General features: G+C 49.7%; 2 protein-coding genes and 2 long non-coding RNA genes across 4 annotated transcripts; 1 reads left to right on the forward strand and 3 right to left on the reverse strand.

Annotated features, from left to right (window-relative positions):
* Positions 1-2754: 2754 nt before the first annotated feature.
* Positions 2755-96853, reverse strand: LOC122391848 (agrin-like; the record flags this gene model as incomplete). Its single annotated transcript, XM_043386150.1, has 23 exons — positions 96358-96853; positions 90701-90733; positions 88331-88540; positions 82040-82258; positions 75843-76058; positions 73189-73404; positions 62840-63058; positions 62332-62391; positions 60790-60884; positions 48418-48532; positions 40616-40822; positions 39037-39321; positions 36813-37277; positions 11850-11993; positions 11194-11457; positions 10576-10872; positions 10069-10239; positions 9550-9769; positions 9080-9187; positions 7383-7502; positions 4335-4570; positions 3917-4054; positions 2755-3001 (listed from the first exon to the last, which is right to left on the reverse strand). Coding segments are annotated over exons 1-23 (4781 nt in total), but the record flags the coding sequence as incomplete, so codon positions are not given.
* Positions 17414-21795, reverse strand: LOC122391849. Its single transcript, XR_006258417.1, has 2 exons — positions 20860-21795; positions 17414-19368 (listed from the first exon to the last, which is right to left on the reverse strand). It is a non-coding gene; the product is annotated as an uncharacterized LOC122391849 (long non-coding RNA).
* On the forward strand, positions 55217-55876 carry LOC122391850. Its single transcript, XR_006258418.1, has 2 exons — positions 55217-55363; positions 55578-55876. It is a non-coding gene; the product is annotated as an uncharacterized LOC122391850 (long non-coding RNA).
* Positions 96854-101769: 4916 nt separating the features above from the next.
* LOC122391853 lies at positions 101770-109716 on the reverse strand. Its single transcript, XM_043386155.1, has 3 exons — positions 109233-109716; positions 107861-108215; positions 101770-101785 (listed from the first exon to the last, which is right to left on the reverse strand). The coding sequence occupies exons 1-3, from the start codon at positions 109714-109716 to the stop codon at positions 101770-101772; spliced, it is 855 nt and encodes a 284-aa protein (XP_043242090.1).
* Positions 109717-144179: the final 34463 nt, after the last annotated feature.

Here is a 144179-nt window from a genome sequence, read left to right on the forward strand (position 1 = left end):
AAGAGGCCTCAGATAATGGTATGCCGCTCCCTGACACACACTATATAGCGACGAGTTTGTTCCCTTTGTAGGGTTACGCTCTTTCGCTCTAACCTTTGCACCGTTGAGACCTTTGCATAGCCCGAAGGATGATAAGAATTAAAGGGAGACATTGGTCTGGTCGGGCATCCTGGTGCTCCGCCGGGGCTGGGCCCATCACGTGGACGGGCCACCCAGCCCCGCTAACGGTCACCCTACCGAGCCATGGGCCTGCTCCTGGGGTGGAGCCATCCACGTCAGATGAAGGTAACCGTCCAGCCCGGATCAGGGGTGGAGGTGTGGAGGAGAAGGATTTGACAATTGACTGTCCCGATGACGGAAAATGACGGAACGGTGTGTGTATCTATGAGTTCATGATGGAGATTCCCAGTCATTGCCATTGGAAACTGTTATTGAATTAAATATCGGGAACAACAGAGCTGTCTCTCTTTCCGGGCCTCCAACCATCTCTGTTGGACAAGTACTGATGAAATGGATAATACTAGGGTTACCCGCGTGCTCCGCAACGCGAAGAAGGGTTATTTTGACCCGTGGGTATTGGGTTGGTCTGTGTCGATTTGGTTGGTAGATATCCATTTCGTTCGATTGCTTTTTGACGGCCAAGCATTTTGTAAGAAAACAAAAAGATACATCGCACCGAGGTGCCCGTGTCGTATTATCATCATGCGTTCTACTTTAGAATGATTCGAAAACTGGCGTGAAGTCTTTGAGGGCCATCGATGAATTTCGCTAAAAATGACAATGTAATGGTTTGCAACATTTACATTTTTAAGGATACTGTTGCTAATCATGCAAAAATGAAGAGTGAATATTGGACAGAATTGAATGCTCTATCCAACGGTGCCATTTTTAATTGCCAGAGAAATTAGATCATGGAGCAAAACCCGTGTGATTAATTAAGTGGCACAAAATTGACAAACACCATTTTCTCCCGTGATTTGTAAGACCTTGATTTGGATTAATCAGCTTTTCACAATTTTCTCATGAGAGGCGGTACATTTCTCTTGCCAACAGGCGTTGTTCCAACTCGCTCCATTTAACGGTCACCTAAAAATAAAATTAATTCCAAAATCCCTCAAAAACCGCAATTTTTCAAATAAAAGTACCCTCACGGGTGCACGTGGCACGTGCCATCCTCTGCATCGTACACCATTCGACAGCCCGCTCAATTATCTACACGATGCTGTTTTCCCCGTGCCGGTCGGATCCCTGGTCACCAAGATATTGCGCCGGGACCGGACCCGTGTCGGCCAAAATTAGCCGTTTTCGCCCGATTTCGCACACCAATTTATACATGTAAAGTCTATGACGCGAATTTGCACTTTTTGAGCACGCGCCACGCGCTCCTTATCAATCCGATCGAGCTGAGACCCCTCAAAGGCACGTCGCGCATCCTTGATCTATAAGTTGTGCAAATTTCATCGGGCTAGGTGCAACGGTCTGGCCTGTAGTCCACGCAAAGCACCACCAAGTCGGGACCTCGGTAACGGACAGACGCACCCTCCTCAAATAGTAATATAGATTGGAGGCTGAAGACTGGTGAGTGATCGTACGCGTTAGATAAGGAAACGTGAATTGGTTGTTTTTGAAAATATCACAAATGTAATGAATGATAATATACATATATAATTACTCATGAATGCTCATGAGTTAATTACTCATGTCATTCAATTACATGCTCATTCATTTACCGTCATGGATGATGGGCGTTACATTGATAGACGATGGCGGGTGGTGACTAACAAATTTCTGATGTCTGTTTTTTTTTCTGAAATCGAATTGACGTGCACATGCTGGAAGACAATTATAATCGTAACTTGCAAATGCTTTGAAGGTTGCAAAACTATGCTTGGCTTGGATGTATGATTTGACTAAAAAGAGTGAATTCAGTGGTGTTCGTGCTTTCTTGGAACGACAATGTCAAACAGCAGAAAGCTGCTTATTCTCGAGCGACAAATAATTCAAACAGCAGAAGTCCCTGGGTGAGTCAACAAGTTCGAGGAAATCAACTTCAACTTTCAAAGTTCGCCGAATGTTTTTTTTTTGCGCAAACATGATTCATGTCCGATATTCTTCGTAAATTCCAAGAGATTCAAGGATTATAGCATGTGTTGTCAAGCGATCTGCGGTGTTGATCCTTTTTGGCATGCCTTTTAGCTTCGAACTTTTTGCATGTGCTGCCGTAGAATCTCTGTTGTGTCTGGTAGCCTCACTACAGCGGTCTACCTCACATGAGCTGACGACTTGAGCTGATGTCGCCATCGTACTATCCAATGGCAAACAATAAATTGTCAATGTTTTACTGGCATCAGTACGTAGGCAAATTTCAGGCATAATGGGAATTCTAATTCAAATTGTCAATGAAACCGCAATGCTTGGAAGGAAACCTCTATCCTTGAATTGCCATCATAGTGAAAATGGCTTTAGTAAGATGTCGTTAGGTTTGCTGATGCGATAGCATACTCCCTTTAGTCGTGAGTTGCTGCTGTGGAGGGATTGTGACCGAAAATACCTAGACGGTGGACAACTGGACACCTAATTTCTAAGTAACACCTCTACTCACACTCTTCACGTGGAGTGGCACAACCACCTATTCTACAACATTGACGTCTGTAAGTACTAAGCTACTTACGCTAAACCCTCTCAGCCGCCTTCACCGTTCCATGTCAGTACAGTAATCTCCGTTGATCGCCTCATGAGCCCGGCTCAACTCACTTGATGCTGGCTGCTCCTGAGCCGAGGTCATAGCCGAACTCGAGTCGACCTCCGCTGAGGCGGAGTCCGATGAAGTCGCCGCTGGTCTGCCGCTGACCGGAATAGAGCAGGACGCCGTCGGGTGATCGGGTCAGAAACCAGAGCTCCAGCTCCAGGGATCGGCCCGCGTCCCGCAAAGGACGCAGCTGCAGGTACGAAGAGCCGCCGAAATTCGGCACGAACGGGTCCGATATGTGGTCTGTGCGAGCTGCAAGACAGGAAATAATGACAGGTCACTATATGCACGAGAGTGTGTGGCGGAAAGAAATGATGCCCATCACTGGACTATATGTAGGCTATAGCAGCAACTGACATAAGCAAATGTGTTATTTTTTATGCTGGGAGTTGGCTCTTTTAGCCAGAAAGGCTATTGCAAAGCTATAGTATGAAAGGATAGGGCGGAGACATTGGCTTGTGCGGACCACCGAAGTTGCACCGCAGCGGCAGAGACAGTCCCGGTGAAACGGGAGTGTCCGGATGGGACAGCCCTCCCTGTCGCTCAAACGGTTGCCCTGGAGAGGAAGTGGCCCTGGTGTGGGCCTGTCCTCACCGCCGGTTGTCTAGTGGGGGCGACCGCCTGCCCGGAAAGGGAAGCGTGAGGGGAACTTCGGATGGGTTTGTCCTGAGGCCGGCGAGGATGGATGAGAAAGCACATGAAAATCACAGCTGAATGTTACAATGGTCGAACGAAACGCAGTCATTCGGGCCATCACTCTTTTTTTTTGGGGGGGGGGGGGGAAATAGCACTGGAATGGCACGGGATATTCGTTCTGCAAGGGTAAATACTTGAGCCTTGCTCGCTAAAACGGTGGGCCATCAGTATTCAGCGACAAACTTTGCTAGCATGCAACAAAGAAATGCGACATCAATGCCCGTGCGTTTTTAGTGCTCACCGTAGCTCTGCATGGCTAGTGGTTGTCAGACCTGCCCCTAGATGGCGTTAGACGTGAACGCCTGAATGTGTATACTGTCCCGCAGGACACGTGTTAGCTGAACGGACCGCGCTGTCAGCGTAAGCAGCCGCGTAACGCTGACGAAGCTAAATAAGCACATTCTTTAATTGCGGTAAGTGATCGCAAATGAATGCAATGCTGCAGATCGTGAAATTATCTGCATAGCTCACCTTCCTGACAGCGGTCGCCCCATCTGCCGGGCGGACACAGACACTGCAGTGTGCTGTTCCCAGTACTGGTACAGGTGGCGCCAGCAGCGCAGGCGTCGGAAGCGCTGCACGGGTCGGTAGTCTTCTCACAGTGGTCACCTGGAAACGTGAGCAGAACGAGGTGGAACTTAGATGATGGAGGAGGCACACACGCTGGTTTCTTGTTGAGCCATAGGCTTTACAGGCATGCTTTCACAGGTTTTCAGGAACACGCGTGCATTTTAATCTTCCACATACGAGTAAGGCACTCAACTCAGTCCGTTTTCGGACAAGTGGAAGAACTATCCGTCTGATGATTACTCAACTATCAGGATAAACATGTGACAACCAGCCCGCGATAACACCCTTACCCTCCGCGCCTGCCTGTATCCTCTCTCACCAGTAAAGTGCTGCGCACACTCGCACAGGTAGCGGTGACCGGTGGTGAGCACGCACAGCCCTCCGTTCTGACACGGCTGGCTGGCGCACGGGTCGCTGCGGCACTCGGTGACGCCCCGTGACGAGGTGATATCACGTGACCCGGGCTGCCGGAGGTCAGCTGACGCCGCCCCGCCCACCCGCAGCCGGCGGACACAGCCCACCAGGCCGAACACAGTGCCCGCGTTCTCGTACACTCTGAGGAAGAAGAAAAAAAAAAACGTGAGCAAGTGGCTCAGTACATAAAGCATAAACTTTTATTTTCATATTTACGAACTTGTTTCTCATTTTTTATAGTGGCCAAATTAGTATAGTACCTATACCAAGTTTAGTATGAATGTTATTGAAGTGCATGTTTATTGTTTACCACATACCGAGATATCCCTTTAACATTAGCACGTGCATTTGGGAAATGGCTTCGGCCCGCCTCGGCTAATGTTGAAGGTATTTGGGAAACGATTCGGCCCTAGGGCTTTTTGATTTTCCCAGACAAAGTTTTACTGAATATTCTGAGCGGAAGAACCAATTTCAAAGAAGATATTTACGAATTGTGTGTTCCAGGGCCTCCTCTAACATACCCACTGGGTGGGCAAATGCCCACCCAGTCACCACAATTGCCCACCCAGTGGCGTCGATTTGCCCACCCAGAAGCAAATGCAAAAATTCTGGTCCGGCCGGACGTCCGGTACTACCTTTCTGGTCTTAAGCAAACTAGATGCTGTTTGAAGGTCAAAAAAAGTTTTCTGGTTGCCCGATATTCAGGGGCGTAGCCAGGATTTCCTCAAGGAGGGGGCCAAACGCACAGGGGCCCAAGATAACCCCCTCAAAATCCAAAAAGCCATCTGGTTGCATCCAATATTTTTTGGAGGGGGCCCAAATAAATAGGAAAAAAAATATTTATTAACAAAAATATTAGAACTTAGGGGGTAAGCAGTCCATGGGCCCTGTTAGATAGGCCCACGAATAGCTTCATAGAGTCGCCAGTCGGTTTTGAGGGCGGTCTGAGGGCTCGTAGGTCGGATGAGGGCTGCTCCAAGAATTACAAGGAGGATTGAAGGAGCTCGTGGTGTCATGAATGTACCATTTGCGCGGGTCGACACTATGAAAGGTTCGCTTTTTGTTAGGGCACCCACTATCATAAATGAATTTATGTTCGAGATAACAGATTTGGATTTGTTTCACGACTCAATGCGGGATGTTCGGGCTAAAGTAAGACGACATATACAAAACATGTGAGTCCTGGTGTGTACCGCGTGACTGTATTTATTGTGTTATACATGTACTGTATGGACTGTGTGATAGATATGGTTGGTATATCGAGGGATTGTATGTGTAAGAGACGAAAGACTAAAGGCAATGTTTACACTGCTCCGAACGTATAACTGCTATGGACTGTTACTGGGCGTCAATTCGCCTGTTGTTCCATGACATCGAATAAATAAATAAATAAATAAATAAGCAAGAATCATTACCGGTTCGGGTAGCCTTTCCTACAATGTATTATGTTAGTTAGCCCTCGCCCGATGAGGGGGGTTGATGCACCCCCCTAAGGTTTTTCACAAATAACGTAAAAACGGCGGCGCTCAAATTTCGCATACCCTCTGGGGCAACCTTTTGGCACTTGTCCTGAAAATTTCAGGTCTCTAGTCTTTTCAGGTCAGGTCACCAGGTCACAAACCCGGTACAAGGTCAGGGGAAAATTGGACTAACAGTTTAGCGGCAACCGAATGCCAGAGTTTTTCGTTGATAGCGTGAGTTCTATAGCACGTAGCGCTACCAAATTTAAGACACGACTTGGAGCATCTGTTTGTCACTTGGCCTTGGAGTTTTAGGTTCCAGTGACCCGAGGTCAGGTCACAAGGTCACAAAAACTGGTGCATTGTCAAAATAGCAAGAATACCGAATAAGAATACCTACCTACCACGCAGTTTGCAGAGGGCTGTACATGTAACTCTGGAACGAATCGCTCGAGCATTGCTAACCATAAAACATACGACAAACGTTAACTTTGCAAACTATCATCTTATTTCCAATAACGGCACTGCTTATTTTGCCTCACCCCCCCCCCGTAACAGGTTATGAAATTGGTTGAACCCCAAAACAGTGGCTGGATCCACCCTTGGGCAGGGGAGTAGCGAAAATTTTGCCCACCCAGTGAAAAATCCTTAGAGGAGGCCCTGGTGTGTTCACTAACAGCAACAGCAAAAGTAAGTGACTGCGTGTTTACATGCTTTTGCTGTCAACGTAATTCAACTAAACAAGGTTATCGTTCCAATGCCAATGTATTTATTGCTGCAGAACATGGTCGGAATAATCATTATTTCTACATAATGCACGCAAAAAACGAGCAATTTAAATGTGTGAAGCATCTTAACGTGCCACAATGAAACATTTGATATTGTTCCAGCTCTGGGATCCAAGACGCGTTTGATTCAGCGTTTCACCCAATTTTTAGTTTTCCTCACGGTTTCCTCACTCCTGCTGGACTCCATATCTTTATTCTAACTTCTGGCGTTTCACCATCTTCATCCTCAGCTTTTTCAAACCCTAAATAAGGGGGAAGTAGGAATTTCATCTTTCATACTCAACGCAGCCTAATAATGAAAAACACAAACAAATAATCACAGTGACTATAAATATGGGCATAGTATTAATATAATATTAACACAATATTAAGATTAAAGTGTAAAATATCAAATGAATATAATATTAAACTGTTGCGCCGGTACGGCATGTGGTAAATCTCTTCCCAACCTTGGGCTGTGAAAATGCAGTTTTATTCACCTCGGTTTTTTGCTACGGACCTCGTGCCTACCGGCACTCGGTCCTCCGCACAAAAACCTCGGTGAATAAAACGCATTTTCCCAGCCCCGGTCGGGAATATATATTATCGACGCATATTTTTTTTACAAATAAATGACACAGAGCTTTCAAGTAGTGTTACTGAGAACCTGCAAATAGTTACGTGATTTCACAGACCACGCACAAATACTAATTTGTCAGCTCATACCTGTCGTATTTGCTGGGTACATGTCCGACGTAGAGCATCTCGCTGAGGTCCAGAGAGCGCCACTTTCCGTCCGACTGGCCGTGAATGCTCTCTCCGTCATCAACAATCAGCTGACCGTCCCTGGAGAGAGGATAGAAAACAGCAAAGACGGTTAGATACCGTAGAAGTAGCGCTATTACGGCAATGATGCCCCCCCCCAAAAAAAAATATGACCTCGACTTCTTATAACCCGCGCCCTGCTGGGGGTCCTGGATTTCCACGCCCTGCTGGGGGGGGGGGTGTTTGAACACCCCCCCTTCTAACTCGGCTCCTGGGCCACGTAGCGATACGCGGAAGGCGGTGTTCGAAAGAGCGCCAAAAATAATGAGGAAATCACTTCGGTCAATTTTTTGGTCAGGTCAAAGGTCAGGTCACCAGAGGTCATTGAAGGCAAAATTTCGCCGATTTCCAGGTCGAATGTCGACAATTTCCAAGAAGCCAACGCATAACTCGGGAACCAATAGAGCTACAGCGCCGCGGAAAAGCGCATTCGATAGCCCTATTAACGCCCTTTCTGAATAATGTTCTCAGATTTGACCTAACGTCAAGGGTTTTGCCTGCAGGGGGCAAAAACTGCAAAAATAGCCGATTTTTTCGGAAACAGTTTTTCTGCAATAACTTTTGACCCAAGCCTTGTACGAGCTTACTTTTACCGGCATCGTGTTCCTCTCGTCAAGACGCATCGAATGAACTATAACTTGACCTTGAAAGGTCAACTTGAAAATTTGACCTCAGGTCAAGGTCATGACCTGACCGGAAAGGGTCATGTTACATATCAGTCGATCCGTATCGTTGAGCTGAACACATCTAAGCCGTTTTCATCGCTCTAGCATGCCTCTATCAAAAGTTATTTGCGAAAAACTGTTAGATACCATTCGTGACCTAAGATGACCTCAGGGCATAAACAGGGGTCACGGACACCATTTTCATGTTCAGTGTGTCTAAACCACTTGTAATTCAGTGTTTGGGAGTGTTTATAATGTATTTCGTCCAAAAGAGGCGCATTTCAATTTTCTCCCATTGACTTATAATGGGGAGGTCGCAAAATTGACCTGACCTTAGGTCATCGATATCAAATTCTGAGATATACATTTTGTACATGCTATTGCTCTTAGCAATCGCTGAAAGTTTCAAAGCAATCGGTCACTCGGTGTAGCTATGACAGACATTGAAACTTTTTATGAGGTGAGGTCACTTCAAGTGACCTGGTGACCTGACCTTGAATGACCTTGGTCTGAAATTTTCACAACATGTGTAGAATTGATGTATGATAAGGTGTACCAAAAACGGCGGCGCTCCGCGCCGCCGTTTCTGAGATATTCGCGAAAAACCACAAGGGGGGGGGGTGCGCCGCCGTTTCTGAGATATTCGCGAAAAACCACAAGGGGGGGTGTTCAAACACCCCCCCCCCCAGTAGGGCGCGGGATAATCAGCTTGTGTCATTCAACCGGCGGGAAATCCCATTCCCATTCCCATTCACATTGTATAAGAACTTTCTCCATGGACTTGGGGCTGTTACAGTTTGAAAATGTTTGGTATCGAGCTACAACGAAAACAGTTGAGTTATCACATCATATACGACAGCACAACACAAAAGTCGTAACATTGATGAACATGACGAAGCCGCCAATCAGGCCGTTCATTTCACGGACACGTACCCGTGGTACCGCCGCGCGACCACCTTGTGGTATTCTCCCTGGGAGACTCTCTGCAGAGAGCGGATCACCACCGGACCGTTACCGATGTCGTACCGGAACTCCACGAAACTGAAACACACAGAGATCCGTCACAAAGGTGATAGAATCAGAGGCGGCGGCATTGATATACCATGACGAGGCATACGTGAGACGATATATCAAGATATGTCATGGCAAGTCATATTCTCCACTATAAATGTAAAGGGTCAAGGCAATGGCAATACGGGAATCCCATCCACGTGAAATGGTAATCACTTTTCAATAATTTTGTAATGCATATGTGGATGAACTAGCATATTTGTCAGCATATTATCTCGAGGCCACTGTTTTCAAAGACCGTCACTAAGATAATGAACCAAAAATGTTTGTAGAAGTGAGACTACCAAACAACGTACACAGCTCGACCATCTTTCCCAACTACGAGTACGCACCCATCCACCAGGGCCAGAGCGATGAAGTCTCCGGTGCCGTTTTCCATCTGTTGTCCGTAGAGGAGCAGGCCGTCGGCGGCGTGACTGACAAACTCCAGCTCCAGCTGCAGCTTGATGGTGGCCTTCGGAGCCCTCAACGTCAGGTAGGAGCGGCCAGAGAACGAGGGCTGCTCGTAGTTGTCGCCGTCCGCCGCTGGAGGCGCCACCGTCGGCGGACCGACTGAAACGGAGGCGCCGCTGGTGAGTTGAAGGACACACACATCCAATGAAGGATTGCTAGATCAGAATATGCATGATGTAGCGTTGAGGTGTCTTGTTTAGACAGTTTTGGTATATGTTTCAAGTTGAACTGGCGTTTGTTTCTGATCAATGTCACTGATGGACAAACTTCAAACACGAGTTTATGGCTCGTAGTTCGTCTTACAATAACTTCGTTTCCCGTTCAATGACCTGTAACGACACTGATGCTAATCACCGCTTCCTGTCGTTCCCCTGACCTCTGACCCCATTCCCACTGACCGGGCTCCTGACAGGTGTCCCCTCTCCACTCGGCTGTGCAGAGACAGCTGAAGGTCTCGTGGTCTGTCTCCGATTGTTGGCACACGCCGTCGTGGAGGCAGGGACGGCTCATACAGGGGTTCAGCACCAGACGTGTAACTCCCTCCGTGGTGAGCATGGGCGGCGTCATCGCTGGGGGTGAGAGACAAGTTAGTGGTGGGGATGTTGCATTCAGTGGCGTAAAAATCTGGTGGTCAAATATATTTTTGATATGACGTAGTTAGGACATGTTTAACCGCTCCAAGTGTATGTTTTATCGCTCCAAGTTTCACTCCAATCGCTCCACATCTTGCAACATACTATTTGGCCGCATCAAACGTGTTCAAATGAAACAAAATTGCATCAGGGCGATTGATCGGAATTTGTTAAAAGATTCAAGGCAAGCCATGCATTTTTCAGATCAAACACAGTTTGGCAATTTTATACCACTCTCTACAACTCTCATCATTCGTGCCCCACCTCACTCACCGGTACACTGTTGTCTGTTGGGCGCCTCCTGATAGCCAGTCTGACACTGACACACTCCATCCCGACACTCCGACAGAGTGACACGACACTCCGCGTCCGCTCCGCACGGACTGCCCAGCCAGCCCTGCACCAGAAAATCGTCCCGCGTCGTGGGCCGGCCCGAGTACCAGCCGCTCTCGTACTCCGGTAAAAGGTGCCGGGTAGACTTGGCCGCGGCTGGAGACGACTGCTCGGTGAAGGCAGACTGGAATAGCGTCGATCGCCGGAACGGAATGCCGGTGGGTTCCAGAGAAGTGTCTGTGGAAAGATGAATACGGTTCGTGTATATTTATGGAGCAATAACCAGAAACAAATAGCTCAATGCATTATAAATGAAACGGACAAAGTGATATAAGCTCAGACAGCGGAAGTTGTTCGTGAAAAGTTGAAGACGGCCATTTAAAAGAATGCTGATAACCTTCTAAGACAACATATGAGCAGTAAACGCCCATAGGTCATACGAGACTCGTTCCATAACGAGCTTGAGGAATGCACCCCAAAACATAAAATGTACGATATCCTGACAAAAAAGCAAGCACTAAAGTACATATAGTTAATTACCGCTGTACGACCACGCACCTTTATCAGTGCAGCGTCCGTAGGCCTCGATGGCGATATCTCGCTGTCCGCGGCAGGCAAACAGGCGCAGTTGGCACTCGTTGCGGTACGTCTGGCCGTCAGTACCGCACACCTCCTGCTCCAGTGGGCCCCCCGGCTCGCTCTCCGGCTCGGGGCAGGTCAGGTTACACGAGCACTCGGCGCGGTCGGGAGTCCTCTGAATGCAGGCGGCGCCGAAATAGCAGGCCAGTTCCGAGCAGCTGGCGGCGCTCGTCTTCAGTTCACCTGGGTGAGGGAAGTGAGGGGAAGTGAAGTGAGACCCGTTGGAGGTGAGGGTCAAGAGAGCTGCGAGATAAAGTTTCTTCAGAAAGAGAGTAATATAGAGCGTCGTGGTAGACGCACATTACACAGGGTTTGACCTTCTCAGTTGAACGATATCAACTCACATTTAATAAAACATTGAAAAAATGAAATAATTAGGCATTGCTTCCATTTCAACCCCGAAAACCAACACGAAGGGTTACGACTTAATATTCCACTCGTTACAAGGACATTACCGGAACCTGCACTCCACCTATCACATAAATATAGCGCCCGACTAACTCCCGAGCTCTGAATCTCACACGAACAAAGTTAAACGCCAGACTAGCAGCCGCGGGGACCAGTTGGCCTCTGACCTTTCCCGCAGCCGTGTGGCAGCAGAGTCTGGCCCGGTGGACATTTGTTGCATTTGTTTCCGAACACGTTGGGTTTGCAGACACAGTAGCCCCGGGACTGTTCGCAGTCGTCCCGCGCAGAGCCGAACGCTGAACACCCACAGGCTGTGAAAGGCGGGTGAAGACGGAGTTAGCGCACAGTGGTCAAGAGGACACTGGAGATGTGGTAGTGATAGATTGTACAAGGGATTGAAGATGATTGTTTAATTACTGTAGAAAAGCGACTTCTTTAGACAAATTATCGGAATGGTTCGGGCATAAAGTAGGTAAGGCGTTTGAATTTTAATTTCATCGAAGGCAGTCTCACATCTAACGCCATTTAACTTATCCATTCCCAGGCAACGGCAGGAAGCCATTTGGGTCTGAAATGGCACCCAGCGATCTTTATTTGCCGGTCATTGAGTGTCCATTCATCCCGTCGTTCGTCGGCTTAATTTGCGCTCATTCAGGACATTTCATGGCGAAACACAATCAGCAAGGCAATAGAGAGTCATGTGTAATGGCTTGGACGTCCTCTGAGCCGACATTTTAGAAAGGGCTAAGCTCGCCAGGCCCAGAAAATGTGCAGTCATTTCGTTTAGAGAAGATTACGGAATAGAAAATGGACTGAAATCTTGGTATGATATTGAAAAGCAGTGAATGCGTAACAATGAGTCATAAGAGAAAATTATCACTACACGGATTACGATGCAAATGAGACTTATTCTGCGCATTCTTTTAGTCGCAATACTCCATCAGACTTTGATGATGTCAAGAATATGAAAGGTGAAACCAAAGACCCTTCCTCGTATGCGCGCAGAGATGATGAAAAACGCACCCGAGATTTCAAGAATATGACAAGAAACGTTGATCCTAACCGTAGCGTTTACATAAGACAAAACAGGCTAATATTGAGTATCCATGACAGATTGGATAATGATGTAAATAATAAACCAATTAATACAAATCAAATATATTCAAAATAAACAAAGCTTTCGGATTAAACAGCCTTGATCACTGTGAGTTGTGGCCATAGGCGTCGCCAGAGATTGTCGGTTGGGGGGCAAAATCAACTTTTGTGTCAAAGCTTGCCTTTCCCCAGTCTTTACTCACTCGTTTTACATATCATTCGACGCGCAATGGTGCGAGGAATCCGATGGTGACAAAGGTTTCCTTCTAGCTATGACATGTAATTTTTTTACAGAAAAATTCGAAATTTTGAACTTTCATAACAAAACGACTGGTAGAATTATAGTGGCTGCGATTGCCGACGCACTGCAGAGGGCCCCTGTGCAGACGCTCGACGCTCATGATCATTACCCATTAAGAGGTGAAAAACGCTCCATTTAATCGGATCACCCTGCTAGAACCTCCATTCACGCATGCATGCAGAGGTTTTACGTGAAATGCATAGGACTTATCCCAGCCGCCGATCGTAGCTAAGTTGGGCATTCGGCGGAGAGTGAATGTCGGAAGTGTGAATCGGAATTCGGAAGTAATTCATCTTTGCTTCAGTGAGATGAAGTGTTTTGTTCACTCGAGTGTGAACAAAAGTTTCTCGTTTTTCGTGTGAAGGGAAGCGCTGCAAACGCGAACAAAAACTGTTAAACGGAACCAAAAGTAACGCACGGCATAGCGGCAAGGGATCCCGTAGAGATAGGTTTGTGACTTCCAGGCCATTTCAGGCCACTCAGGGTCAGTACTGACTCTCAGGAGCCTGCTTAGGATCCCGGAGATCGACGTGGGTCACCTCAAATATTTACGTGTACGTGGTGCTTTAGGGCTTTCCGAGCCCAAGGTAGGGCCCTCAGAAGCAGTGTGGGCGGCGGGCGCTAAGAGACTAGGCCCAGGGTGAGCCTGGAGCCCTCGGATAGCAGTGTGAACCCTCGGGGTCTGTGTCGAATCCCTAAGAACCGTACGTAGGGACATAATAAACATGTGTTGCGGACCTCAGAGGGACACGTGGGCTGTGACCCCTCAGATGCCGGCTTGGGGTTGGCAAAGTCTGTCGCCTCAAAAATTTGGCTGAACTATCAGAGGCCAGAAATCTATCAGAGGTCAAAAAAAAGGTTCTCAGAAATGTTCGAAGGCTCAAAGATCCCTGTATGGGCCCTCAGAGAACATGAACACCAGTGGGACTTTCAGAGGCCGGTTTGGGCCCTCTGAAAGCTTCTTTAGGGCTCACTGGAGCTCCTTAGGAGCCTTTGTTTAAAGCAAGCTCATGAGCCCTGCGACACTTGTACGGTAGGTACTTGAGCCTGTCGCAGACATTTGACGAGTTGAGAAAGGCCCCGAAGATTTCGTTTCACGCTTTGAACAAAAATTGTGTCAGCACTCCAAAACTTATGAAAATCAGCTGTAAAATGTAATAAAGAACGAACTAGGAACATGTAATGAATCACAGCATTAACATTTCCGAGTCTGGACTCGGAGTCTTGAAGATTTTGGCGACTGCGAGTCAGACTCTGGTTTGAACTGCACGCTCAAACCGAGTCTGACCTCACAGGCATTCTCAGAAAGGTACCCCCATTTTTTCCCGACTCCAAAATCTCATCGGATCTGTATCGATGTCAGGGGGTGCCCGGTCAGAGGTTGGGGGGGCAAGTTGCCCCGCTTGCCCCCCCCCCCGTGGCGACGCTAATGGTTGTGGCAATGTATAATCGGTACAACACAAATATTCGCAGTAACCGTCTAAGAATTCTTGAAAATAATGAATCGTTACGGTCCAAACTCCATAGACAAGCGGACATACGGTTTTACAAGAGTTAGGCGACGAAATACTCAGCTTAATTATTCAGTAATGGGCACCATTAGGTAGGCCATACAATTTTCTGTAGTACCGCATAGTCGCTGCAGTCAAAGGTGTTCTGGTTTTTATGCTATATGCCAAAGAATTTTTGCGTGTAATCACCGGTGACACGACATATTTCTGCTTTATTGGGTTGGGCGGTGAAGTCAATGACGTGATCACAATGAAAATGGCTTAATTTTGTAGAACATTGAATTCTGATTCCGGCACGACTCTCGCTAGTCCATTTTTTATTATAAATAAACCATTAATTGCGGTACAAAGTCAAAACTAGCCCGAAACGGCGCCCGCAGCGGCCGTTAGCACAGCGGCCTTATGGTAAACAGGTTAGTTCACATTCCCGCCGCTATGCGAGTGGCGGCGGCGCCACCTGTCCTCATGTCCGCCTTGGACCGTAACGTCACGTGTTTCTTGTTTTACTGGCCAAAATCGACAGTTGGCCAGTAAAACAAGAAACACGTGATTCATTATTTTCAAGAATTCTTAGACGGTTACTGCGAATGTTTGTGTTGTACCGATTATACATTGCCACAACTCACAGTGATCAAGGCTGTTTAAGCCGAAAGCTTTGTGTATTTTGAATATATTTGATTTGTATTAATTGGTTTATATATTACTGACCGGGCCGACGAAATTATTTGGAAACGAGGTTTGCAAAATTGACGTAGGCCCGAGTGCGAAGCACGAGGGCCGGAGTCAAATTTTGCAAACCGAGTTTCCAAATAATTTCGTACGGCTGAGGTCAGTAAGATTTTTCCTACATGCCGCATACCTGCTAAGTAGTTTCGACAGGTTTTGGTGATACTCTTATACAATTGTTTTGTCCATAATTTCCTAACAGTGATTGCGCTACTGCTGTGGATAAAGCTTTAAAGGAAATTTATAGAAGAAAATGCGCTGTTTTAGAGTCATATTTTTCCCAGGTTTATGTTTGTATGATATAAAACTTTATCGGAATTCACTGGGATTGTATTGCGTATGCAAGTCCAAATATTTCGGCCAATATTGTTTGGCCTTGGTCACTGGACAACTACAATAAATAGCCAATAAATAGCCAGGCTATTTATTGTAGTTGTCCAGTGACCAAGGCCAAACAATATTGGCCGAAATATTTGGACTTGCATACGCAATACAATCCCAGTGAATTCCGATAAAGTTTTATATCATACAAGAAGAAAATGCATCAAAACACCTTACTTCAAAAAGAATCGCGTCTGAAAATATCAACTCAGAAGGGCAGAACAACTACTGGATAATAATGGATATCCAAGGAGCATAATACATGAATAATTTGCCACGACATAAGAACAAGAAGAAGGTATAGGTATAATATTCCTAGTGATTAAACGTGAATTTTCCAGTGCTCTTGCAAGAATCTTTTCTTTATTTATGTAATCGTTCTTTGTTGATGCCTTATGGCTAAAATTTCGTGAAATATATTATATTTTCCATATTTTACGTGTTTGTTTCGAGGAAAGGACTACGACTGTCAAATGATAACGCAATAACTTACCAAGGTATCAGTGGACATATCAAACGAACATAAGACAACAAGCGATAACGGATTTCGATTCATAGGCGCATATCTTAACAGAATTTCGGCTTTGTAACCAATACAAAATATTTCAAAACCCTTGATAAGCAGAGCAGATATTTTTTACCAAAAAAATGTTAGTTTTCTAATTTTACGCGGCAAATATCATGCAAAAATGATGTCAATTATACCTACATTCCCTGTCAATAGCCGCGTTTACATAGGGCTAGTTGCCAGATAGTGGAATTCCACTAACGAGACATTTTTTCCACTAACGAGACATTTCAGGCACCTTCAGATAATTCTGACGACCTATCCGGCCAGAAGGACCAAACCGATTGACAAAAATAAATACATCGTGGCGGATGAATACTACCGAGGTATTTCAGGCCTAGACATAGTATAGATGTCGCAACTCGCGGCCTTCCCGGCAGTAAGGGCGAGGTATAGATGACGCTTCTGCAGCAAGTCACTGGAACGTGCGAGTCGTGGAATGGAACGGAAGATACGGAACGGGGGCTTCTTAACGGAAGCTTATTCGTTTTATTTTCATTTAAGAATTGATTTCGTGCGCTAGGGAAAGAACATTGTCTTCTTTTTTCTTACGTCTGCACCCCCCCCCCCGTCCCTTCCATCCTTTGGATCAGCCAGTGTGCAGCAAGAGGGTTCATCGGAGAAAAACAACAAAGAGCAATCCTCCCTGAGCCTGTCAGGTCAGAAATAACCTGAGCATAGGCGGCGGAATGGGGAGGGCACCGGGGCACCGTGCCCCCCTTTGATTTTGGCATTTTAACATTAGCCCTATGGGCGCTGCATGGAAAGAATGGGACCAAAAGTCGGCGGTGCCCCCCCCCCTTAATTGAAGGTGCTCCGCGGCTACTGAACCTGATGACCGTTCGTTATGCCCTACTGCCCACGCTTCTTAAAATTTCAGTAGTAGTCAGTTATCTGGCCAATGTTTCCGTATAGTGGTTGGCAAACACAACTGAGCCTCGTGAGTGGGATGAGTACTGGACACAGAAGTGGACAATCTGTTGGCAAGGAGCCCGCAAGGATAATATCTCGAAACTCAGGACTACGTATACAAACACTTTAAAAGCATCCAAATCTATACTATAATCGAAAGCCGCATTGTTGTGAACTACCGGCACGTGCGTCCAATCACCATCAAGAACGGAAGTCCGACCTACAGCAAGCACGACAGTCCGATCATAGATGTATTGAAAAATAACTAGCAACTTTAAACATCGCCTTCCTCAGCCACGCTCTACACCGCATCACATAAGAAAACCGCCAATATCGATTACAAAACACACATAAAGGAATTTCGTAGGTAGAGATCAGAGGAATACTTCACCTCCTTTATCTGGCGCGTCAATAGGTATAAAGTAATCTTTGGCGTCTACGCACTAGCAACATCTATAATGCAAACAGCAGTTCAGAAACCATCCACTAAAATTGCAACAAGGCAAGGGTTGGTCAAAATAAATTATAGTCACCGTGATAAATAGCAAACGAAATACAGAACAAGCAAGCACAACAAAGCATTCCACACTCGTTTAGACTGTACCTACAATATGCCTACATAAGACATTGCAGCAGTGTACAAGGGAAACATTCTTTAAAGATGCTAACGTGAGGAGTTTTACAAGTTTGGTGAACATAGTTACGAGTCACTGCACAAGAAATGTCGCGGTCGCCAGCCGGCCCAGGCGAAAGAGTCGACGGAGACGGCGTCAAACAAACCCGAGAGGGGGTAGTTTCATCCGCATCAGCGGAGGCGCTCTCTCTGTTAAGGTCGTCAGTTACCAGCCGCAGCACCCTGCTGGCGATTTGATAGCTGCTCTCATTCTCAGCTGGCTGAGCGCCATGTGCCGGGTCATCCGGCTCCATGATTTCCCCTTTCATTAGCAGCTGCTGTTGTAGTTATTGTTGTTGCGTTCCTTTCAGCTGCTGCCGCAGCATAGCCGTACGGTTCTGGATGGTTCTCACGGCGGCAGCCAGGGTCACCAAATCCGTCTCCCCGTAGCCACACCAGACTCGGGAAAATGTACCGAGATGTACCGAGCCAATGTTGCAGCACTCGCGGCATTCATCGGTAGGACTCCGCCCAACCCAATGTCGGCACTGGCAGGAGCCCGACCAGTGGTCCAAACGAAACTGATGAAAATCGACAGCTGATGAGCGGTCCTCCACTGACGCCGGACGGGTGGCGACGGCGCGGCCGGTCCTGGAGCTGGAACAGCAGAATGGACCGGTCGGGACACGCGGCTCATCAGTCCATTCGTCCTGCTACTCCCCGTAGACTCCAGCTCCTTCGCTGCAGGTTCTCGCGTCTGCCGACCGGTCCGTCCACACCCACGCGGCTCGATAGGGGAGGGGAGGGCAGATATCATTACGTCGCTTGAAGCAGTTCAGCTGCCGAGGCTCTTTGTCGCAACGCCGCCAGCGCCACGCATCGCAGCAGCACATACCGTGGAGTGCCAGCCTCTTCGCGGCAGACGCGGCATCGGGCAGCAGGGCACTCCACGTCGTTGAATTGTGGGCATCCGGCCTCGGGAGGCGGCCGATGCAGAGCAGGTACTGGCGGATGTCGATAACGACTGCACGGTCGGCCTCCAGGACGGAGCCAGGACAGCGGTCGACCCATATCGACCGGTACCATCCGTCCGGCCAGCTCCGCTGCCAGGCGCGCGCAGCGTCGCGCGCGCGCCTGCCTTGCAGATAGTGCCCACGTCAATCGGCGCTACCGTTGGGATAGACGGCGGTCGACCCATATCGACCGGTACCATCCGTCCGGCCAGCTCCTCCAACACCGCTCTTAGGGCGAATAGCTCGCCGCGCGTGCTAGAGCAGAGGGCGCCTGCCGCGACACGCACCTCTCGGATGTCGCAGTTCGGGGGGGGGGGGTGGCCCCTCCTCCTCCATCTAGCACACCATCGGTGGCGGAGCTGTCTGACCAGATCAAGCTCGCCTCAGACGGGAGCTCCGCCAGACGACTTTCCGCCGCCTTGGCTCGCCAGCCGTCGCGCCCAAACTCGCTTCAGGCCGTGAGTCTATAGCCGGCGCGGTGGCGTGGCTTCGCCATGGTAGCCTTGGGCGGGTTGTCCTCAGAGAACGCATTCGCATTGGCGAGGAGGCGAGCAGCGCCACGAGTCCTGAAAAGACCAAACAATATCAATAGACAATCAAAACTGTAAAAATTGGCATTAACTGCGTAACTGATGTTTGCTTGTTTGTCTATTAGGGTTTACGGGCGCTGCGGTGGTCATTTTGCGCCCATGAAGCTGTTCTGGTGAACCTGCGCAACTGAGCAGTGATCATGCTATAACTTATGTTTGGCGTAGTACCAGGGTTCCACCTAAAATTTCGGCGCACGTCAGGTGTAACGTCACATGCGACAAATTCAGCGCATGTCAGTTGGGCAAACTAAGGCTGATGGAATAATATAAAACGAGGGCACCAAAAATTGATCCTAAATGACCATACTTGGACATTAATGCAGATCCTCTCTGTATCACCAATTGTCAGAAAACAAGCGGTTTCAAGGAGCGTTAGAGAGTCATGAAGCCAGGATAAAACACAGTGCTATTTTCTAAAAACAGTTTTTACATGATAGAGTTAGGCAACTCTCTCTCTCTCTCTCTCTCTCTCTCTCTCTCTCTCTCTCTCTCTCTCTCTCTCTCTCTCTCTCTCTCTCTCTCTCTCTCTCTCCGTTTACCATTCGCAAGGCCAAAAAGGCCAATTGGTTTTGAAAGACATTGGATTACAAGCTGAGCATTTTTTACTTTATCATAAAATGTTAAACCTGCGTGCAGATAAAGTCTGAACGGTGGTTTGTAGGCTGATAGGTTGGAGGTTGAAGGTTAGTAGGGAAGGTAAGGTCAGGATAATTTCTGCTTTTTATTTTCATTGGACTTCAGTCTTCATCAACACACGCATCAAAAATATCATCTATTTGACCATCTTCAAGCCTCAATATACAAGTTGTACCACAATAAATTAAAAATTGATGTCATGCCAACATATGGTCATGATTTTTACCACCAGAATTGAATCAAATGCCTATTGATGCTTTACCTAATATTTTGAAGCCTGAAATCTGATTAACCAAACATTTTTTCTTGTGTTGGCAGTCTAAAATTTGGCTGGCTTGAGCGCGATGCTATTGCTCTAGCAGAATCTCAAACGGATGTCTACCAAGTGCCACTCCCAAGAAAGTTTTTCAAGATTCTAAAACCACAAACTTTGTTGCTGCCTGATCGTGTGATGGTAAATCAAATGATAGCACTCCGTCTGAGGCCAGTTTTACAAACAGAAAATAGCCACCTGCCAGATTATTTTGCCTAAAGGCTAATTCAGTAATTCACATATGGAGTGTAGGTAAATGGTGAAGCCCTCACTGCTTACATGCCTATCGCGTTTACCCTCTGTATGTTGTACCTACGTGGAATGGATATATGAGGAGAAAAATTCCAGGCAGCTATTTTTGTTGGTAAATCGGGTAAAGTAAAACTGGCCTCTGAACGAAAATTTGGACTGAGTGAGATGTCGGCTCTTTGGTGGTTTGGATAGGAGTTGATGATTTTAATTGAAAGATTAAAAGGAAAGGGTTTCAAGACAATCGGCATGACAAACCAACACCTTACCTGCAGTTCAAGTTTGTCGATTTCTTCATCAAAATCTAGTCTTCGTCTAGTCCACAAATCAAGATAAAATTACTGGATAGGTACAACTTCTTCTTCTTCTTCTTCTTCTTCTTCTGCACCTCACCTGCCACCCCCTACACTTCTACCTTATTCTGATAAATATCTTTACATAATTTTCACAAGAATGCCACTCAACGGGGTAGATCTAAAAGAGTGCAGGGCTTCAGTTTTGAGCTACAGAGTTCTCAGTGATTTTGAGACACCCAATATGTCTTTGGCACGCCGTATTTGTCTCTCACCGCTTGCGAATTCGGCGATATGATTGGTCGAAGGCCGAGGCTATGGGTCCAAGAAAAGGCCAAGATTCCTGCCAAGATTCTTACAGATAGCCAAGGCCGATGACTGACGTGACTGACGGCATGTTACTGCCCTTGGCATATTGCCAATGCACTGCTCCGTCATATCGGCAGTGATGTCAACAGTCATATCGGAAGTAATATGGTAGCTATACGCAAAAACCATTTGGTGTATGGCTACCATACTTTTCCGATAACGAGACATTCTAGATCAATCTCTCTACTGTTGGCGACATCTGCTGAGAAATCCCAAGACCGAACGCAAGCACATAAAAGTAATGCACTCTAAGGATGCGTTCGAAATCTGGGAAGTGACGGATTTCATTCCTCAATGCGTGTCCCAGCGTTCCCCATGCTGTTTGTTCCGCCATCTATTGCCATGTTTCGCATTCGCACTTCATGAATTCACCACCCCGCCAAGTAGGTTGGTATCAAGTTGGTATAGGTGTCGCATTGCTCTGGTCGATTAGGCTGAGCCAGCTGTCTGGAGAGTGGAGCCGATCCAAAAAAACGCAGAAATTCAAAACACCGACTCCAAAGCAATGGCAATTGGCAGCATGCATATCATTAGAGCGTAATTCTGTCGTGATTGCGTCAGAAGCAAACATAATGGCAAGAGTTTCTTGTGTGTCGGTAGGCGCGTGTGGAGTCGCTGGACCGACCGGGGACGTACCCAAGGGGGGACGGACGGGGTGCGCCTCCCCCCTAGGGGTTTTCAGGGCCGGCCCATGCTGGCAGCCGCAGAAGGCCAACGTTGGCCAAAATCACGTCGGAGACGAACGAAATTCATGGGAATCCCCCAAAAAATCACGTCAGGACTCAGGACAATCAAGGCTCTCCGACTCGCCTGCCACCTAGGGCCCTTCAATTTACTGCGTTGGGCCTCCTGTGAATAACCGCTAGTGTCTGTGTCTGACCACTAGGACCCTGGACCCCTCTGACTCCTCGGGTAGAGGGCCCTCTGTAGGTAGGAGGCTCTCTCTACGGGATTCCTCCGCTCCCCCCCTCGGCCAAATTCTAGGTTATACGTGCCTGCGCTAAGCCGGGGTCGGAGAGAGGAGTTGACGACCGAATGACAAGGAGTACTCGTCCTGAAAGTAAACATTTGGAATATAAACAATCCAAAGCTGTTCAGTATTTATATCATTCGAGAGCAGTGCCTTCAATTTGGATACACTTAGCATTCATTTCCCACACCCGTGTACACTCCACGAAGGCTTCTCCGCTGCGGACTCCCGCTTCCGCCGATGCGTCAGTTCTGTTATGGTCGGTAGTGGCGATTAACACGGCGATATCCTTGGAGCGACACAGGACGACCGAAACACGATGGCGGCGACCATGGAACTGTTTATTTTTTATGTGCTTCCATATGACCGGGGGGTGAGACCAATTGAAGGGAAAGGAAAACGTGCCCCATCACAACACCCCCCCCCCCCTCAAGACGCATGCGTCGGTACAAGATACGCATTGCGTCTAACACATAAACAAAAATGTACACCACACACGGTGTGGACGCACGAACTCAGTCGTACGTCTGGTCCGCCCAGCGCACGGTCAGTCGGGCCGGACGGCGACGGCGGCGCGTCCCACGGCGCACTGAGCTGGGGTCGTCGGCGCTGTTCCGCAGCACCGGTGGTGCCGGCTGTCCGCCCGCCGGCGCAGCGGCGGCGGTCTCCTCCGTGCCGTCGGGTGCCGAGCTCGGAGCGAGCTGCTGCCGGCGCCCGGGTGCAGGTGTGGCGGCGCCCTCCGAGATGAGAGATCTCTGGGGTCGCAGATAGCGCTGGTTCCGCCAGTAGACTCGGCCACTGGGCAGCCGGACCAGGTAGTCGCGCCGCTGTCCGACCGCCGTGATGACGCCGACGCGGTCCCACAGCCCCGACCGCGGGTCTTGGACGAGCACACGCTGACCCATGGTGAGCGCGCTGTGCTGGCGGGCTGTCGTGTCGTACCGCTCGGCTGTTTCCTGTTGCTGCGCGGCGGCCCTGGCGTCACAGTCGTCCGCCGCCCGCTGCCAGCAGTCGGCGAAGGCCCGGTGGTGCGCCGGCACTGCCGATCTCAGCGGGTGGCCGAACAGGACCTGAGCCGGAGAACGGCCGTCGGCGCGCGGCGTGTTGCGCAGCTCCAGCAGCCCCTGCGCGTAGGCGTCCGTGTCGAGCTCGCCGCTGCTGGTCGCCTTCTGGATGAGCCGTTTGGCGGCCTTGACCGCCGACTCGGCGTGCCCATTAGACTGAGGGTAGTGCGGTGTAGAGATCTGGTGCTCCACTCCCCAGCGGCGCAGAAACTCTCGGGTGAGCCGGGCGGTGAACTGGTGTCCACCGTCTGTCCGGAGGGTGGTGGGCACGCCGGTGGCCGCGAATATCTGGCGCAGGCTGCAGACCAGGTCTCTGGCAGTCGCCTCGCCGGCCACGTGCGACACAAACGGCCACCCGGACAGCCGGTCCGCGTATACCAGGAACGTGCGGCCGGCCCAGGCGAAGTAGTCAGCGGAGACAGCCTCAAACACTCGTGATGGCGTCTTTTCCGGCATCAGCGGCTCCTTCTGCTGACTGGGCAGGTACTGCTGGCAGGCCGGGCACGCTCCGACATGGTTCGCAATGTCACTGTCCAGGAACGGCCAGTAGACTACCTGCCGCGCGCGGCGTTTGGTGCGCTCGACGCCCTGGTGACTGGCGTGCAGGCGCTCGAGCGTGGCGCGCCGCAGACTGGGCGGTATCACGAGCCGCTGGCCGCACACCACCAGGCCGTCGTCCACGGCCAGCCGGTCCCGAACTCCCCAGTACGGTCGGAGGCGCGGGTCCAGCTGTGACCGGTGCTCTGGAAACCCGTTCAGGATCAGGTCAGTGAGTGCGATGAGCTCCGGATCGGCGGCGGCGGCGGCGCGCACCTCTGTCAGCGCCGCGTCTTTGAACGGGCTGGGACCGTCGTCCGCCCCGTCGGTGGCCAGCCGTGAGAGCACGCTGGCGAGCTGATGGCTGGCGTCCCTCTCGGCTTCCTCGTCCTCAGGCGCCGGGTCATCCACCGGCGCGCGCGACAGCGCGTCCGGGATGGCGTGCAGCTTGCCTTGCCGCCAGATGGCGAGCAGGTTGAACGGCGCCAGCCGTTCTCGTAGCCGCTGGAGCCGCGGATTTTCGATCTCCGCAAGGCTCTTACTGTTGAGGATCGGGATGAGCGGCCGGTGATCGGTCAGGACTTCAAACCGCTGCATCCCGCCGAGATAGATGCTGCATTTCTTGCAGGCCCAGGCCAGGGCCAGCAGCTCCAACTCGATCACGGCGTACCGCGACTCGGCGTCCGATAGGAAGCGTGAGCCGCACTGGATCAGTCGCTACCGGCCTGCGGCGTCTTGCTGCAGCAGGCAGTAGCCCAGGCCGCCGGAGCGAGCGGCGTCAGTCTCAAGGACTGTGCGGCGGCGAGGGTCGAAGAAGTCGAGCACGGGAGGCGACGTGAGTGCCATCTTCACCGCGCTGAACGCCCGCTCGTGCGCTGGCGTCCACAGCCACGCGTTCCGCGGCCGCAGCAGCTGTCTCAGCGGCTAGGCGGCGGCGGCGACCTCTGGGGAGAAGGCGCCGAGCTGGGTCACCAGGCCGAGGAACGACCGTAGGTCGGTGATGTTGCCCGGCCTGGGGAAGGCCTGGATGGCACGGACTTTCTTGCCGTCGGCGGTATAGCCAGCCGAATTGATGCGAAAGCCGCAGAATTCGACCTCGTCTTCCGCGAACTGACATTTGTCCGGGTTGAGTGTGATACCGTGCTGGTCACACCTTAGCAGAATCTGCCGCACGTGCTGCAGGTGGGCGGCGTAGTCAGCGTCATAGGCCAGGACGTCGTCCACGACCCTACACGTGCGCGGGATGTCGCCGAGCGCGGCGTCACCGCGCTGGTTGTACACGTCGCCAGAGCTGACGATTCCCATTGGAGCCCTCAGGTACCGGTAGCGGCCCCACGGCGTGATAAAACACGTCAGGTCTCGTCTCTGTCTTCTGGCCGGATGGGGACCTGGTGGTACCCCGCCTTGCTGTCCAGCTTGGTGAAGTACGCAGCGCCGGGTGAGACGAAGGCGAGTGCGTCTTGAGGCGAGCGGACCGGGTACGTCGGTCGCTTCACGAACCGGTTCAGTTTCGTGAAGTCCACGGTCAGCCGACAGCCGGACACTGTGCCGTCTGACGACCCCTTGGCCACAGGAACGATCGGATGACACCAGTCTGTGGGGTGCTCCACCGGCTCGATGATGTCCTTTTCCATCAGCTCGTCGAGTTGCAGTCGCACGTCCTCTCGCCAACAGAACGGGATATTCCGGGCGGTGGTCACAGCGTGAGGGACGGCGTCGTCCGTCAGCTCGATCTTCATCGGCTCCCCCGTCATCTTCCGCAGGGTCGACTCCGTATCGAAGACCCTCGGGAACTCGGCTTTCAATTTGTCGAAATCTGCCCGCCGCTGCCGTGCGGAGGGGGTGCCACCGGGGGCCGGGCGGCGGCGCGCGCGTAGGGCCGGGCGGCGGCGCCCGCCCGGTCGGGTCGGCGCCGGCCGAGCTGGCGGCCGGCCGGTCGGCGGCAGAGACGCGGCTTATGTCCCGGGTCTCCTCAGGTGCCGCCGTCGTGCCGCTGCAGCGCCGTAGTGCGGGCTGTCTGCCGGCGGCGGGGGCCTCAGGCGGCTCGCCGGGCGGCGGCGGCTCCGGTGCCCCACCGTCCGTCCCAGTCTCGGCTGCCGAGCCGCGCTGGCAAATCTGCCGGGGAAAGCTCGCCGGTAGAATTCCCAGGCCGATACAATCGTGCCACGACAGCAGTGGTGAGTGCAGTGCTCGCAGAACGGACACCTGCACGGTCTGTATGACGTCACCGAGCTGCAGGATGAGGGCGCACGTGCCCACACAGTCCAGCCGGCGGCTGTCGGCGGCCCACAGCACAGCCGTGGAGGGCGTGAGGTCCGCTCTGCTCACTCCCATGGACTCGGCTTGTTGCAGTGAGAGGGCTGATATCTCGGCGCCTGTGTCGGGCGTCCATACGGTCGTCCGCCTGACTCCGTTTGGCAGGTGCAGCTGTAGCCGGACCTGCGGCGACCGGTGGGCCGTCACACTGTTGAGGCGCGCGCCCGGCGTCCGGGCTGCCGGCGGCGCTGGCTGCTGCCGGTTCCCCGTGTCTCTCGTGGTTGCATTCGCTGCCAGCACCGAAACCTGCCGGTGCGACGCGTCGGCAGCCGTGCTGACACGGCGGCGGCTGATTGCGCTACGGTGGCGCCGGCCCCTCCCCTGGCGGCTGCTGCTCGCGCTACGGAAGCGCCAGTCCTGTCCCTGGTGTCTGCGCTCGGAACTAGGCGTCTGCCGGCGCCGCTCTTCAGTGCCCGCGGCATGCCGGCAGACCGAGGAAAAGTGGTCCCGTTCGTGGCCATCGGTGGCAGGTGCGACCCAGGGCGGGGCAGGCACGACCGTCCGTGTGCTGCGCGGCACCGCAGCGGTCACACCGCCGGGTCTGGTCGGCCGAGCGCGAGTCCGCGCCGCTCGGCCGACCGCGCTGTCGCCGGTACTCGGAGAGCCGGCGCAGAGACGGCTCGCCCGGGCCACGGATCGCCGAGCTGTTGAGACGGGCGCTCTCGGACGCCCGGCACAGGTCGGCGGCCATCTGGAAGGTCAGATCGGGCAGTTCCAGCATGCGGCGTCTGGCCTCGTCATCACTGGTGCCCACCACCAGATGGTCTCGGAACCTATCATCGGTGCAGTTCGGGCAAAAATCACAGCAGGACGCTATCTCCTTCAGGGCGCAGATAAAATCGTCCACTGACTCGCCTGGCTCCAGCATCCGCATGTTAACCCGCGCCCGGCTGGGGGTCCTGGATTTCCACGCCCTGCTGGGGGGGGGGGGGTGTTTGAACACCCCCCTTCTAACTGGGCTCCTGGGCCACGTAGCGATACGCGGAAGGCGGCGTTCGAAAGAGCGTCAAAAATAATGACGAAATCACTTCGGTCAATTTTTTGGTCAGGTCAAAGGTCAGGTCACCAGAGGTCATTGAAGGCAAAATTTCGCCGATTTCCAGGTCGAATGTCGACAATTTCCAAGAAGCCAACGCATAACTCGGGAACCAATAGAGCTACAGCGCCGCGGAAAAGCGCATTCGATAGCCCTATTAACGCCCTTTCTGAGTAATTCTCTCAGATTTGACCTAACGTCAACGGTTTTGCCTGCAGGGGGCAAAAACTGCAAAAATAGCCGATTTTTTCGGAAACAGTTTTTCTGCAATAACTTTTGACCCAAGCCTTGTACGAGCTTACTTTTACCGGCATCGTGTTCCTCTCGTCAAGACGCATCGAATGAACTATAACTTGACCTTGAAAGGTCAACTTGAAAATTTGACCTCAGGTCAAGGTCATGACCTGACCGGAAAGGGTCATGTTGCATATCAGTCGATCCGTATCGTCGAGCTGAACACATCTAAGGCGTTTTCATCGCTCTAGCATGCCTCTATCAAAAGTTATTTGCGAAAAACTGTTAGATACCATTCGTGACCTAAGATGACCTCAGGGCATAAACAGGGGTCACGGACACCATTTTCATGTTCAGTGTGTCTAAACCATTTGTAATTCAGTGTTTGGGAGTGTTTATAATGTCTTTCGTCCAAAGGAGGCGCATTTCAATTTTCTCCCATTGACTTATAATGGGGAGGTCGCAAAATTGACCTGACCTTAGGTCATCGATATCAAAATTCTGAGATATACATTTTGTACATACTATTGCTCTTAGCCATCGCTGAAAGTTTCAAAGCGATCGGTCACTCGGTGTAGCTATGACAGACATTGAAACTTTTTATGAGGTGAGGTCACTTCAAGTGACCTGGTGACCTGACCTTGAATGACCTTGGTCTGAAATTTTCACAACATGTGTAGAATTGATGTATGATAAGGTGTACCAAAAACGGCGGCGCTCCGCGCCGCCGTTTTTGAGATATTCGCGAAAAACCACAAGGGGGGGTGTTCAAACACCCCCCCCCCCCAGCAGGGCGCGGGTTAAACTCGCAGCGGTCGATCACCACGTTCCGCTGCCGCCGAAGGTGGGTGTGCATGGCGGTGATTACATCGGCCATGGACGCCTCGGCCGGGATGGGCAGGCCAAACCGGACCACGCGGGCCCAGTCGTCGTCGAGAACAGCGAGCAGGGCGGCCCGCTGCTCAGCCTCGGTGAGATCGTGGACGCCGGTGAGGAGGCAGTAGCCGGAGAACTTCTCTTTCCAGGCCTCAAACTCCTTGAGGGTAGCGGTAGCCGCCAGCCGGGGCGTGGGCGTGCCGGCGGCGGGCATGCGTGCACGCGGCCGGGCGCCGGAATCGGGCCCCGCGGCTGCCTGGGCGGGTGCCGTGGCGTCCTGCACGGCCGTCGGGCCGGGAAGCACCCGCTCCAACAGCGCGGCCATCCGCTCCTCACGTGCCCCGAAGTAGCTCCATCTCTGACGGCTTCTCGGCGGCGGCGGCCGACTGCGCCTCATCGCCGCCCGCCATCTTGGACGCGCGCGCCGCACACAGATGTCACTCGCGACTGGCGACACGAGCATGAATCAGAGATTATCCCAGCCGCTCGCCAGGTTTCGTGCCCCACCCCACGCCAGCCCGTCATCGACTTCAGTCGGCTGGGCGGCCCATCTTCCGCGATAGTCCTGAGGGCTTGCCCTCGGGGAGCGCGTGCGCCTTGGCGAAGAGCTTCGCTACCAGCACGTCTCGCCGGGCGGCCAGCGGGCACCGGCATCAGTCCGACCTCCGCCATCACTGCGTGGGCTGGGGTGAACAAGGGGCAGCCGGTGATATACGGGTCACCGCCCGCATCTCCCTCTGGAGGAGTTCCACGTGGGATTGTGGCGTCACCAGGAGCCAGGTGGCGGCCGCGTGCACCAGCACTCCACGGACGTATCCAGACGCTACAGCGCAGAGCTGTCGTTCCTCTAGTCCCCAGCCCCGCGCTGTCCGCTTGCGAAGCTGCTGGATCCCGGGCGCACTCGGGAGCGGAGACTGCGGCAATGGGCCCCGAAGTGAAGGAGCAGGTTGAGGGGGTGGCTCCGAGTAGTTTGAGACGGTCGGCTGCTGGAGCCGACTTTTCGTCGACTTTGATGGCGCAGTCCACGGCGTCCGCGGCGCTCTAGGAGACGACGAGCAGCTGCGTATTTCACCCGCTACCAGCATCTTGGACTATTTTGCCCAGCGCACCACAGCGTCCGTCGCCTCCTGCATCCGGCCCCAGCTCAGTGTCGTCTGTTTCCATTAACACTCTGAAATGACAAAACAATTAGCAATTAAAATCAAAGTTCAGCACTGACCAAGTTTGACCAAACTTGCCATTTCAACATAACACAGTGAGCTGTCAGAATGCTGTTCTTTTGTGCTTTGACACAGTTGCAAAATAGGTACCTTCATACGTATATCATAGAAGTAATTACTGGTTACTATTATTGGAGGATTTTTTTTTACACCGTTCTCGTCAAGTAAAATACATTATTTTCTTTAACCCTATTCCTGGCGGGGGGGGGGGGGGGGCTTTAAGGCCCCCCATTCAGGTTTTTCTTGTGCCATTGCCAAACACCGCAAGACTGAAAGCTCATACTCGGTGACTTTTTAAAACATTCATTGCGCACATTTTGACAAAAAAAGTTGCCGGGTCAGGTCAGGTCAGGTCACCAGAAACGGTTTGGTGACCCCACCTCAGAAAAGTTTGCAATCACGCCAGAGCTAGAGTTTTTGACCGATCAATTTCTTCTCTTCAGGTTTTAGTTTGAGTACCAGTATGTGCAATTTGTATATCTCAGAATTTTCATATCTGTGACCTGAGGTCAGGCCAGACTCGTGACCTTTGCAAGCCTATGGGAAAATATTGAAACGCCTCCTGCTTCGTGTAAACGAGTCAAAACCACCCAATTCTTTCAGTATTATGGAAGATTATCTCATCGGTGATGATCCTGGTGCCGCTAATTGACAGGGGCACCGGCAAAGGTCATCTGAGGTCATGTGACGTCATAAATCGTTTTTCTGTCAATAAATCACGACATGATGGTGCTAAAGACTTGCAAGTGGTACCAAACTGCTCGCCTGGTCAAGGCGCGTCGTTTGGTATGCAGCATGACCATACCCCGGTGCACCGTGTGCCGGGAGGAGGCCGCCACGCCCCGGCACCTCTTCTTCCGGTGCCCGGCCCTCATGGGCTGGCGTCTCCGGAGGTACGGGACGATTTTCCCGAGCCCGGAAGACGTCCGCGACGACGGAGAGGTGGCGGCCCTGGCGGCCGCCGTGAGGGACCTCCAGAGCCGCACGGCTACACCGCGGTAACGCGGCTGGATGGAACCACAACAACAACAACAACAACAACAACAGGTGCGCGGCGCTGAGCTGACGCCGCTGCTCCACTCTGGTCATGTCGAGGTCAGTGGCCAGCAGCTGGTGGTGTGCCGGGTCAGGTCAGGGGACGCGGGCGTATGCCGAGATCGCCGAGCTCGGAGGTGGGCAGCGCGGCGCGGAACACGCGACTGGAGGTGACAGTGACACGCCGCGCTGTCATCGAGCCCGGTCAGCTGCTGGTGACCACCAGACAGCCCGCTCAGCTGACCTGTCACGTGACGCCGCCCCTGGCAGCCAGCGACATCGTCTGGTTCAAGGACGGCCGCCGTCTGCCCGCCGCCGCCAGCCGGCCGGCTCTGCAGCTGACCGGCGGCAACCGCTCCGTGGCCGGCATGTACCAGTGTCACGTGACCGATGACCTCGCCACCACCCAGGTCAGCATCGGAGCGTTGCCGGCTCGGCTGCTGTTGTCGCTGGTTCAGCAGCCGGTGCAGCCGGTGGTGGACACTGCGGTCACATTCACCTGTGCGGCCACCTCGTCACCGCCGCCGGCTGTCACCTGGACGAGGGACGGCGTCAGCGCCGACCAGCTGGGCGGCAGGTTCCACGTCCAGGACAGCACCTCTGGAGTTAAGGACGTCACTAGTCAGCTGACGATTCAGCAGGTGTCCCGTTTCAGCAGGTGTCACAGCTAACCTCTCCGACGGATCACCCTCCCGGTTCTGAGCTCCGGGGTCACTGCCTCCCATTGACAGACTTTTCTGGCGGCGGCAGCGGAGATATCATTGCTCTGTCTGCGGCGTGGATGGCCAGCCGGGTGGTAGACTCTGTGGTGCCGGCCGCGCTGTGGGCGCTCACCAACAGCTGGTAGACTGTGACCGGCAGCAGACTGCACAACTCGGCTACGTCCAGGTCGGCCGGGAACGGGCCCTCGCGCCGCCGGCCAGCCACAGGCAGCTGAGACCGATGGAGGAGGGTGACACGACCCGGCAGGTCAGCTGACGCGGCGCCACCTCCGGCACTCCCTCCTCTGTGGTGGCGGTGACGGGCGAGCTGGCAGGACCCTGGCCGGCTCGGTTACAGGCGCTCATCGGGACTGAGTATGCCGTGTTGGGCTGCAGGTGTTTGAGGAGCAGCACCAGCTCCGGTCGGCAGACGGACCTGGTCAGGGTGATCTGGTCGACCAGCCGGACGTAGGTGGCCTGTATCCGTCCGTGGGTCAGCGACTGCGGCGGCGGTGGGCTCCACGTCAGCCGCAGGGTGCGCGGCCCGGCAGGTCGTAGCCGGGCGCCGAGCGGCGGCCCGCCGCCCGGGCGGCTCCGGCTCGGTGTGCACCCTCAGCGCGCCGCTGGGCTCGCTGCTGCCGTGCCGATTCACGAAGAACACATGCAGCCGGTACGAGGCGCTGGGCTGGAGGCCGGCCACCAGCGCACTCCGCTGCCGGGCCAACACTGTCTCATTGACTCCCAGCTGCCAGACCCGGCCGGCGGCTCGGCGACGCACTGAACCACGTAGTGCGCCACGACGCTGTTGCCGTCGTACCTGGGCGGCCAGGCCACCAGCACGGATCGCAAGGTGACGGACGCCAGCCGCCGATCGGAGGGCGGCTCCGGCCGCTCCGTCACTATCACGTGCCGCGCGGTGCTGTCCTCGCCGTGACTGTTGCGTACGTGTAGGTGCCGCCGTCGGTCCGTGCGCCGCCGTCAGTGTCAGCTGGGAGGAGCCGTCCGCAGCCGTTACCTGCACAGTGACATCTCCGTCCGCCGGGGTCACCGGAGCTCGGTCGGGGTCGCCAGCAGACGGCTGCGCCGGTACCAGCTCAGCTGCAGCGGCCGGTCACCGAACGGCGCCAGACACCACCGAGGCGGCTCTCTGACGCTGCTGGAAACGGGCCGGCACGGTAATGCCGTGCGGCGCGGCGCGCCGCAGCGGCTCGTCCACGCCTTTGTCGGCGCTGTAGCCGTTTTCTCTGCCGCCGATCTCGGCGACCGTCAGCGGCTACAGGCAGCCGTCGGCGCCGCCCGACGGAGGATGAGCCGCCTGTCGACGGAGGATGAGCCGCCTGTTGGCGGAGCCCCGGAGCGCGGCGGCTGAAGTGAAAGTCCAGTCCATGAGACAATAAACGGTGGCTGATCGGCCGCCGAACAGTTGAAGTCACGACGCTGCCGCCCAGTGCCACTTCCCTGTCCACCATCTGGTGAAGCCAGCGCGGCGGCACTCTGACGCGGAGCTCGGCCGAGTCCGAGTGGCGGCTGCCGGTTACCGCGTTGGCCGCAGCCTGGTCGGCTCGCACGCACTGGAACACCAGGCTACTGTAGAACTCTGCGCCGACCGTCTCCAGGCGGTGGACGGCCAGCGAATGGTTGCCGCGCGGCCAGCTGAAGGTGATGGGCAGGTCGCCGAAGGTCACCAGACACGAGACCTGCGCCCGGTCGCCCACCTCCAGAGACGCCGGTAAGCTAAACGGCGCGATCCGCGGCGGCTCGATAACGCTGACGTCGACGAGTCCAGTGGCGGTGCGCCCGTCGCTGCCGGTGGCTCGGCAGCTGTAGAGGCCGCCGGCCTCTACGGCGGTCTGGGCGGCGCGGCCGCCCGGCCTGGCCGGGCGATTGAAGATGAAGCTGAAGGATCTAGACCACCACCAGAGCTACGAGGTGTGGGTGGCGGCCGTCAACGAAGCCGGGCAGGGCGCGCCATCCCGAGCGCTGCTCTATCGGCCCAACACAAACATTGCGGCACGAAAAAATAGCCTCGTTCTCGCGACTGGTACTGGCCGAGCAGGCGCGGCCGCTACTGGTGCAGTGCCTGGCGGTGGGCTGGCCGGCGGCGCGACCCGTCTGGAGCGCCGACCGGCCGCTGGCGCAGCTAGGCACCGCCATCCGCGAGAATGGCAGTCTGTTATCAGCGACGAGCCGGCAAGCCCGAAACTGGACCTGCTCGGTGGCGAGCGACGCGATGACGTTGCGTGTGCTGGTGAAGCGTCCGGCGCGCGCCGCAACGCCCGCCGTGCTCGGCGTCGGCCGCCACTGGGTGCGGCTCGGCTGGAGTCTGCTGGGCTGGAGTACTTTTCTGCTGCCGCCAGAAAAGTCTGTCAATGGGAGGCAGTGACGCCGGGGCTCAGAACCGGGAGGGTGATCCGTCGGAGGGGTTAGCTGTGACCTCCCACCGGGGAAGGTCAGCTATCACTGGGAAGGGTTCGCTGCCACCAGCCACCGGGCAAGGTCATCCCCCACCAGGGAGTGTCAGCTGTCTTTGGGGAGGATCAGATGGCGAGGATCAGCTGTCACTGGAGAGGATTCAGCTGTCAGGAGAAATACCACTTGTATTATGGGGTTTAGAACAGCTGGAATGGCAGCCCTGTAGCTTGAGCAGACACCATGGGCGGCCGAACGAGGAGGGCACCGGGGCACCGTGACGTGCCCCCCTTTGGTTTTGACATTTTAACATTAGCCCTATGGGCGTTGCATGGAAAGAATGGGACTTGGACCAAAAGTCGGCAGTGTCCCCCCCCCTAATTGAAGGTGTTCCGCCGCTACTGGCTGACACCTGACATTAGCGCATATTTTAAGTCTTAGCACCCCAGCAACCACTCTAGCCAAGGATTTATGTTATCAATTTGATCTGAATCTTTTGAATGGAAGGGTTCACAAGGACATAGTCCCCGCTGAGAGGAACATGTTGGCATGCCCTCCACATTCTAAGCACACATACTGGGCTAGGGCAGAATTTGGTCTGAAATCATATGTACGCACAAAACCATGCATAGCCAATCCCTTACTGACAAAGGCTGGCTACAGCCTGCCAGCAGCCATAACCATACCCGTGAGGAGTTTCATAGCAGCACGCGGAGCACGTGCTGCTCCGCTACCGGGCCCTCGCTGGCTCCCGTCGAGGTATTGGGTTTACGTGGAAATAAAAACTAATTCGGACGCTCAAACATGGGATAGTGTACAAAGCCCCCGAAACACTCTGCCTGGTTGATATAGCCTTGATCAGTATATGTGTACATGTGCTTTATATGAAAAGGGCTTAATTTTCGCACAAATAGCCACCTAATTTTTGGAGCAAATCACTCAGAAATTTGGGCGCAAAATCGCTTGCGCCGAATTTCGGCGCAAGATGGTCTCACGGGCGCCCGGCGTAGTGTATGGATGTTTTCCAGTCTGGCCCGTGAGGAGTCTCATAAACAAGATATATTCAATATTAATTTTAATTCTGAAATAACTCCCATGCCTGCATGATACAGGAGTGTGGTGAATTGAAAAAATGCAACTAGGTAATGCAGCCACTCGGACAGAATTCAGCCATTCATCATGCTGTTGGTTTTGTAGGTACTCGGAGCACTCAGCAGTGTACCAAAATCATATTTTTGCTTGGGTGTCAGAGGGAAAATTGCTGACCAAAAAAAAAGGATGAGAGTGAAAATTGTCGGTCAGGTAAGGCACAAAAAGAGTGGGAAAATGATCAAAAACATTAATCTATCTACAATTGTGACAGATGTAAAGCAACCATTCCCGCAATTGCTCCTTCTCGGTGGGATTGGGAGTGGAAAATTGGGCTTGAAAACTGGAGGCGAGAGTGGAAAATGATTTGCATTTCGATGTCGTTTCCCACCCACATCTACAAATTTTGGGACACTGCGCATCAGTCAATGTACATTATGGTTCAGTCGCAAGCCTTGCTTTAATCAACGGAAAAAAATTCTAACATGCATCATGAATTAACAAAATTTTTATTCATATTTTTGTTTTTACCTTTTCTCATTATTTCATGCACACCTTAAAATCATGAAACTGTAGCGAGCAACTGATTTGAAGATAGGAAAGTCCTTGCTACATTTCTCGACATTATCAAAACATCTTTTTCCAAACATACATGATACCTATCAACATCCTGGAAATATGACTTAGCAATATATTGAGGTTCCATACCCTTGACAAGGCAAATGCACAAACTTTTAAACCAAAACAACTTTACCAACTTTTAAATAAATTTGTGACTTCCACTCCTACTCCTTTACAAAAATCATGTTGTTGCCTGCTGGATCGAAAAGCGAAAGAGCGCCCTCGCCCCTTCCGTGAGACCTGCACAAACTTACCAGGAGTCTGCAGTCAGAACACGACACCGTATTCATATTGAAAAAGGGCATAGCGTATAGAAGAGTAGCGACTAGCGTCTCACTGACCGTAGGCCAAAATATTTCACTTGATGACATCCACGCAACGCAAGGCCAATGCAGTGTAGATAGGCATATCAATATAGAAATGATATGTCCAAATATGTCTTTGCCGCGTCATAGTTGTAACGCACTGCGGGGAACTCCAGAGATCTGATTGGCTAATATTAGCCAATCAGTAGCATATGTTACTGGAAACTGTCATAGTGGAAGTAAATTGGTAGCTGTTTCAGCTACCAAACTGATGAAGGAAATAGGTAAAATTGCTTATTTTACACGAACACCTGTCATACGCTAATCAAAGTAGAGCTAATGAAAATGGCATTATCCCACAAAGGAAAGCCAATTTGCCACGTAAGTCACCATGAATAGATTTGCTGAGCTTGTCATCACGTGTTTTTAACAAAAACAGTCAATGAAATAATGTAATTTACGAATTTCTAGCACTCACATGCATATTTTCGTCTGCACACCGAATTGCGTCCAGGATATTGGCCATGGCGTATTTCTCGGGAACCCTCTGTTAGTGGAAATTCCACTATCTGGCAACTAGCCCTATGTAAACGCGGCTAATTACACCTCTGAGCTAATGCGATAAACTGTAGTTTAGAGGTCATTGCCCTGGGCAGTAAACCCGGGCAGTAAACTTTTGTTTCCTGCCCGGCCTATCAAATAACATGGCATTTTGACACCGACAGTTTCTTGGTCATAGTTTTACTGCCCGACTCGTGCTGTGCTTTAGACATACCCCGGCATGTAGGAATATTATTTACATCATTATCAAAACAGGCTAAACTATAAGTATAATTTACATAATGCCACAATCGTGCATCTGCAGACTTGCACACATTTGATTGCTAATAAAAGCTCGGTCTACTGCCTCAATGACCTGCAATATCGAGCATGTAATTTGCAGCGCATTATTTACCCGCCATAGCTGTTTATGTGGTGCGGGGAGGTCGTAAATACAAACCAAAGCGGCTGCGGACAGGCCACCGATTGCCGCCCACTGTCAGCCATATACCACCGAGACCCATAAACAGTGGCGATCCCATTACGAGCCTACCATCATCAGTTAGTGCCGCCCACCACCTCGGAGTCATATCGCCCCCGCACTCACGGAGACAGCCGAGGTTGCCGCGCGCGATCTTGGGCAGCCCCCAGAAGCCGGGCTTGCAGCGGTCGCAGCGGCGCCCTCCGACGCCCGGCCGGCAGGCGCACTGTTTGGTGACCGGGTCACACTGCGGCCCCAGGGCTCCCAGACGGTGACAGCGACACGAGGCTGGGCACCCGGCGCCCTGAGGTCCCGCCGCGGGCGTCACACCGTCCTCACAACAGCCGTGAGTGGAGTTGGCGCAGCCGGGCGCCGGCAGCGTCACGCCCGGGGCGTCCGGGGCGCCGGGGGCGTCCACGGTGTCCAGGGGCGCCACGGTGGCGGGCGCCAGAGGACAGCAGACGGCGGCGTCGGCAGAGCGGTGGCAGTAGGCGCTGGGAGGACAGGCGGCTCCGTCCGAACAGTCGTACGGTGCCGAGGTGAGCGGGTTTGTCACCGGATCCAGGCCGTAACACGGCGATATGGTGATATCTGCACGGAAAAAACCACAGGTGACGGTTAGAGCAGGTGTACCGGTCGAAGTGATCACCTCCGATGGGGACGAACACACGTTTACGTGAATAAGCGAGTCAAACACTCTATTTGGACACCACAGTTACTCGCTAGGGGTATATGGGGGAAAGAACACAAACATGGGCGTGACACTGTCAAAGGCTAGATAACAGCACCGAATAAAGGAAAACTGATTTAAATGTGTAGGATAAAATTGGAAATTGATGACAATATAACAAAAATAAATGACCAATAACAAAAAAAAAAACAATACAATAAAACAGCACTGGAATCAGCAAGTGAGAAATGATTAAGGTGACGTGTGTTGCAGTAGAGGAGTGAGCTACTTAAATATCGCGATGTGTCGAGGATATGGCTCCATCTTAGCACCGTGGCAGCCGAACGTCAGGGAGACATAAGAGGACAATAACCGAGGTCATAAAGAGCGCCAGGGAGGCAACGGTGGCCCAAGTTGGCGTATAATGTCGTAAGGTGCCTTAGTTGGTATGCCCTAACTCAGACATCCGGATAACAGCCAAGCGGAGCTGCAGGCTAGTTGTGAAGGGTTATGTCCAATTAAGGTGTTGCGAGTGGTTGGTCAGGAATCATACGCCTGCATATTGGTATTGTGCAAGGTGCAGCCGATCTTAGTGACAGCTGAAAACTGTTTTAGTGAAATGAAAAGTATCCTGAAATATAGTATTCTGCCTTCAAAGGTTTGTGAGACATTAGAACACTTGTGTAATTTCATGAATAAGTACGATAGATGATGTTAATAATGATATAAATAAATATTAAGTTTCACATTTGGACAACAGTAACACACATTTCAATGAAAAAGGAGCACTGGCAGATGGACACCTATCAGGGTGCATTCACATATCATATCGCTGCTATTTGACTCATTCAAAATACCAATGACATCCCCTTTGGAAAACACGTAAATATGCATACGAGTGCACTCGCACATGCAGGTTTGTGCTGGCACAGGTGTGGCAATGGGCAAGCGAGTGTGCAAATGACAATAAATCAAGCTTTATGGTATGAAGACATGTGGGTATATAAGCACACTGCACTGCATATAAAGGGTATGCATGGAGCATAAACGTAATCAAATAAGATAGCGTCAACAAAATCTTATGTGCATCGCTAAAGAAATCCCAGGATAAAAAGACAAGACTGGAACGAAAGCATGTGTCGCAATGTCGCGTGCTTGAACAAAGAACAAGTTGATGGCAGCATAGGTATCAAGAGTGACACATTTCGACCATATGTGCACATTCAAAGCCTTGACGATAACGTTTTACTACAGAATGTGCCAAAACATGCACATATAAAGCCAAAAAAGAAATAGGAGAAAACGCGATACCAGTTAACTTTTACGACCATTATAAAAATAAAACAAAATAACAGCCGACCTTTACCACCATCGCACTTTCCCATTATGACAACGAACATGCACGATGCACAATGCACAGTGCACATACCTATCTAACCCTCTTCCTTCTCCATGGTCGTCACACCATGGAAGAAAGGCTTCGCATCCTCAGCAACTCAATGAACCAAATATGTACGTACATGTGTTTGAACACTGAAGATCTGTCAACATAAACGATAAGCAGCCACAATATAAAAACATCGAATCTTCCGTGCATCTACGTGCTTTCATCAGGCAGGACCGTAACCACACATGCCGGCACATCAGCCCAAGCTCTCAGATCAGCTACACTCCCAGCACCTGATGTGAGTCCCTCGCAGAGGACGATGGGCCGCGGGCTGAGCTGCTGCTGTCGCTCACACGCCTCCCTCCTCAGGACACACTCGGACGGGTACAGGCGCAGGTCTGAGCCGCACACCGGCCCATCGGCCGGCGGCGGCGCGCCATCCTCGCCCTCACAGTTGAACAGGCAGGTGCAGCGAGGCAGCCGGTCCACCGACGTGGTGCAGGTGGCTCCGAACTCACAGCGAATGTCCTTGCAGAGGAGCAGGTCGGCGGGCCCCCCGGCGACTGTCTGCGGCCCTGCTGTCGGGTGAGAGGTGCGGGAGACTCACAGCGGTGAGCTCTGATGGAAAGTCGGGATGGGGGCGGTAGATAGGCCGTGACGCAGTAAAGATGGCTGGAGTATGAACTATGAAGGAAGGTAGGATTTGTGATTCACAGTGGCGTGACTGAAATTTTTAGTGTGACTGGCATGTCATTGGAGAATGATAGTTGTAGATTATTCACTCTATCATATGGGACATTAAGTGCAACCCCGTTTTTTGGGGGGTGGGGGGGGGGGGCGGCTGGAGAGCGACTACATAGATCGCGTGTCTTTCCCCAGAATTAACCGCGGATGGCTGGCTTAGGAGGCAAACAGCACACTCTTTGACCAGACTTTTCCCTTTCACTGAAGAGGAGATTGTTAGAAAAGTTAGCAGAATTCCGTTAAAGGCAAACAAGCTCGTTCATGCGTTACAAACTACCTTCAAGTAAGGAGGCACTTAACTAAACGAGCTAATTTCGGAAGTAACTTGTCCGGATTACGGAGACACGTTTACAGGAAAAGGACAAGAGAGTTGGGCAAGTTTCCTAATGACATAATCGTAGGACAAGCGAGCCGCCAACATTCCCTAAACAAAGGCCAAACAAAACTCGGACAGCCCCTCACACACACACAAGCCCCCACCCACCCCTCCCATTTCTCCCACCACAACTCGATGATGAATAGTCTAGCGCTCCCTCGGGGAACATCTGTCTACCCCGGCGGAAGCACTGGGGTGGAGGAAGTACTCAGGGAACGCATCTGGCACCTTTCCGACGGATGGCCCGACTTTGGGCCCGTGCTGGTAACGACCTCCGCTCGGCACCGCCAACTAATGGCCGTGGGAGCGGCAACCGGCGGCGCCGAGCCAGTGCCACCTGAGGTGTGCAAGTGCCGGTAACTTTTCCCATCGGGGAGCGACGCTGACCCGAGGCTGAAATGGCACTCTGACCGGAGGTTTAGACGGGTAGGGCCACTGTCTGATCGTTGTTGGTGGCTGTTTGGTGGGGTAAAACGGCTGGTAAACGGAGGCTGTCAAGGGATGTGTTTTGCAACCGTTCAAGTTAGTTCGTCCCAAGTGAGCAGTGCGATATATTTATGCTAGGAAAAATTGTTTCATGCACAAATAATTTGTCAACAAGCCTCTGGACCAAGCTTTTCCACGTTAAGTTCAACCATTGGCACGTTCACTTAGGGACCTCTTCTCCGAACCTTCGAGGACACGTGCAATCAACCGGTTGTCCTGACAGGACGGTCTACCAACTGAGGTATGCCAGCGCCCCTCATACTCACTGGAGGTGTCCTGACAGGGCCCCAGGTAGGCGGTGGTCAGCTGGTGGTCGGCCGTGCAGGCGCGCGCCTGCATCAGACACTCGTTGTTGTAGGTCACTCCGTCGGTGCCGCAGACCGGGTCATCAGCGCTGGGGCAGTCAGTCGGACAAACGCAGCGGCCCGCCTCGCAGCGGGCGCCGAACTTGCAGACCACATGCTGGCACAGGTCTGGGGGAGGAGCACGCGGGGCACGTGAACACGGGAGCACGGCATGGTGCTAGAGGTACTCGCGCTATGTGAGGTCGCATGTCAGTTGGACAGGGCACGTGAGGCACCAGCTGCGAGCACGACACACGGGGTAACAATGTCACGTGATAAAAGGTGAGCTGGGCCGACCTGCAGCACGTTTGGGTAAAACGGTGCGCGGGCCATTGACGTTATGTGCCGATTCAACAAATGTCTGGGAGTAAAGCAGCTTCATAGAAACTGACATGCGTTGAACGTGAATAACGGACAGTCATTAGTAAGAAATCCCACTGTCTATTGGCTCATATTGGTATGCCATATACGTAAAACAATGGCAAAGGAACACCGGACGTTAGTGCGTGATTTGCAGACGGTAGCAGCTCGGGACTCTACATTGATCTCTAGATGTTTCAGATCGCGTAAGTTTCGGGCTAAAACGATGATCGAGTATGACATGCAATATAGTGCGGCTAACAGCCCAATAGCCCCAATCGTCTGCATCTGTGATATTGCAGAAGTTTCCACTTTCCAGTAGCTTTGGAGGAGTAATATATAGCGTGTTCATCTAGCGTGCCGTGATATATACCTGAACCTGGTCGATAGCTTCAATGGAATCGTATCGTTAATGAGATCGTACCGTGATAGTGTCGTGGAATTTGGAAACATGCCTAATTGAAGCGTGATAGCATACTTCAGCTGCTGGTTTACCTTGTAATCGTGACTTCTCTCAGTTAATTTCAATTTCTGTACATCTCAAAACGAGCACAAAGAAGGTCAACTGTTCAACGGTTCATGAATGACGCACGTTAACCCATTAATGCCGGAATTTTTATTTTTTGATTCTTAAGTTGTCCTTAACAAATGTTAGCCACACGGGTCCCAGTAAGAAAACTGTGCAAGCTTAACCCGCGCCCAGATGGGGTCTGCCGAGCAACGCGGTCTGATGGGGGGGGGGCCATTTGGCCCCCCCCTCAGATCTCGAGAACCACGCAACATAGCGACAAGCGGTAAACGGTGTTGGATAGCCCCAACGGGGAACTACCTTGTGACCCAATTTCATTGACCTCGGTCAAACCGATGACGTCACAGGTCAGGTCAAAGGTCGAATTTTCACCGTTTACAGGCATTTCAAGAAATGCGTTGTAAAATCGTGTAAAATGCATTTCATTGAAAATCATCGATGGGGAAATGTTCTTCAAACACATATTTTGCTATTTGAGGTCACTGATACCAGGTCAGGTCACAGAGGTCAGGTCACTGGGGGGTCACAATATGAAAGTGTCGTGTGATACATGTTTTATGGTCCATTTTACATGACAAATGCGATTATGTGGGTCAGACAGACTTTAGGGCCAGCTTAGGTCACGTTTTGGTCAAGGTCAGGTCAAGGTCAGGTCAAGGTCAGGTCAAATTAGGTCAAATTTCAAAGTTGATATTTTTGCATAAAATGGGTATTGATTCGATGCAGCTCGTCACGGGGAGTTCAATGGTGGTCTCCGTTTTGCGCTACGAGGTCTAGAATTGCTAAAAATTGAGTTCAAAAATTTGACGTCATCAATTTTTAACAGTTTTTTCGCTATAACTTGGCCAAAAAAAGAGGTATCGATCTAAAATTTGGTATGTATATCGAAGAGCGCAGGGACTATCACATATATTCCGGTTTTTTCGAAATTCGGAAAAATTTTGGATTTTTTTTTAGTTTTTCTAAAAAAATCAATTTTTTTGATTTTTGGGGGTCAAAATCCCAAAATTTCGAAAATCCGAGATAGCAGTTTTGAAGCGCCGTTTTTTGTCTACACAACCACATAAAGAACTTTAAAATTGCTTGTTAACTGTAGAATTGGTGAGCGTTTCAAGATGTCATGTTTTTTGCTCATTTTTACTCGAACATGACCTCAGTTTGACCTCAATAACTCCTGACCTGAGGTGACCTGTGACTTGAAATTTTGTGTGAAGGTGTCAAATTGATGTCCGGTAAGGTACCCAAAATTTGGCGGCGCTGCGCGCCGCCGTTTTCTCGCTATTTAAGAAAAACCACAGGGGGGGCCAAAATGGCCCCCCCCATCAGGGCGCGGGTTAAAAAAAATTGTTCCATCGGTTCTCAAGTTATAAGCATGGGTCATAAATGACCCAACCGGCATTAGTATAGTCACAAATAAGGAGTCATCACGAAAACCAATTTAGCTAGATACCTTATTGTGTATACTGTATAGCGGTCTCAGCCAAACAATATTAACCCGCGCCCGGCTGGGGGTCCTGGATTTCCACGCCCTGCTGGGGGGGGGGGTGTTTGAACACCCCCTTCTAACTCGGCTCCTGGGCCACGTAGCGATACGCGGAAGGCGGCGTTCGAAAGAGCGTCAAAAATAATGAGGAAATCACTTCGGTCAATTTTTTGGTCAGGTCAAAGGTCAGGTCACCAGAGGTCATTGAAGGCAAAATTTCGCCGATTTCCAGGTCGAATGTCGACAATTTCCAATAAGCCAACGCATAACTCGGGAACCAATAGAGCTACAGCGCCACGGAAAAGCGCATTCGATAGCCCTATTAACGCCCTTTCTGAGTACTTCTCTCAGATTTGACCTAACGTCAACGGTTTTGCCTGCAGGGGGCAAAAACTGCAAAAATAGCAGATTTTTTTCGGAAACAGTTTTTCTGCAATAACTTTTGACCCAAGCCTTGTACGAGCTTACTTTTACCGGCATCGTGTTCCTCTCGTCAAGACGCATCGAATGAACTATAACTTGACCTTGAAAGGTCAACTTCAAAATTTGACCTCAGGTCAAGGTCATGACCTGACCGGAAAGGGTCATGCTGCATATCAGTCGATCCGTATCGTCGAGCTGAACACATCTAAGGCGTTTTCATCGCTCTAGCATGCCTCTATCAAAAGTTATTTGCGAAAAACTGTTAGATACCATTCGTGACCTAAGATGACCTCAGGGCATAAACAGGGGTCACGGACACCATTTTCATGTTCAGTGTGTCTAAACCACTTGTAATTCAGTGTTTGGGAGTGTTTATAATGTGTTTCGTCCAAAGGAGGCGCATTTCAATTTTATCCCATTGACTTATAATGGGGAGGTCGCAAAATTGACCTGACCTTAGGTCATCGATATCAAAATTCTGAGATATAAATTTTGTACATGCTATTGCTCTTAGCAATCGCTGAAAGTTTCAAAGCGATCGGTCACTCGGTGTAGCTATGACAGACATTGAAACTTTTTATGAGGTGAGGTCACTTCAAGTGACCTGGTGACCTGACCTGGAACGACCTTGGTCTGAAATTTTTACAACATGTGTAGAATTGATGTATGATAAGGTGTACCAAAAACGGCGGCGCGGAGCGCCGCCGTTTTTGAGATATTCGCGAAAAAACACAAGGGGGGGTGTTCAAACACCCCCCCCCCCAGCAGGGCGCGGGTTAAGAGGCACTGCATTGCAATGCTTTGCAACGTCTCATCGGCGAGGCCGTTGGTGCCGCTGGCAGGCCTGTGGTGCCATTGTTGTTAGGCCTCTGGTGCTCCATAGGCTTGACAGGCCTGTGGTTTCCCTGGAAGGACTGTGGTGCCCCTGGGCCCTGACAAGCCTGAGGTGCCCCTGACAGGCTTGTGGAATCCCTGACAGGCCTGCGGTGCCATTGCTAGGCCTGTGGTGCCCCTGAAAGGCCTGTGGTGCCTCTGGCGTGCCCGTGGTGCCCCTGCTAGGCCGCTGGTGCCCCTGGGTCCTGGCAGGACTGTGGTGCCCTTAGTAAGCCTGAAGTGCTCCCGACAGGCCCGTGGAGCCCTTTACAGGCCCAAGGTGCCCGTGCGAGGCTGGTGGTGCCCCTGTGAGGTCGATGGTGCCCCTGGCAGGCCTCTGGTGCCCCTGGCAGGTCTGTGGTGCCCCTAACAAGCCTGTGGTACCCCTGACAGGCCCGTGGTGCCCCTCGGCCGGCCGAGTCGCCGGCCCGCCCTGCGTCACGGCCCCGCACGACCGGTCCACTCATGATATCATAACATCGCAACACTAGGCCTGTGGTGCCCCTGTCAGGCCTGTGGTGCCCCTAATAGGTCGGCATGGTGCCCCCGGGCCCCAAGGGAGGTCATGAGTGACCCATATGACCCCTCTCCTTTGGATCCGCCACTGTGATCTGATCACAACCCCCAGAAATAAATAATCGTATAATCATCAAATGCTTCCCTTGTATTCAACATACGAGAAAATTGACAACACTATTGCCGGCTGGGTCATTTATGACCCAATGATATTTATCGAGGAAAAAAAGTTATCCGATGGCGACAAGAAGGGCAAAATTATACATCATGCCCTTTTCAGACAAATTTCAATGCCAGGTGGACGATCATTGAACAGATAGTAAAGTGCAAACATAATATAATATTACTTTTTGGGGCGGCGCGCCATTGCCAGTGACCGGCGGCTGTGCAGTCCCGTCGTCTTCGGCTCCAGAAACTTCACCGGACGAGTTCATACAAGTTTTATGCGGCTCAGACGCTCGTCACTGAACCCACAAATCCAACAAAACACGCGCACAAGTTCCTCAAAGTGCCACTTGCCTCCATTGAGAAAAAACATTAACCCGCGCCCCGTAGGGCTACCGGCGGACCCTACTACCCGTAGGGGGGGGAGGCGTTTCGGCCCCCCCCCTAAGATCTCGGAAAGTTACCGGCCGATTTTCAAAATTCAAACGGCGTTTGATAGCCCTACCCGGGAACTACCTTGTGACCAAATTTCATTGACCTAGGTCAAACCGATGACGTCACAGGTCAGGTCAAAGGTCAGATTTTCACCGTTCACAGGCAATTCAAGAAATGTGCTGTGAAATCGAGTAAATTGGTAATTTCTTGAAAACCATCGATGGTATATTGTTCGTCAAACACATACTTTGCTATCTGAGGTCACTGATACCAGGTCAGGTCACAGCGAGGTCAGGTCACCGGGGGTCACAATATGAATGTGTCGTGTGATACATGTTTTATGGTCCATTTTACATGACAAATGCGATTATGTGGGTTAGGCAGCCTTTGGGGCCAGCCTAGGTCACGTTTTGGTGAAGGTCAGGTCAAGGTCAGGTCAAATTAGGTCAAATTTCAAAGTTGATATTTGTGCATAAAATGGGTATCCATTCGATGCAGCTCGTCACGGGGAGTCTAATGGTGGTCTTTGTTTTGCTCTACGAGTTCTAGAATTGCCAAAAATTGAGTTTGAAAATTTGACGTCATCATTTTTGAACAGTTTTTTCGCTATAACTTGGCCAAAAAACGAGGTATCGATCTAAAATTTGGTATGTAGATAGAAGACGGTAGGTACTATCACATATATTCCGGTTTTTTCGAAACTCTAAAAACTTTTTGGATTTTTTGGCTAATATATCCAAAAAAATGCTTTTTTGATTTTTGGGGATCAAAACTCAAAAAATTCAAAAATCCGAGATAGCAGTTTTGTAGCCCTGTCAATTCTACACCTTTTATGTCTTGATCATTTTTCTGTATCTTCAAAGCTGTAGGCCTGACAGGTCTTCTCGCGAAGGTCTTTTTTCGGTCGAAAATGACAGAACATGACGTCACTCTGACGTCATTTGTGGCCAACCTATCACAGCCTCTGGAAAAATTTTTGGTCACAATGTGTAAAATTGATGCCCGGAGGGGTCCTGAAAGTTTGGTGGCGATATCTCCAGCCGTTTAGGAGATATCGACCGAAAAGTACAGGGGGGGGGCCGTTTCGGCCCCCCCCTACGGGGCGCGGGTTAAGATTTTGCTTTTGGGTCATATATGACCCAAGCGGCATTAATGGGTTAATGAAAAGGCCATAAAGTCGTATGTTGTACCAGCTCAGCCTATTGATTGTTGATCAGTATTTCGGCCATTGAGAAGCTGAAGTGTGAATGGGGAATTATTTTATGTTTCTTATAGAAAGCACTCAAAGTCTGGAGATAAGTCATTGTTCAAAACAATTTATTCATATATTGTAACATCTGACCAATTTAGCCAACTCAGCTTTACATGTTCCGTGTGATACAGCAAATTATTTTTCCGTTTGAAACGACAACACATCATTCTTCTTGTGGTAGAAGAGGTAGAGCCGACACTGATATCTTTTTAAAAAGAGACGCAGCATGAGGATTTGCGATGGAGCCACAAATTCAGCCAGGGAACATAACGTCAGTTATATCAGCTCCCAGTTGTAATATCGCCGAAACCATTGAAAAAAAATGGAGCAGCATATAGGAAGGTATAAGTTCAGCGTAGTCGCCATTAGTTATGAGTGGTGATTATTTTTCTCGGAGATGACTATTCAAGATGTCTTGCTGAACTTCTTAACAAAAACAAGCATCCCGTAGAAAACATCAAAGCAGCTTTGTTTTCACTCTAAAAGACATCTCGAGGCATACACAAGTTATTGTGAAAATAGACGAAGTAGCGACCTTTCTAGCACGCAATCTGCCAGACCTAAGTGTTGGCAAGGAAATTCGTGAGGACTGACTAAAAGGGAAGTCCTTTGACGATTATAAAAACATCGTTATTTTTCCTTTACTACATATTTCAATCCAAAGACCATCTCTACGCCGATCCCATTCCCACAGACCCCGGTGGCCAGACTCGCATACCCAACCAAAATCGCAGACCTTTCAGGCCACACCGCAGACTCTGGCGCCAATTGGGTGGGTTTCCAGTTCCGTCTGACTCCCAGGGGTACTGACTGGAAGCGTTTGACGGCTGTCAGTCCGCTCGTAACCCCACCCTTACCGGCCGGTTAGCTGCACTACCAACTCGAGAACGAAGTGTAGCAGCCGAGCCGCGGGCGCACCATTACCTGATGAGCGCCCGCCGCGCGAGCGGATGATAAAAGGCCCGCCGACGTAACAGAGGCGTGGTGCCGTCTTTGGACACCTGTACAGATGGGCGAGCGTGCAAGTGGCGACATTTGGATGTGGGCTGAGTAGTTATTTGGGTGGTGAGGTGGCGTTACAGTGGTATTACAGTGGCATTACAGAGACATGTTGTGGTGGTATTTCGCACCGATATAGTCACCGGGGAAATGTATTGATGCATCCTCTTTTACCCTAATATTCTTTTGCAAACTCCTCCAAGAGTTTCTGGTAGATGAAAGATGCTTTGAAGCACCCGGCCGTGGCTCCCTTGTTTAGATTACGGGCGAAGTTTACTTTACATTTGCATCAAAACAACAGATGAAATGAAACTGTTTTCAGATGCGAGTTCGCCAGCATTTCGTTTTAGTTTGTTTATCAATATCGTCATAGTGGGCGGTGCAGTGTTCGCGAAAAATGAATTCATTTCGTATTCCATAGTAAAACCAATTCTACTCTACCATTTCTCAAACAGTCAAATGAATTTGCATACTCTTCTTAGACTACGCATTTGCAATGTTTCAGTAAGATTCTTGTCGTTACCCGCGTCTATCGACTGCACCCAAACTTTTCTTATACTTCTAATTCACCATCCCTTACCCATAGAGCGTCATACCTATTCCCTTCACGTTACTTCCTCCACGCCGCGTTCTCCACGCTACTCCTTTCCCTACTCCCGCCGTTCCCTCCGGTGTCCCCGGTGACCTACCGCAGTCTCCTTTGTAGGCGGACGTGACGAACTGCTGCTTATTGCAGGCCGCCACCTTCATCTCACACTCGTTGGCATATGTGACGCCATCAATGCCGCACACTGGGTCGTTGTGCTGCCGGGAGACGGGTCGGGTCAGCGGGGTCACAGGCACAGGGGTCAGCGGGTGACACAGTGAGGGGTTAGAGGGGTCAGCCAGAGGTCGCAGATCCTTGGTCGATTGTTCATAGCATGGGAATAACGCCGGGCGGAAGGTTTTAGATAGAGTCTCTCTCTCTCTCTCTCTCTCTCTCTCTCTCTCTCTCTCTCTCTCTCTCTCTCTCTCTCTCTCTCTCTCTCTCTCTCTCTCTCTCACTCACTCACTCACTCACTCACTCACTCACTCACTCACTCACTCACTCACTCACTCACTCACTCACTCACTCACTCACTCACTCACTCACTCTCTCTCATGTCTCTTCCTCCCTCTCTCACCTCTATTTCACTCTCTCCTTTTCTTCCTCACTCTCTCTCTCTCTCTCTTCTCTCTCTCTCTCTCTCCTCTCTCTTCTGAACTTTCCACTCGTTTCCCTCTCCATCTCTGCGCTACAGCCGCCGAGGAAAAGGAAGGCAATAGTAAAACTGGATATGGATGGCCAGAAATGCTCCCCTAAATAGCGGCACACTTATGATGAAATAAAATCCTGTGTGGAATTGAGGCAGGATGGGGCTTCCTCACGCAATTGATATGTGAAGATAAATTATGTTTCATGCCATTAAATGATTAAATTGGCAAGCCTAGTTCATGTTAACCCGCGCCCTGCTGGGGGGGGGGGGGTGTTTGAACACCCCCTTGTGGCGAATATCTCAAAAACGGCGGCGTTGGTACACCTTATCATACATCAATTCTACACATGTTGTGAAAATTTCAGACCAAGGTCATTCAAGGTCAGGTCACCAGGTCACTTGAAGTGACCTCACCTCATAAAAAGTTTCAATATCTGTCATAGCTACACCGAGTGACTGATCGCTTTGACACTTTCAGCGATTGCTAAGAGCAATAGCATGTACAAAATGTATATCTCAGAATTTTGATATCGATGACCTAAGGTCAGGTCAATTTTGCGACCTCCCCATTATAAGTCAATGGGAGAAAATTGAAATGCGCCTCTTTTGGACGAAAGACATTATAAACACTCCCAAACACTGAATTACAAGTGGTTTAGACACACTGAACATGAAAATGGTGTCCGTGACCCCTGTTTATGCCCTCAGGTCATCTTAGGTCACGAATGATATCCAATAGTTTTTCGCAAATAACTTTTGATAGAGGCATGCTAGAGCGATGAAAACGCCTTAGATGTGTTCAGCTCGACGATACGGATCGACTGATATGCAACATGACCCTTTCCGGTCAGGTCATGACCTTGACCTGAGGTCAAATTTTCAAGTTGACCTTTCAAGGTCAAGTTATAGTTCATTCGATGCATCTTGACGAGAGGAACACGATGCCGGTAAAAGTAAGCTCGTACAAGGCTTGGGTCTAAAGTTATTGCAGAAAAACTGTTTCCGAAAAAATCGGCTATTTTTGCAGTTTTTGTCCCCTGCAGGCAAAACCGTTGACGTTAGGTCAAATCTGAGAAAAATACTCAGGAAGGGCGTTAATAGGGCTATCGAATGCGCTTTTCCGCGGCGCTGTAGCTCTATTGGTTCTTGAGTTATGCGTTGGCTTCTTGGAAATTGTCGACATTCGACCTGGAAATCGGCGAAATTTTGCCTTCAATGACCTCTGGTGACCTGACCTTTGACCTGACCAAAAAATTGACCGAAGTGATTTCGTCATTATTTTTGACTCTCTTTCGAACGCCGCCTTCCGCGAATCGCTACGTGGCCCAGGAGCCGAGTTAGAAGGGGGGGGCGGGTGTTCAAACACCCCCCCCCCCCCACCCAGCAGGGCGTGGAAATCCAGGACCCCCAGCCGGGCGCGGGTTAAAACTCGCATCGCCAACATCGATGTTTATTTATAATATCAAAGATCACCGTGCAATTATATTTTAACGTTTAATTATGTTTGCATCACAGAAGACTCTTACATCAAAAAATACTATTACCGAGAAAACACTGGGATGAGATGAAATACATCTCATTGATCTAATCCGACAGCTGTCTGACTTCGAAGTTCCGTGAACTCAGCGTTCGGCCTCATTGAAACGACGAGGCAATGAGCCGAGCAGAAGCTGTGTTCGGTTATATTCCAGGCCGACCCGCGGCGATGGTCTCATCGGTTGTGACGCGTTACAGCTGAAGCTTGACGGCTGGTTCGGAGGAAGAAAGACAGAACACCGTGGACCGCTGGCAAGAGCGTTTATTTTTATTTTTTGCTTCAGTCCGTGGCTGATGAACACAGACAAAATAATTTATACAGATTTATACATACGTATTATACAAATTTGTACGGAACTGCACGGGATCAGGGTGGTGGATAGTTGAGTAATCTGATCTGAGGTGTCAGTTTTTTTTTTTGTAGGTAGCTTAGTAGTTAGCTTAGTAGTATTTTAGTAGGTTAGCTTAGTAGTAATAGCACGCATTGCCATAGTCAATAAATTGCAATGATGTTTTTATGTCAAAAGATCCGTACTATTTCATGCTATTGAGGCAACACTCATTATGCCCGTTGTACTTACCACATTATGTTTAGAGTCATGAGTGACATCTAAAAAATACAAGAACAGAAAGCTATGTGGTTCAGACAATAAGTGAAAAAACTTGAGCTGACTTGCTGCTATGAGGTCACACTCACTCACTCTCAGCTGCATACATACTCATTACTCAACCAATTAACTGCACTCAATGATTGACATCAAATGTAGCTCAATGAAGGGATGCTCTTCACTGTTTAACCCGCGCACCGCTGAGGTTTTTCGCGGATAGCGGGAAAACCGCGGCGCGTAGCGCCGCGAAATTTGGTATGACTATTCGCTCATCAATTTTACATATGGTGTGCAAGTTTGAACCTCCTAACTTTTAAGGTCAGGTCACCAGGTCACTTTGAATGACCCAACCTCAAGTCACTTTTTTGCAACTTTGTCACCGTGCCAGAGCTACAGTAGATGTCGGAGGCCTTTGAAAGTCGCAGGATGTTATTAGGTCATTAGTAGCTACAATTTGTATATCTCGGAATTTTGATGTCGGTGACCTAAGGTCAGGTCAATTTCGCGACCTCCCCATTATAAGTCAATGGGGGAAAAATCAACTCCCTGTTTTTACCACTAAAACGGGTCGGAATGGCCCCATATACCATACATGACTTCACATACGATCAACCTTCACTACCTTGAGGTCTGTTTTGCTGTTGGGCAGCTGTAAGGTCATGTGACGTCATCAAAGGTCACCAAAGGTTTTTTGCCAATAACTCCTTACAGGAACAAGATACAGCCGCGCGGATGGTCTCATTGTGTTCAGCTCGTCAAGACGCATCGAATGATATACATGATGACCTCGAGGTCACGTGACCTGAGGTCAACCTTTGACCTTGACCTTTCGAGGTCAACATATATATCATTCGATGCGGATTGACGAGAGGATCACGATGATGCCCTTAGTTTGTTCCTATCTTGACTACTTCGAAAGTTATTCGAGAAAAACCCTCTCCATATCTAGCGCCGCCATTTTGACTTTTTCGACCCCTGTGACGTCATCTTTGACCTGACCTGAAAATGACCTTAGTAAAAATTGTAGACCTTGTCCGTGCGTATCCGATGCCGTTTACCGCTTGTCGCTATCTTGCTTCGTTCTCGAGATCTCAGGGGGGGGGCGGTCATCCGCCCCCCCCCCCGTCGGTACTAAGTTGGCGCAGACCCCCGTCGGTGCGCGGGTTAACATGTACACAATGGCTTCCACCTCTGTCACGGCTGAATGAACGCTTGACGCTACTGTACAGCTTCCCTCTCAAGACGGATGTTTGGCCTGAACAGAGTGTGTGCACTTGTCCGAGATCAAACAGGCCGGCTAATTTCGTGAACATTCTCCGGGGAGCGATTCAGACAGATAACAAGAACCTGTGCTCGATGAGCACTGATAACCTCCTGTCTGCAACTTTTGCAATACAATTCGTAAATGTGTGTTTTTTTTTACCTCCACTTGAATTTTTATGAAGACGAGTAAACTTTGCAAACATATGCACAATATGCATAAGCAGATAACGTATTAGGCAGAATGTACAATATTGCTCTATACGTAAGCTAAGGGATTCAATACTCACGATCTGCTTTCAATGTTTCTAATTGAAGACATTCAAAATAGATGTAACTATCCAGAAAGTTGCTATCAAGTTTTTTACATATGCTTTATCGGCATATTGAGATATCAGTCTCGTCCAAACACCTCCTCCCCTCTTCCTCTTCCTCTTCCTCGCCTCTCTCTCTCTCTTTCTTTCTTTCTTTCTTTCTTTCTTTCTTTCTTTCTTTCTTTCTTTCTTTCTTTCTTTCTTTCTTTCTCTCTCTCTCTCTCTCTCTCTCTCTCTCTCTCTCTCTCTCTCTCTGCCTCTCTCTCTCTCTCTTCCTCTAAAATCACTTTGCTTTCATCTGTCGTCTTTCGCAATACCAAGCTCACATTTATCTTCAAATGTTGACCACACACCCCTTCATGCTGAATACACAATTCCCCGCTTGTATGAGCATGTAGCAAGATTCCAGAGTGGTTTCTCAACAAACATTGGCCAGACAGTCGGCTGCCAGCAATCGGCCAATGCCTACAATAGCCGAAACAATGCAAAATGAATCAGCGATTGTGCCTACAAAACGGAGCTTTTTAACAACCATAATTTAAAGCATGACTCACTTTGTCATTTTTCAATTGCTCGAAGACCAGGATAGGTGTACCGAACGCGCTGTAACCATTATTGGTTCATTGGTTCATTGGTTCATTGGTTACAGCGCGCAGCAGCAGCAGGCGCGATGGCGGAGCGAGCGACTGGAGGGTAGACTAGCCCGCCGAACATAGATGCACTGCGGTACAGCATACCTATCATCACCGAAGTTTGCGGCCGCTACTACCGCCATCACCTCTACAATCATCACAGCCCCCCTCCCCCCCCCCCCAAGCACCAGCACCAGCACCATCATCACCACCACCACCACCAGCGCTATCACCACCGAGTAATCTACAGCCCGGCCCTAATGAGCGCCGACCGACGGTCTACGAGCCCGCCGCGGAGACTTTGATGTTCGGTGATGAGGCAGCTGTGCCATTCCCTCGGCCGCCCAGAGCATACTTCCGCGGCTTCGCGTAGGAGCAGCCGGACCTCAGATGTCACTGGCAGCGGGCGGGGATTCACGGGCAGGACCCGGGGAGATTAGAGGTAACTGGGCTTGTATCCGGACGATGTCAGTAATCAACCGAGGTGTCGAGTCTGGGCTAGATGTTTTGAGGATTGCAACAAACAGCTTCTCGGGACAAAGTTATCGGTAAACTGCCTTTAGCCACCATTTCAGTCACTTAGACTAAATGAATACGAAAAAGAAAAAAGGTTACCGGAGGACGCAATTCTAATTTCTACACTTTTAAGTTCTTGCGAGCATGCGTTCCTTAGATGAACGGGTGCTCACGTTTTCGCATTGTCAAATTAGCTGTGAGGTCATGGTTGACGTTATTTAGTTCATTCGAAATCATCGGTGTTCCTGTACAACAACTCTCAGGCAACTGGGCAAGGAAGTCAGGACAAACACTACGGTGCTGACTATCAGCTGCCTGTGAGTATCTGAGTCAAAGAGGGCCGAGGGGCAGATCTGACTGTGGTAGCACAAAAACTTCTTCGTTTCGACTTCACTCCCTCGGATGACTGAAAAACACACGCAGAAGACTGATCGGCTTTGTGAGGGTCAAGGCACCGTCTTTTTTCCTGTCATCGCCCTGTGGTGATGTGAGGCAGTTTGTGCAGTCAGTCGATATACAGTACACACCATGACTTACATACATACAAAACGGATCAAAGTAGAACGGATCAAAGGCAGTTCAGGCTGAATGACGTCGCCGTAACCCCACAAGTTAGGCTTTTGTTGTCAGAGTTATGGAGGATTTAACCTTTCATATACAAAACTTTGCTCTTAACGCAAAAGCAAAGCTGCTTCGAGTCAGAAAGGTTCTTGAACTGCGACATGCTGGCCTTTAAGTATCACATTTGGTGAAAATTTTTCACCAGATTGCAAAGTGCTTATTAATGACATATACAGGGTGTTCCGAAAAAAGTGTCACAGTTTCAAACGTGTATTATAAACGCTTGACAAGTATTAACGCATTAAAACATACACCATATGAAAGCTCACGTTTGTCGTTTTTCAACAAGGTTACTCTCGTATCAGTGCTATAACTCCTTGCCAGAGGGCAGAGGAGTTCCTGCGATCACAAGTTTACGCGAACTTCTTGTAGTTCACGTTCTCGATATGGGCACCACCGCGGTTGAGACACGCCTTGATTCTGGCCTGGAAACTCTCAGCGACTTTCGTCAGAGTCTCGGGACCGACTTGATGCAGGTATCTTTCGACGTTCTGCTTAAGCTGGACCAGTGTCTTGGGCTTGCCTGCGTACACAGTGTCCTTGGCAGCCCCCCACAGCCAAAAGTCTAGCGGGTTGAGATCAGGGCTGTGGGGAGCCCACTCATGGGCGGTGCCGAGAGACATGAGGCGAGCGTTGAACAGCTCCTTAAGGCATTCGATACTCTCACGCGCAGTGTGAGGCGGAGCTCCGTCTTGCATGAACCATGCCTGTTGCAGTTGGTTATCGGTGAGCATATCGGTCAGATCCGCATAGAATTCCAGGATGACCTCGCGGTAGCGCTCGCCATTGATGGTGACGGTCCGGCCATCTTCTTCGAACCAGTAGGGACCGAGGAGGCCGTGAGTGGCGTTGTAGGCCACGAAGGCAGTGACCTTCGGGCCCTTCAGCTGCTTCTCCGTTACTTCTTCCGGTGGTGAGTTACCCCAGAAAGTGTTGTGGTTGTTCACCGCACCGTTCAGGTGGAAGTGAGCCTCGTCTGAGAACCAGACTCGGTTCACCCACCGCGCGTTCCTCTCCATCTTGTTGGAGATCCATTGACACATGACTTGCCGCTTTTGCCTGTCCCGATCCGTCATCTTATGTCTGGTGGATATTATGTACGATGACAGTTTTAGCTCGTCGCATAGGATGCGTCTTACGCTGGTTTTAGCAAGTCCGAGCTGTTGAGAGCGTCGACGGAGCGACTTCTTGGGACTGGCAATGACGGAATTTCGCACGGCCGCGATGGTCTCTGGGGACTTTGAAACCGATGCTGGCCTGCCGCTGCTGCCCCTGTGAGTATTCAGGACTGAACCTGTTGTCTCAAAATGGTTAACAAACCTTGCAATGAGTTTGTTGCAGGGCAGATCTCGAGTTTCCATGTCACACTCGCGTCGAAGTCGGCGGCGGACGGTGACGTACGATTTCGTCTCGAACCATAATCGGACGATTTTGATTTTTTGTTCTGGCGAGAAAACCATCGTAGATTTTGGTGAACCGTTTTGTCCACCAAAATCGACAAGGGTTGTGAGCAACATATCTTAAGCCAAACTATTTCGGACAATTTTTACGGAAATCGCACGTGACTAAAATCGTGACACTTTTTTCGGAACACCCGGTACATGGCTGATGGCAGGACGCAACTGGGTGAATAAGTCACACAGTACACAGTTTTGAAAGCACCAAACACTGATTCCTTTCTCACGCCCGCATATTTACAAACCAAGTGGTGATCAATTATCCATTGATATAGAAAATCCATAGGACTTATTGAAATTGTTTAGCCCCAGGAAAACTACTGAGCGATTCAGGTGTTAACCGAAATGAAATTATTTTTGTACAGCGCATTTCTCAGTATAAATTTACTTATTTCGGTTTTTGTTCTGAACGTAGTCATAACGTGAACATGAATACACAGTACTAACTCTTCATTACGTTTCTAATCATCGAACAATCCATATGTTTGGTGCGGGTTAATACCACTTTAACTGGGACTGTTTTGTTCTGTGGAGAAGGTGCATTTTTATTCGTCTCATCAAAGCGCCTAACTTATCAAGCGAAAAAAAAGAGCAGGGACTCTCCGGGGACAGGATAACGCCTTGCTCTGAGGTTATCAACGGCGCCATCTCATTTCTGCTCTGCAAAGTGTCTGGATTTGACGCCCTGCCGCTAAGCTGATCACCAGACGCACCAATTAGTCACACAGGGAGCTGTCACAGCCTGTCGTTCAGTAAAGAGTGAACTGAACAGCCGCAGACAAGCGGCAGACGACCGGGTCTGATCTGATCGCGGTACCGCGATAATACAGTGCGTCATCCATAGAATAAATTTTCCTATAGTATTTTTGCCAAACAAATTTGCTTCTTGGCTAAAATACACAACAGAACATCTGACCAGCTAACGTCCAAATCGCTTCTATAAGACGATGAGACACGACAATCCCTCTCAGAGGCTCATGCTGGTATTTTAGGTCCAGTCTCCGGGGCTGTCATGCTCTGCAGACAGCGCTAAGCCCGCCATCCGTCTTGCGGGCACAGCTCGTCTGGGCGTGGATCATAGGGAGATGCCAGCGCATACATCACGAATGTATGTGCAGGCGACAAGGGTGCCCCACGGCTTACTTGTAAAGGCGCAGGTCTATTCTGCATAGAATACAGCTTACATAAGGACATATGTTCAGAAACGCCTATGTGATACGACGCTTTGGATGAGAGATGGAAATAACTATCCACATGATGGTCACATACTGTTCTGCGGGATTGTTACTAAATTAACGTCTCCTTGCAGGTCGTATGGCAAAATTAGCAATCACACCATGGTCTTCAACCAATAGGCATTGCACGAAGGTGCCCTGTAGCAAAAATAACGCAATAAAAATAACACCTATTTGGAATAGCGTGGTAGCCTTAGAAATAGGGTTCATCTTTATCATGTCCTTCTAGAAATAGCTATTGCCAATCATAGGCAGCGTACCACTGACTGATATTTGAAAAGAAACATATATCTGATCCCTGGTGGCTGCCCAATGTTTGCCTTCCATGATGCGGGTACTTAGACCTTCCCGGGGCAATGTTTGCCTTGATCGATAGCTGCAAGCTGACCGTCCGTGACTGATAGATGGCCAACTCGTGTAGCTAGGAGAGTATACGAGTAAAATGGGGACACCGCACAGCGCTGCAGCGACTTCCACGTGGTCGTTGTTCAAAATTTCATCGTCCCCCAAAAATATCTACTTTTGTTGTTCTATTTGCAAAGTCGCCTTTTTAAATGAGAAATCAAGTGGCTTTTCATCAATCGGTGATACGTTGGATGCTTCCGATCGCGATGGAATGGAAAGTTATAAAAAAGAATAGTAAGTGGATATACATTAGTGTATATTTGACGAGTATTGGGCAATCACCATTGAAAAATGGTCGCGACTACATCGCCGGAGACGTTCAAGAGGCTCTATTTTTAGCGCAAATACTAGCGTCTAGGCGTCTAATTCAATTTTCGTCCCGTAGTCTAAGGCAAACAGCGCATCCAAAGGCTGCGGAGAGTGGCTGTCTGATTCCCGAATCTTTTTAGCTGTCGGCGGTATCACCCCATCTCTTCTGAATCGGTCGAGCCACAGTCGAGCACATTACCGCTGGGCCGGCGGCAGAATTTTACCGCCCCTCTCCGCCACCGGGCGGGATGGGGAATTCGCAGAGTCCGGAGGCGTTTCGGCCGGAGGGCGGCCGCCGCCCGAAGATGGATTCCCCGCGGAACAATGCGCCAGACTTTTTGCCGGCGGCAAATCTTGTCGGGCGGGCGGTCGCGCCCGGCGGGCCGCGCACGCTCCGCGTCATCAGTCCGCTGGCATCGGCGCTCGGCGGCCGTCCGCGCGGGCCTTCCGGCCGCCTCCCGGGCACTTCCGGTTCAGTTCCGGCGCACTTCCGGTCCGGCGATCGCGTGCCGTGCCGCTGCCGGCCCCTCTCGGATGAACGGCATAATCGAGCACAGCACGGCGGAAGCTGTTGGCCAATTAGCGACACTGGACAAAGGGGAGCCCTAGCTGAGAGAGAGGGGAGACGGCTGAGAGAAGGAGGGAAATGCGAGCACGGAGCGGCGAAAGGGGACAATAGATGCCTAGCATTCATACAGCATGGCGAGACACGAATGATGCAATGTGTGATAACTTTTGTGTAATGCAGCGGAAAAGCCCGAGATCTTAAGTGGAAATACACATGTCACTGAGGCAGCGAGTAGCGACAGTAAGGAGTGCACATTATCGCGTCTGTAGAAAGCTCTCCATTATACCTAGAGCAGCTTCGCAGAAAGCACATGTCTTCGACATGGGATGCTTGCTTTTACAAAAGGTATTATATTTCCACAGGATATATCGTATTCGTTTTTTAATGCAGTGTCAGTCGGAAAATTGATACTAAGTTACGCAACGGCAAAAAAACGCAAAACATTTCTAGAACAATAACCGTCATAGATGTTTTCTCGAAAACCTTCGTGCTCACAATGCCAGATCGCCGCAGCCTACAAAAGCGTTACCGGTTGTGCAGCTCGGCGCTCGCTCCCTTCGGTTCGTGCCACTCTCGCATTCCTTGCCAACCCTCCCCAATAACACAGAGGCCAACCCTTTCCAATCCAGCCATCCGGCACGGAACATTAAGCCCACTAAGCGAAATAAAACCTCCCAATGCTCGAACCATGCTGTTATAAGGACGCGGCCCGCGCCCTGTAGCCGAACTGGGCCAGAAGACGTGCCAAGACCCTATCTTCCTGCCAGGAACGGTAGTGCAGTCGAGAACGGGGTGGGAGCGGACGGCGCCGGGGTACGGCAGGAAATTCAGAACACGTTTCTCGCTTCCCTCTCGTAGAATTATAATCAGCCTGACATCCGGTAAAACAGTGAGAACCTGTTCAGATTCATACTGATTCATAATACAATTATAAAAGGAATCTATAAGACGATGAAATGCAAATGTATCAGCTTTTTATTTAAAAAAAGCTACATACGTTGCTGAAAATTAATACCAAGGTAACACAAGGGACCAGACCTGAGATGAATAGATATCAACTTCGGAAGAAAAAAGCGACGAACAGCTGTGAGATGATAAACTTTTGGCGAACTGATGCGGTGTTGCTCATTAAATTTGAGAACTAAGGAGTTTAGGTTGTGTCAACTTACAGTAATTACAGGCCCTAATTAGACATACAGAATACAAAATGACAGCGCAATTTCATACCCGCTTGGCAAAGGCAACAACCTGGCTAATCTGAACTAGCCTGAATGCAAACGAATGTCGATATGAGGCCCAGCGGGATCGTTCTAAGGGCTTAGAGCACTCGATGGCTATGCAAAACCATAAAATGCACTCCCCAAAGTTGAAACAATCTTAATCAAGTTGGACGTCAGGCAACGTAACCAGATGTAAATGAGACTTGGCTACTCTTCGAAATATCGTTTTATACTAACATTTGACCACTTAGAAGGGATAGTTTTATCTTGCTTGCCTATTTATGCGCCAGGTCAGCGATACACGCTATCCAAAGGAACCCCACATCGCCATCTCACGGGCCCACGGCCCCCTCCGACGTCCCGTGAGCGGCGCAGACAACCCAACACCGCGCCTTGGCGGTGAGATCGCGGGCGCGCTGTGAGGTAATCGACTTCTGCTGGGCGGGCGATGGCGCCCAACAGGGCCGGTATCGCCCATCGGCCGCCGGTCGGCCACTAATTATCGGCCCAAAGTGACACGGCACCGGGAGCACGGCGGGCGGCGCGGGCACGGCTTCGATCGATCAGTGGGGGGGGGGGGGAGCGGCAGAGAGCAGAGACGGATCCCCAGAGAGACCGCGCCGCCGCTTCGGACTCTCAGCGCTCGGCTGTTCCTTCTGACTTCTTCGCGTCTCTTGTCTAGGTTTTTGTATTCTACCATGGTCTCTTACTGACTCACGCTCATGTCATTGTCACATCCACGTAATTGCTTTGTTTTTCTTATCCATTTAACAAATCATACAAAACCTACATATGTTATACGGAAAGATGATATCGTAGTTACAATGTCATTACATATTATATGACGCGCTTACAACTTTAAGTGAGAAATGATAACGGAAAGAAACCAGAACCAACAAAATAACCCACCGAGAGCCCCACCACCGCCATCTCTCACTCCTCCACTAAAACACGGAGAGAGACGGCGCCGAAAGCTGGGGATTTGTCCGACTCAACAATAGCGAAACGGCCAAGAAAGAAGAAACACTGCACCGCCGGCGGCTTTGCGTCATTGTTGAGAGAACGCACTGACGTCTACAGACATCGCCACCTCTTCACCTCAGGCAGACACGCAGACAAGTGTGGGTACAAGAGCCGGTACTTACCGGTACACAGGTACGCGGACAGGTGCAGGCCGCCTCCCCGTTCGGTCGACTCTCACAGATACCGTAGTGAGGACAGTGTTTGTTTTCGCATCCCTCTGAGGAGCGGTCAGAACACTTGTCAGACGTCATGCTTTGCAGCAACGCTGTCATCGGATGACTAATGGTATACGCGATGATACATAGATGGGCCGAGACTGGGCTTAGCAGCAAATGACAAGGGATATTTTTAGAACGTTGTCTGATGTGTATGCTGTAGTAAACATCCCCTTATCGGCACTTAAGATTTAAAGGTGACAGCACATGCTATGCTATAAATATTAAATACGTCACCCCAAGAAACGAACAATCAAGTGATGCTGGTTCCCAAAAATAGTTTGCATCAATAGCAAAACAGAACCAAAAGAATAATCACGTCAAAGTGCAAACAACAGAGCGATAAGTGAAACAAAGACTTTGCAATTCCAAAGTGAAAGAAAGCGAATGAGCTGCAATAAAATAAATTCAGTCATGCCTAAGATTCCTGAGGCTAATAATCATGCTTCTGCAGAAAGATGGCATCTCAATAGTTCTCATCTATCAACTAGCTCCTTTTTCGTTGATCAAAAGCTCTTACGTACATTTCGGGTAAGGGTGGCTAGCGAACGGGCCCCGCCGAGCTTGACACAGCCAACAGTTATTGCAACACGCATGTAGACAAAGGATTACACTGCCCTACTGAAGGCCTATTGTTTCAATTCTCCAATCCCCCGATCAGCACAGTTGTAAGCTGATAGCGGATTGATAGCCCACGTGCAATTTAGCAGAACTGCTTACGAAGCATTAAATCCATTCCTATCTAACAAAAGACGCCGTCCAGATCATCTTTCGGAACGCCAATAGCGACGTCAGCTCCTTCAGCCGCCTCATCCAGCGAACCTCGGCCACCTTTACACCTTTCCACTACTCCCGGATAAGCGGCTAAGGGCCTGACCCGGATCCCGACTCCCTCCCCTTCCCACCCCCCTGTCCAAGCTGATATCGGGCTCCCCACGTCCCACTATATTCTGGGAGACAGCGGCGCCGACCGGCTCGGGCCGTCCGGGCTGGCCCGCCGCGCCGTCGCGTCGGCCGCCCAGAGCGGGGCAGTGGAGCGCGCCATACGTGCCGAGACTGCGACACCGGCAGCCCTGTCGGCTGGGCTCAGAGTCCTGGTTTGGCCGGACAACCGACCAATTGAGGACAGTTCCGAGTCCGGCGCGGCGACCGGTGACCTCCTGAGCACACCAAAAATGGTTGCAGGGGAATACTGCGGTCGCTACGCATGACTGCAGGTGCTTCGTGGACGGATGAGCTGACTAAACTTGTTTCACTCAGCTAGTTCTAGCTTATTTAGATTATCATCAACAGACATGTGTGGCACAATCTGAGATAAAATCATAGAACTAGAGAAAAAAAGAGGGATATAGAAGAAATAAGCACAGCTATCAAAATATGTATACCACAACGCACAAGTGTCATGCACGCGGATGCATGCGATAAGCACAGAGCACTTGAAGAACATACCGTCACCCGGCATTGGCAGAGTCATGTCGATTTCAGGACTCGGAGTGAGACTAACGTTCGCTAGAAACGGGGCACCGGGGAGGGCACGTGAGAATAGGCAGCGCTACTTGCAAGGCGTTAGTCGTCAACGGTGGGCAAATCACAATTCAAAAACATGGAAGTGTAAGTACAAGCATTCCTCTTCTTCCCGCTATATGGACTGAAGCCATGTGAGCCATGAGCGTTTTATGTACTGCACCGATGGAAGGACTTTGGGTTACTCGACTAAATAAAAGCTACTTACGCAAATGAGCGTCTAGCCCCATAATTTCTCGATAAATACTAAATTTAGGAAGCTGCTGAGCTTGCACCATGATCAAGTGCCGAGCATATCGCAAGAAACTGGTGACTATCCGATACACGCATGCCCCTCTTGATCATTATCACCCTCTTCATCATTATGACATAGTGTTCACTAGAGCTTTCACAGCACCCCTTCAACTCCACAGGGGCACACGTTCCCACTTACTGCAGAGTCCGATGTACTGCACCCGCAGGTCCAGCCTCTTCTCGCAGGCCTCCAGGCGCAGTTTACACTCGTTATTGTACGAGGTACCGTCAGTGGCACAGACGGGACTGTACTCGTCTGAGCAGCGCGGACAGTCACAGCGGGGCTCCGACCCCGGTCCTTCGGAGCGGCATACACCGCCGTACGGGCAGCGGTGGGTGGCGCACGGGTCCTGGGTGCCTGAGGGAGAGAAAAGAGAGGTGAGAAGGGCATCAGAGGGCAGCCGTGGGTGGCGCATGGGTCCTGGGTGCCTGGGGGAGAGAGGTTAGGGGGCACCAGAGGTCAGTGGCGCACGGGTCCTGGGTGCCTGAGGGGGAGAGGATAGAGGTCAGAGGGCATCTCAAGACAGCGGTGGGTGGCGCACGGACCCTAGGTGCCTGAGGGGAGAGGTCAGAGGCAGCACATGAGAGGTCAGGGGTGGGTGACGCATGGCGCACAGGGTGTCTGGAGAAAATCAACGCCAAGAAAACAACAGCTTACTTTATCATGCAGCTTATAATATCCATGCATGATGAGAATACAGATGAGACATTTCACCCACGCAGTCATTTATTTCGAAGCGATGTTACTAACCACAAGAGAAACGTTTATCCTCAATGTTGTTGAGCTCCACAAACACTTGAATAAAGGCCGCAGAATAGAGATGCAGCTCAAGATGACCCTTGGGTACTTGTGGTCTCTTCCAGATGCATTGTTTGGAATGAATTACTATTGAGATTCTACTTGGTCCAAAAATACGTAACATCCAATGACGACGTAAGGCTCCTAAGTGCCAGAGCTCTACACTCTGCCTCATTTTAGGCATTGCCTGTTTGGCCCGCGACAAAAGATCGACCCCGCGGGACCTCATTTCACCAGGGCGCGGAGCTTTTCCGACCGGAGCTGCCGCCGAGCCGACCGGCCAGCCGGCCACGATAAATAATAGCAAACTGGCGACATCCCGCGGCCAACTGGTGCGATTACGGCTGTCGTGACGTCACAGTCGCTGATATTTGCGCCCTCTAATTATCCATGGCGAGCCGCAGCCGACCGGCTTATTGGCTGTCCGGGGGCGTCGTTTCGACCCAGTCGAGCGTGGCAGCGACCCTGCAGCCGGCGTCCCGACACAGAGGTGCTGAGACCGACAAAATGGTTCGGTCAATAGGTTCAGAGTCGGCTGAACTGCTGGGGGCGGGGGCGGGGCAGGGGCGGCTGCGAAGTTCGCGTTCGACGGCCCGCCCCGGCGCGATACCGTCTAATTTGCCACGAAGAGCGCGGCCGGAGCAGCTGTAAACAGGCCGAGTTATGGACAGGTAAATTCGGCCAGCACTGGCGATCACGAGCGGCACTTACACCGCATCAGCAGCACCGCTGATTTACGCTGATTGAGCCCAGCGTCAGCCAAAGTGACCCAAAGTGCGCACCAAACTGTGCCAGAGCTGCTGCGGCAGGTAGGCAGCGGCGATAATGATTGGCAGTTAGCAATGGAGGGAGGGACCTGTAGGCGGAGTGGGCAGCTAGCAGGGCTGTGATTATAGGCCAATGTCACAAAAGGGGTGATTGGGCTGTTATGAGTTTGTTCAGGAGTCAAAACAGAGCTGAGGTGGTCAAAGTTTTTCGGTCACTGGACAGACAGTGAGATCGACAGCATGCCACTAAAAGTGAGGTTCGGGAAAACTGTATTACAGGCACGGTACATTTAGGTATGTTGCGTGGCAAATGAGAAAACATGCAAGCAAAGTATCTATTCATTCGTTGTTGTTTTTTACTTGCATAAGAAGCAGATTCCAACAACACTTCGTTGTTCTTTGAAATTCCAGTTAATGTCTTTCCAAATAATAAAAAGCTTTATGTCGCAGCCAGCCAAAATACAAATGTGAAGTAAGTAGAATAACATGAAAACCCTAAACGTCCTGACATTCGCGGGGTGGAGCAACTGTCCTGCACATTTTGCCACCGTGCAAGCTCGACGAACAGAGGCGAAACGTTAAGGCCCGTCTCAGGACTTCATCAGTTCCTTGTTCCGCCGCCGACGGACGAGCGAACCGGTCAGTTGGCATCGCTCGGCCAATCTCCGGACTCTGCGGATTTCCGCCGAGTGTTCTCCAGTAATCCTGGACTGAGGCGCTGAGCAGTGTCGACCTGTTCACTGCTGAGCCGGGAGGGAGGTGGGATCCGGCCCTGCAGTAGCCGGCAGCGTCAGCTGATTCAACTGGAGACTCAATCTCAACTACTGACCGTCCATCGACCAACGTTTCCGCTTTCTGAAGCTCCAAATCTCAGCCTCTAGCCTCCTAATCCGGGACTTGTAGTTGACACCACAAACACGTTCCCTGATCTCCGCTCCAATCTGACCTGACCCGACCTTAACACCAACTCTAGACAGCGGCTCAGCCCAGCCATCTCCAATTCACTGCGGCAGACATCATGCACCCCGGCCGGCCGGTCCGATCCCACGGCGTCTGATAGGGTGACACGTGTCGACGGACTGCCACCGTGGACTCCGACCCTGCCAGATGGATGATCGGCCCGGACGCGCCGCCGCCAAGTTGGCAGGGCCGCTCGTTTGGAGCCCTGCGCCGCTGGCCGGCCCGGCTGCTGAAATGACCTCTGGTGTGACGACGGAATACGAGCGTCATCAGGGACCCGAGTTCTGACGAGCCCTGGCCGGCTCTGACAAACGAGCTATCACGCTCTGCATAAGTTCGGATGGCCGAGGTTGGAACCTCCGCGTGCCGGCTGGGAGAGGCTTTAAATTATATTTCGTTTCAAGAGCTGTTGCTTAACCCTATTAGTGGCAGGGGGGGGGGGGGTTGTTTTTATCCAGTATCCACCCCTCAGTTTTTCGGGAATATCTCCGAAACCGCTGACGCTACGATGCTGAAATTTTCAGACTTTTCCTAAAACTAAATTGGGCACATTCCCTGAAAATTTCAAGTTCATAACTTTACCAGGGGCGGCTCCAGAGCACTGGGAATTGGGGGGTCCTATTCGTGAAGCGAGTCATTTGGGCGAAGATCACGATGCTGCACCAGTTTTACGAACAGTGAATGAAAGGTATCATGTGATACATATACAGTTATTGTGCATCCTCTTTTGACACGTTTTTGCTATAATAGGCGGATCCAGGCGTCCAAAAAGGGGGGTTATGTTTTACCTCCCAACATAGGTGCCCTGACACCGCCTATGCATGACCAATACAATTGTAGTCGTTCTCTCATAAGAAAATTGTAACATAACAAGACCATTACCACCCTTTTTAGAAACAGTACCAACAAAAACCTTATTTACTATACTTTTTGTGTACCCCCAATCTCAATGATCTGTATCCGCCTATGATTTTTGAAAATGCATAATTTTAGGATCCATGTGAATTCCTGGTTCATTCTCTATCGATCGGCAAAAGTTGCGTTAAGATTGGTTCAGAAACCTGGCCGTGATAAACAGTCTAAAATGTATCTGCAATTTGCCTGTTTTTACCCCCCTCTACCCCCCTATTGACATTTTTTAATTTTTATTTTTTAGAAATGTAGATCACGTTGAGCGAAATCGAATGCCGTTTGAATTTTGAAAATCGGCCCGTTAGATCTCGAGATATCAAGGAGGGGTCGTAAACAGCCCCCCCTGCCACTAATAGGGGTAGCCAGGAGCCTGCCACTAATAGGGTTAACCCTCGCCCGCACATGGGGGGGGGGTGGTTGCCACCCCCCCCCCAGGCAGTCTTTCTGCTCTGCACTCAACATTTTTAGAGCTAGAAGGCTGATTTTTCGTATAGCTGCTCGTCTATCCTTTGTCGATGTCCACTGAAAATTTTAAGTTTCTGTGATTTTTGGTTTCGGAGATATGACCTTGTTTTTCAGGTCATGTCATGACCCAAATGGCCAATTCTCAACATCTTGCGTTTGCCATGGGCCTTGTGAGCTTTTGACACCCTGATTTCGGCCTTTTTTGCCAGTCTTACCTCCCACCTATCATGGAACATGTTGTTCGACGATGTACAGGGGTCAAGGTCAGGGTCAAGGTCAACCTAGGTCATCTAAGATAATTGCGTTTTAGGCAAGCTGAATTTACTTTTTGTGAATTTTTTTTGACTGCATTTTTGGTAAAAGCTTCTCAAATCATGATTTCATGTGATATGGACCCAAAAACAATCGGTGCACACATCAGTATACACACAGACACACACAGACATACAAACACATATAATTGACCTTGACCTAACTTGACCTGAAATGACCTCAGCAGCAAAATTCTGGTCGGATAGTGTGACAAAGAGGTTCTAGCTGGCTTGGCACCAGAAAACAGCATCGTCATCGGTATTTGATAAGCAGCGCACTTGATATCCAACGGTGACCCAAAACAGCAACATTTTTTAGTTTGACCTGACCTGGAAGGTCAATGACTTAGGTACCTGAGAAGGTAAAACTGGGTATCGTTGGATTCGTCTCTTCCCAAAGAATCTTTTTGGTCTTTACTGCTAAGCTCTATCTCCAACAGGAACGAAATGGCGCGGGGGGTTGGCAACCCCCCCCCCCCCATGTGCGTTCTAGGATGGGAAAATGGCATGTGCGGGCGAGGGTTAATTTCTGTATGAGGTGCCAAAAGCAATGCTCAGACTAAGTGGTAATTTGGTAGATAATCTTAGACTAAACGATGAGTGACCACGTTGATAGTCTAGGGAAAGCGGAAAGTCAACAATTTTCCCAACTTTTCCCGACATCGTTCTTTATACCGCGCCTCTTATCTGTGTGCTTCACTTCTCACACAAAGAATCGTGAGAGAAGTGCCGAAATTGTGAAAAAGTATTCTTTCACATTGAAAGAACACTTGTGTCACGCTTGTGTCTGTGTGCTCCATTATCAATGTCCACTCAAACCACAGTCGCTGTCATCCCAAGGTGACAACACTAGAATCAAAGGATGTGCCATCATCACCAGACTGCCCCCTACCCCAGACATGGTGTGTCAAAAGTGGAAATAGCCGCCCGGCCTTAGTTCGCCAGCCTTGTCAATAGATGGCAGTACCACAATATGGGCAGCGGATCGTGCAATTGACGTCAAATTTTCGTTATCTGCTAAGAATTGAATGGCGAATCTTTTCATGCAAGAATCAAGTAAATCGGTCCACAACTTTTCTAGCAACAGAGATATGAAGTCAAACACCCTGCCAGAGCGGCGGCCGCTACGCGCCGCCTGGGAGACTGGCGGCGCTGAACGGTTCCGACTTGGCACCTCACTAAAACCTGTTAACTGCTTGGAATAGTTATTATAGCAAAATTTTCATTCAAGTGAGGAATAACTAAGGGCAGGAAGTATGTAGGGTAAGGGCGGGTAAGAGTACGCGGGCGATAAGAGTACGCATCAGCTGTTTCGGTTGCTTAGCAACGCGGGTTTGTCGAGTTCATGAAGTCACATGAAGCCGCCAGTGCGTGCATGTCACCAACGGAACGTGGGCGTTGAGCGGCGACGCTGTTGAGTTTAAGGCGATGAATAGGGTAGTGTGGGGTAATTTGAACATATTTTTACGTCTTCTCCGTTGTACCAAATTCCAGCTCAACCCTGGATGAAGAAAAACTGTTTCAGTAGCGCATGTGTCACTTGCTTTTACCATGTAAGCCTCATTTTTGGACGAGCCGAGCATACCTTGAATAGCATAGCACCACTTCTCCACCAAGTCACGGTGTGTTCAAATTGCCCCACCGTGGGGTAATTTGAACATACTGTCTTTACCTGCCATAAAAACGATAGTCTCGCCAGCACCGATGTTGTTTGACCCATAAACGAATAGGCAGAGCAATTCTAAACATACCCTCATTTGAAAAATCAACACAACAACAAAAATAACAGTTGCAGAGTATCAATATCTGCACGCTGCACACCGGTCAGTTGACAGAATTCGCCTCTCTTCAATTACCAGAATGTCTATCATCTCCGTTCGATAAAAACTCTACCAAACCTTATTTCATCTGTTATAGTGGTGCCAATCGGAACCTGGACATTCGGAGTTCCAATTCTTTATAATGTCCAATTCGGAATTGATTGCACAAAGGTATAGAAGTCTGGACAACATTGGACGATGGCCTGCCACACTTAAGCATTTTTATCAACTAATCGTGCGTAGCATTGATTGGCGAATGGAAAGCTTGTTAAGCTCTCAATATAATGAAAACTTTACGGCTGGTAAAATTACATGATAAACAATATAAATGACGGTTTTGAGTGTTGATAGCTGCATAATTTTCGGACATATTTGGACAAATAGTCGACTTTAACATTTTTGGACGGAAAATCAACGAAAATGCCGGATATTAGACGGATATTAGACGTAAATTTTATAAAACTGGCATCACTTATCTGCTACTGCTTTGGGTCGAAAACATTGGCAAAAAAAAAAAAAACTGGGAGCCCCTGTCTTCATTGAAATTCTCACACTATGTTCAAATTACCCCACGCTAAAAGTTATTTTGCCATTTTTAAAAACAGGGTTCAAGTGCAAATTTCTTGGATTGAAGGCACTGTTTAGGTCATTGTACAACAAGAACCGTTGCGTATTAGGCGCTAGCAATGCAAGATTTTGCGCTGCACTGAAGTTGCAATGACGTGTTGTTAGGCGTTTATCCTTGCGAAATTGATTTTTTACACTGTGCGTCAACATCTTCATTCCCTGAACCTTTAAACCCCGTTCATATGATAGCCCTTTTAGTTACGATAATTTCTCTCATTGGTCGTATTGTCATGCCACTTATGGATTTTCCGTAATTTTGTGTTATTCACACTATGTTCAAATTGCTCCACATGTTCAAATTACCCCACCCTACCCTATTATTTTCGAGCGTTATGATATTATTATGATATGGTACAATAATTTTGATACTTGGCAGTTGAGATAAGGTACATTTCCGTGATTGTTGTGGGAAACTTGTGAGGTTATCTGGGGAAATACTGTACAGTGCAATATTCTGTTTGCGAAGTTTTGCACAACGTTTCGGGGTTGTTTTGTGCGCGAATTGCATGTACGGTAAGAGGACGCACTGTTCAGGAGGGTAAGAGTACGCAGAATTATACATTAAATCGAATATACAGAAATATAGAATTATTAATCTACCGCTCAATGACGATTGTTTTGTAGGTATATCATCAATGGAGCACTGTGATGCAGATGCGTACCCGAAATTCTTCCAAATACGAATTATTCTCCTTTTTGATTGTGCATTTTTTCAGAAACACACGACGTGATTATTTCCTGATTTATAGACTTGAAAGATTTATTTTATGTTTTTCATTTTGGATATTAGAATTAACTTAAATGCCTTCTGAGTTTGAAGTTAAGCATTTGGACAGTGCAAGCTGCATAGGTGTGTGTCCATATGCTTGCGTACTCCACCCGCCTGGCATGCGTACTCTTACACACCCCATATGGTAAGAGTACGCAAGTGTAACGGTTCAGAAAATGTCAGTTTTAGACCACTTCCATTTACGCTGAAGGATCGTTGCCCCATGGGTTGATGGCTAATTCAATGAACTTTAATATTCCCTATTTGCGATTTCTTTCCTTCAAATATTAAACAAATGAGAGCAAGAAATCCACTAAGTGCGTACTCTTATACGACTTCACCCTATGCTTGTGTGCGTACCGTGTAAGCCAAGAAACTGCATTAGCAGATACTCGCTAATATTAGATCCAGCCAAGTCCAAACGCATTCCAGGCGATGTGTTTCTGATGGGTCAACAATAATTATCGTTCGAGGGCGGATACAGTTTTAACAATACAAAAAAAAATATTTTTGCACAGCTCTATTCCTTGAATAATTCTCTTCAACGCCTCATTCCTAGTTAAGCGAATTAGCCCACCCTGGTTGAATAAATAAGGCGATTTCGCCACAAGGTCGCGGAAAACCGACCGAAAACGGCCGCGCTCAACATTAATTTGGGCATGCAGACTCTTAAAAACTCGCATTGGGCGGGTAGGGTTTCCCATGTATTGGCTCCAAAACACCGTATTCGGCTCCCGAATACGTCCAAGTGACCCGCCTCGTTCCTAGTTAAGCTCTAATTAGATCAAGTGACTCATAAGGAGCGAAAAAGCGACAAAAAGCATGAATTTCCCTATGGCGGCGGGCTGCCGGGTTGCCAGACGGCGCACCGGCTATTTCCACTTTTGACACATGACCATGCAGACGTCCGTGTTACCATCTGCCCCGTCCCTTCTCCTCTACCGCGCTCCGCCACAGCGCTGGCCGGCGCAGCCAATATCGGCTCACGGGCCCGTCGAATCGGAGCGTTTTTGTCGCCTGGGGACCTATTGTGCTGCGGGCTGGCCTCTCCAAGGTCGTTTACCGGCGCCTCGGCCCTCGCCATCGCTTCACGATCAAATCGCCGCGGTGGGAGGGTGAAATATGACATCGTGACGGGCCGCGGCCCAGGTAGAGCTTCCAGCAGAGCGGAGGTGCCGGCAGCAGAACAGTCCAGCCCAGCTGCAGGCTCACAAACGGCGCCTGCCCTCGTGAGATGTGCGTCGAGCCGCGGCCGCGTCTAATCAAGTTCAAAGTTTGGCAAGGTGGCGAATTTCCCATCTGGCGGCAGCGCAGGCACAGACGATGAGAAGAATTCTCATTTTCTGGCGAATATAAATGGCAGCCCGTTTGAGGCCACGCACAGCGCAGCAGTCGTCTGATAAAACAGGCCGAACCGAGACTTTTGATGGTAGGGCACGACAGTTGGAATTGGAATAGATACGACACATGATCAAAGATTTGAAACATGGGGCGTAAAGGTGAATATCCTATTTGGCGACATCAGATAACCTAATGCCTCTTACCCATAGCTCTCTTGCTATAGTCTAGCACGACTTAGGTAAGGGAATGACGCAGTAGTGGCCTGAGTTGATGAATGACAAGCAATAATGTTGGAGGCAAAAGCATCTTTCCCATCCACATTGCAAAACAATATTTCAACGCCATCAACAAACCTTTCTTACGTGATGCACTAACTTACTCAGAGCGTGATCTGGTGAAATTTATTTAAGATTTATGATGTCAATTCGAGAGAAACGAGCTAATATCATCCTGCGTGCAATTTATTTGGGAATACGTGCCTTAAATTGGAACTGGTTGACAGCACAATTAGAGATTGAGGCGGTAGTCAGCACTTTAGGCTTCGTTGACACCAATGCCTGTCCTTGTGTGACGCTGAAACCGCAAATGACTTGGGTCATCAGGGTACAGCGATTGACCTTTCACGACAGGTAACTTCTCACATATGTGGGAGGATTATCAGATCACAGATGTATTTGCAATATTGGGTATTTGCAGTGACTAGTGAGAACAAGAGACCAATGCCAAAAGTACTACCTATCTAAACTTGAAAACATTAGCAAAAACGCAATGAAGCTAAGAGAAAGCCTACCCCCACGCAAACGTTTTCAATTGATAAATCAATTGCCGCAAGAAGCAATGCCTTCCGTACGGATTGCGGAACACGGTGCGGGGTGTGAGTGTGGGTGCAGGTGAGGGTACATGTGTGGGGAAATGTGCTGGTATGGGTACAGGTGCGGGTGATTTGCGGGTGCGGGTACAGGTGTGGGTAATGTGCTGGTATGGGTACAGGTGCGGGTGATGTGCAGATGAAGGTTCATGTGTGGGTAATTGTGCTGGTGTGTGTACCTACAGGTGTGGGTGATGTGCTGATATGGGTACAGGTGTGGGTAATGTGCTGATATAGGTACAGGTGCGGATGACGTGCGGGTGCGGGTACAGGTGTGGGTGATGTGCTGGTGTGTGTACGGGTGTGGGTGATGTGCTGGTGTGTGTACGGGTGTGGGTGATGTGCTGGTGTGTGTACGGGTGTGGGTGATGTGCTGGTGTGTGTACGGGTGCGGGTGATGTGCGGGTATGTGTACAGGTGCGGGTGATGTGTGGGTATGGGTGCGGGTGTGGGTGATGTGCGGGTGCGGGTGTGGGTGATGTGCGGGTGCGGGTACAGGTGTGGGTGATGTGCTGATGTGGGTACACGTGCGGGTGATGTGCGGGTGCGGGTGTGGGTGATGTGCGGGTGCGGGTACAGGTGTGGGTGATGTGCTGATGTGGGTACACGTGCGGGTGATGTGCGGGTGCGGGTACAGGTGTGGGTGATGTGCGGGTGCGTGTAGAGGTGTGGGTGATGTGCGGGTGCGTGTACAGGTGTGGGTGATGTGCGGGTGCGTGTACAGGTGTGGGTGATGTGCTGATGTGGGTACACGTGCGGGTGATGTGCGGGTGCGGGTACACGTGCGGGTGATGTGCGGGTGCGGGTACACGTGCGGGTGATGTGCGGGTGCGGGTGCTCAGTGCTCACCACAGACGCCGTAATGCAGCGCGTGCATGGCTCGACCGCTGCGGCACCTCTCCAGCTCCAGACGGCACGTGTTGTCGTACGTGCGGCCGTCGCTGGCGCACACGGGACGCACCACGGGCTCGCACGTGTCCGGGCACGTGCAGCGCGCCACGCCGCCACGGTCGATCTTACAGCGCTCGTACTCGGAGCAGCGCAGGGCCGAGCACGGATTCACACCTGCCGTGCAAAAGAACCGTGCACTGTTGACCTCGTGCCACTTGAAACTCACGACAGAATGAGAGATCGTGGAGTGAGATGAGCCCACGAGTTGAGCTCAGTTTAGAAGCTCTCTCTACGTCACAGCTTAGCTGAACTCAGACATGTAATCGCGTCGTGTGATGAGGTGTCCTCGGAGAACGGCTCTAATTAACCACCAGGGCTGAGCTGGCAGAAATCAGGTATGCTATGCAGATGACTCCGCGTCACCGCAGCGCGGCCCCGAGATCTCATTGGCAGCTCTCTGAATGAAGCCTAGAGCGAGACCGAATGCAAATGGAAGCATAGCTGTGGTCGGGTCTCGTCCTATAGGTCTGCCATCGTGCTCTTCGGCTTTCGGCCTACCGATATGTGAACGGTATCCGGTGTTCAGATTTACAAATGCCTGTGTCGGTGGAAGGTCAGAGGTCACCGTTCCGGCCATGAGCGGATCAGTTCGATCGCGGTGGACGATCTCCGCTCTACGCCGCACGGATGACACCCGAAATCCCGACATTCATTCGCCGCCCGACCTGCTATTCTGGTGACAGGCCCACCGCGCCATTGTAGTTTCATAAAGTCGGCCAGATGAAATACTCGGCCGGATTCGCAGCCGGAGCGACTGCCCGCGACTCGGCCGAGCCCCAGTTCGGCCACAGCGTCTTTGTCGGGCGGATTTACGTTATAAATGTCGCCGGGTCGGAGTTTAATTAACAAGCGCTGACAGTCATAATTCTTCGATTAATTTAATCAGCAGCGCTGCCGGAGACGAAGTGTTCTGCTCCCTGCTTTTGACCTCGGCTTCGTCATCGCGAAACGCATGGGGATGAGCCACTCAGTTCCCTTGAGAGAGCATCCATTTAGCGGTGCTGCGTTTCCAGGCAACGCACAGGGGTGTGCATCACGTATGCTGACAGGATCACCTGCGGTCACTGCTCTGACAGCATCAAAGTGCAACGCTGAAACTAGATGTAAGGGTCCGGCATTTATTTAATTGTCATTTTAATTCCGATATCAAAAGTGAGCCTGAGGCTCAAAGAGATATGACTGGTTTCTTACGGCGGCGCTTAACGAAACGGTCACGTATCAGCAATAAATTGCCGTCCAAAGTTATTCGCGGCGCTGAAAGGATGGGGGCTACCGTCCTAAAGCCGGCCAATTAATCTGATCCGCTACGTTGGAGCCAGGCAGCGCGAAACGCTGCAGAGCGGCCCAATTCTGTGAGCTGTATGCGACACATACGAAAGTGGAATTAGGGAGAGCCAAAATACATTTTACAAAATACATTTTACTCCTGTAAAATGTATTTTGGCACAATGCGGAAATAAGATAACGAATAATCAACGTGACACATCACACAAAACAATAGTGCATGAATAACAATTGAAGACAGAGGTAAGTGATTTCAAGCCCACAAGGCCTGTAAAACGCAACTAACCCAGCTCATAGTCATCAATATAAAAGCATTGTTATTTCTGAATAAACCAAATCTCTAGCAACCCATTACATATTTTGTTGCACTGAGCGGCGTCAGAAAATATTCATTCATATGAAGCTCTCCCACAGTGCATCCATCATTACGTGAATAATGGGTAACATGTCGAGAGAGCACAGAGGCGGGCTGCACGGTTTCCCAGAACGGACCTCCGTCATCAGGCAGCTCTGTGCTCCACTTGCCGCCCAGATATGCGAAATTCAGATTGAATTTGGACGGCGCCGAGCAATGCCGCCAACGCAGGTCCCGAATATAAATCCCTCGGCGCCACTAAAGGCTCGATGCACCACCGCCCGGGGCGTAGGACTTCTCCGGTGCAAATGACTACACTGAGCTCCTCTCGACGGCCACAGTGCAGAAGCGCCGCGGTCTGCGGCCGTCATCCATCGCCGGCCGGCTCCAAACGGGTCGGTGACGGGAGCGCTTCATCTGGCCCGGCCGCGCCGCCGCCGACCCTCCCATGCGGTGAAATATAATGAACGTAAGAGCACGCCGCATCAGCAACCGTCCAGGGATCAGAGGTCAGCTCCTCCGAGTGCGCCCATTTCCCGACAGCTCCGACGCTGATGCGTACTTATGTGCGATCGGATAAGTTGAATCGTTTGGTTAGACTCGAGCTCCCAGGTATATGAGGTTGACTTTTTGAAGGTTGCTCGACTGCAAAGTTTTACTTCGTGGTTAGGCTTATAAATAATTAAGTCACTTACCTGTGTGCACTTACCTAGGCAACAGCATTCTCGCAGAAAAATGAGAAAAGGCTCTATTTTCCCTGAACTCTTAGCTATGTATAACACAGACGGAAATGGCGGATGATGCTTCGTCCTTAGTGTACCTTTACATCTCACACTATCTCGGTTTATCCCATTCCATCCCATTCTATCCCATTTTCTTTACCACCTCACTTATACCACCACTTATTACTCACCAGAGCTGCACTTTCCCTGGTAGATGACTTTGAGCTGACGTCGGCTGCGACAGGCCTCCACTTGCATGGCACAGAGCGACTCGTAGGTGAGGCCGTCGCTGGCGCAGACGGGTGCCACGCGCCTCTCACAGTGGTCACTACAGCGGCACGAGGCCTGCCGAGAGGCGTCCAATTGGCACACCTGGTACTTCGGACAGCTCACTGAGGCGCACGGATCTGTGGAGAAAAAGAGGGGAGGGGTTAGAAAGGGATGGTTTAGAGCAGAAGTAGCTTGGAACGAGGCGGGGTGAAGAGGGATTGGGAAATAATCGGATGGAGATTGAAGAATTATGTAGTGGCTTATGGACAGGGTTGGTTGAAGAAGGACACTTTTGAAGGAGATCTGTGGCATGAGCAGGGAGGAATATGGTAATACGACACAACATACAACAAGTGTTTGGTGGGGAGCTCATTTGCCAGCAGTAGCATAGTTGTTGTTATCAACAGCGACACTTACCCAATTGTAACGCGTCAAATTATGTCAGAGGGCATTGATTTTGCAACTAAGCCGAGCCTGTTTATTTTACGGGGCGTTAGACCAGCGGCGGGCACCACTGGACGGGTGTTACCGGCTAATAAGGGATCAACAGTAAAGATAAAGGGTTTAAGTGCAAATGAACCGACACTGCTTAATGCTCATTTATATGGTAAGCCAGCCCTGATGAGAGTATTTGCAATAACTATCACTATTGCTTAGCAGAGCTTGGTAGCTTTGTGTGAGTTGTGTTAGGCTCTTCTCACTCTCACTTGCGCATCAAACATTTGCAAGAGTTCGGTGTCGCATAACCACCAAAAACTACATAAGCGACCAGACAACCCCACCGGGGGTATTACAAAGACAGCGGCACTAATCTCCAGACACAACCCAGGCGTCCTGGCGCTGCGAGCGCAGCCGACCGCCTCTCTGCAGCCGCGGCGGGCCCACAAAAGACGCCGTTACACACCTCCGAATTGGCCGCGGCAGCGCGCCGGCCGGCCGGCCGCCGCCTCGCCACGCCAACCTGGGTGGCGTTGTTTTTCTTGGTTAGATGCGGCGTCGGTGGCGGAAAAAACAGCGCTGTGGAGGTAGCGTGACGCGCCGGCGGCTCTCCGGGGCGTCCGACAGGCAGCCATCGGACGAGATCCGTCCCACTAAATTCAGCCGCCGCCGCCGCCGCCACCGCCGCCGCCGCCGCCGCCGCCGCCGCCCGCGGGGCGACTTTGTTTTCCGGTGTTGGCCGCCACCGTCGCGGCTCCGCAGAGATGGCCTCTCAGCGGGCCGTAAAGAAGTTGGATCTCCGTGGTGTTATTAGGATGGGACAATCAAACGGGACCGTCCTCTGACCAATGACCGGGAGGAGATCCGAGCGGCCCTGGGGGCGGGCTGGAGGCGGAACCAATCGAACACCGACGGCTCGGTCGGCAGTTGACAACACGAAGCTGATGACTGATAGTCGGCTTCCAAGGCAGATCATGTGCTAGGCGCGGGTTAGTGGGCCAAACTCAGATAAATTGATGCTCAACAACTACGCCCACAAACGGAAGACCTTGGAAGTTACGAAGATGTGTCAGTAAAAGAGAAACCGAGTGTGGATTCATCATTCGGTAGAGTGCTTCACCAGCGCGTTTGTTACACCACAAAAGGGAACGGCTGAAGATGCTATGGACTGACCTAGAGACGATTCGAACATAAATTCAGCACGGCCACTTATTCATAATATGTGTCATCGCTGGCTATATTGAATGCTGTAACTGAATACACTCCCGCCCGAGTCGCGTTAGCTTTTCAACCCGTTTGGCTGGAAGTTCAGCAAGGCGGGAGCAACGAATGGGCAGCCGTTTCGAGCATTTACGACACGTAAAACTGCAGGTTTCATTTCAACAGGTGCACACGATTCGGTTGATCGAACGGTGGCAGTTAGGTCACTGCAACAAGGCACGCTGAACAAAATGACTTCCGTCTCCTGAAATTGTCCGTTGGCTTGGCCCGCTGAACCAGAACGACCCTCTATGTCACGCTAACACAATAAAAGATAGTCCACACAACTTGAGCCCTCAAGCCAGTCCACGTAAAAAAAGATAAAAAGAACACACATGCGCAATCTTCAATCGATTGAATCGCTTATGTAGGACGAACAATACTTTCATTCGAAAAGACACTGCCAAAAACCAATTCAGTGAATGTAGCGATAATAACATTTTAGTTAATTGGTCTCTACGCATATTCATGGTAATGAGTGTGGTGTTTTTTTTTAATATGAAAATACAATGGATATGAACACTACCAAGCACTTTCAGGCCAGATAAATAAACAAACTATAAAAATAATCATTATCCTCGTTGAGAGTCCTCAATTGTCAGGGAGCCGGGCGTCTTCTGGAAGAATAGCTGCGGAGTGCACACATATCGCCTACTTTGCGGGCCGAAATGGCTCGTCATTTGCCCTGGTGCTTGATGGGAGCGGGATGGCGGTACCGCGCCGCGACGAGTGGCTTCGTTTTACGCTGGGCTGCCTCCCTCCACGGTGAGACGGTCCGCGGTCAGGCCGCAGCAACACTGGCGAGATGGACTAGAGCGAGCGCAGAGGACCAGCAGAGATGCGTGGGATGCCAAGGATCAAATTATGTAAAAAAAAAAAATGGCCAACGAAACTTCCAAATTTTGTCAATATGTGACAGTAAACTCATTCTAAATATTTTAAGTAATAGATCCTTTTTCATGATAAATATCATTGCAATTAGCTTCTTACCAACCAATCACCTGCACCAAAGGCCAACAATTCTGAGCCGCCAATATCCCAGCCGTGACTACACCCTGCCGGAAGTGCAGGGTGCCGGCTCATCGACGGCGAATGCGGCGGCAGCCCAGATTGCCACGCCTGGAGAGCAGGGCGGGTCTGGGCGGCGGCGGCGCCGGAACGCGCTGCCGCCGGCCGCCGCAGCCATGTCGTCTATGACGGATGACGTTCCGGTCGACGGGTCGCCACAGCCACCGGCCGAGACTGCCGGTGGTGGGGCTCTGACTACGCCCTACTCTGTCCGTCGCGCTTGGTGTGGAGTGTGTGGAGGAAGATGGGAAGCAGTTTTGAAGAGAGCCAATGAGTGAATGAACGAAAGTGGGAGGGAGAGAGAGAGAGAGAGAGAGAGAGAGAGAGAGAGAGAGAGAGAGAGAGAGAGAGAGAGAGAGAGAGAGAGAGAGAGATCAATGAGGAAACAAAGAGAGGTGTATGAGCTTGACAACCCGGAATATACGAAGTTGTGACCCTACTATACTCGAAGAACTGGGGTAAAAAGTTAAAAGTATTCAATTTCCTGGAGATGGGAAACAGTGTAGGTACTAGTCAGACAGCTAATGTGTGCAAAAGACACGAGTCTACCTTCCGAAACCCAACCAGCAACTGCAATCGTAGAATCACGTGTGATATGGCTGGAGGCCAGTGGGTGGCAAGCTGTCATCAGCCATTTGTGACAGTCGCTAAGCTTTTGATCAGCAATCTGCAATCCAATCTCATCAAGCATCCAGAAATATGCGTTCTACTGAATCTGGTGTCTGAAGTCATTTAATTAAAGTAAGAAAGCTGATATCCATCGCCATAAAAATGGCATTCAAAAAGCCTATATATTGCTTTATCTCATGCTTCACAAATAATTTTCATTCGACTTTCATGGGGGAATGCATGGCTTCCGGACTACGCCAAGTACGCTGAGTGTTTTTGATGCACTGCTTCCTTCTGAATTGTGACTAAGTTCCGACTGCCAACCATCAAGGAGGACACCGTACAGCGATTGAAGTAGCACACACAGTGCATGATTGAGGCATACGGTGGAAATAAAAATCCTACAGACGAATGGAAGGAGTTCGGCTGACAGCAATGTGTACTTATCGACAAGAAGCCGAGTCCAATACTCCGACAATCTTTGCTAGCAGTCAACAGTGCAGACTGTCCGTAATGATCAAACTTTTGTCCGCGACCGGAGACAGCTGTTATTTGTGCTGAGCTAGCAAAATTGTGAAAACAAAGTTAGCGACGCTTAGACATGGAAAACAGCCAGAAATGGAGGGATATATGTAGTTCAAGCGATATCATGCAAAATTGACAAAATAATAATGCGTATATATAAGAAATTATTGTCTTCCTCTCACTATCGTATGTGAAGAAATACAAACAATATCATTATTTCATGGCAATGCAACGGCCACATACAAGCTGTGTTAATGGAATTATTGCTGGCGCGATGGTGGTGAAGCAGCAATTATGACGGTGACGGAGTAATTATTGGAGTGGTGCCTCGAGTGCGTGTTTGAAGAAGCGCTTGCAGTGAGTAGCAATTGTAGTGCTGCTTGGAGTGGCTTAGCCGCATCAAGTGATTTATGACAAGGAGACACAGCCCGGCTGAATAGCACCATACATAGTCGGAAACTGAGTGACGCAACAGTTAGCCACCCACGATCTCAGAGTGGTGACAAAAATAGCACACTGTTAGCTGGCCCAGATGGCAATAACACTGTCATTCTGTTTGACAAAACAAGTTATAAACCATAACCAAATATAGCTGCGGTTTTAATTAGATTGATTTCTAACACACAAAAAAGCTTCGGTATCAAATCGTGCAGTAAGAGTAAGGATGATAAGTCGTAAACGGAAATATTTACTCACAAATTGGAATGGCTATTGAAAACTGAACCATTAGAAAATCAGCTTCTCAGCACAACGTTATATAAGTGTTATATAGGTGTTATATAATATGTTATATAGGCATACGTATTTACCATTATCCTCTCCCCAATCCCGTTCATCGATCTCCTCGTGACCCCCACCCCACCCGTGCGGCGCTCTCCCAGGATACCACATCCTCCCACCTGACCACTGCCACTGCCATTCTCTCCATTAGCTACCTCTGCCGTTGACTTTCCGAGCCCACTGAGGCAGACATGTCACCGTTTGGAGGTCGGCAGTCAGCAGCCAAATGCCGCTCATTAGCATGTGAGTGAGCCGGAGAGGCCGGGGTGGCCCCTCGGCCCCGGCTGTCTCCGTGTTCTGCAGTCGGGATGAATTATAGCCAGAGACGGGACTGTCAGCGGCAGGCTGAGCGCGAGAGAGCCGTCCTCTAAAGGCGGGTGGACTATGGTCCCTTGTTACTGCAAAATCACGACCGGTTCAGTCTGAACTATTCGTCAAATCAAACGAGAGGAATTGAATCAATGTATTAGTTTCCAGTAATGTAATTTGTTCATTTCAATTGCAATCAATAAGCATCTGATTTATATGAAAGACATTGCATTTCAAGAAATAAATAACGAGGAAACTTGTCACTTCCACTTTAGTGGACATGATTCACTGAACTATAAGTCTTGGGAGATTTGTCGTAAATCTCTGTTTGTCCTTGGTGCGTTCAAGGAGATAAAAACTGCCAGTGGCCTCGTAACTCATTGACACTGATTTCAAGTGCAGTTTAAGTACGGGTCGTAAAGGCTGGGTTTTGAGCAATACAAGGTCGAACGAGTATCACTAAGATTTCGGACTGAGCTATTTCAACACGATAATGTATTTGCTGATTTCAAAACGAGTCCAAAAACCATTCCATATTATCGAAATTTTATTTACTCAAGGTCAGCCGCAGCTAGTCATACTTAATTGAAAAGTTTATTTTTCAATAATGTTAAATAGTCGCTTCGTGTTTGATTTCATTGCTATGGGCACTCAATCAGCAAGACTAGGCGATATCCCGTCTTTTTATCATTTTTTCCAATTTATAACCAGTTTCAAACATTCATCAATATAACTATAGCGAGAATGCTTTGCCTGAGGCGGGTCTGCAATGTGAGTGGTTGTTATTGACTACAAACTCGAGCAATGATCGAGTCACAGGCTCTGCTAACTTCGGCGCTGTCCTAAGCCCTTCGACGGTTAGGCTGTCAGAAGTTTGGCGAGCATCTTGAGCGGCCAGCAGCCCAGTGAAAGTCTGAGAGCCTAAATTTGCTGAGGATGTTAGCTGGATGTATTTATCGGCCATTGTCCTCTTATGAGTTGGCAGTGGTTGCAAAATTAATAATAACGCTATGACTGCTCTGGGATATGGTATGAGAAAGCGGTTTCATAAACGCATATTTGTAAATATCTACATAGTAACGCTATGATGTAGCTACAACACATACACACATCAAACCAGAGCACTTACCGCATTGTCCGTTGAACTTGACGGTGACGTTGGTCCTCTGAATGCACACCTGTCGTTTGAGTTCACAGAGCGAGTCGTAGGTCACCCCGTCACTACCACACACCGGCTTCCCTCCGAAACTGGGGCAGTCGGTGGGGCAGCGGCAGCTGAACGTCAGTCCGGAGGGCACGCACCGACCTCCGAACGGGCACAGCACGTCCCGACACGGGTCGGGCGACTCTGAAACACGGGACACACGGCTCAGTCGGCGGTGAAACATGGGCCAGACACGGGTCTGCGGACGCTGAAACATAGAGGAGGTGTCTATCACACGGCGCTGAAACATGGAGGAGACGAGAGTCGGCGCGACCAACAGCCTAGAGATAAGAGAGGTCACGGTGTCAGTGTGTGCTGCATTACAGACATATAGTTTCAAGGTATAGGTCAACCGATACGATACACATAGACTAAAGGGTAAGGGCGTACTTTATACACTACGTGTAACGGTAGAATTCATGGGGTCATGTCATCAAATGTCACGGATGAAGGTCAAAGCAATATGGCGATTTTATTCCATTAACAAAGGTTGATGAATAAAGCAAAATCCTATAAGTAGAAGATTGTTGTGAAAAGAGTCAGATAAGAGTTCACATTGTCAACAAATTTGGCAAGGTTCGCCTGGCACGCCCCATTATTATATGCGTATGCAGCTATTTATGCAGATTGGTCATTGGTGCCCGAAACTCCTGAGCACTTGGTCAGATTTGGGCTAATCAGGTCCGGGCATAAGTTGCCGCAGGCTAATTTGAGCCGGCCGACTAAATTACCCCAACTCGGCTCACAGTATGCCCTCCGGGAGTCGCCCGGGTCGAATGTCAGACCGAATTGGCGCTTGGTGTGAGGATAGGCATAATACTGCGTCCTTGCGGCGGTGAATTTGCAGTTAATTAGACATAAAGTGACTACCCATTGCACGACGTAGTACGAAGATAAGGGACATTATGCAAGTTACTGTTCTCATATAAATGCTATATAATTGACCTTTCAATGTACATACTGTACACATGCAAGTGAACGATATTCAACTTCAAACCAAGATACATCGAACAGTAATTATTTCATTCGACCATTTCTAAAATTCCTAGAAACGCGGGTTATGCGAGATGTTCTGAAAAGCCACCTTGTGTATCCTGCACAAATTCAGCGACTGCAGCGTTTTCAAGCCACGCCGCAAGATATGCACCAATATAAAATACAAAGCACCCATACATATTCCACAAATATTCCGCCAAATGCTTTGGGGCCCACGATCCGCTGTCGAATCGCATCGTCAATCGGGCCACGGTGGCCGCCGAAAATGATCCCAATCGCAGCGCGGCAGAGGCGTTTGAATACAGATGGCGCACCAATCAGCGCCTCCGTGAGCCAGCCGGATCTGCTGACGCTGCAGCGGCGAACAGACGGCTTTGGCGCAGCGGGTCACGTGGTACCCGCCATAGGCCGCCCGGTAATGATCCCCGTAGGTCATGTGATATCCGGCGCCGTCGGCCGCCGCCGGTCGGCGATTAAACGAGCGAGTCTGTCACACGGAACCCGACGGAGCGGGCTCGCTGATGGGTATCGGCAGGACCCGCTCCGGTCATGGACGGCCATTTGTCGCTGTCTTTCCAGCGACATTTGTCCATCAGTCATACACCATCCAATGTCCGGATATCAGAAGGCTTGGTGGACTGGTGTAAATCACTGATGTAGAAGGTTCGCGACAGCACTTTATGAAAACCGAGCGTCGCTTGTTGTCATCATGGGAATGCTTGTGGACAGCATGACACAAATATGGCTGTTGGCCTGCAGTTATTTTTCTAACAAACAATGGTCCATCATTTCTTTTTCATCCTCGAAGAGGCGAGCCTTGAAAGCCAGCCCTCCGCGTCGACGAGCAATGCGGTACAGCATACCAGCTAAGGCGCTGACTACCACTGCCATCTAGTGGCGGTGAGACAACCAAAATGAATAGCGACGCCGACTGTAATCAACGTGACAGCGAGTTTCATTACACTTTCATTACCCACATTTTTTTTTCATTTTCATCACACATTCATTACCCACATTCTTACCAAATGTGGGCGAACTTTGGCGCTGGCATTTTTATAAGTGTCAACATAAATGAAAAACGAAAACTGCGGGGTCAAACGTTCATAGACAGGAAGTCAAAATTTAGGCATTTCATCATACAAGAAGATTGAGCATATACGTAGTTCATATTTGTATCAATTGAAAACTAGCACAGTAACAGCACCTGACTAGTCGATTACACAACGCACACCCACATGTGTCGGCTGCTGTGTCGGTCACGGCGGTACACAGAGTAATCAGAACGGTGCCGACACGTCCCTGACTGGCACGGGCTGACGGTGGTCGACATGCGACGGAGCGCTCACCACGGCACCACGCACCTGGCAGCGGTGTCGGAAAGGGTGAGCGCTGCATGCCGTCTGTAAGCGGTCAGCCGAGGGCGGGCGACACGGCTGGTGGGTATAGAGACAGTGGGAAAAACGTCTACCCCGTCAGAACAATCACAACAGTCGCTACAAGCAACACAGACGTCTTCGCCGCGGACACGGTCGTCATTGTCACTGATACAGACACCTACTCACCTGCCAAAATACCCTCACTTCGCACACATCCTTTCCACTGCCCGTCACCCTCCTGTCACCGCCCAATCACTAGTCATCACAGCCCCATCACCACCCCATCACCACCCCCGTCCCACAATCACCATCCCGTCACAGCCCTGTCACCGTTTGTGATTCGCCGCCGCCAGTCCCACCGTCATCGCCATTCGCCGCGCGAGCTATTGACCCGGTGATGATCGGTCGTCCTTCCATTCACGACCAATTGGATTCGCCCGCCGGGTCAATCGTAGCCAGCAAATCAAAGGCACAGATAATGTAGCGCATTATACCAATGAAGCAAGTCAATTAGCGGAATAATTCGAGAAGATCTGGGATAAAAAAATAATTACTGAAGCCAATATTGTTTGTTTTCTACCTTTCGATTACGCTTAGATCCGAGTGAATATCATGCACTATGTATGTATAACGAAACGGAATAAGCAAATGCAAATGCATATGGTAATTTCTGTCAAAAAAGATTTTGCCATGCTTCGTTCATTGTATCTTGTTGGAAATTTCCGCTGTGGTTTGGTTTTGCAATTGCTGAAAAGTAAAAACAGGCATGGTTATCCTGATTCATCGTCAAAAATTTCTGATAGTTCAAAATATGTGCATAGCACATTCAACACATCTGCTATTAAATGCATTTACTATCGACTATGTATAGTCTGTTCACTGAAGTGGCCACGGCTGTCGTATTTATCCAGTCGTCACTCCTGGCCCCGACGGGCAAATCTCAGCCGACACTAACTTGGCCGGCTGTTTGAAGTGCCCCGGATGGCGGCAGCTGTGTGTCAAACTTCTCCGAGCCCGCCCGGGCCGTGCATGATTTAGAGCTTGGTGCTGGCCGGACGTCGGGGCTTCGACCGCAGTTCGGGCTCATCACAGCTGGCAGGAGGGCTGGAGGGGGCTCCGGGAACTGAGCGGCGGAACGACTTCACTATAGCGCCGCAGAGTACCGGCGAGTTCCGAGTGTCTCCTGAGCTCCAGCGGGGTCACCGTCCAGGTTCTACCAGACCGTGCGGCGCCGATGGAGTCAACATGCAGCGCTGCTCAGTCGCAAGTGAGTTGACAGCCTTGAATTTACTCGTTCTATGGAGATGAACAAGTGGTTCAAGAAACTCGCAACTCTAATCGACTTCAGGCAGTCCCTAGTGACCTCGACGAATCCTTGACGACCTCAAGGGACTCTGAGTGACCCCTCTCTCGTCCAATCTCAGGAACGGCCGTGCCGACGGGGTTCACAAGTAGCCCTGCTGTCGAGTCCAGGTTCGCCGTACTATGTATATCGACCCAGGGCCTTGAGCTGGTGTTCGACAGCCCACCCTCCCGAGACCGAGAACCCGCCGCCACGGTTGGATAATGGATCAGTCCCACTACCTGACAGGCGCTGGGCCGGGACAGGTGACTTAAATGATGGGATGGTCTGACAATTTACTCTGCTCCTATCACAACTATGTGAAGTTTGGGGAGAGCGAACGCTAATGTTGAAGTCATTAATAAAGAATACTTTTTTACCTTGTCTTCCTTTTTATAATATAATACTTCCAAAATCATTTTGCTTGTTTAGTGTCACTTTGACTGAGTTGCTTTAATTTCAGTTGGGAAACAAATGATCTCCAAAACCTGTTCAGCAAGTGTGCATTGCTCGCCTCTAAAAACTAGCATCTCCAATGACAGCAAACAAGTCAATCACACAAAGTTGGTAACATGTGCGTAAACGTTCTGCCACCGACGGTAATTAGCACCGTCGCTTGCTCAAAACCACGCATTTGCGGGTGTTGCACATTTCGTTCGGGCAACTGATCTTACACGTCTTAAGTCTTTCCAGAATAATGGGCTGTAATTCCTTACAACAATCAACAGCTAAATTTAACTTCACAGCGACCGCATTGTTTCTGTAAGGGCTACACTTCAGCAATGGAGTCGGCAAGCTAGTGACGAGTATTGATTGGATGTGTTATTGCGGCAACAGACATTTACATATTGTGGGACTGAAACTGACAGTCACTGCACTTGGACACGACATGACAAAATACAAGGTAACTCAATATGAAAGTTATGAGGTCTATGTCGGCAACATTCATGCAGCATTATCTATATTGATGATTGAAATGAATAACTTAATGTCTTCCTTTAGCTCCAATAAACTGTACCCTAAGCGACTGCAAGTTGTGCTTCAATCCAACTGAGCCAGCACGCTGTTAACCTTCGCCCCAGTGGGGGGGGGGGGGGCATATGGTACCACCCTGTCGCGTTTTTTGCGTGTGAATAAAAAACCGCGGCGCGTAGCGCCGCGCCGCTTGGGGTAGATTTTGGTACATCAATTTTGGACAATGTGTGAAATTTTTGACCCCAGGTCATGTCAGGTCAGGTCACCAGGTCAAGTTAACTGACCAAGCCCAAAAAAAGTTTGCAATCATGTCCAGCCTGCAGTGTTTGTCATAAAGGTTTTAAACTTGGTGGATTGCATCATGTTATGGGCGCCTACAATTTGTACATCTCGGATTTTTTTTATAACCGTGACATAAGGTCAGGTCAGTGGCGTGACCTTTCCATTACAAGTCAATGGAGAAAAATGAAAATGCCTCTAGATCCGTGTGCACGCATAGGAACAGTCCAAATATTTCAGAATCACAATGATTTGGATCACCCGTGATGACCAAGGTGTCATTTTTGCTGATGGCCTCTAGAAAGGTCATCCGAGGTCATTTGAGGCTACAAACAGATTTTTGCCAATAACTCGCGATTGGAAAGAGATAGAACGCTGGGGATGGTCTCATTGTGTTTGTCTTGCCGAGACGCATCGACTGATATGCAACATGACCTTTTCCGGTCAGGTCATGACCTTGACCTGAGGTCAGATTTTCAAGTTGACCTTTCAAGGTCGAATTATAGTTCATTCGACGCGTCTCGGCGAGAGAAACACGATTCTGACAATAGAAATGTCGTGGCTTTTTGTTGTCGTAAGTTATTGTCGAAAAACACTTTTCGTAAAAACAGCTATTTTTGGAGTTTTTGCCCTCTGGAGGCTAAACCGTTGACCTGAGGTCAATTTTGATGATGACTTTTTCAAAAGAAGATTTCAAGAGCTATCGATTGTTTTTCTATGCGTTTTTCTAGCTACCATAGTTCCTGAGATAACGGCATGTTTTCTGAAAAATATTATGACCATTGGCAAATTTTGACCTTTGATGACCTATGGTGACCCCAGTATTGCTCTAAGATATAAATGACTGAATTACTTTCAAACGGACGCAATGAGAGCTATCGACTGCTTTTTGCCGCGTCTTTCTAGCCCTCTTAGTTTTTGAGTTAGAGGTGGGTAATAACATATGCCCCCCCCCCCCCCCCCACTAGGGCGAAGTTGGCTGAGACTGCCACTGGGGCGCGGGTTAAACATCGCAAAAACATACTCGGCTATGCTAGTCACGGCCCATTTTTTTTTCGGATTTAGCAGCAACACTCATAAAAAACGCCAATTTCACTTCAATACCAGAGCAGCCACTATCTCCGGTGTGTAAAACATTGACATGATGTAAGCATAAGCTTTACACTTGTCGTTGAATGGACAGAGAAGTCTTCCGGTTGTCGAAGCGCCTCTATAAATGTTCTGAACAAACAATTACACGCTACTCACTGCATTTTCCGGCGGTGGCGACGCGCACATCTGCCTGTCGATGGCAGGCGCGCAGTCTCAACTGGCAGGCGTTGTGGTAGGTGTCGCCGTCCGTTCCGCACACGGGTTCGTACCGGCTCGGACACCGCTCCGGGCAGGAGCAGGAGGTCCGGCCATCCGGACCGGTCTGACACTGACCGCCGAATGGGCAGCTCGAGTCGTCACAGGAGCCTGTGGAGAGCGGGGACAGTCGTCACAGGAGCCTGTGGAGAGCGGAGACAGTCGTCACAGGAGCCTGTGGAGAGCGGGGACAGTCGTCACGGGAACCTGCGGGATGCAGGGTGGGGTGAGAGGGTGTGTGTGTGAGAGAGAGAGAGAGAGAGAGAGAGAGAGAGAGAGAGAGAGAGAGAGAGAGAGAGAGAGAGAGAGAGATCCGTTGGCCCGTTGGTCGCAAAAGGCGTTTTACTTTTTTTGGTAAGTAGCATCTATAAAAATAGTTTACATGCAGAAGCTGAGTGGTTTTGCATTCCGACAGCGTGGAGAAGAGAAAGAGCATACAAGAACAGAGCAATATGCAATAGACAGATGAGCCCGAATCGATACATTGCTAATCGTTCCGGCAAAATATTGGCACCATTGGCAGCGCTGAGTGATGGCCATATTGCCTGTTGGCGCAGCTCTCAGCGTAAACAGATTAATAAGAGATATTATGACGCATTGACGGTGACACACTATTGATAACTACGTCATGTCAAAGTGATATGCATAGTCGGAGCTGCATGAGCTAATGTTGATTTGTTGTTACCTGCTGAGCAAACTGTACACAAAATATGCATGGAATAAGACAAACTACAAAAAAATGAAAGCTTAGTGAAACAATACATATATATTACACTGTAAACTACGACAGAAATGTTTCAAATGGCGCATCACATAGTTGACTATAAAATCGCCTATTCAAGTAACTACCTTTTACATCAGAATGCCTCACCATCATATTTTTCAGTTTGAACACAAAAGTGATTGCCAGACTTCAGACCAGGCTATCGGCGGCTGCTCCTCTGTGAGAAAAACACGCGATTCCTCGTTTTAAGTGTAAAACGACGCGTCGGAGCTCGGGCTCGGCGCGATGGATTATTTTGCCGGCGGTTCGTTCCAACTTTTTAGGGCGGCGCGCGGCGTGACTGTTGTTGCGGTCCGAGTTGGAGCCACTCAGCGGCTCGCCGTGGGCGCCAAATGTGTGCGGTCGTCTCGGGGAGAGCTGCCTGGGCCCGCTGGAGAGCCGAGGGCCGCCGCCGGCCGCCGCCGCCGCGGTGGCGAGCGCTCTATAAAATGTGGCGCACCATCAGCGCCGGCCGCCGGCCGAGCGTCCGAGTGATTCCGCCGAGAAAGGTTCATTTCGACGCCAATCTAGAGGCCGGTTGTCGGGCGCGCGAGCAGTGTTCGTGGCACGCGTGACCGTCCATTTTCACCCGCTGTCCCGGCCGGTGGCTTTTCACACCCGCCTCCGATCCCGCGTTAGTAAAGAGCTATCGGACCACAGGCCCTCTTCACACTACATCGCACCCAAACTTGGCCATCCAACTTGCGTACGACCTGCGACTATTTTAGGACTCGCATAATTAACCTGCCTCCGTCAACCGAGGACTTTTCATCCCTGATGCTCCCGAGATCTAGCTTCCACCTAAGATTTATCTCACACCAATTTCCCCAGCTTCCCAGCCTTATTTGCAGTCACATTCTAAAGCGGATGCCAACGTCGTACTTTGCCGAACATAATGCCGTAATGTGATTTAGCCTCGCCAGTAAATACGGTCAGTTAATGTCGGCGGCGCCAGAGCGGGGCGGCGCCGTTTGCACGGGCCTGATCCCAGTTAGATTGAATGGGTCTCATTGAGTCCGGTAACCGATACCGCCGCGAGCCGAGCCCCGCCGTGTAGCACAGAGGCGAGCTAGCTCTGCCCGTCTACATGCAAACCCACTGCGCACCAAAGGCAGGATAGAGGCTACTTGTCTATCAGCTTCTTTCGAAGTTGGATTAGAATCCGGATCAGCGGTAAGGGATTACAGGTGTTTCCATGGGCAGCCTAAGCCCTTACGAAGCACTGATCCGGATCAGTGATGCCCATGGAAACGGGGTCCACACGATTATTCGCTGTGTGCCAGCAGGTAGGACAGAGGCGAAGCGCCCATACACCTATCCGCTGCATACTTGTACCAAAGGCTCATACTCATGCTAAAGCAAGCTAGCCCGACCCGTCTACAATAATAAGAACTTGAAATTAGCTTGCACCTCCTTGATGTACCTACTTCTTTCTTATTGATAAGTACTTTATTAGAAAGGTCAAAGGTCATAAATAGGTATAAGATATTTCACTGCTTAGTGCCTACCTTTGGCGAGATTGCGCGCCTCCAGTGGAAGATCTGAAACAGAAACAGCAGTAAGTATCTGACACAGATGAAATGTGACGGGCACAGCACAGTGTGGCTTACAACAGGACACATTGTAAATGTATGTATTTAAGTATTTGATAAAGGTAGAACTCAAACACGGCACAATGAAAAAAGCCGAAAATATCGGTAAATTAAACCAAAGAACGAATCGTGAAACGTTGCCCTTTTACTGCAGGTATATTACGCTGCTTTCAATATCTGTTCCAGCCGCCATAAAAATAACGGCTTGATCAAGAATATGCTAATGACGGGTTCTCAGCTGCATAAAAGCAGGCTTCCATCATCTCTGTGCGGATTTTGCATCAAAGAGCACTTAGCACAACGTCTTTCTCGTCTGCGCAGCTTTCCCCAGAAATCACTGGCCATGTCTTTAATCCAGACAAATGGCCTCGACATAACAATAGGAAGCCTCGCTACCCTTCTCCGCCGTAAATAGGGCCGGGCCGCGAGAAATACATAAATAATTCATGATGCTCCATGGCGAGTGGACCCCGGCGGGCGGCGATTAGTTATTACCGCCATCTTTCATCGCAAACAAGACAGCGGCCAACGGCTGGAGGACGGCGGTCGAGCATTGGCGCACACAGCGGTGTAAACCCGTGATTACTTTACTGATATTCAGACAGGCGGTCAAGAGTGCTGCGAGGGGGATGGGAACGCTAAACGGCGAGCGGCAGAAATAGCCATCGCTTGTCTGTGAGTGATTTTGCTCGGTCTGTCGACAGGGAAATCCCGGGATTTTACCGTGCTCTGAGACTTATTAAGCTCCTTTTGAGATGTCTTTGCCATCAAATAAACTGGTCGTCACTAACCAGCATTCTGACCTATGACTTACATCCTGGTCTATATATTCTAAATCTGACGGAGGCGGTGACCTATAGCTGAGCTCCGATCACGTATCGGGGCCCTGCTCTCTGCTCATCTGATTCCGAGTCGGCAGATACCTCGGACCACTCGGGCCGTGCTGACGTGGTCGGTCTCAGGCACGGCCACGACCCTCTCCAGCGGGCGGCGCGTCCGGCCGCTCCCTCGCGTGGGATGCCGTCCCGGCTGTATCGAATGACGACGCTCGGCCGCCGGGCCGCTGGACCGGGCTCTGACCGACTCTGGACACTGCACGTTGTGTGGAAAATATTAACCGGACCAAGTCCACGTGTGTTTATCGGGGCAGGTGTGGTTTCTGAAATCAACGATAAGCGGATTTTGACGGATTTTGACGTTTTTCAGTAAACGGATGCTAAAACGTAAGTATGTCGAAGAAAACGGCACATCGATGTGGAGAGGGCTATTGCTGGGACTCTATTTTAGATCATGCTTTTGTTCATGGGCTAGAAACATGACAATAATATAATTCAAATCCAATCAAGTTTGACCAGCGCCAGTTGAAGGTCATGCAAATGCAATTAAGATAGCACCAACTGACCATCATTTTCGACAACATAATTATCTTCTAGCCCATTACCGTAGCGCTATAGCACGGACCGTAAGCAATATCTATCCAAACACCTTGTAGCTAACACCCTCTTCAATGTTGCCATAAATAACATATAACCTCCGTTGCTGTGTTGCTGCAGATCTGAGGCATAGAGCTTGTGATCGATACGGCTTTTTCAAAGTAAAACACTGACAAGTGCAAAATGAAGATTCCTCTTCGATCTACAAAGGCACTTCACTTCAAGCATTGAACGAGTGTAAGGGGTCATACTTAGGTGTTGTTTTTATTTTTTAAGGGGTCATGTCATATTGTTTAAGGGGTAATTTTATTTTTTAAGGGGTCATGTTTTTAAGGGGTCATACGTTATCGTCTTGCTCCAAAGCAATATTTTTTTTTCTTGTTGGTTTCGATGTTTGAACATTGCTCACGGCATAAAGTTCAATGTCTACTGTAAGTTCATTGTCACCCAATGCCGTTAGTATGCCGACAACCCATGCACACCGTGTCACCCTACCCCATGCAGTGTCATCCTGCCGTTAACTCAGCGTCAGCCTGCTATGAGTTCAGTGTAACCCTGCTGTGTGTTGTGTTCCTGAAGCTGCGCGGTGCTGTAGGTGACTGTCGCTGGCCCACCCCACAGGACGGTCCGCCGGTAAAAGGTCCCGCGGGTGCGATGTCCGACGCTCGCCCGCTGCTAAAATACGGGCCACCGGAAGCGGAACAGCGCCGCCGGCAAATGTGTTGTCAGAAATGGCCTGACCCACGCCGCTGTGGGTGAAAATGAGTTCCCGGTATAGACAACGAGAGCTACTTGCCATTCTAAATGGAACGGAACACGTCACCCCAGGCGCATATCATTCTGTGTTTGAAGATATTCCTTTACAGAAGTTATCCACGCCATAAAAGCGTCTCGGGAATGATATAGCTGAAAATCCTCAACTGCGTTTACGTTGTCAGCTATCGTGAGTTACTCGCAGTTGAAATCGCACTGCTCTAACGGGGACGGATTTATACCACTTGCCCACGGCTGTGGATCGCTGATAGTTTCAAATCCTGCCGGCGCCCCGAAACTATAACGGGATGTGTCCAAGCCGCTGCGTCGACTGATTCGTTGCATGACGTTGACTATTCATAAGCTGAGTATAAATGCAATTCAGTGGGTTGGCGGCCCGCGTCGGTACGCTGAACTCAAAGCTGTGTTGTTCACAATATCCAATGCACAGGATATGGTAACTACATGATGATAATCATGTCAAAGGTCAATGGTTCTGAAAAATATAGTATTTTATGCAAAAATATGTTCCATATTATTTCAACAAGCTACTGCCATGCATCGAAGATATGGTTTGCTTATTTACAAAAAAAAAAAACGTATTTCGTACGTACGGGTAGCCATATAGCATGGTCAATAAACTTCCTCAAGTCAATTTGATACGCTATTCAAACCTGTACTATTGCACCTTGAAACAGCATTTAAAGATAAACAACACGGTACCTACTTACTTTTCTGTGAGACGCATTTCACAGCCGCCAAACAGGATATAGTTGAATTACGCCTCCAGTCACCAAATTTTGCCAGTACCGACCTTCAGCCCAATCTCGGTAAATAATTAAATCATAGCGAATTACGAGTCGGCGCTGTTAAAGTGGTCTCTAGTTACATTACCATGCCACCTCAGATGTGCAAACGAACTAAAAAAAAAGAAGAAGAATGAAGTGACGAAATGCAAGTTACAAGCAAATGAGGCTTGTAAGCAAAACAGATGAATAATAGCAAACAGACAGCCAACCGATAAAAAACACACAAAAAATGAAAGTGGTACCAAACACAGGAATGGATGACACATGCGAGATATAGGATACAAGAGAGAGAGAGAGAGAGAGAGAGAGAGAGAGAGAGAGAGAGAGAGAGAGAGAGAGAGAGAGAGAGGAGAGAGGAGAGAGGAAAGAGGAGAGAGGAGAGAGAGAGAGAGAGAGAGAGAGAGAGAGAGAGAGAGAGAGAGAGAGAGAGAGAGAGAGAGAGAGAGAGAGAGAGAGAGAGGAATTCAGTCAAGTAAACTCAAGATATGAAGCTGCTTCTTGAGATATTCTTCAGTCTCATCGCATACACTGCTAAGCACATCGACAATTTTCCTAAAAAAAGGATCGCAAACAATGCCTCCTACGTATCCTTTCTTCAATATTGAATCTGCGCACCCTGTGATCCCGGTCTCCATCTCATCTGTCCGGCGGGGCGTCCGCGTCGCGCCCCGCCCCCGTCTCAGCGGCCAAAGTGCTCATAATCGTCCCCGCGCCGGCGCGAACAGCCACGAGCACGCCCTCACGCCATCCCATCCGGGCCCGATCGCCGCGCCTCGAAGGGACGGCCGCTGGCGGTGCGCCGAGTCGCTGCTCGGCCGCCGGGCAGGACGCGCGCGGCCGGCGGCTCGAGACGAGCCCGCATCGATTGTGTCGGCCGTCCGCGGCGGCGGCGGCGGCGGCGGCGGCGATGGCGGCACGGGAGGCCCGGCCCGCGGTGGGAGTCCCTAGCGATCTGCTGCCTGCCTCCACCGCCACCACCGCCGCCCCCCCCCCCCACGCTCTGGGTCACGGTGTGATAATGCGCGCAATTACGGGTGTGAGCCCACCGCGCGCCCAGCACTAATTCTCGCCCCCCTCCGACAGCCGAGACGCGCCGCCGCGCCGACCCACGAGGCTGTGCTGGGGGAGGAGGAGGAGGGGGGGAGTCTGTGGGTGAGTGTGATGGTGTCGACATTTTGCTGACGTGTCTTTGATTATAGGCGAGCCGATTTGGCCGATTTGAATTCGGCAAAATCAGAAACTCACGCTTTGGCGTGAGTTGTGTTGATATTGTAATGATATGAATGGTAGGTACGCCAATTCTTTTTTACACATGCCTGAGAAAATTGATCATATATTCAAGGCTAAAATAATTTAAAAACGTCCTAATTTTTTCGAATCAATTCATGTTTTGAAAACATCACATGTGATAAGAAATGTAGTTATAAGATATCAGTGGTCATTGGTCAATGTCTTATCCTCAACGAATGACGAAAAGGAGGCTTTAGGATGTGGGAAGGATTACTGAAAAGAGCCTAACATTTTGCGAACATTTTACGAGACGTCACTTGCATCATGATGCACATAAATAATGCAAAAGCCCTTAGGCGCTGTCTTGCGCTTTTCACATCACCTTATGTGGTAAATATGAAGTGCCTGCCTGTGAGAATTTTCAGCAGCGCACTCGTAATTGTCGCCGAATAAAAGAAGTGAGCTAATTGGGCAGGGGACTACGGAGTAAAATGCAACATCGAACTATAGGACAATGCGTAACACTAACCTAAATTCTGCACAGAAAACACACCACCACACAATTTCAGTCTTACTTTGCCCCTAACGTGAAGGGAGCAAAGGTCAGCAATTTAAACGATAACGACACCGTAACGAATGACCACCACAATTACCCCATATATTGGCGCTCTCTCATATAACGGTTGATAACGCCATCACTCTTAGTAGATCCATCGGCCTGGTGACAGGACCGAACTCTGTTCGGACTCCGCTCACACTAAGAACGCCGCCTCGAGGCCGGCCGACAGCTTGATGGATACTGCGGCCAGATCTCCAGTTCAATTTCTCCGGTCTCTTTTCAGACCGCCAGGCCTAGTGCGTCTTCCCAGAAGAGAGTGGATTTCAGGCGACATGCTTTTCTCGTGTGTCGGTTTTGTACTGAAGCCCATTTACGTCTCAGTGTGTAAAGGGTAGGCGCAAGAAGGCCCTAGATAAAGTACCCCAGACTCAGGGAAGAAAGCATGTATTGAAGAGGCGCCTACGGCCAGGCGATGAAGAAACCACAGGGAAACCACAGGGACCACAGGGTATTGAGAAAAACAAATATTGAGAGAAAATGTGAGAGAAGCTAGACTGGTGTCAACGCCAACACTAAAACTATATATTTGCGGTTGTAACATATATAGGTAAACAGCAAATAGGTCATCACGTTTCAAACCAAAGTAATTCAAAATGGTGTATTTAGGAAAACTTAAAACAAAATAGTCATGTCATGCATTTTATGCCATGCACTCTCTACCAGCTCCGGCCACATGCACACGTGTATCTACGACACTGACTGTTGACGACCATCCGTCTCCGTACTCACAGTTGAGCAGCAGCAGAATGCTAGAAATGATGACAAAGATGACGACGAGTGTGACCAGCAGCGCTAGTACCAGCGGGATGCGACACAGAGTCCGCGAGCACAGCTGCTGGGCACAGCCGCCGGGCGACCTGCGGCCCTCGGCGGCCTCCACGAGATCCGGCTTACTGTCCTGCAGCTGCAGCGAGCCGGGGAACACGGGCTTGTCCGCTCGACCGCCGTTGCCACCACCACCACCACCACCACCGACACCACCGACACCACCGACACCAACACCACTACCGACAGCGCTACCACTGCTGACGAAGCCGCCCGTGTCCAGTCCGTCCTCACTGATCGTGTCCGGTGTGTAGGTGAAGGGGCGGCCGCGGTTCGGCGCCGGGACCACCCCGTAACCGTCGGCGTGGCTGCGCAGCTCACTCTCGAAAGTCCCCACCTCTCGGTAGAAGTATTCCGGGTATTGGTCCCCGCAGCCGCCCGCGCGGCCGTTAGAGTACATGGTTTGTGCGCTGATCACCATCTCGTGAGGTCACGAAACTCGCAGAGATACCTAGGTCAATGAGGTTCAATAGAATGGCCTCCGCCGTTTTCGAGCGTATATTTGACTCACTGCCATCTTGACTACGCCTGGAACGACCGATTGGTTAAGTCGTGTGAAAGGGTACGAGAAGAGGAGAGGAGAGAAGAGAGAGAGAGAGAGAGAGAGAGAGAGAGAGAGAGAGAGAGGGAGAGAGCGCTGCCGACCCCGCTCGCGATGGTGTTTTGGAAAAACGCTGGCGGCCAATTTGGCCATACTATTTATCAGGGGCATGTTCACTGTCGAGCAGACAAGCCAGTCAACGCAAAATGGAGCGCTGCGCCAGAGAAAACTCGGGGGAACTACGGCCAGACGCAAGAGCACGATGCTAGCAACAAAATATGCAAAGAAATTAAAACGAGGGACGGATGATGGAAGGAAGCACCCCAGCGTCCGGATATTCGTTTTGTAGCTCGTTTTCCTGCGGAGGCCAAGTTCTGTCGTCGTACCCCGGGGACAGGTAAACAGGCGGCAGACAAGTTTTAAAGTCGCCGCGCTGTTGGCTGACATTCGCTGATGCATGAGTCCGCCACGAAAGACGACCATTCCAAGGTCCGCACTGCACTCTGGGGTGTTGCATAGCAGCGGACGCTGCTTAGGGGCAGGTCGAGGGCAATAGACGTTGAGTGAAACCGCTCATTTCATGTTTATATACGAGCCGTTTTGCTTACAGGGTACCACTATCGCAATTGCACCAGGAAGACATGGTGAGGGCCCATTTACTGCGTATTTAATCCGCGCCCCAGTGGCGGTCTCAGCCAACTTCGCCCTAGTGGGGGGGGGGGGGCATATGTTACCACCCACCTCTAACTCAAAAACTAAGAGGGATAGAAAGACGCGGTAAAAAGCAGTCCATAGCTCTCAATGCGTACGTTTGAAAGTATTTCGGTCATTTTTCACCTTTGAGCAATATTGGGGTCACCAGAGGTCATCAAAGGTCAAAATTTGCCAATTGTCATTATATTTTTCAGAAAACATGCCGCTATCTCAGGAACTATGGTAGCTAGAAAAACGCATGGAACAGCAAACGATAGCTTTTGAGCTCTTCTTTTGAAAAGATCATTATCAATATTGACCTCAGGTCAACGGTTTAGCCTCCAGAGGGCAAAAACTCCAAAAATAGCTGTTTTTACGAAAAGTGTTTTTCGACAATAACTTTTAACTACAAAAAGCCACGGCATTTCTATTGCCAGAATCGTGTTCCCCTCGCCGAGACGCGTCGAATGAACTATAATTTGACCTTGAAAGGTCAACTTGAAAATTTGACCTCAGGTCAAGGTCATGACCTGACCGGAAAAGGTCATGTTGCATATCAGTCGATGCGTCTCAACAAGACAAACACAATGAGACCATCCCCAGCGTTCTATCTCTTTCCAATCGCGAGTTATTGGCAAAAAACTGTTTGTAGCCTCAAGTGACCTCAGATGACCTGTCTAGAGGCTATCAGCAAAAATGACACCTTGGTCATCACGAGTGGACTAAATCATTGTGATTCTGAAATATTTGGACTGTTCCGATGCGTACACACGGATCTAGAGGCATTTTCATTTTTCTCCCTTGCCTTATAATGGTAAGGTCACGCCACTGACCTGACCTTAGGTCACGGATATGAAAAATCCGAGATAAACAAATTGTAGGCGCCCATAACATCATGCAATCCACCAAGTTTGAAACCTTTCTGACAAACACTGCAGGCTGGACATGATTGCAAACTTTTTTTTAGACTTGGTCAGTTAACTTGACCTGGTGACCTGACCTGACATGACCTGGGGTCAAAAATTTCACACATTGTCCAAAATTGATGTACAAAAAGCTACCCCAAGCGGCGCGGCGCGTAGCGCCGCGCTTTTTTATTTACACGCGAAAAACGCGACAGGGTGGTAACATATGCCCCCCCCCCACTGGGGCGAAGGTTAAGAGAAGTGGTGACCCAATGACACCATGGGGTCTTGCTAAACTCCCTACATGAACGACCTCATCCTATTCATGATTAAATAAATTGAAACCAATCGTCAACTCCCAAAGGCAAACGTCTTTTCGTGCGATGTCATTAGGACGCGACGTCCCTCGACGTAAATTTAACGACTAGGTTTTGATCTGTGCAGTGAGCATATCTTGAACTTCATACGGATTGTTGCGTTTGATCTCAGGGTTGGCATGGAAATGCTGAAAACATTCATTTTCCTAGCATGTTTTATCTGGGTCTTTTTGTCCGTAAAACAGACAACTTCAAAGTACATATGTCATGTATGCATACGTGCATGAAGATACCAGCCTCAGATGTATCTCACTAAAGTGTATTTTTACGGTGGACGGATCCAAGAACAAAACCAAACTACAAACAGTTCCGGAGACAGATTGAACCAACAGAATCAAAAGAGCTTACCATCAAACAATTGAAACCATTTCTAATGGCCGCAGGAGATGCCTCGCCACGAATTCCAATATGTTTCGATGAAGGCGTTTTTGATGTAGCTTCCGGCTGCGGCGCGTCTATAAATCAGTGAACAGTAGGCCCTGCCGGCCGTCTGTTTTTGATATACGTTTAATAAGTCGGACGCGCCGAGCCGGCCTGATTGACTGTTCAACGATGGCGACTGACGGGCTGACGGATCGCCCTCATTGGTCGGTTCGGCCGCAGGGTGGCCGCGGATTCGTAATGCCGGCACATGCTGACAGAGCTATATAGGACAATAGAACATGGTGGGCCACCATATCGAGCCCATATACAGTGACTTGAGCATGTGTCGATCCACACCATAATAGCAAGTAGCGAGAGAAATGTTTCCAAATGTAAGGAGTTCAGCATCAACGAGTGGCATTTTAAATGAGCCTTGTCAAAATACTGGAAAGTGGGTGCCAAAAAATCAGCATGCATAGCTGCAATTGCTTTTGGAAAAGCGCACAAAATGAAAAAATGTTAAGATGGATTTAATCAGATCAGACGATTTAATAGGCTTGTTCATCATGAGCAGGGTGTATTTATTTGTCATTCATGCACCGATGTGATTAGAGAAAGATTGCAAGATCCTGTGCTGTGGAAAGTCTATCCGCTCGGGAATATGCCCCAGCTCTGAGTGGACGTCACCTTCACTGACGGTAGTTCTGACGCCGAGGAATACAGGGCGTCAATCTTAATTTAAACCACAGCAAAGCCGAGTATTCCTACTGCGGGGAGCTAATGCAGAGTGATTCTTGTTGATGCAGAGTGATGCAGAGCTCTATACAAACCTACCTACTATTGAAAACCTACTATAAAAAACACTAACATTCCTGATGAATCAACAGACCAAACAGGTATCTTTTAGGTGCCCGCTATTCCGTCGTGAAAACGGCTATTGTGGAAAAGAGAAATGCTGACATAACATTTGAATCCGTTTATGCATCTATTTTTTTTTTTAATAAAATAATCTGTTTTGGTTCAATCCTTACAAATTATGCATACCTACAAGTGGGTCCGGTGTCGTTTAGTGTTTACAGTCACTGTGGAATGCGACAGCGTCTTCCTTAAAGATTAACATTCACCAATGCTAGGAACCCGGAAACTAACAAAGACATTGACCTAGTCTATCTTCACAAATTCCATCACGCAATCCTCTCACTGCGCATTTATCCCAGAGCCAATGAAGAAATGCACGTCAAAGCGGCCCATCCATTGCGATTGGCGTCTGCCTGCCGCCCCCGTCCGCCGCTCTCCGGAGACCAGTCAGAGACGCCGGAGCGCCAGAATCGCCCACGGCGCGCACCAACTGTCGCCATGTTTCACCCGCGCCGCGATGGCCGCACACGGCCGGCCCGCACGCCGATTTCGCCGTATTTGCGAGTTCGCGGCGTTGGCGACGTAAATTGGTGACGGAAAGAGTAACGGCTTTCGGGAGGCTTTCCATCCGGCGAAGATAAGTAACTTTCCGAGTTGGGCTCAGCCCCGGGGAGCTGCTCGAACGAGATGGCTTCTCGCGGCGGCGTCATCCTACATGACTGGGTGACGTCAGAGACAGAGTGGCGGGGGCGGCAGAGGGTGGGAGCTGCGATATCAAAGGCGTAAAGAGAGCCAGAAGCAACCCTCCCGATACTGGCCATTTTGACACAAAGAAATCCGTCAAATGTAGATGTAGATTTTAGAGTTGCAAATAAATACACGGGCATGGGGAACTTGTGCGTACTACGGGTGCTAAACCAGATAAACATTATAATAGACATAGATGTTATGGGGGAACGATCAACGAACGTGGTCCACAGAAAATGACTTCCGGCACGATGCTAATGAACACTGAACAGCAATGTTGCCACAAACACCGCTCACAAGGAAAAGAAGGCAGCCTTCTGTCTACATAGTGTGAATTTCTTGATTTGGAATTTCTGGCCAATACGCAGGCCGTCAAGCTATTCACAAATGCTTGTTTTTTTTTTCACAACAGACGCTTACTGTCTACCTCATTAGGGATTACAGATCTGGTTCCCACGAGAGAATGAAGATATCAATTGTTCAATGCATGGCACATGAGGTCGAATATAATACCAAAACTGGAACGAAATCAGGAGGAGCATCAGGAGGGCAGGCAATCATCCGATACAGGGATGATACTCGGAGAAAGAGAAAGAGAGGGGAGGAAAAGAGAGAGAGAGAGAGAGAGAGAGAGAGAGAGAGAAAGAGAGAGAGAGAGAGAGAGAGAGGGAGAGGGAGAGTGACAGAGACGGAAACAGAGACAGATACAGACAGAGACAGAGACAGAAAGTGACAGAGACAGAGACAAACAGGGAAAGATATTGAGCACGATGGATGCTCCCAACGGGGACGTAGGACGACGCCTACCGTCTATTTCTGCCTTCTGGGAGCACTACGGATTGATCTGACTGAACGAACGGGGCAGGGGGCGGGGGAAGGGGGAGTAAAGGTGATCAATGAGTCAAAGCTCCGCACCTTTGTCCCCTTTCTAGAAGACAATACGAGTACTGATCTGCGCGCAAAACGAATACGTTGTTTCCAGTGACAGATGATTTGTGCAGCCTAATGAGACTAAAAATACGGTATGGGGTTGGACGTTGGTATTGATACAATGACAGTCAAAGTTACGTGGGATGACCAAAAATAGTGTGGTTTGATTTAGGAACACCACTTTGTTTAGTGCTCAGCTGGTGTGACAGCATTACGCTTTCAAGCAAATGTTATCGTGAAGCCTTTGGCTCCACGACGAGTGGTTACGTGCTGCTGAGCGAATCGATCCCTATGTAACGAATGCTCACTATTTTCATTCCGTTGGTTTTGACTGAAATTTACGCGAGTTGTCGCACGATTGTTTGAAAGTTGATTGCATTGGTTTATCAAACTTTCGGTAATGGCCATAAACGTCATCTTGTGACCTTCAATTTAGCATTATGTCCCTGTTCCCACTAACCTGTCCGACACATTTTGACGCGGCGGCTAAATGTCATGTCAAAACGGACGAGGGTGGGTGACCTTTACTGCCCTCAGAGACCCTAATCGCGACCGCCATACCATCTAGCATCTGGCCTCGGCCAGCACTCCCAGCTCAGCGCGACATAATGTCAGCCGGCCCAGTGGCAGCGGGCCGCGACAAACCACCTCCGAGGGACGCCGCGACCGGCCGGGCCGAGTTATGTGCCGACCTGCGTCCCAGAGCCAACTGCTCGCCGGCTGCAGAAGCCAACCACTTGGCCGCGTCTGATCCCCCGGGTGCCGGCTCTGACAGATGCCTCGCCGGCCTCTGATCGCCAGCGGGACCTCTGCTCCATCATCACAGCAGCGCCACAGAAATGCTCCCCAGGCGACACGGTACCCGAGAGGGCACGTGGGTGGTTGAGGGCGAGGGATAGGGCTGTAGCGGACAGTCGTATTCAGATTGTTTGAATGTCATAGTGCGAAAGGCCAAACAGCTTTCAGCGCTTGTTCTGACTAAAGCGTGTCAAACGTCAAATTATCTTTGAAGCATCGAGCATTATTTGATAACAACTTCTAACTCTCATATTGTTATCAATTGTTATTAAATGTAATAGGCTCCCTCCAAGCTCTATTGGGTATTCAAATGAAGGCACAATATCAATTTTGAAGGCACAAAAACCCTGAGTAATTCTGATCTGAAAACCTTGTTATTTATAGAACGTTCAGGAGCATTTCATGAAGAGATGAAAAGATATAAGCTCAATACCGCATGTATAATGCTATATTTGTAATTTCAGTGTATCTGTCCTAGCTATTATAGGAATTCTAATGAAAGGTCAAACCAGTGTCTGAACCTCTCAACATTACAGCGTCCGTGTTCAAGCGTCGAGGAATTTCGTGTAATTATAGACACGACGCTAACTTATCTATGATGACATAGGTGATGTCATCATGGCATGAGTAACACGACAAGAAGTCTGGTTCCACAATTGGAAAGGAAACATCTACTGCTTTTGATATCATTCCTCGATACCAGTGATGCTTTTGAAGTATTTTATCTGCAAACGATTGCCAATTAAGTTCAAATTGGTAATGATCACAAACCTATTCGCAATATATTGCCAAATAAAATGCGTTGCTGAATAGCTAGATTTACAGTAAGACGCATGTGATCTCTAATATTTATGGCGCTCGTTAGTTCAACCCCAATCCATCAAGTACTCTTTCAATATCGAACAAATACCAATCAATCTAGCTAGAAGGCTTCCCAAGGAGCTCACCCACACTGTGTCGTTCCTTGGTTCACTGAAAGGTCAGTATCTAATGGAGATGGTCTTACCCTACGGCAGAACACTCAGAATACAACAACCGACACAGCTGCCCAGGGACAGAAATGCTATGAAGATGCCAAATCACCCGGGGGCACTCGAAGAAAGACGCGCCCACCCTCTATCATGTGATGCCAGGGATCAGATATTACTTCCTATATTCGTCCAGCCCGGTCGGATAGAACGGACAGATAATAACGGGGGTCCGGTGCGTATATGGAATTCTGTAACAGAACAAAATATTCCGTGTGTGTTCTCTCCTCTCCTCTCCTCTCCTCTCCTCTCCTCTCCTCTCCTCTCCTCTCCTCTCCTCTCCTCTCCTCTCCTCTCCTCTCCTCTCCTCTCCTCTCCTCTCCTCTCTTCTCCTCTCTTCTCCTCTCCTCTCCTCTCCTCTCCTCTCCTCTCCTCTCCTCTCCTCTCCTCTCCTCTCCTCTCCTCTCCTCTCCTCTCCTCTCCTCTCCTCTCCTCTCCTCTCCTCTCCTCTCCTGTCCTCTCCTCTCTCTCCCTTCCCGTATCTTTCTCTCTCTTTCTCTTTCTCTACTTCTCTCACGCAAATCTCCGGGGACCGGCGCCGTCTTGTGTACCTTTAGTACCGCCGTGGCGGAATTTCCCGGTCGGCATTCTCTCTCTCTGTCGATCCCCACATCCTAATGCCAGCCACTCGCAGTGCCGTTACGGCCTCTAATGCCCGTCATTGATCACCGTGACCGATAACAACAGGAGGGGGACTCGATCTCGGCAACGCTACCCACGGCCGACCGTGCACGCATTGTGGTCAAACTGCGTTTCGGTGCTGCTGTCCACCATGGTTAGACACTATCACTAAGATACACCAATCCCTCACCACACATCAGTGCGTCCCCGCCGAATGGCCGGACCCGCTACCACTCAGCAAGGCAGCCCGGCGTGGTCCGAGCACGCCAAGCACGTCACGGCACGGCGGCACGGCCGTCGGCGCGGGGGTCCGCGCGTCGACTGCCGGCCGCCGGGTCGGGCCGGTCGCACACCGCCACATCGCGCCATCGATTTTCATCTCATCTCCGTCGGCGACCGATAACAATCGCGCCCGGCTCCGGCCGCATCTCCCCCGGTAATGAGACCGCCCACCTGACCGCACATGACCTGACCTGGCCTCCGGCGTGGAAACAGGGGGGGACTCAGGGGGGAATCAGCTGCCCACCTGACCGCACATGACATGACCTAGCCTCCGGCGTGGAAACAAGGGAGACTCAGGGGGGGGGGAGTCAGCTGCCCACCCGACCGTACATGACATGACCTGGCCTCCGGGTGATGTTGGGATGAACTCAGGGTGGACTCAGTGGGACTCAGCCCACCTCCCACCTGACGGACATAACCTGACCTGACCTCGGACTAGACTCAGGTAGACTCCGCCATCTGACCCATACAGCACTGACTGTATACGAGCTATTCGTGAGGCTTCACTACGATACCAATAAGGTCAAACTGCACTGATTTAGTGTGATCTCATCTCACCATAATGAAATGAAGCCACTTGAGAAGATGCATAAGTTGATGGAGCGGTAATTGATTGTCTAATATTCTCCCACCAGCTAAACCAACAATAATAAATTAATCGCGTAAAAATCACATTTAAATAGTATCTTCCTCAAGTACTACCGCGCTGGCTGGCGGCCGTATGCGACAACACCTTGCAAAAGCTTCAGCAGAGATTGAAGTTTCCTGTTGCAAACGAGCCTTGGTGTAGACAAGGACAACATCCGGCGGCGGCTACCAGAACAGTTTAAACACTCCAAACTCATCAGAGCTGCGAGCAAACGCCGCGCGGCGCTAGGCGCAGCATCACACTCCCCATCTGGTAAAACAACTGTAATTCTAGCGAGTATGTGGGAATTGGGGGGAAGGTTCCCTTCAGCGGGGTCTTCAGAACATCCAGTGACAAATAAGGACCTTCTGAATGGTAGAAAGTACAGGAATGGATGTCAAGGCCATCCATCTATCTGTAATCAGCCCACGGGCCAGTGTGAGCTCTGCGGTACAGTATGAACTCAGGCGCTCGACGCGACTGCCATCTAGCGACAAAAGTATCGGTAACTTCAGTCTAGGTGTCGCTAGATAGTAGATTGTGGTACGGTCATTGGCAGTACAAAATCACCCTTAACTATTTGTGTTCTGCACATTTCTTATAATAACTAGCAGAAACCCTCTTCCCTTTTTGTACTGAGACTATGGGGCGGCCCGGTACGGAACTGCATGGGAAAGGGGTGGAAGAAAACGGACGAGTGGGCGCCCGTGGGATCGATACTCGGGTCGATGGCAATTGTCAGGGACCGATTGTGTGAGAGCTCGTGCCCGGAGGTCATTTGGGATAGAACAGGAAGGAGTTGCCAATGGTATTTGGTTAGCGGGTGATTACTGGTTCCGTCACACACGCGCTGCAATACAAATATCCACCTGTAAGTGTTCCATCGGCATCTCTATGCCACAGCGCAATCAATATTTGGCTGGGGACATGCTCAATAGATCGATCGTCATCTGTCGGCATCATATTTTTAGCTATTCCGGAAACATTGTCCTCAGAAGAGAGTCTTTGTTGATAACATATCTGTGCCTGGGTTTTGATGTTTGGTTCACAAGGAGAGCTTCGCTTTGATGTGTATTTCGCGGATTGGAGTAAAGGATAGAAAATGCCAAAGAACATATTGTGTTGATGAGACGGATATCACTATTCATTCTGACATAAACTCACAAGTGTAGCGGTCGACTGCTGTATTGAAGGTCACACAGATGACACGAGGCTAGCGCCGCCAAGTGGCGGGTGCCAACAACTTTTCACTACACCTTCCCCCTAAAGTCACCTTCTAGCTCCGAGGTCTACCCCGACCTCGGATCAGCGGTGACTGAACAGATCTATCGACATTGCTCAACTTCAGATTGTTGACATGTATGGTTAGCGTTTTTCCCTGTCCATCACGAATACGATAGTTAACGTCAGACACACGACCCATAACGTCAAATGGCCCGCTCCAGATAGGCTGCAGTTTCGGCGACACACCCGCCTGATTAATTGGACGCTTCCAAAACACTCGATCTCCAACTCTGAATGTTCGCACTTTCACACTTTTCGCTCTGTCATACGTCGCAGCTCGCGCCGCCGCCGCTCGACTGGAGGCCTGCCGGGCCCCCTCACGCACTTCGGTGAGCCGACTCATCAACTGTGAGCCAGCCGGTGAGCGCAACGGCGCGTGCAGTACATCGATGGGAAGCCTCGCTCGGCGGCACTGGACCAGCTCAAACGGCGTGGCCTGAGTCGTCTCGCAGATTGTCGTGCGGTAGGCGAAGGCCAGTGATTGGAGGTTCCGATCCCACTGTTGTTTGTTGTCGTCCAGATATGCACGTATCATATTCAGCAGCGTCCTGTTGAACCGTTCGACCATATCCGCTTGAGGGTTATACGGTGATGTGGTCCGATGTGTGATGCCCAGTCTCCCACAAAATGACTTGAAGGACGCGCTCATCCATTGCGTGCCTTGATCTGTGACGAGCTCAGCTGGAATTCCGTATCTGCAGAATACTTCATCCAGCAGCCAGCGTTCTACCGTTGCTGCATCCGTGGTTGGAATTGCCACCAGTTCCGGCCATTTCGTGAAGTAATCCTGACAGACCACAATGAACCGTGCTCCGTTCTCAGCCGTAGGAGATATAGGACCGATGACGTCCAGCGCCACCTTCTGCCACGGCTCCAGCGATGCTGTGTCCACCGGACACAGAGGCGCAGTCGCCACCGGCGTGTCCTTGACTCGGCAACACGTCAGACACGCCTTCGCGTACTTCTTTACGTCCATCACCATTCCAGGCCGGAAGTAGCGCTCCTGGATGCGATGCAGCGTCCTTCTTGATCCAGGGTGGCCTGCCAGGGGCTCATCGTGTAGAGATGTGATTATTCCCCTTCTCTGTGATGCAGGTACTACCAGTTGCTCTCCCCACTTTGGATGAACGTGGCAAAGCATGCCGCGTTGATTCACCTTAAACGCTGACGGCTGCTGTCGTTGAAGCTGCTGAAGTTTGCTGTCAGTTCTCAGCTCCACCTTCCAGTCATCCAAACTGGCCACAGATGGCGCTCCGATCGGGGCTACAGGTGACGCTTCTGAGGGTCCAGCGGCTGACTGGTTCGCCGCCTGACTGCGGCTCTGAGTTCCCTGAGTCGAGTCTGGAACCGACCGGCTCAGAGCATCAGGCACTACATGCTGCTGGCCGGAGATGTGGTCGACAGTGAAGTCGAATTCCTGAAGCAGAAGCGCCCAGCGTCCCAGCCGACCAGACAGATCCCTCTTTGACTGGAGCCACAGCAGAGGTCGATGATCGGTGCACAGCCGAAAGTGACGACCAAGGAGCAGGTGACGCCACTTCTTCAGCGCATGCACGATGCCGAAGGCTTCCTGCTCTATGACGGAGTACGCCCGCTGCTGCTTGGAGAACGCCTTGCTGGAAAACTCCACTGGCCGTCCATCCGCCTCTAGAACGCAGCCGATGCCGTCCTGACTGGCGTCTGTGCGGACGGTGAAGTCTGACTTCTCTGTTGGGATAGTCAGCACGGGGCGCGTCATCAGCGTCTGCCGAAGACGAAGGAACGCCGACTCATGCGCTCCGTCCCAGTGAAACGGGCTGCTCTTCTTCAGCAGGTCATGCAGTGGTCGGGCGGTTAGACTGAAGAACGGCACATGAGCTCTGTAGAATCCGCACAGTCCAAGGAACCGCCTCAGTTCCTTCTGGTTCGTTGGCCGTTTGACTGCTTCGATCGTCCGCCTGTGTTCCTCTGTGGGTCGTATGCATCCCTGAGATACGCTGAAGCCTAGGAATGACTCAAGCGATGACGTCATGAATCGGCACTTGTCTCGGTTCAGAGTCAGACCGGCGGACCGCAGCCGCTCGAGCACAAGACGCAAGTGGCCGAGGTGCTCCGTCTCATCACCGCTGAACACACACCAGTCGTCAAAGTACGCCGCGACGCAGGGTAAATCCTTCGTGATACGGTGCATGAGCCGGTTGTACGTGCTGGGTCCATTGCACAAACCGAACGGTAGAACGGTTAACTGCAGCAGTTGCCCATTAAACTGAAACGCTGTCTTCTTGCGATCCTCTTCTCTGAGGGGTATTTGATAATACCCCTGCTTCGCGTCCACCAGTGAGAAGACCCGAGCAGACGCCAGCTTCCTGATGACATCCTCGACAAGAGGCACCGGCTGGCGGTCCTTCACCGTGACGCTGTTCAGTGCCCTGAAATCAATGCAGACACGCGGGACGTCTGAGCCCTTCTTCTTGACCAGCACCACGGGGTTCATATAATCACTGTCACTGGGCTCCACAACCCCATCTCGTAACATCTGATCAATCACCGTCTGCGCTTTATCTTTATACGCGACTGGCAGCCGATACTGTCTCCCTACCACAGGCACGTCAGATGTAGTCACTATTCTATGCTCAATCAGCTGAGTACGGCCAAGACCACTGAATACATCATCAAACTCACTCAACATTTCACCAAGACGCGCACATGGACTAGACACAGATTCGCCCCCCGAATCGCACTCACTCATTAGGTCCTCAGCGCCGACCATGGCGATCTGCGCGAAGCTGCCGAGTTCCTCGTCGGACACCAGCTCCGGCTCGAAGCCGGCCGTAGCCGCCGCAGTCAGGAGGCCGGCGTGCTGCAGCGCCACTCCTCCCTCCGTCTGACGATCACGGAACTGCTGCTGCTCACTGCCACCACTAGATGGCGCCACTCCTCCCTCCGTCTGACGGTCACGGAACTGCTGCTGCTCACTGCCACCGCTAGATGGCACCATCCTCGATGCGGCGGGTCGCACCTCGCGGTGCTGCACGTCAATCAGCGCTCCAAACTTCTGCAGCAAGTCCATGCCCATCACCCCCTGACGGACGTCTGTAACGAAGAAGGCGTGTCGCTCAACTTGATCTTCCAGGCGAACCGAGGCACGGTAGAGTCCGTAGACGTGGAGCTCCGTGCCATTCGCAGCCGTGATACACTGCTCCTTAGCCGGCTCCTGGGGTGAAAACATGGCTGGTAAGCAGCTTACGGTCGCTCCGCTGTCCACCAGTAGCTGAATCCGCTGTCCATCAATCTCGGTGTCGAGATACAGGCGACCGTCCTGGGGCCGGGCGGACAGACCCTCTACCTGCCTCGGCCGCGCACCCCGGGTGCGGCTGCACCGGGCGACCACGTGACCGTGTCCACCGCAGCCCCAACACACCGGTCCGGTGGGCCGCGGCCCCGCCGCCGTCGAGCTCCGGCCTCCGTCCGCCGGTGCAGCTGGAAAGAGCCCGCGGCGAGACGAGCCGGCAGCTGAAACAGTGGGAGCCGCGTAAGAGAGACGCCCGCGCAGGCTCTGGCACATCAGTGCAGTATTCACCACGTCCTCCAGCTTGCGGGATGTGCCGGCGTTGAGAACAGCTGACTGAAGTGGTTCTCGGAGTCCACACACGAAAAAGTCTCGAGACAGCAGCGCCTTGTTGGATGCAGCGAATCGAGGGTAGACTTGTTCCACCAACGAAACAATGCGGTCACGGAACTGTTCCACCTTCTCACCAGACTGCATGCTGGCACGTAGTAGGTCTAACATGTAAGCATCCCGGTAGGGCTCACTGACTCTGGTGAGGTAGCCTTTGATGCGAGCAAATGAAAGAAGGTCGGCCTCTGGACAGTCCGATAGTGCCTTGTTGCCGACACCCAACAAAGCGGGAAAAATTCTGGCCTGGGTGGCATCATCCCAGCTGTTAGCTCGCGCAACAGTCTCAAAATATTCAAGATACTCAGCCATAGTGACACTGTCCGACTTCGGTTGGGGAGGCACAAGCACCGGTGCCCCCGGCACAACACTGGACAACGCGTTATCAGGCATCCCCGCGCGGGAGAGCGCACCGCCTGCCACCAAATGTAGCGGTCGACTGCTGTATTAAGGGTGCGTTAACTTCGGAGGTGGCTCCGCTCAGCGTTGGTGTCCGAGCACTACTACTCCGATTCTCAGCCAGTAGATGTCACAAGGGTAGAGCGCTTTTTTCCCACGTTAATGGCCTTCTCCCCCTCCTCATTTCACGGCCCTTACGATAACGACGTTTGGTTACTGCGCCGGCGCGGCGGGCGGCGCCGACTGAGGGAGATCATGGTGTGTAAACACCGCGCGGACGGAACACGTCTCTCGACGAGCCTTCCCGGCGCCGTCCTTAGCCTGGTGTAGGTAGGTAGGTACTTACTTACCCAGTTAGAACGAAACTGCTGATTAATTGATAAAGATACATGTTATCGAATATTGAGTCTGTCGCAGCTCTAGTCACAAGAATGTGTCTGATATTCTCACATGATTGACCTGACGGCATTGTTAAAGTGAAATGCAGTGCTAGATTCGCATTGCTACACAGCACACATACTACCAGTAAAACGCCTTATAGGGCGATAAACGGAGCGAACGAGAGCATCGGCCGTGCACGTGGGAAATTGTGAGGGGTACGTACCTCCAACTGACTTGTGCACGGCACCCTACTAACCGGTCTCTAGCAATGTGCCATATTTGAGCACAATCGTCCCAGCCGTTCTCGAGATCTGGAAGCGGCACCGTGCACGTACGCACGTGCAAAATGGGTCCCAACTGACTTTTGCACGGCACGCTTCTAACGGATCCCTAACCGGTAACCAAATTTGAGCGCAATCGGTCCAGCCGTTCTCGACATCTGGAGTCGACCCCTGCACGTACGTGCAAGAGCACCCCAACTATGGGACATGAAAATGCATTGCCTAGGCCCTAGTGGATGCAAAGTTTCAGCGCAATCGGCCCAGTAACTACCGTGATATTGCAATTGTTACAAAAATGACACCTCTTCGTTTTGCACGTGGCACGTGCCAAGCTACCCTACAAAAATTACCGCAAGTAAATCGGCCCAGCGGATGCTGAGTTATAAGCCTTTCAAAGGCGTTACAGGCCGGGCCGAGTCGGGCCGGGCCGCTCTTACTGAGATTTATTACGGAGCGAGCGAAGAGAGCGGAGTCTAAGGTCGCCGTCCACTGCACTTTTTTACGTGCACCTCTTCGTGCACGTGCACGAAGAGGTGCAATAACGGAAATTTCTTAGTATGAGCGGCCGGCCGGCCGGCCGGCCGTGGTCACGATTTTGCGACGCTTATATCTCAGCCACCACTTGACCGATTTACATGCGGTAATTTTTGTAGGGTAGCTTCATTCCTTCTACCAAGTATTGGACTATTCCCGATGCATGTGGGTGACCCCTTATGCACGTGCCACGTGCAAAACGAAGAGGTGTCAATTTTGTAATAGTTGTAATATCTCGGTGACTACTTGGCCGATTGCGCTGAAAGTTGGCATGTAGCTAGGCACCCACTAGGCATAAGGCAATGCATATCCATGTGCCGAAGTTGGGGTGCTGCTGCACATGCGCACGTGCAGGGGTCGTTTCCAGATCTCGAGAACGGCTGGGCCGATTGTGCTCAAATTTGGCACATCACTAGAGACCGGTTAGTAGGGTGCCGTGCACAAGTCAGCTGGAGGTACCCCCTCGAAATTTCGCACGTGCAAGGCTCACCCTCTCGCTCGCTCCGTTAGTCGCCCCAAAAGGCGTCATACTGGTCCGTTATATTGAAAAGACTTAGCTTGCTTCGCTCGCTCCGTAACAACAACGGGAAGTTCAGCATCTATTTTCTCATTTGAAGCTAAGCCCCATGCGCACAATCTTATTTTATTGGAGCAGACTATGAGCTGGAAGATTCGTATTCCATTTCTCATCCATTTCTCATTTGAGAGCATGTCGTTTGAAGCTAAGCCCCATGCGCATAATTTTATTATATCGGAGTAGACTCTTGACTGGAAGTAGGTACAAACTACAAATATTACAAAACATCAAGTTAACCTAGGGGAAGATGGGGGAACACCGCCCTTTGGGGAACACCGCCCACCCCGATATCAGAAATATAAAAAGGTCTAGGGCGACAGCTGACTGTCTTTTGGCAGCGTGACGACAACAGAAGTGCAGGTGTGGGCAGTGCACCGCATTGGTTTAGGTGATTTGCGAGAAATTCCTAATTTTACGTTTCGTGAATACGTTTTATACTGTTTGTAGCATAATAAGCAGAAGAGAACTGATCTTATTTGACAAACATTAGCCCTGAAGTAGTATTTTTCGCCATAATTAGGACTCCTTCATGCATTACATGCTCCTGCTCGAGCGAAATTTTTGTCGTGCTGCCATATTGAAGGATTATTTAGAAAAATGTAGACACTTGGGTAACACCAGCCCCCGTTCACGAGCTCCAGAATCCCTTTACCGTGACGTCACCACGGGGGTAGAATCTCCCTTCACCCATAGGCATGCATGCAAATTTAATCATCTTTCGAGCGAGCTGGAGAAAAAACCAAGGACTATGTGTCATCAAAAGTTGTACCAATGTAACAATGAGTTCGCCTCATTACGATAAATGGGGCTGAAACTGAAAAATAGGACTATATCGAGCCAAAATCAGCAATTCAAATGACCCCTTCATTTGAACGTGAAGAATTTCCTCTGATGACGTCACCACGGCGCCTTTATTTCCCTAGTGAACCAACCTGAGTAGTAAAGGAATCTTGGGTAACACCGCCCACTTGAGAAATTTGGTATTTAATAGCACATTGTGACACCTAACCCTGGAGTGGTGCATTTCAAATAAAGAAAGAACGTTGTCGCTATGTTTTCTTTTTAGAGGATAATGAAAATTTTCGAGAAAAATAATTTTTGGGACTTAAACCCGGCACCGCCTGGGCTATTTCCGTACCCACGACAGCCTGGGGGGGGGGGAGGGTCGGATCCGACCCCCCCCCCCTCCCCCTGTTATCTCGAGAACCAATGGTCGTATCGAACCCCGCGAGGCGGCGTTCGAAAGGTCTCTACGAAACCTTCCCAAAGCACTCTTAAGATTTTAAGATTGAGGTCAACTTTCGGGTCAAGGTCAGGTCAAAGGTCAAATTCTGGGGTTTTGCATGATTAGGCTTACGGACAGCGGAATCGATAGCTGCTGCTCAAAACTCACCAAAAATGACCTCAAAGGCCTAGTGAAGGTACCATGTGCGTGTAGGGGTCATGCTAAGCACGGGTCAAGGTCAGGTCAGGTCACGAAAGGTCACGGTTTTCACTTTTTACTACATGGGCGTGCGACACATGTTTTATGGCTTATTTTTCACACCGAATCCGATGGTAATGGTTATATGTGACCCCAAGTCACTGTGCTGGTGATAAAAGTGCATTGAAAGCATAAAAATTCGTTTATACCATACATAACTAAACGAGGGCTAAGAAAAAAGGTCAATTTATCAACTTTTTATTTTTGACATAAAAATGCACTTTTCTAGACGAGCTTTGTCCCAGGAATCTAGTGGTGCCATTTGTTTTCACCTGCGATGTTCAGAAGTGCTTCTAAATCACGAAAATGCTTATGACGTCGGCATGCCCTATGCAATATGCAATATGCATGTTGGAGCTATTTTTACAATTTGGGGATCAAAAATCAAGATAGAAAGTAGAAATTTGGGACATCTAATGTTCTAATAGAGCTTTATAACATATATTCCGTTTTTTGGAAATTCTCAAAATTTTGGATTTTACTAGCTGTTTTCCAAAAAATATAGTTTTTTGAATTTTTAGGGGTGAAAAACGCATTTCATGGAAAATCTGAGATAGCTATTTTAAAGAACTCGTTGAGCTGCGTCTATTCATGTCCTTAATTTGCAATTTGCTTTAAACCTTGATTTTTGGCGATTTTTTTAAACATTTATCACTTTCTAACTGAATACGCCATGTAGTTACATCACTAAAATCGATATATCTAAAAAAAAATAATTTGAAACAAAAAATCTTAAAAATTACACAAGAGACGTCAAATTGATGGGGGAGAAGGTATGCCAAGTTTCAAGTTGATAGCGTAAGCGGTTCATGAGTTATTCAAGAAAAACGGAGGGGGGCTCGGATCCGACCCCCCCCAGGCGGTCGCGGGTTAAGTCATCTAGTTATATAAATGAGTACAACATTGTACGAGAGATATAATAAAATCGTTTCCACTGTATTTTATAAATAAAGGTACTAAAAAGCCTCGAAATTTACGATAAGAAGAACAACTTAATAGTCCAGCAATCTGCAAATTTCGTTGCCTGCTGAGCTCGGGCGGTGTTACCCAACAGTCGGTGTTACCCCGAAAAATGTAGAATTTACTAAATGATCGCTATACTAAATCGCTATACAAATGCAGCTTCAGAGTACTATGCGATTGTGAAATTACTGACGTATAGACAGACTGGCCACAATTAAATTCAAGCATGCCATCATATTTCACATGTAATACCCATGTTTATTTAAGGGAGAAGGTAAATTATAGGCGCCAAGGTTGTTAGTTGGTAACCTGTGTATCGATGTGCTATTCATACAAAATCTACTGATCTCATTCGATCCACCCACCATCCGTATTTTCCTCCGACAACCCCGTGTTCGCTTCTGTTCCGGCAGAGTTTCATGGCCACCAGCGCACGCGGGAACCCCAGACCGTAAATCACCGTGTGTTGACAGTCCCTCCCCGCCGGTCGACGCGACTCGCGGGTTTTATTACATGGGGGAACGGCAGGGACCGAGGCGGAGACCCATACGACATCTAGCGGCACTCCCTTGAACCAACAAAACAGTCAAAAAGTGGATATGATTCGGGCTTAATTCCTGTCACAGCTCCAACATTTCTGAAAAGTAAACTTCATTTTCGTGTGAAGAAATGTTCTGTGCACATTTCTATGTAGCCACTTTTTTATTTTATGCGTCACACAAAAAATAAAAGATGAGCAAAGTTTTACTTTCATTTTTTGCAACATTGCAAAAAGAAAATGAAAAATCGGAGTACATAGAATTGTTGTCCACTTTGAGGATATGCGGTTGCCACTCATTTTTTGCGCCTAGTTTGAATGACGTTTAATGAATTTCGGCCCAAACTTTTCAGTTTTTCCACCTTTATCGTGCAATATCAACGTGAATATTGCACGGAATCAAACAACTTGTCCAGAGTAGGCTTCGTATACCTATGGAGCAGGTACATGCCAAATTTGAGGCTAATATCTCTATCGGTTTTCAAGATATTGCGGTTTTTCACCTCCCATTGACTTAACATTAACATCGCACCCTTAAAGGTCACACAGATGACACGAGGCTAGCGCCGCCAAGTGGCGGGTGCCAACAACTATTCACTACACAATAGAGATGCCACAAATTTGCAATTTCATTACCCGCTCCGCCCCGCAGCTACCCCTTGCCCAACCACAACTACCCGCAAGCTGATTTTGGCTGAGCCGAACCCGCAAAAAACCCGCAATTTTAAAAACCTGCTTTTGCAAGAAAAAAATACAGCTGGGTCGATGCTAGAGCTATATAAACCTTACTTGCTTCATTGCTGTGCAGAAAAAAGACAGCCAAACAAATAGTAAGGACTTGAAATTGCTATGCTAAGCCCTCAGGAAGTGCACACTGGATAGTGGAAAATGAATAATGCATCAATACATTTGAAATGCCTTTCTGAAAAGAGTTCAGTAAAATCTTTCTCTCACCTTACCCTTCAGCATTGGCTGAGGATCGAAATTTCACTCTGGCTGCCTCTCAATGTTAGGCTTCTGGAATGATATTGTTATCAAAATGAATGTTGATATAAAAAGATATGCGATTTCCAGTTAGAAATAAATAGTGACACGGTGAATAATGAGTATCCAGTCGATCTACACATAAAACAAATCATGCAAAATCCCAGCAAAAACCAACTACCTAAGCACCAATGAACCACGGATTTCTGGGAACATGCGTCGGAAGCGTCGCCAACAGCTGATTGCAAGAAAGTTACAGCGACTAAATTCTTGCAGCCGTAGTTAGTGCGAACTTGTTGCGAAAACAGCGTTGCATAATGCATATTCACGTGCCATTCTGATAAAATTATTTTACGTAACAGCTACAGTTTTACAATTCAGAGTTAATTCACCGGTTAAGAAAAAGAGACAGTAAGTACTAAATTAAATGTAATAATTTTATAGATCTGGTCTTGGTAATCCTCTCTGGCTGGTCCTCTCTCAGCATACAAATGATAAGGACATAAGAAGACAAAAGAAATAAAAGAAATACGTGGTTTTGAAACATGTATAACTGCTATTTTGAGGTATTCAAAAACCAAGACAGAAAAATTGATTGTAAAATTATTATTGCGTCATCAATGACAGCTTTCCTTTGCCTCAGACACCAAAATTGACGCAGTCAAATGCCAATCCTTGTCAGAATGTCGGAAGTGCGCCAGTATTGTATTGCTTTATGTTTGGGCCGCATGCCCCAGTCAATATTTTGATTTTTTGTAAGGGTAATTGGTGTGTTATTTTCGTAATATAGGGTGGGACAGAACATAGAGTAGGATTAAGGATAGGTAATCAATGAATTTGCATCAAATTTTGTTTAGCTGATAGCTCTTTTTTATGCCGACCAGACGCAAATAAAGTAACATGTGGCGCTCTGATTTTCATCATCTCATTTTAGTCTGGTTTCTTCCATAATGTATATCTAGTGCACACTGCACATAGATTTCAGTTCAGCTTCCTATAAGTTTGCTTTCAGGTTCTTTTATGTTTTATGGAATGCTTTCATCAGCATTTATTTATGCTTTGTAGTTTGTTGCTTGTACCCTCCCTGGTTTGGTCATTGCTGGACTGTGGATGCTATTGCTGGTTGTTTTCAGTTTTGCATTTGAAATGTGCTTCCTTGATAAATTTTTATATTTGGTTCTGTTTTAGAAGTTGTTTTGATGAATATTGTATTGTTAACCTGGGCAAATGCACTTGGCATTGTGTTTTGCATCTAAAAAATAAAAATAATAAAATTTATAGGTTCTTAAGTCTGACCGCCAAATACCCGCCACACGACAAGTTTTGCTTCTCGAACCCACCAAAAACCCTGCGGGTTTTGAAAACCCGCAGAAAGCGGGTTCGCGGGTTCAAAAGTGGCATCTCTACTACACAAGGTAATTTTAATGGCATCTGTTCGATGCCCTAACTCTAGTTTCTACGTCGGAACTGACGTCAATGATGTGCCTATGTTGTTTTAACGACGACCCTACTTGGTAGTTTTCCCACAGTTCTCCACTAATGCCCTACAGGCGGCAGCGACCCGGCCGTTTTCGTCCACTGGCGTCGGACGTCGCACGGCGGCGCTGATCAAGATAAATTCCCGTCTGCACCATAAATCGGACGTCGGAATAATTTGTCGGTGACCAAGTGGCGTCGGCCGAGCCGGGGCCGCGATAGAGCCAGCATTTGCTTCGGATAACGACACTGCGGATACTCCCGGAACCGAGCCACAAGTTACACCGTGTGACCGCCTGTGGCGGCGGCAGAGTGTAAAACTGGCGTAAAAAGCAATACGCTGGGGTCGTGGATGTCTTGGTTACCACACACTTTGAAGGATATTGGGTGTGCAGTAATGGATATCTGCAAATGGTAGCCTGCTCTGATTTACGATCAAACACCCTACTTAGCGGCGCGGGTCTACAATAATTATTGTAATGGCGATTGGTAATGGCAATGAGCATAAATCACAGGACCGGAAAACGATAATTATATGCTGAATGCCAGCAATCGTGATCAAGTGTTCGTCAACATGGATTCAACAACACAAACAATATAGGATTTCGTTAACCCGGCAGGCGGTGGGCCTACCAGCCACCTTCCGCGCGGTGGGGGGGGGGCATTTTTTGCCCCCCCCCCCCTCGTATCTCCGGAACTACTGGACGCATCCGGAAAATTCAAACGGCGTTCGATAGCTCTGTCAAATTTGTCGAGAGAAACCAAATTTCATTGACCTCGGGGTCACCGATGGCGTCACAGGTCAGGTCAAAGAAAAAATGTTTCACCGTTCACGGGGATTCTAGGTAAAGTGCTATAACACCGAGTAAAACGCATTTTGTCGAAAATCAGCGATAAGGCGTCAGTTGTCTAGTACATATGTTGCTATTAGAGGTCACTGGTCATACCAGGTCAGGTCACAGGTCAGGTCACCAAAGGTCACCAAGGGTCACACTCACCACATGAACCCAACTTGACTAAGGTTGTGCGATGCATGTTTTATGGCCAGTTTTTCATTTCCAACTCAATGGTATTGGTTATAAGACCACCAGGTACGGTTCAGGTCACTTTCTGGTGGAGGTCAGGTCAAGGTCAGGTCAAAAAAGGTCAAATTTCAAAGTTGATATTTTTGCATAAAATGGGTAGGTATCGATTCGATGCAGCTCGTCACGGGGAGTCTAATGGTGGTCTTTGTTTTGCGCTACGAGGTCTAGAATTGCTAAAAATTGAGTTTGAAAATTTGACGTCATCAATTTTGAACAGTTTTTTCGCTATAACTTGGCCAAAAAAGAGGTATTGATCTCAAATTTGGTATGTAGATAGAAGGCGGTAGGGACTATCACATATATTCTGTTTTTCGAAATTCAAAAAACTTTTTGGATTTTTTGGCTATTATTTTCAAAAAATCTATTTTTTGATTTCTTGGGGTCAAAATCCAAAAAATACGAAAAACCAAAATAGCAGTTTTGTAGCCCTTTTGATTCCACACCTTTTATGTCCGAACCATTTTTCTGTATCTCTAAAGCTGTAGGCCTGACAGCTCTTACCGCGAAACCTTTTTTTGGGTCGAAAATGGCAAAAATGACGTCACTCTGACGTCATTAGCGGCCAACCTATCATAGCCTTTGGAAATTTTTTGGTCACCATGTGCGCTAGCTGCTCCCGGGAGGGTACTGAAAGTTTGGTGACGATCGGCGCAGCGGTTCTCGAGATATATCGAAAAAACTAAAGGGGGGCAAAAAAATGCCCCCCCCCCCCACCGCCTGGAAGGTTAACCCGCGCCCCGTTGGGCTCTGCCGAGCAACGCGCCCGGTTGGGGGGCCATTTTGCCCCCCCCCCCCTAAGATCTCGAGAACCACGCAACATAGCGACAAGCGGTAAACGGCGTTGGATAGCCCCAACGGGGAACTACCTTGTGACCCAATTTTATTGACCTAAGTCAAACCGATGACGTCACAGGTCAGGTCAAAGGTCCAATTTTCACCGTTTACAGGCATTTCAAGAAATGCCTTGTAAAATCGAGTAAAATGCATTTCATTGAAAATCATCGATGGGGAAATGTTCTTCAAACACATATTTTGCTATTTGAGGTCACTGATACCAGGTCAGGTCACAGAGGTCAGGTCACGGGGGGTCACAATATGAAAGTGTCGTGTGATACATGTTTTATGGTCCATTTTACATGACAAATGCGATTTTGTGGGTCAGGCAGCCTTTGGGGCCAGCTTAGGTCACGTTTTGGTCAAGGTCAGGTCAAGGTCAGGTCAAGGTCAGGTCAAATTAGGTCAAATTTTAAAGTTAATATTTTTGCATAAAATGGGTATCGAATCGATGCAGCTCATCACGGGGAGTTTAATGGTGGTCTTTGTTTTGCCGTACGTGGTCTAGAATCGCTAAAAATTGAGTTCAAGAATTTGACGTCATCATTTTTGAGCAGTTTTTTCTCTATAACTTGGCCAAAAACGAGATATCGATCTGAAATTTGGTATGTATATAGAAGAGCACTGGGACTATCACATATATTCCGTTTTTTTTTCGAAATTCTGAAAAATTTTGGATTTTTTATAGTTTTTCTAAAATATCAATTTTTTAAAAAAAATTTTGGTCAAAAACCAAAAATTTTGAAAATCCGACATATCAGTTTTGTAGCGCCGCTTTTTGTCTATTACACCATATAAAGAACTTTGAAATTGCTTGATAACTGTAGATTTGGTGAGCGTTTCAAGAGTGCATGTTTTTTGCTCATTTTTGCTCGAACATGACTTCAGTTTGACCTCAATAACTCCTGACCTAAGGTCAAAGGTCCAATTTTCTATACGCCCGGCCGTGCGCCCCACAAGGCAGCTTAGCCCAGTTTTCTCCCCTGTATCGTCCTCTTCCCATCACTGCGTGATCCGTCACCCTATCCCGACACCGGCATCTGCATTCAGCGCCGACCTGCGCCATAAGCCCCGACTCCATCTGCATTGTATGTCTTCCCGCTGGGAAATCTATCGTCAGGATAGTCCCAGCATCGACGGACCAAGACGCGCTGTCCTGTATGGGACCCCGGCCGTCACACAAATCCCCTGGGAAAGCTCGTTGTATCGCTAATGATGTAGTGGTAGGTTCGCGGACTACTGGAGTGTCTGGTGGAATTTTGCAGGAGCAGCGGCGGCAGTGGTGCTGGTAGTGATGACGGTGACGATGATGAAAGCGACGGTGGTGGTGATGATGACTGCCATAACCTAGAATTTCTGCCTAGAGGCCTTCTCCCCTGGGTTTCTGCCGTTTCAATCAGCTTTTCCTTCCGACGTAACGCCGCCACCCCAGCATCCGCTTTCCGCGTCAGGCCGGAAATCTATTCAACATCGCCTGGGGCGCCGGCCGCGCGGCAGACGAAAAAACAAAACACGCGCGGGCCGCACTATCAATATTCGCCGCCGGCGGATCATTTGAATAATTTGCCAGTTCCGTCTGGCGTCGTCGGCACTCGGTCAGCAGGGGCACGTCGCCGAGCCGTGTTCTATCGCCGCAGTCGGCCGCCAAGACGGTCACCGCGGGAGGGCGGCGGTGTCCGACATGGCCCCGGGCGGAGGCGGGGGCGGGGGCGGGGGCGCCGGGCGGCCTCTTCACGCCTTTCCCCAGACACGGCGGGCCGGTCTCCTACAGACCCACAATGCGGTGGCCGCGTGGAGGACCTCTCGGGTCGGCGGCGCAGCTTTGTGCCGCTGACGTATGCGCTAATTGTCCGGCCGCGGGCGTGACTGCGAACAACAGGTCGACCTCATCAGCCCGAGCCGGCGGCGCCACTACAAACGAGCTGCCGGGCAGCCAGCACGCGGCACGCGACCCCACTGAAAGGGCTGCCGACATACGAGCCGGGGGCGTAGGAGGCCCGCCTGGGGCGCCGACTGGTCAGCCAATGACTCATGGGAGACATGCAGGCTCATTAGACTCATTAGGTAGACTTATTCATTACTCATTAGACAGGGGATAGAGAGGAGAGCGCATCAGCTTACGGAAATGCGTGACAGTGAGCCTAGGCATCGGACATTGATTGACATCGACTGTCAATTTATGACGGAGTCTGGGCCAGGAAGCAGCTCACCGGAAGGCAGCTCACGTATGGGCTTAGCATTAACGCACTGAAAAAACAGAAATAATAAAAATTGTATTATCTTAAAAACATAAATTATAAGACATTAACATTATCAATAAAAAATCGATGATAAAAAATGAATATAGTTATATTCAAGTTATTCGTCACCCAAGTTCAGTCTCAAGTTTGATAAATTATGGGCATTATGACAGCAACAGCACAGCCAAAACGTCTAGAACCGAATCTATACCAGTATAACGCCTTTTGGGGCGACTAACGGAGCGAGCGAGAGGGTGGGCCTTGCACGTGCGAAATTGCGAGGGGGTACCTCCAACTGACTTGTGCACGGCACCCTACTAACCGGTCTCTAGCGATGTGCCAAATTTGGGCACAATCGGCCCAGCCGTTCTCGAGATCTGGAAGCGGCACCCTGCACGTGCGCACGTGCAAAATGGGTCCCAACTGACTTGTGCACGGCACCCTACAAACCGGTCCCTAACTGTGTACCAAATTTGAGCGCAATCGGTCGAGCCGTTCTCGAGATCTGGAAACGACCCCTGCACGTGCGCACGTGCAGCGGCACCCCAACTTTGGCACATGGATATGCAGTGCCTAGTGGGTGCCTACCTACATGCCAACTTTCAGCGCAATCGGCCAAGTAGTTACCGAGATATTGCAACAATTACAAAAGTGACACCTCTTCGTTTTGCACGTGGCACGTGCATAAGGGGTCGCCCACATGCATCGGGAATAGTCCAATACTTGGTAGAAGGAATGAAGCTACCCTACAAAAATTACCGCATGTAAATCGGTCAAGTGGTTGCTGAGATATAAGCCTCGCAAAAGCGTCCGCACGGCCGGCCGGCCGGCCGGCCGGCCGGCCGGCCGCTCATACTCAGAAATTTCCGTTATTCTACGTAAGACTCCGCTCGCTTCGCTCGCTCCGTAATTACATGCTATAATACATACAGCTGTACTTAGACAACTATGAATAGGAATAGACAACTATGCGACGGATGCGAGATATGTATGTAATTGATGGGATACGTAACACATAAATTTTGGCAAAAGGTGCGGGCATTTTTTTTTTTTTTAGTGGGGCGTTTGATTCACTTAACTTCACGTAATGTGGTCAATTTAACAATTGGTCAATTTGAAACATGCGCACATCACCCTGCCAGTCTTGAAAATCCCTTCTTGACGGAAGAAAACATTGGCGAATCCAGAAAGGCTGTCTTGGACTCTGCAGGAGGCATACCCCCTAACTAAACAATCTCCTAATTCTAAAAACTCATCGGATCATTTCGATTCATTACACACTGATGTGCAGTTTACAGCAAAGTGTTCCTCATAAAAGTTCCTTAGTTTTCGTTTTATTCTTGAAAAAACTTCCATATTCGTCGATTTCGGACGCTGCGGGGGGGGGGGGATGCGTTTGACCCAAGTGCCCCCTGTATCCACCAGTGGAAGGAAACAGGAAACGCAGAAGGAAAAATATCCTGCAAACCCCGACGGGGCCGGTGAAGCTATCCGGCAGGTGGCAGCAGGAAAGCCGTAGGTGGCGCTAGTCTCCGGTTTGCGTCGGAAGAAGAGTCTGGCTGGGTAAACGGGTACTACGGCTGGAAAGTATGCAGGTACCTATAATGATCGATCGATGACGACAATGCTTCTATCGTGGTCACTGTTCCAGGCAACTGAGACCAAAAAATCGGAGTGCCATGATGATCAAAATGGAATGTATAAAAATTGTGGATAGAGCGAACATTTTAGCTCCAACTCTTCGTTGCGGTTGCCTACTCAAGCAGGAATACCAAGTCCAATATTATCGACATATTGCAAAACTGGACAGAACAAAGTGTCCACGTGCTATGTAGGACCGTCCGATTGCAAAATCGGATCTTTTATGCGACAACGACTAACGATTGTCACACAAAAGAACTTCTGTCGACAAATGGTTCTAATCACCTCCATAATTGTTCAGACCATCTGTTAGAGCTGATGGGCTGTCGATTCAGTGCCGATCTTTCGAACCGGTCTGCGTTATCCAGCCGCTGACATCTGTAAGACGCACAGTAGCTTATGCAGCAGAAACATGCAGCAGGTACAACTGACGGTATCCGTATTTGAAATGAGATGAGAAGCGCATAAGATCCGAAACAGAATAGACTTGGTAAAGTGTATAGATATGTGAGTAGTTGAGTACTATTATCAAATAAAAGCAACAAATCAACGGTTAAGACAGGAGGCCTTTCATGGTCCTATCACAATCCTGCCTCAATTTATCTACGAGCAATGACTCATTTTCTCTTTTTAAACATGCATGGTGTGGGCGTTTTCAGGAAAGCTTACCGATGCATTACTAGCAAGTGCCTTGCATTAGCACTATCCGTGGTGCATCTAACACGAAACTGGTTAAATGTCAATAAATTATTGTAGCTGACACATCAATGTTACAGGAAAATACTGCAATCGATAAAATGGTGTAGCCCATTTCAACACTCCGTAAAATGAAAATCAGTATTTGCCTCTTTGATTGATCTAGATCCGCCAGAGCATCCCATATTTTTGCGCAGAATACCCAATTCGTAGCATAGAATAAAATGCAAATCACATCTCAAGACCGAACCACAGCACAAACCATTCCATCAGCAGCGCCATCTCCTGATCGGTAAATAATGGTCTCATTAGTCCGTCGGTGTCCGTATTTACGAGGCGTAACTCCGGTGAGGTAACGCGGCGTAAGGCCAGCGGATCGGCGCCCCGTCACACCCTGGCCGGTAAAAAGCTCGCCGGTGTGACGGCACCAACCGCGATCGCAGATAGTTGAGGGTGGAGCCGACGCCGACTGGCCGCCGACAATGGCCCACAGACAGCCATCTGTTTTTATCGGCCCAGCAGTCTCCGCGGTGCGCGAGTTTTCGCGCCTGCTCTGCCGAGGGGTGAGATGGACGGCTGCTCACGCGCTGACACTGGTACAGAGTGAGGGAAGCGCCGACGATGAATGTCCTCCATCTGTTTCGGACAGAATCGCAGCGGAGGAGTTACCAGTCCTATTTGCGCTGGACGCACTGCGATCGGCATTCGTGGAGCCCGAATAGCGAGCGCAAATAAGCGCAACAATTTGTTCACTGATAGCTTCGATTGTCTATAAACTTAGCTGCGCGTGGTCAATAAGTGGTGAACTTCAAAGGAATATTTTACTGCGTTCGAGCATTTTTAAATGTTGAGAAAGTTCGATGTATCACCGTGGTAGCAACTGGGTATAGCCGAAACAAAAATAATACCAAAGGTAGACCAATCTTGAAAAAAATCCATTGTTTGGAAAGCCTTTGGTGCCATTGATGTCAGGTTGCCGGGCCATCACAAATTCGCATTGAAATTCGCATTTAAATTTGCATCGAACGTCCGCAGGTAAAGTAGTTTGCAATATGAGGCTAAGTTTAACCCTCGCCGGCACAGAGGGGGGGGGGGGTGATGCAACCCCCCTACGGTTTTTCGCGAATAACTCGCGTAAAAAGCGGCCGATCACAACGAAACTTTCAGTACCCACGCATTGATCAATCTTACGCCTACCCTGAAAATTTCATGACCCTGACCCAAATGACCTTTGACCTGTGACCTCTTTTCCGTGACCATCAACCCCTACCGGTCAACCCCTACCGGTTGACCTGGCCTGACCTGACCTGACCTGACCCGACCTGGTCTAAACGCTTAACGACATCATCTGTGATCAAAATTAACAAGATATTCGTGATCAGCATCCCGGAAAACCCCTTAGCAGCCACGCATTACGACTTTCTAACAGGTCCCGATATTCCCGATTTTTGGGTCATTGACCTGACCTGGAAGGTCAACAGTGCTGGAAATGAGGCCGCTTTCTGGTCCCGGCGTTTTATTCTCCCGGTGAGTTACCCCCATCTAGCGCTCAGTCTTTCGGGACCCACTCAGGGTCGCGGTTGTTTTCGCCGCTCGCCCCAGTCGAGATGCAAAGTTAATAGTCAAACGAAGCTTATTTAGGGCCAGCCAAACCAGCCTAGTCTGGAGTTACTGTTAAATGTATGCATATTGATGAAAGAAAAAGGTTTTGTAGAATCGATTAATTTCGGAGTCGTATATTCAGATGCCCCAAATAAACTTCGTGTGGCTATCAACTTTGCATCTCGAATGGGCCGAGCGGTGAAAAACAGCCGCGACCCTGAGTTGGTCCCGAAAGGCTAAGCGCTAGATGGGGGTAACCCACCCGGAGAATAAAACGCCGGGACCAGAAAGCGGCCTCATTTCCAGCACTGAAGGTCAACCGATGACCTAGGACCTTAAAATTGGGTATCATTGGCTTTCTCTCGTGACGGGCAACACGCTCGTTTTTTCCGCGAAGCTCTAGCTCCATCAGGGGCCAAACGCGAGGGGGGATCGTACCCCCCCCCCTGTGCCGTCGAAGGACTCAAAATGGCCTGTGCGGGTTAACGCAAAACAGCGGAATGCATTTGTTACCCAGGTTAGAGAAAAATGGCATGTGCTAACATGCATACGGAAAACGATAATGAATGTATTTATTACTGAAGACAATCGCATTCATCTGACAAGTGTAACGAACGTATGTCTGGTCTGCCGCAACCAGTATACGAAGACGGTGGCATAATGAGTGCTGGATAAAGGGACGTAAGTGTTGTAGTTCGTTCCATGTGTTGTTTGCAAAGTAATTCCATGCAATGTCCACAAGGGCCAGAAGATAGCGGGAAATTACTTTTTTTACAGTCATAACTCAGAGAGCATGTGAGCATATCTACTTTTGATGTCAGTTACGGAAAATCTTGATACCGACACCAAACCAAATACCAACAATAACCATGGATGAATACCGAAACCGAACCAGCCTGGTAAACTCAGGAAAATACCAACTTTTAACCAAATTAACAGCATCTTTTACATTAGGGACGATTCACAATACCAACAAAATACCAAATGTATTAGCCTTGAAATACCAAATGCTAAGTTGGTAACGGTTTGGTATCGGTATACCAAAAATTTGATATCTGATTGATATCTCTAATATCTACTCATTCACACAATATGCTGCAGTTCATAAGCTGAATCAAAACATTTATGTATATGAAAATATTTCATACATGACGTTTGAAATAGCAAGTAGCATTCTGATATTGATTTACTGTCAACTGATGGATCGATAAGCTGGTATCCAATCGAAATCTCAGTACCATACCTTTCCGAAGATCCGACACTTTCTGCTCCGTTTGGGTTTCTGAAAACCCACTCAGTCGCCATTGCCTTCGATCTCCGTGAAGGAAAAAAGTCCGTCTATCTCCAACCTGAAGACGGCTATCACAGTCATGAATGCCAACACCGGTGACCGATATCACTCGGTCTGTCCATCTCGTTCCTCCCAATTCGACATCATTCACTCGAAGCTGGATAGTTTGTAACTCCAAGTTTAGCTGGATCACCGTGGCCGCAACCGTCAGAGTGGATCCGGTATCATCACCGCACTTCAGATCATCTCTCACTCCGGAAATACCGTGAGTCACACCAAACACAACACCAACCAGCACGAACAGCTGGAACACCATTTCGAAACCAACCACCGAGCGCAGTTTTCCCGAGTCTGATATGTCTTCCACGCCCCCACACGACCTCAAAGTCCGCCTTCACGGTCGTCAGGGCGCTCACTAGACGCCTCCTCAGACCAGCCGTGATCCTCAGGTCGCCGAAGGTCGCGGCTGGGACGCCCGCGGTCGACGGCGGCCCTGTGCGTGCGTGTGCGGCGGCCCGAGCGACGGCCACCGACTGTGCCGTTGGGGCGACTCCCGCCCCGCACGGCCGGCCCGGCGCCCGTCCGACCGCCCCGCCCGGCCCTGGCGCCGGCCCACGAGGCTGCCTCCGTCAACTGCCACCGCCTGAGCAGTGCGACAAGAACTGGAGCGGCCCCGCAGCGGCTGCCACCAGCTGGCAGCCCAGACTGCTGTAGGTACGGAGAGGGAAGGGTCCCCGACACGGTCCGAGAAACGAACCGAAAGTGCTGGCGGCATATTATAACTGTTTTACTCCCCATTCAAATGAAAATTGCGATTAGTACCCACCTTCCTCAATCCTAAGCACGTGTTCTTTCTCCACTAATGGTTGTCAAGTGGACAGGATGTTGTTATTTCCGTAAACAATGAGAGAGGGGCATTCCACGTCAAATCGAACAAAAATCGGCTGTTTTGCACCTTACCATCAGCGATTTCATTATAAATTTGTGAGCGAGTTCCTGTGTCGCCCCGGACATTACATTGATGTTTTTTGCACATTCTGACCACAGGTCTTCTAAATATAGGGCATCAAATTTTTACAAAATGTTGCATCTTTATATTTTTGAACGACCATAACTTTGGTTGTACTTGTTTGATTTGAATGAAATAAACCTTACTGTTTACGTAATTTCTTAAGCATTTGTTTAGAATTGCATCGACTTAAATATATGACCTTGAAATTTGCTTAACTCTGTTCTTAAGCACAAAAATTGAAATAGCAAAAAACACGCCACCTTCGATTTGGCTCATTTTCATATATTTTATTGCCTACCATATTCTTAACAACCTGTGAAAAAATTAGATTGGGCCATTCATAAGTTTTGAAGAAAATGGCACATATGCAAACGTATGTTAGCACGCGCAGTGGAGGGGGAAGAGTGAATTTCGCCCCACCCCTCCTGTTTTTCGCCAATATCTCATAATATTGATGCGCAATTACTTATGGCTACCTGTCCAGAATTGAATTGCACATCTCATCGTGCAAGCAATAAGAAAATCGGTTCACAACTGTTCTAGTAATAGCGGTGTAAAGTGAACACCTGTCGCCGCGGCGACGCGGCGACTCGGCAGCCGGCGCCGACCGCTACGCGGCGCCTGAATTGTAGACTGTGCCGGGACGGAACGGAACGGTTCCGTCTTTACATCGCGCTCCTTACCGCTGATTACGTTCGATTCGCGTCAAATTTTGTGAGAAGACTAAGAAATGTACAGGCAATCTTATGGTGAAAGAATTCTGAAAATAGGTTGGTAAACAATTGAAATATGAACGTGTAAACACAAAATTGTGACTGCTGCGTTTCCCGCGTCGGCCGATCCCGCCTCAGCCGGCGACATGTTACTCTTAGCAGGACTCTAACTGCCATATTTATTATCGGATTAACTAGAAATTCCCCATACATACTCAAAAATGTATGTTCTTTCGTATAGTGAAGATCAAAAAACGTGACGATATCGTTGCGTGATAATGTTTTCGTTGAATTTATTTCATGATGCATTTCCACACGGCTCAAAATTCACCGCAAAATACCGTTTGCCTGAGACACTTTTACAATGGAACGTGAATGCTTGACTACGATGACTATGCATTTCCATTCTCGCAGAGTTTGGGATATCACTAATCAGCAATCATTCATTTCAGAAAGTGTACACAAGCAAGCATGTCTTGACTCTGTCTTTCAAGGTCACGCGCGGTTGCGTGATGTTGATGCATGAAAACGGCGTTTGCCGCGAAAGTTATGAATGGCCCACTCCAATTTTTTCAAAGATGGTTAGGAACATTGTGACGGACATAATATGTAAAAATAACTCAAATCGAAGGTGGCGTGTTTTTTGCTATTTAAATTTTTCTGTTTTAATTCAAGGTCAAATGCATTTCAAGGTCACTTCAATTTAATTTTATAATTAAAAATCAAAGCCTTATCAATTGCCTACAAGACCATGTTAATATCATTTTGATACCAGAAAAGGAACCAGAGTTATAAGCGTTTAAAAAAAATGATGTGTGGCATTTTTGGCTATATTCGATGACCTATATCTCGGCGATACGTTATCAAATTTCGAAAATATTACACGTAACTCAGTTTTGAACCATGCCCAGTCTGCCTACAAATTTTCAGAAAAATCGAAGGGGATGACGGATTTCGGTGTTTGATTTGACGTGGAATGCCCCGAGAACGAGCGCACGCTTTGGAAACTGCAATACCACACACGAAACGAGCGAAGACTGCAACGCTATGAAATATCACACCAAGGACGAATGCCCGACACTTGAAAACACCTTCGACGAAATAACAGTGTCATCCCCGGTAGTCCTTCCTACTCTATCTTGGAAGAGTCTGAGGCATGACTGAATTACCAATGGGCGCCTCAAGTCGGTATGCGATGCATCACAATCCCTCAGCGCTTTGTTTAAGCTCCGCGCCTATTAGTCGCGGCGTTTGTTGTTTACGCCGTGCCAGGTAGCACCGGCGGTGTCAGAACCCACTCCACTCTGTCTTGCTGTCAGCAATTTGTCTTGTGCTCGCCCCTGCTTGTCGCTAATTAATTAGTTTATCACAGCCCACTCCGACCCTAAGCGGCGTGGCCTCTGATAAAATATGACCCAGCTCAGCCACGATAAGGGACAGACGCAAACGGGAAAACGCGATGGGCTCATTTACCCACCCATGAGATTTATATAGCGATAAACTGAGTGGATTCACCTGTTCACATCATGGTTGGTTTAACAGATAACGACAACAGATGTTTTTAATATGACAGATTGGAAAGGCTCACGTCTTTGTCGTTAATGAAGTGGCCAGACTTTTTTGAGACCGGGATAGTTGCTGAATGAGTTCCGGAGTCACTGACCTGACCGCTGAGCGACTGTCGCTGGGAGAACGCCATCGTACGTACCTGAAATAAGAAACTTATGTCAGTGTAAGGACCTTGCTGGCTGTCGGCTACAATAATAATGTGGGACAAATCACACAAGATGGCTACTCAGGCTGTATGTATATCAAAACAAAGCAAACGATAGCAACTCACGATTGGGTCAGCGAAACTGGATTTATGTCTGTTTTGTTCAATTAACATTTTCTAGAACCATCTATACAAACTACTGCACCTTGGGTACCGAAAATGTTTAAGCACAGTGTGTTGTAAGCAGCGACTATTAACTCTGTTCTCGATAATTTCAGACGAATGATTTTAGATTTGTTTATACAAGTCACCTACGTATAGATACACAATGAATATGGCTACGTCCCAAGCTGCGTCCCTACATATACCCCGGCGTAGGAGTGGCATAGCCGCAGGACAAATATTAACAATGGCATTCACTAATGATGCCTCCTCCTCGTTCGTTTAATGCATTTAAAGGAGGGCGTAATTGCGTGGAATTCCTATAGGGCGCGGCCTCGTCCTGTCCGGTCGATCGGAGCAAACGCCCATTATCGGAGGTGTAATTATACGGCAGAGTCACTGTTTGTGGGTCACGGGTGAGTCATCCAATGAGGAAAGTGCGGGCAGCAAACCACAAATGACATCGGGAAATGTATAAAATAATTTGTCTTGTATCCGAACCAATGAAATAGTGATTTATCTTCGGCGTAAGGTAAATGCTGGTTAAACGTATAAAAAGGTTAGGGCATTGCTGGCTTGTTTGGAAATCAAAACAAGCAGGAATTCAAAGAACCGCATTGGGCGTTTTACCCTCGTCATACAAAACGCTGTTGAACGGGCGTAAATACAGAATAACTGTCTTCGGAGACATAAATCCACAGACGAGGCAAGAGCCTGGTCATCTCGTGCCGAGAAGCGCAACACCCACCCACCATAAAATTTACGTGGCCGAGGAGTGGAAATGACCGGCCCTCGGGGCGTCGGTGGGTTTTTGTTCTAATCGTCCCGGGTCGTTTTCGGCGGGCGGCGCCTCTCGGCTCGTCGGAACTGGCTGCGGCACGTCAGACGCTGAATTCTGCCAGCGGGGTGCCGCGGCGCCTGTGTGCTTCTGACCGCGCTGACCTCTCGTTTGGACCGTGGGGGCGGGGGATCACCTCTCAGAACAGCGTGAAGCTGGCTCAGTCGGCCTTCGGTCAGCCGGAGAGGGCTCAGGCTGAGTTTGAAGGCATCCTGTTGGGGTGTTGTCTTCAAGAAGAACGCCCGCACGAAGTCTTGAGGCACTCTCCACGCCCACGTTTCAAGGCTGGCTTGTTGTCTGATGTAGATGACCTGACCTTTGACCCCTGCTATAGGCCGCGGTACACGTGAATCACTCGAACAATGACGTCACTGCCGGGTTCTAGAGGCTGATTGAGAACCTTGCCAGATAGGATGACATCCGCTCTCTCTACCGACCATTTCATTGGCTCTTGTAGACAAGCCAGACGATCCAAATTAACTTCTACTAACATATCGCCAACGATTGTCACAGCAAACAAGAGAGACCAGACCAACACGCCCACCGCAGATGGCACCACTCTTCCCGAAGTGCTCTCCTTATCACGGTTCGCCGTCTCACGCAAACGGTAGCCTCGTATCTCCAACTACTCGATGATCACATCCCCTTCCAAATCACGCAATCCATCGCAATATCCGCGACCCCAATCACTCCCGGGTGCTTATCTTCTCGATGCATTTACATCAGCGCGCGAGGAGACTCACCCACGCCTAGCGCGTCCGTCCCACGCGCCGGCAGCCTGGAGGACAACGTCCTGGCGATCGGCCGGAGCGGCGCCCACGCCCCTCCGCTGATGGCCCGGGCGCCGGGGCGCCGTGTCGCGCCCACGCACACACGCACACGCACACCTGGTGGTCACTCCGCCGTCCGAGCGGCCGCGAAATGCGCTGATCGGGCATACGGGGCGCGGGAGGGGATGGCGAGGGCCGAGGGGAAGGTTTCAGGTAGCTGTTGATTTGTATTTTGAGTGAGTAGACGTAGGGAGGGTAAGGGAGGGGAGGACATTTGCGGTTATTTCGCGGACATCCATTGCTTTCTTCCTCAGCAGGGGCTCTCCCCTGCCGCTGCTCTGCTACCAGCAAAACAACACAGGCGCGTGCCCTCCGTGAATTTAAACAGACCTTATTACATGTAAACGATATCACGCTGCTTGGAAAAACAGGTTCCAACGCTGATTATTCTGGAATGCAGTGAAATGTGTTTGATTTGGCATTTTTAGCCTTCAGTTGTAATCGGATAGTATGAAGACATGCATTGGAGCTGTCCTTTGAATAATTCATCCACTGTGGAGGTCCGACGGTCTTACGAGCAATTTTTACATGTTTTAGCTGGATAGTGTCGTCAGCTATAACACCTCTATAAGATAAGGGAGACATACACATGCGAGCAGTCATAACGCGGCAAGAGTCATTCGAGGGCAAGGGCATTGAATATTCCTGTAAGTTTTGTGGGTCAATCGTGATAAATAGGTGTAGCTTCAAAGACAAATCCTGTATGCCATCGGCAATCGGCAGGGCTGTCAATAAATATTCCTCACCAAGTGGCGGGCGTGCATTAGAAACAAGTTCCTAGCTACGTAAATATGGCAATTATAAGTATCTTAGCCTTTTATTGTAGTTCTGAGAATACAATGTGTGCATTCAAAAGCTAACTACAGCGGGTTAGGTGATGTCAATGATTGATTAATTTGACACTGAATGTGGAATCAATAGCGCAGTATCTTAACTTTTAATGAGATGATTTCTAATGAAAGAACAATGAGCTATTGCGTTTGCTCTGACAGCAAGATAAATGTTTTTGGCTTCCGTATGAAGAGAAATAATCAAATCATAGCCGCTTTCGACCTATACCATCAGTCATTTTCATAATTTTTAGTACCTACATGTTTTCAAAAAGCCATTTGTCGAGCTAAAAGGTTGGGCAATGAGTAATGAGTATAAACTATGCATAATCGTAATTATCTGCATGCAATAGCAAAAAATGTTGCAATTTAAGATACAAGCATCATAGCATGAAAAGAAGCATGCAACATTAACCCGCGCACCGACGGGGGTCTGCGCCAACTTCGCACCGACGGGGGGGGGGGGCGGATGACCGCCCCCCCCTGAGATCTCGAGAACGAAGCAAGATAGCGACAAGCGGTAAACGGCATCGGATACGCACGGCTAAGATCTACAATTTTTACAAAGGTCATTTTCAGGTCAGGTCAAAGATGACGTCACAGGGGTCGAAAAAGTCAAAATGGCGGCGCTAGATATGGAGAGAGTTTTCCTCGAATAACTTTCGAATTAGTAAAGATAGGAACAAACTAAGGGCATCATCGTGATTCTCTCGTCAATCCGCATCGAATGATATATATGTTGACCTCGAAAGGTCAAGGTCAAAGGTTGACCTCAGGTTACGTGACCTCGAAGTCATCATGTATATCATTCGATGCGTCTTGACGAGCTGAACACAGTGAGACCATCCACGCGTCTGTATCTTGTTCCTGTACGGAGTTATTGGCCAAAAACCTTTGGTGACCTTTGATGACGTCACATGACCTCACAGCTGCCCAACAGCAAAACAGACCTCAAGGTAGTGAAGGTTGATCGTATATGAAGTCATGTATGGTATATGGGGCCATTCCGACCCGTTTTAGTGGTAAAAACAGGGAGTTGATTTTTCCCCCATTGACTTATAATGGGGAGGTCGCGAAATTGACCTGACCTTAGGTCACCGATATCAAAATTCCGAGATATACAAATTGTAGCTACTAATGACCTTATAATATCCTGCGACTTTCAAAGGCCTCCGACATCTACTGTAGCTCTGGCACGGTGACAAAGTTGCAAAAAAGTGACTTGAGGTTGGGTCATTCAAAGTGACCTGGTGACCTGACCTTAAAAGGTAGGAGGTTCAAACTTGCACACCATGTGTAAAATTGATGAGGTTATAGTCATACCAAATTTCGGTAGCGCCGCGGTTTTCCCGCTATTCGCGAAAAACCTCAGGGGGGCGGATATCCGCCCCCCCCCCCCGTCGGTGCGCGGGTTAAAATAGCCCAACTGAGCAGATTCGGCACCCAAACACAGACAATTTGACATTTTCTGTCGGCACCACGAGCTGTCAGAAATTCAAACACTGCCCACTTTGCCAACACATCTCCACGGCAAAGTTTTTGTGCGCCCTCGGACGAACCGTTTTACATGTGGAGCGTGAGGTGTGCCATGCCGCGGGTCCCTCTGGTGCCCAGATGTTATTTATTGATAAGGGACGTGTAGTGGGCGTGTACTAAATTGGTGAAGGGACCCACTTTTTGTCGCCGCTGATTAACATGCAGTGTGATTCTCGACCAAGTCGGGCGTAGGGCTGTACGACTCAAGCATGCCAGTGGGTGCGGGAAAAGGCACGTCAAGCGCCAAAATGGTGACAACTGTACGATCTCATACAGTCAGTGGGCAGTGGGTGACCTTCAAGGATCCAGGTAATCGTATTGTGAAAGAGTCGAGGCATATCGTTCCTGCTTTTTTACCCGCTGGCAAAAAAAGCTGAATCAGCAGCTAATAAAACTTTCAGTCCCCCTCTCGGGACCCTGTTATAACAAAAGGTTTGGCCGTTCGAATTCTAAAGGAATGTCGCGTGGGCGTGCTGAGTCAGATGGGTGTTTCCAATTAGTTCCGATAGATGCGAATAGAATCGGCCCGTGCACTTTTGTCTCTGCCTTCCAATTGAGAGTGGCACCGACAATACATTAAGCAGATGGTATCAGACTCCAAAGTATGCACCACTTACCAGCCACTATCGTTTAGAGACGAACAAAAGTGATGTCTTCATTTAGGCAGCAGTGCTACCGCTCTTTAGCGGCGATGGATGGGATGCCGGTATAATTTGATCTGAGATTGATTACGGTGATAGGTGACGGCTACTGCACATTAACCTAGAACAGACCGAGTGGTGGCTGCCACGTGCGACCTCTAGGTCATTGGGTGAGTGACTGACTAATCAGTCAAAGTTAGCACTTTAGCAGACGCCAGACATCAGTTTCGGAAAGTTTGACATTATTTGCCCCGTAGGAGCTTATGAATTACCATTGCAAACTGAAGCATGCGTTCGACAAATATCATTGGATAATTTCAGGCAAAATGTCTCAATTTTAATGGAATCACGTAGTTCATAGAATAGACACGTCAATGGAACATAAATTTTGGTTCTTCAAGCGTCACTCCGTCCTGGAAGTGTCAGCCATCGGTCGAGCGGCTAGCAAAGGGCCCCATCCAAAGAAGGACGGGTTTTCTCCGGTTTACCCCTGAACAAGCAGTGATAAATTATGACGCCGTATCAATCTCGGTACTTACCGAATTATTGCCTTTTTGTCCGGTGCCAGAGTCATAACGCTTTATTACCACCATCAATATCATAACAGGAACAGCGTTCCCCCGGTGGTCGCTGTTATCTCAGTACATGCCCATGGCGATAATTATGTCACCCGCAGCGCGAATCACAACCCTTGGCGTCCACAAAAACTAGCAGAAGCTTTTGTAAAATAAATGATTAGGAGGGTGCGGACATGCGTTTTAGTTTTTACCGTTCATAGTATCAGCTATTCTGTCCAAGCGAAGAGTGATGATAAAGGCTTTACTAGCCGCAGGCCTGTGATAGGCCACATGTGTGGCCAATCGTCCTGTGAGTTTGTAGGACGGTTGAATGAAACATCCAAATGTCATACGTCTATTTTTGCGTTCTATTATTCTCGCTGCCTGTAAGAATTTCTGCTGCCAGTGACACGTCTGATTAAGTATTTTCGGGCTATTAATTTCCTAACTACAACCTCCCAGTGATACTGATCCTCAGAATAGTGACCAGCAAGATCGCAAAAGTCCTACAAAAAAAGGTAGTCCCAGTATCTGCGTATGCAGCACCGCTGTCGCTGCACCCGTCACTGTCCACCACCGACCTACCCTGTCACCTGACATCAGTCTTTCCAAGACAGGTGTCACCCTTTCCCAGGCTACTGATTCAAACGTCGCCCGTGAAGTGCTTAAATCGCACGAACTTTGTTATCATACGACGAATCTGTCACGGGAACTCCTTTCGATGGGAGCTGTCCACAGCCACAAGACAGTCCACAGCGGTTGCGACAGATCTCTCCGCCCGTATTGGTTCGGCGCTTTGTTACGATCGAAGTTCCCACTCGGATGGAAGGGCATCAAAGTCCTGCCGCAGACCGCAGTCACGCCTGAATGCATGATTATGGACTACGGAGCCACCATTCTTGGCAGATTGGGGCAACGATATAGCGGTACTGATATCGCTGCCTCTAAATCAAGCAGGCAGAAAGCTGTGTAGGTTACTTCGAATAAAATTCATTGGCAAGCGCGGTGAAAAGTTCACTAGTGTTTATCTCAAATCTTAAAATTGAAATAATAGCGTTGCGAAACACGGCAATGCGACGCTCAAACCGCATTCTTTTGGACGGTGAAAAAAACTTGCAGCCAACATTCCAGAGATTCAAAGCCACGCATCAACGAGTTAGCACGCCTGACGTTTCAACACTTCACGCTTGTGGTACTATAAATAATCATGGACAGGGGACACCTTGTATCTTCTCAATCTGCTCATAAAACTCAGAGTCCCCCATCACCTTCATGAGTTTCACAAGGCACGACATCAGCGGTTAGCCGTAAACACGACTCACCTGTCGTTCACAGAACCTTTCTGTCACCGCCGGCTGATTTTAATAGCGCGATAATGTCCTGACAGCTGTCACGAATCTGAGGCTCCACCCTAAGTCCCCTTGCACCAGCGCCACTGTGGCGCGGGCCTTTACGAGTGCATGTCTAGAGCGGGCTGGTTGCAACTCGATGCCACAGTGATAGCCGTTGTGCATGAAGGTCGGCTAGACGGCATCACAAAGAAGTTGGGCTGCAGAGGGTCGCTATGGGACTCTGGGGGCCATGCCAGCTATCAAAGCAAGCGAACGGGGGCCACAATCAATGTGAGCTTTCAAATGGAGTGTCACAATGCATAATTCAAACCAGATGGGCAAAGACAAAAAGTGTTTTTCAAACATCACGCTAGCTTCCACATACACAAGTCAAATGCTGAAAGCTAATTACAACACTCTCATTTATATTGTTTGTCTTCTACGGCCACCAGCTTGAAAAGCATTTCCCAACACCGCACAAAGCTCACTTCCAAAGTTCCTCGCATCCACCTGAGTGAACGCTTTTACCTCTGAGCTGACGACAATTCTCTGACGTGTGTTGGTCCCAAATCCGGCCACTGACCAGCCTGATCCGACACTCGAGTGACAGCGTAGCTAAACAGGCTCAGGCAGCAGAGCGCCCGTCACAGGACCGGTGACGACGGGCCCAGAGCGGGACCGGGAGACGGGCCCGGTGAGCCGTATTGTGACACCGGTTCGGTGATGCGTGGGGTGACGACGCGGTGAATAGTGCGGTGAATAGGCTGTGGTGTGGTGGCAGTGACGAGTGCGGTGACCAGCGGTGACCTGCGGTGACGAGTACAGTGATTATCAGTGACCGGCGGAGGTGGGCGGTGACCAGCGACCTTGTCAGGTATGACCTGTAATCGAGTTTATCGGTGACGTGCGCAGTGCAAGCGGCTGATGGAATAGTAATGAGACGGCAAAGGGACGTAAATGGAGGGTGGATGGGGTTGATCCAGCTTAGGATAAGGCTTGTGTGGTGAGCCTTTGCAGTCGGAAACCTTCTGGAATTCAAAAGCAAAAAAAAACACTATCCATGTCTGACGCCAGCTGTGAGACCATGTTTTCACATGCTAGCCATCTGGAGTCTGTGAAGCCCTAAACGTGCAATAATACATTTTCGTGAAAGGAAACATAGTTTGTTGTAGCAAGGCAGGAAATCATGATGTAAAACATGACGATCGACGACGAAGTTCCGCGGTAAGGGCGTCAGCATTTGGTTGGCACCGTGCAAAAAAAAAAAACAATGCTGCCGTAACGAGCTGTAAGTGACAGAAGCGCCACGCTAATTTTTATCAGGTCACGCAATCAGCTCTGACACATGTACTTTTAATTATCTTACCAACCATTAACACATAAAACTGCACGCTACCGACCAAGACGTGGGCGCACCATAGGCACACGCCAGATTCCGCCGTCACAAATGGTGTTTATTAAGGACATTTTACAGATGAGGCAAACTTGCAATATGCTTTAACATCCATGCACGAATAAGTACCTCGCATACTCGTCACTGTAAACACAAGTTGCAATTAAAACTGTTTCTGGGGCACTTAAAAGCAGATACTTTCTCATTACAATAAACAATATTGCATGTGAGCAATAAAAGTAAGGTAAATGACATGTCAATTTCAGGCAATCAATTTAGCCGATATCAGCGCACAAGCATCGCACAATGCACATCCTGGTGAAGCGGACCCGTGGAATCGAAGGAATGCTGAATCAGACATACAAACGAGCATACATGTCCCCTGAGTCAGACCTCTCCTCGCGTCATCCTGACTGGTTCCATAAGCCGTTCCCCGACTCCTCCCGTGCAATAATCATGTTTCACAAAGCCAGAGTCAAGCCCCTTCTGCAGACCAACAGCGGCATAAAGAAACGCATTAGGCGACGCACAATGCTACCATTGAATGCAATCTCACAGATATATCAGTGCGCCATTATGAGCAGGGGCGGAGGCGCCTGCTCCACCGGTTCGTCTCCTCCCCTCCATCCCTCCCCCTCAGTTCCCCGGAGGAGAGGACATCTCGGTCAGGGTGGAGGACCATCAGATACCACTCCTCTGACTGGCGCGACACAGACGTAAATTCAGCCCTCCGCCGCCGACTGTTACGTCACTGCCGCGAGGAAGGAGCACTCACAGCGGTCCTTGTTAGGTGCGGCCTCCTGGATTTGCTGAGAGTGGGAATAGAGGTATCATGTGGCCAAGAAGACAGCCGGTGAAATATGACGACACTTAGGCCTATGCAGAACGACAGTGCCCTAAGCGGATGTTCATTTATCGCGTTTGTCGCGTGTACAGTTCTAGGAAAGCGAACATTTTGAGACTACGCCCATTCACACGCACAGTTATTGCCTATCCTTGCTTATACCTAACGGGCCTAACTCCAGTCTAGAAGCCAATTCGCCCTCGTTCCCCGCCAGCCCAGTCCCGTTGCTGATGTATGACCCAGCAGAGGCTGACACGAGTTCTCTCTCTGTGTCGCCCTTCTGTCCACCAGAACACAATGCAGGTGAGCTACACCCGTTACCACCCACAGGTAACCGCTGGCTGACGGATGGCCTATTGTACGCACAGTCCGCTCAGTGGCCATACTGTGGCGTCGAGCGGCACGGAAGGACGACCACTGTGCGTGTGCGTGTATGCGGGTGGGATGGTTTGGTGACGGGTGACAGGTCAGGTCACATAATGGGCCAGTGAAACGCGCTATATGGGTGGCGAAGGCCGGACAGTGGGAGGTTTCGCCGTTACGTGGACGCGGTTCGGTGGAGTGTGTGAGTGTGATGGATGGAGTGAGGGGATGGAACAAAGCTATGGAGGTAGATGGGTAGAGCTGCTGGTGCTGGGATTCAGACACCTGATAGGGAGAGGCAGGTGTATGTATAATGTATTGTATATGTTCATCAGTCAGGGCAGAAAATCTACCTGTGTGTTGGAACGGCAAAAAGACTGAAGACGGCCAATTTACGTCAAATGCATGAAATTCGCTAGCTGAAATGCGACAGGGAAAATAAAGTGAAAATAAATAATAATGAATAAGCCAGTAAAAAGGGAAATCGTTCACAGGCATAGTTTTACGTCGCATCTTACTGGTCCTGCTACAAATGCAATGGGCACCTATCAGTTCAACTCAGAGCCGTAGGTCTCTTGATCTCTCTACAAATTAGTGCCGACTTAGCGCTGGATCCGGACATCGAGCACCCCCTAAAACGGAGCTGCCTTCAATCAGTGCAGGCTGCCGCAGTGCGCCCTTTGTACGCGTGAAGTGGATCAGATAGCGCTGAGCACGCCAGGGGCGGGCCCATCCGAGACACTGGGCGAGGCCACGCACAGTTGACTGCCTCGATACGAGCCGGGGCGACACCCACCCGGTCCCACCCACCGCAGCCGAGTCGATAGCCGCGACCGGGTTATCGGGCAGCCTATCGCCGCCGGCCCGCCCCTTGATGTATAGGTAACGGGAGACAGTGGGTCTTGGGAAAGAACTGGAACGTCCATACAAGGGAATCGAGGTAATTTACAGGAACAGGAAATTGCTCAGATGAGTTGTGTAACCAGAAACAAATGCATAAACTACCGAAAAAGTGCATGTAAAAAGCATCAGGGTGAATCGCTGAGACGTCAACCGGGGAAACTGATTTCTTCTTTCGCGCCGTGGAATTGATGCAGTTGCTGAGAGAATGATCCACTTTTATGGCTTCTTCTGTCCTTCACCACCTTATTAAAGACGGAACAAGCTGCGCGACATGCAAGTTGTGGCCGTTAATGCAGTTTTACTAGCCGTGCGCAATACCCATCCCCTCGTATCGTCCTTTCGAAGGGCCGGCCGTCCTTTAATAAGTTTCTGTGCCGCGGGCAGGTGGGGTGTCAGCTCTACAGGAGGAGTATTGGCAGGGTGAGAGGAGGGGGTGGGTCAATCGACGGCAGGAGGCGGACCGATGCCACAGAACACAATCTACGAGACACGGTGGGCGTCCCTGAACAGCAAAACGCTGCAAACTTTGAAATAAAATACTGCTTTACGGGGTACGGAAATGACTTAACTTGCTAAAATTTGCATACCTTTCAAAACACATGATAAATAAGGAAAGACGTGCCGACTATCGAAGATGAGATCTAAGATAGTAACAGCCTCTTCGAAGAAGCACAACGTTTCTTGCGATAGCATATTGTGATAAAATTCAGTGGCAATGTGTAAAAATATATGACGATAAGTCCATCGTATCAAAAACGTTGCCAACCATGGCATGTTCCTACAAATCGGGTTCTCATAAATGAATCCCGTGGCATGTGATACCACGGAAATAGGATACCCCCAGGAAATGCTGTTGCCCAACAACATACGATTTGCAGCCACTTCCCATCTGTTTTCTGTGCATCACTAGCACGAGGAGAGCCACGTCGTCCGGCGCTTCCCCACGATGGAGCGCTCGACATAAGCCACCAATGTCACCTAGGTGTCAGCAAGCCCCCACCACGCCAGAAATGTGTTGGACAAGCGGTGCACTTTGTCACCAGCGAGGAGCCAGCGTCCCAGGTCCACACCTCCTGAGATGTCGCAATTTCCCACCGCTGTCAGCGCCATCTGTTATGCACGTGCGGGCCGTTTTTCGAGGCGCGCGCGGGGAGGGCGTGCCTCGCGCGGGGACAGGTAATCTGCGCCGCCCCTCGGAGCCGGTCCCAGACTCGGGATAGAGGTGCAGAACGTCCGGCTGCCGATGCTGCACCCATGACAGCTCAGCCTGCAGTCTGCGCCCGTACTGATCGAAAAGACGTACCGGCTAATTGCGGTGGCTATTAACGCTGACAACGCCGACATTATTGAGTTATGTTTATTAGCTCGCTTGCCGGTAGGTATTTAAGTAAAGGAGAATGGCGGTGGTGCACGCATGTTCATTATTGGTGCATAGAGAGGAAGCGTGGCTGTAGATGATTAACTGGTGTCGTTAATTATTGCCAATTGAACGCATAATTGTACCCTTTTTGAAACGTATGGATGTCCAAAGGCGCGCAAGATCGGGTCTTTACTATTCGTTGCGCAAGTACCCACTCTGTGACGGGTGTGGGACAAAGACCACAGACACTATTCAATGATAATGCCTGAAACTATGCTGGCCATTTCCGCAGCGTTTCTCACGCTAGGATGATAGCGATCGCGGGCCGTCATTCAAATAAACTATCTGGAGATCTTCCAAAAAGTACTAAGGATAAATTATAGACTTATTTTATCCAGTAGTTCAGTGACACAAATCAGCATGAAATGTATACGATTTGTTATTTTCGGAATTAAATCCGAATGGCGCACCGTAGAAGCTCGCAATCATTATTTAAAATATATTCTGCATTGAAATTGTGCCGGATTTGTGCTGGATGACGCATAATACCAAGAGCTGATAGCAAAATCCCAGTTTAAGCATAGACTCCACCCATTTAGTTCTGCCATCCACCGACGCAGCTAGGTTATCCAGAACTGTCGGTTTTTACCGCTTGCACTCGCTTTCGAAAGTCCATTAGCATTTCCCTGTGAGACTGTCAGCGTGAGCGGTACGGCCGCCGCCCACCCGGCGAGGGACTCCACCCTTTTCTCGGCGCCGGCGACTCCGCCTGGGTTCGCCTGACTTCGCCGGTAGAAGTACAGTCACCCACGGCAGCCCGCCGCCCGCCGTCAGAGACTCATCCTCTGCCGCCGTCAGCAGTCCAGTGGACATTGGACAGCGCGGCTGACAGTCCGGTCATTAGACACCGGGGCGGGTCCCAGCAGTGCAACACAGGACACTGACAGACACAGGACTACCAGGGGCTGGGGACCGCACAAATCAGCGGTACAGGACTCAGGAACGGGACGCCGCCCCGGCCGACCCCCTCCCTGGCAGCCCCAGCAACTCACCGGCTAACGGCCGGGACACGGGGAAGGGAGCGAGGTGCACAGAGGAGACGTCAACACAGAACATCATCAGCACGACGTACGGCCGGCCCACGCCCCTGTTCGACCGCGCACGGCGGGACGGCATAGTGCGGCGACCACAGTGGACGGCACCCCGGGGTTCCCAGCGGGCCACGGCGCGGCGGGCGGGACACCGACCGGGCCCAGGCAGCGGCCGGCCGCGTGGGGCCCACGGGCAGCGGCAGAGTCCGCCCACGTCTGAGTAATCCAGTGTGCGGTGCCGCGACCTGCTACCTGTCCGAGATTCCGATCACATCGAGGGCGTCGGCGAGCGCAGGCGCGTGCGTCCATTTGCTCATCTGACGTTAATCTCGTAAAGTTGCATTATCGAGAGGATAAGCAGAATGAGTTCCGAGGTATAGAAGGTTGGTTTATTGGATCGGCAGCGGCAGTAAGTTTTCTGGAGCAGGCCAGGGTGGTATAATCCTTTCTAATGGTGAAGCGTACATACGAAGTAAATATGTAGATAGGACCGATTTGTGATGAGAGGCACATAAGAAAGATAAACACAAGGAAGCTGTCTGATATAATACTGATGGAATTATCTTAGCATTGATCAGGAACAAAGGGCAATGAAGATTGTGACAGTCATCATGTGCCCACCTACCGCACAAAAAAAGATGAATCAGGCAAAAAGGTTCCGCTCATGCCACGTAATAACTTAGCTGGGCAGTACATGCCCTCATACGATGAAATATTAAGTTAGAATTTTTAGGGACCATTAATGAGCTGGGGTGTTCAGTACATGCATGCATAAATAATTACCTTCACTTCTAAGCCATAAGATTGGCCTATGTTGTGCAGATTACCTCCTGGGTGGGCTATTGAAAAGGACCGTTGGAAGAATTCATTCGTCCGTAAAGAAGAAGCCTGCG

This window comes from Amphibalanus amphitrite, unplaced genomic scaffold, assembly GCF_019059575.1.
Source record: "Amphibalanus amphitrite isolate SeventyFive unplaced genomic scaffold, NRLGWU_Aamphi_draft 000458F_arrow, whole genome shotgun sequence".
Lineage (NCBI taxonomy): Eukaryota > Metazoa > Arthropoda > Thecostraca > Balanomorpha > Balanidae > Amphibalanus > Amphibalanus amphitrite.

Bases quoted from the DNA above. Each gene is read 5' to 3' on its own strand.
- LOC122391853 (XM_043386155.1), bottom strand. From the start codon at position 109,716: ATGTTTTCACCCCAGGAGCCGGCTAAGGAGCAGTGTATCACGGCTGCG. The intron at 108,216-109,232 runs GTGAGTGCGATT...CTATCCCAACAG, and splicing joins CGGCGCTGAGGACCTAATGA to AGAAGTCAGACTTCACCGTC.